The sequence below is a fragment of the Capricornis sumatraensis genome, chromosome 4 (genome assembly GCF_032405125.1).
Source record: "Capricornis sumatraensis isolate serow.1 chromosome 4, serow.2, whole genome shotgun sequence".
Taxonomy (NCBI): domain Eukaryota; kingdom Metazoa; phylum Chordata; class Mammalia; order Artiodactyla; family Bovidae; genus Capricornis; species Capricornis sumatraensis.
Window position 1 is genome coordinate 20,405,212 of NC_091072.1, and position 144,179 is coordinate 20,549,390.

General features: G+C 43.6%; 1 protein-coding gene and 1 non-coding gene across 3 annotated transcripts; one reads left to right on the forward strand and one right to left on the reverse strand.

Annotated features, from left to right (window-relative positions):
- The first annotated feature begins 8,705 nt into the window (after positions 1-8,705).
- Positions 8,706-117,243, forward strand: MFHAS1 (multifunctional ROCO family signaling regulator 1). 2 transcript variants are annotated; one of them, XM_068971958.1, is made up of 4 exons: positions 8,706-11,703; positions 104,285-104,411; positions 111,551-111,661; positions 117,129-117,240. In XM_068971958.1, exons 1-3 carry the CDS (start codon positions 8,706-8,708, stop codon positions 111,576-111,578), a joined length of 3,153 nt encoding a protein of 1,050 aa, XP_068828059.1. In that variant the 3' UTR covers positions 111,579-111,661; positions 117,129-117,240. The 2 variants fall into 2 exon arrangements, with proteins under 2 accessions (XP_068828059.1, XP_068828058.1); XM_068971957.1 differs by lacking the exon at positions 111,551-111,661 and having other exon boundaries at positions 117,129-117,243.
- LOC138079416 (small nucleolar RNA SNORA1) lies at positions 19,044-19,178 on the reverse strand. The gene has a single exon (XR_011144888.1). It is a non-coding gene; the product is annotated as a small nucleolar RNA SNORA1 (small nucleolar RNA).
- Positions 117,244-144,179: the final 26,936 nt, after the last annotated feature.

Below are 144,179 nucleotides of genomic sequence, written 5' to 3' on the forward strand. Positions count from 1 at the left end.
CGTTTATTATAATGATCATCAAAATTACAGTTCTTTGAGGACTTCAGAATTGTGATGCTATGCTGTGCTTTATGTTACGTGTTATGGTAGACTTTATTTCTACTATGTCATGGTACACTTTGTTTCTATTTTAGAAATATAATGTTTCTCAAGGAAGAAGCAACATCCCAGATGTCATTTATTTAAAAGCCAGCGGTTAACTAAGTTTGTTTTTTAAATGGGAAATACTTTGCAAAACTGTGCAGAGAGAAGGACGATCTGAAGCCATTTGTCTCTGTCACTGAATCTCATGAACGAACATTTCAGACCAGTAACTAAGACTCCACTGCCAGGGCTACGCAGCTTGTGCACTGCACATACTACTCTTGGAGGCAGGGACCAGAAGCTGAAACCACATGATTCTCCTAGGTCTACTGGGGTGGTGCATTGTTCCACCTTTCACAAAGGCACACCATATGGTGGCTCCCTGTCCATGGCTTACCTTCCACCTGAGGCACAAAATTTGAGGGGAACAAACTCTCTGCTCCCCATCCTCCCCATCTGGTGCTCAAAGTGCCAAGTGAGCTATGGTTAGTTTCATTTGTCGTAACTACTTCACAGATGTTTTTCATTTATCCTTCACTGGAATGATTTTCCTTCATTTTCTCATAGAGAGGATGTTGGCACCAGGATTGGGGGTGGTGTGATGGGTTCGGGGAGAATGCTGTTTACAGACCCCTGGGGCAAGTTCTGGAATTCTAGGTAACATTGCTGCAAATCCTTTGACTTTCAGTGAAATTGCCTAGATCCTGCAGCCGGTCTTCAGCTGAAAGTACTTCCAACGGATGCTAAAAATACATTGCAGTTTATTTTCCTCAGTAGGGAGCATATGTGTTCCCACTTGACCTGGAAACACAAAGAGATCTGATGTTAAATTTAATGCTGCCTATTCCAAGATAAATTTGTTTTCTGGAGAGCAAGGGAAAGGAAAAACAACACCCATATTGATATAATTTTTCTTTTGCTCTCTGGGGGAGACAGTGCCTTGAACACTTTATGTTCCCTGTTGGTAGTTAAATGACCATTCTCAGACTTCCTAGCCATTGCTGATATAAACTGGCTTGCATACAAATCAGATGGTGAGTCCAAGGCAGATTTATTAAATATGGGGAAAGCGGGAGAGAGGGGGTGAGGAAACTGATTTTTCTTTTCCACCCAAACAAAAATGTCAGATTCTTTGTATCTAATCTTAGCTTGATAATTCAGGTTTCCATCGTTTTCTTTCTTTTAATGCTCTTCTTAAAATACAGAATCTGAAATGCCCTCTAATTGAAGTATAGATTTAATGGACATTTATATTAAATCCTTTCTCTCTAAAACAAAAAGCAAACAAATCAAACACAACTTAACTACAGATGGTGTAGAGATTCTGTTTCCTTCTGTAACACTGAATAACAGATGTTCAATCCAGTTCTTGTAGTTTGGGGATACTATTTGTTTAGAGCTTTGGGTTGCCCAATATGACTTTCTTCAATATTGTAAGAGCAAAGTTCAGTTTCTACTGAAGATGAAGTGTCAGGCCTGCTCTCCAGCTGGTTCCACTCTCTGCAGCTTTAAATAAACTGTCTGCTGACGGTGAACTAAGATGCATCCCCCTCTCCCCTTGCCCAACCCCCTAAGAAACAGAACAGCGAATAAACATGAGCCTTGGACTCTTGCCTTGTTTTGAGTCTCGATTTTGCCACTCATTAATTCTGCCACTTATTAATTCTGTCCATCTGTAAAATGAAGATGATGATGGGACCTGCTGTTCAAGGCTGTTGTGAAGGTTAAATGAAATACTGTGTGAAACGCATATAGCACAGTGCCTGTGTACGTAGAAAATCTTGAATTCATGTTAGCTTTTATTACCAGTGATCATTCTCAGGTATGCCAGTTAGTTATGCCTGGTATTAAAGAGTTAATTGACACCTCCTCGAAGATCCACTTTCTGAACTGACCCACATCAGTTCTTAAGGCTTGATTTCTACCCTCTTCTTTGGGATAAGCCTAAAACCTTTTACAGAGGCATCCCTTCCTTTGTCCTCTCTGTTTTTTTCCCTTGATTTCTTCCTCTAACAAAACTAAGACAAGAAGGGTATTGTTGTTGTTTAGCCACTAAGTCATGTCTGACTTTTGCAATCCCATGGACTGTAGCCCACAGGCTCCTCTGTCCATGGGATTTCCCAGGCAAGAATTCCAGAGTGGGTTGCCATTTCCTCCTCCAGGGGATCTTCCCAACCCAGGGATAGAACTGTATCTCCTGCACTGCAGGTGGATTCTTTATGGCTGAGCCACTGGGAAGTCCCAGGAAAGATATAGTCTGATGAAAATCATGGAAGTGGATTTTCCCTTATGACCTTTAACCAGATAGGAGACAGCATTTTTGTTATTGTTTATTTAAAGTGAAATATTCACTGGATCTAAACTGTAGGAAAGGAGAAATGTGGGAAGCCCTTTTCTTCTTGGCATGATAAAGACAGCACGTACTGGGGCTCTCCAGGCTTCAAGGAGACAACTAAGTTAAATCCCCTCATGGCCCATCCTTGAGTCTCATTTACACTAAAGTTTTAAGGAGTAGCCACATTTCCTTTTGAGACTAGATAGGTACGTTTGATAGTCCTAATTTAGTTAGAACCTCAAGCCCATGAATGTCTTTTCTGATGAGTTAATAAGCATTTACAGGCCTGCCTCAGAGCTGCAGTGGGTTCAGTTCCTGACCACAGCAGTAAAGCAAATGTCACACACATTTTGGTTTTGCTGTGGATATGAAAGTTATGTTTCCACTATACTGTAGTCTATTAAGTGTACAATAGCATTATGTCTATCGGAGAAGGAAATGGCAACCCACTCCAGTGTTCTTGCCTGGAGAATCCCAGGGACGGGGGAGCCTGGTGGGCTGCCGTCTATGGGGTCGCACAGAGTTGGACACGACTGAAGTGACTTAGCAGCAGCATTATGTCTACAAATAGTGTACAGATTTTTTCTTCTCCTGTACAAGGAAAATGTAATTTATGTCAGAAATAGTGGTTCAAGTGAATGGGTTGTGTAGGTGTTCATTGGTGAATTTAGACGAAACAGGAAGTGATGTAAATTATACTTATTACACTGCTGGGAAATATATTAAATCCAGACAGCATTCAGACAATGCACAAGGAACTCATTGTGTTGAAGGAAATCAGGCAGTTTTGGTGGGAAGACAATGTAGTATATGGTATGAAAACCATCAGTGGCCACTTGGGACTGAAATAACTTTTTAGGGAGTATGATTTTGTTCTAGCACTGAAATATTTTTCTTTTTTGATAAAGCACCAAGGTTTTGTAGTCTTTTTTTAAACTAATTTTTATTGGCATATGGGTGCTTTACAATGTTGTGTTAGTTTCTGCTGTACAGCAAAGTGAACCAGTTATATACATACATTATGTGTGTGTGCTAGGTCGTATCTGACTCTTTGCAACTGTATGGACTATAGACCTCCAGGCTTCTCTGTCCATAGAATTTTCCAGGCAAGAATACTGGAGAAAGTTGCCATTTCCTCCTCAGGGGATCTTCCTGACCCAGGGATCGGACTCACATCTCCTGCATTGCAGGTGGATTCTTTACTGTTGAGCCATCAGGGAAAGCCATATACATACATATATCCCCTCTTTTTTAGATTTTCTTCCCATTTAGGTTGCCATAGGACATGGAGTAAAGTTCCCTGTGCTATACAGTACGTTCTCATACCTTAATTAAAAAAATACTTTATTGTTAAAAAATGCTAACCATCATCCAAGCCTTCAGCAAGTCATAATCTTTTTGCTGATGGAGGGTCCTGCCCTGATGTTGATGGCTGCTGACTAATCAGGGTATGGTTGCTGAAGGTTGGGGTGGCTGTGACAATTTCTTAAAATAAGACAACAGTGAAGGTTGCCAAATCAGCTGACTCTTCCTTTCACTTAACACTTTGAGGCCATTGTAAAGCTATTGAATAATAATTTCAATATTATTGTGTTTCAGGGAGGCCTGAGGAGAAGGAGGGAGATGGGGAAAGAGCTGGTCATTGGAACACTCAAAATATGCACATTTATTACGTTTACCATCTTATATGAGTACTTGACCTGAAATACTTAAAGGAGTAACATCAAGCATATGCTGATCACCATAACAAATACAATAATAATGAAGTCTGTAATAGTGCAAGGATTACCAGAATGTGACTCGGAGACATGAAGTGAACAAATGCTGTAGGAAAAATGGTGCTCAAGGCAAGGATGCCACAAATCTTCAATTTGTAAAAAATGCAGTATCTGCAATGCACAATAAAGTGCAATAAAATGAAGTCAGCCTAAGTAAATACAGAAGTAAATAAATCAGAACTATTTTGAAAGTCTAAAATAGCTGAAGCAAGTAAAATCCTGCATTTCTGTTAAGCTGTGTTTTCTGAACTCTTGAAAGGTAAAGGAAGAGCAAGATAAAGATGAAGTAGGTTCAGTAACTATACTAGTTCCCTAGGATTGCCCTGGTTTTAGGCATAGAACATCTCCTGTCCTGGAACACCCCTCAGTCTTGTGTACCCTGGGACATTTGGTCACCCTAAAATAAAGACCTCAGTTGTGGTTGGTGAAGTTAAAATTCAGTGCAAAGTGTACTTAGATGATTTTTCCAAAGTATGCATCTTTAATATAAATAGAATAATATATTTTAAAAAACCCATAAAAACCCTAATGACTACTTGCCGAGGAAGCTCTCCATATATAGGCGAATCCTGGACAGTTGTCCATGCAATTATAGCGGTTCATTTGGTAGCACTTACTCTAATGGAAAACTTTTTTTCCTAAAAGGAAATAATTAGCCTTTAGGGCATTCTTTTGGAAATCCCAAACCTTAACACGACACCAAATTTCCTACAGGAGAAAGTTTCTAAAGGAAATTGCTTAACACCTTCAGCGATGGGAAGTCAAAGAAAGGAAAGGGGAGGTGACTGTCCAGAAAGAAGGGCTGCGGATAGGTGGTGATGGGAGCCAGGTAAGGGGCTGCAGACAGCTGGGGACCCCTTTGGTAAGATATATGACAGGGAAAGGAAGTAAACCAAGGAGCCAGTAGCTAGGGGGTTAGACAGTCAAGAAAAAATCTGTCAGGATGGAGGAAAGTGTCAAAAACAGAACAAAAGAAACCAGGGATGGAAAGCTTACCTGGAGCTCGTTGCTACCAAGAGGAGAGGACCCCTGCCACCTGGGCCATTCAGATTGTTACTGACAAATATTTTAATGGAAGATTCTGGCCCCTTGTCCAGGGTCCTCCCTTCTGGCTTGCCATATCTTTTAAGGCCCAGCTCAAGACTCCGCCTCTTCACATGTGGTCTCCTGTGCCTTTAAATGACTTGTGCCCTCGCAGAGGGTCTGGACTCAGGGCAAGCCAGTTGCAGTCATAGGGCGGCAGCTAAAATGAAAACACTATCAGAATAAGAAAGACAGGATAAATGTAAAGGCTTTAGAAAGTTGATAGCTTCAGGCTATGACGCTGGGTAAGTATCCAGGGGCAAGAAAACTTCAAGTAATCAAAGTTGCTTTTCTCCAAGCAGAGATTGTTCTCAACTTTTAGGAAAACCCCAACACATGCAGGGTCACCTAGTATTGGCAGAGTCTGGGGCAAAAGTACCAATGGAGGCCCATCTACATAACACCTAATCTTAAATGAGCTACCTCAGGCCAACAAATGTGGTACACCCACCTCCCTCTCTCCTAACCTGGGCTCTACCCAGCACAGTGAGGGCCCTTTGGGCTCACAGGGACAATCAAGCTCCATCCACACCACAAGGATGTGCAACTCCTGAATGACTGAAATATTGCCTGCCTTCTCCAAGCAGGCTTCAGGGTGTTTGCACTGGGCATTCAGGGTCCTTCATATCAAGTGTGTTCTAGAAGGCTGATGGACCACATCCATCAACTCCTTGGCCCATCAGAAACTTTACAGCAGGTGGTAGAATGCCACAAGAGAAGGACCAACTTGTGTGCCAAGGCCAGGATCCTTCTTGCCCGAGTTTAAGAACTATACTAGACACACTATCTTTTTTCCAGTTATATTTGATCACTGCATTCTCCTGATCTGACTTTCAAAGAACTCGTGGACAAGACTTTACAGTAAGGCTCGCCACAGTATTGAATGCAACAGCTCAAGTAGGCTAAAGGGCCCAGAAAGAACGTTCCATTGAGCAAACTCATCCACACCAAGCTGTGGTGCTCCAGTGAGAGGCCCCAGACAGGGTATTCTCTGGTTCTATCCAGCTTTATTAGATAAAGCAAATTACATATTATCTCCTGGCAAAGGAAAAACAGACTTCTCAAAGACATTTGAGATGGAAGTGTAATCTTCTGATGCTTTCTAAAAGGGAGAAGTTTATTAACACACCCAAACCACTTCAGTTTACCCCAAGTTGGACAGGAAGCTGATGCCTTCTCCAGTTCGTCTTCCCCAGGAGATAAAGCCCAGAGAAATTGGGTCTGACTTAAGAATACCTTGAAGGTGATACACTCAGGGGAATAACCCTACAAGACCCCCTGGACTATACACTCCATGGAATTCTCCAGGCCAAATACTGGAATAGGTAGCTGTTCCCTTCTCCAGGGGATCTTCCCAACCCAGGGATCAAGCCCAGGTCTCCCACATTGCAGGTGCATTCTTTACCAACTGAGCCACCAGGGAAGCCCTAGGAATACCTTGAAGGTGATACACTCGGGGGAATAACCCCACAAGGGGAGTTAGCACACCTGGCTTTTCCCTTTTACATGGCTGGCCAATTGAGAGGTTGCTTTACTTGGGCCTGTCTCTGTGAACAAAAGGGTCAGCCTATGTGATTTTGAATTTTTTTCCTCCGGGGCGGGTGGGAGGGTATGAGGAATTCTTGAGCAATCTGGTCTTCCAGGAAGCCCTGCAGGGTGAACACAGCTCACCTGCATCCTGTTAAGGTACTTGGGGCCTCTGGGATCCACCTCGCTCTGGGAGCATCCTTCAGTTACAGACTGTACCACCCCAGGCTTGTTAACCGTCTTGGGGACAGATTTCCAGCTCCAGATGTTCAGTCACTCTCTTTGAAGAGACAGATGATTACTACTTAAATACCCACCAAATCTGGGTCTCCAGATAACAGCAAAGTCATGTGTAGAGGAGAGCCATGACTGTTAACTGGTGCAATTAACCAATGAAATTTGGTTTTGCATCTCTGAAAACTATTTGCTTTATTATTAGCTAAGCTGGGGGCAGTGATGGAAGTGGTATTCGCGGGCCTGATAGATTTCAAGGTTTGGGTAAATTTTGAAGATATTATGCACTTAGTATAGATGTGATCTCAAAGAAACTGCCTCACCTAAATAAAATAAATCTTCAAGTTGAGCACTGGGCTGCAGATTTTGCTTGAAACAGCTTTCATTTTCTTGAACCTACAGCATGAGGAGTACTGTATAGTTGAGATACAGTATTTGTTCTGTATTTGGCTGTTGGGAGGATGACTAGAATACCCTGGACAAAACAATGCATGGCACCCCTTGCTTCACCCTCCAATTAGGCCAGCGGGGATCCAGCTCAGGGCCTCCCCCAGGGGAGTGGAGAACGTCTGTCTCTGTTGATCTGGCACAAAATAGGGCCTCAATAAATATTTACCAAGTGAATGAATGGTTGCCTGCTTTTCTCCTTTTGTTTAGTCATACTCTCTTTTTAACCTCCTACAATGAGTCGCAGGGCCCTGCATGGGCCAGTTCTACTAGGGTGTGGATGTAGGATGAGTGGAAGAGGTAAGGGAGATGAGGGATGAGTAAGGGAGGCCAGGGATCCAACACGCGAGGGAAAAAGAGAAAGATATCCCTTGGAGGTGCAGGGCCAACAAAGAGCCAGACGCAGGCGAACCCAAGCTGGAGCACCCGGGGATCCGGATCTGCAGCGGGGACTGGCCCCACCCGGGGTACTTTCCTCCCAGCGCTGTGCACACTGCCGGCCTGCCCCGGCGAGGCGCCCCCAGCCCGCACCCGGCGCCGGTCCGTGGCCACCGCCCCCGGGGCGGTGCCGGGAACACGCGGCGCCTCCGCCGGTCACGTGGGGGCCGCTCCGCCGGGCGGCGCTGCTGCTTCCCGATCTCGCCCTCCCCGTGCCGGGGACGCGGCTCGCGCTCCCGCCCGAGCCCGGGGAAGCGGAGAGGAGGCGGCGGCGGCCCGGCCCTGCGCCCGCATGATGCCCGCGGCGGAGCCGGGCGCCACCGTCCTCATGGAGCTCACGCAGGCGACGATGCTGCGGGCCGCCGGGCCGCGGCGGCGAGGGTAGCGGGGCGGCAGTCGGCCCCGAGGCGCCGGAGGCGGGCGGAGCGGGAGGAGGAGCGGCAGGCATCCTCCGCGGCGCGGCGGGCGGGCGGCGGCCCTGCTGCCCCGGCGCGCCCCTGGCCCGGGAGCCCGGAGAATGCGAGCTGCGCTCCCCGCCTGCCGCCGCCTCTCCCCGCGCCGTGCGCCCGGCGCCCAACGGAGCTGCTCGCGTCGCCGCCGCCCCCCAGCTGCGGGCACCCGGCCGCTGGCTGCGCTAGGACCCTCTGCCGCGGGCTGCCGAGGGCCGGTGGGAAGGGAGAAACGCGAGCGAAAGGGCCCCGGAGACTGGCGCCCGCCGGGGCGCAGCGCGGAATGTAGCTGCGGGTTCCCGCGCGAGGGTGTCGGCCCGGGGCCCCGCCATGGCAGGGACGGACAGCGGGAACCTGAAGACGGTGAGGCTGTGGCGGGACGCCGCCCTGCGCGCCAGGAAGCTGCGGAGCAACCTGCGCCAGCTCACCCTCAGCTCGGCCGGGGGCTGCCCGGGAACCGACCAGCTCGACTCCCCTGACGCCCCCCAGCTCGTGCTCCCGGCCAACATCGGGGACATTGAGGTGCTGAACCTGGGGAACAACGGCCTGGAGGAGGTGCCCGACGGGCTGGGCTCGGCGCTGGGCAGCCTCCGCGTCCTGGTCCTGCGCCGGAACCGCTTCGCCCAGCTACCTCCGGCAGTGGCCGAGCTGGGACATCACCTCACGGAGCTGGACGTGAGCCACAACCGGCTGAGCGTCCTGGGCGCTGAGGCGGTGGGCGCCTTGCGCGAGCTGCGGAAGCTCAACCTCAGCCACAACCAGCTCCCTACCCTGCCAGCCCAGCTGGGTGCGCTGGTCCACCTGGAAGAGCTGGACGTCAGCTTCAACCGGCTGGCGCACCTGCCCGACTCCCTCGCCGGCCTCTCTCGCCTGCGCACCCTCGACGTGGACCATAACCAGCTCACAGCTTTTCCCCGACAGCTGCTGCAGCTGGCGGCCCTGGAGGAGCTGGACGTGTCCAGCAACCGGCTGCGGGGCCTCCCCGAGGATATCAGTGCCCTGCGCGCCCTCAAGATCCTCTGGCTGAGTGGGGCCGAGCTTGGCACCCTGCCGAGCGGCTTCTGCGAGCTGGCCAGCCTGGAGAGCCTCATGCTGGACAACAACGGGCTGCGGGCTCTGCCCGCCCAGTTCAGCCGCCTGCAGCGACTCAAAATGCTCAATCTCTCCTCCAACCTCCTGGAGGAGTTCCCGGCCGCCCTGCTGCCCCTGGCTGGCCTGGAGGAGCTCTACCTTAGCCGCAACCAGCTCACCTCGGTGCCATCCCTGATCTCGGGCCTGGGCTGTCTTCTCACCCTGTGGCTGGATAACAACCGGATCCGCTACCTGCCTGACTCCATCGTCGAACTCACCGGCCTGGAGGAGCTTGTCCTGCAGGGGAACCAGATCGCTGTGCTGCCAGACAACTTTGGCCAGCTCTCCCGCGTGGGCCTGTGGAAGATCAAGGACAACCCTCTGATCCAGCCCCCCTACGAGGTCTGTATGAAGGGGATCCCGTACATCGCCGCCTACCAGAAGGAGCTGGCTCACTCCCAGCCGGCGGTCCAGCCGCGCCTCAAGCTGCTTCTGATGGGTCAGAAGGCGGCAGGAAAGACCCTTCTCCGGCACTGCCTCACTGAGGACAGAGTGGAGGGGAAGCTTGGGGGAGGGGGCCAGGAGAAGACCTACTCGCCTTCACCTCCGCCTGGGAGCAAGGGCATCGAGGTGACCAGCTGGACGGCGGATGCGTCCCGGGGCCTGCGGTTCATCGTGTATGACCTAGCCGGGGACGAACGCTACGAGGTGATACAGCCCTTCTTCCTCTCCCCGGGGGCCCTGTACGTGCTGGTGGTGAACTTGGCCACCTATGAGCCGCTCCGCTTTCCCACCACCGTGGGCTCTTTCTTGCATCGGGTGGGGGCCCGGGTGCCCCACGCTGTGGTGTGCATCGTGGGCACCCATGCCGACCTGTGCGGGGAGCAGGAGCTGGAGGAGAAGTGTCTGGACATCCACCGTCAGATCGCCCTGCAGGAGAAGCACGACGCCGAGGGGCTGAGCCGTCTGGCCCAGGTGGTGGACGAGGCGCTGGCCCGGGACTTCGAGCTCCGCTCCGCCAGCCCTCACGCCGCCTACTACGGGGTGTCGGACAAGAACCTTCGGCGGCGCAAGGCCCACTTCCAGTACCTGCTCAACCACCGGCTCCAGATCCTCTCGCCAGTGCTGCCCGTCAGCTGCCGGGACCCGCGCCAGTTACAGCGCCTGCGCGACAAACTGCTCTCGGTGGCCGAGCACCGCGAAATCTTCCCCAACTTACACCGCGTGCTGCCGCGGTCCTGGCAGGTGCTGGAGGAGTTGCACTTCCAGCCCCCGCAGGCGCAGCGGCTCTGGCTCAGCTGGTGGGACTCAGCTCGCCTGGGGTTGCAGGCCGGGCTGACCGAGGACCGGCTGCAGAGCGCTCTCTCCTACCTGCACGAGAGCGGCAAGCTGCTGTACTTCGAGGACAGCCCGGCCCTCAAGGAGCACGTCTTCCACAACCTCTCCCGCCTCATTGACATTCTCAACGTCTTCTTCCAGAGGGACCCTTCCTTGCTACTGCACAAGCTGCTCCTGGGGACCAGCGGCGAGGCCGAGGCCGAGGGCCGGGCCGGAAGCTCCCCGCTGATGGCGCCGCCCGCCCCGAGCCAGGACACGCTTCGGGCCACCCAGCTACATCACTACGTGGAGGGCTTTCTGCTGCATGGGCTCCTGCCAGCCCACGTCATCCGGTTGCTGCTGAAGCCTCATGTCCAAGCTCAGCAGGACCTGCAGCTGCTGCTGGAGCTGCTGGAGAAAATGGGACTCTGTTACTGCCTCAACAAAGCCAAGGGCAAGCCCCTGAATGGGTCGACGGCCTGGTACAAGTTCCCCTGCTACGTGCAAAACGAGGTGCCGCACGCGGAAGCCTGGATTAACGGGACTAACCTGGCCGGGCAGTCCTTTGTGGCTGAGCAGCTGCAGATTGAATACAGTTTTCCCTTCACCTTTCCACCCGGCTTGTTTGCCCGCTACAGCGTCCAGATCAACAACCACGTGGTGCACAGGTCGGATGGCAAACTTCAGATCTTCGCCTACAGGGGGAAAGTCCCGGTGGTGGTGAGCTACAGACCTGCCAAGGGGGTCCTGCAGCCGGACACCCTGTCCATTGCCAGCCACGCATCGTTACCGAACATATGGACGGCATGGCAAGCCATAACCCCCTTGGTAGAGGAACTGAATGTCCTACTTCAGGAATGGCCTGGACTGCACTACACCGTGCACATTCTCTGTTCTAAGTGCCTTAAGAGAGGGTCGCCCAATCCACACGCTTTCCCAGGTAGGAGGGCAGAGGGACCTGGTTCTTCTGCAGGGTGTCTTAAGATGCATTTGGGGAAGATGTTTGTTTCTCCTGTGTCAGACTGTTTGCTTAATCTCACCTGCTTCCCAGCAAAGCTTTTCAAGGTAAATAGAGGGGGACTGGGGGACCAGCAAGAGGCAGTCAGTATGTGAACAATATGAAATGCAGTCCCTAGGATTCTACTCTTCTAGTAGAAAGACTAAGACTTCTGAAGTGGGTTCCGGTCCAAACATTTTGGATCTCCTTTTCTGTCTTCCCAGTTCAGCCCGCCTTTCCTGGAAGGAAATTTCAAATGGTTGCACAGAAGATGGGTGGTGTCTGATGTTGAGTCATGGGCTATAATGCTTGTTAGAGCCATATCCAAGGGGTGCTCCAAATTTGAAATATCTGTCATCATATTCTTTTGTTTAAGTTCAGACTGTGACCATAATGTAGAAATTATTGCACCTTTTTCTTAAGAAACTCCAGAGAAGAATGTTTCGTAATCCGGGTGAATGATGATTAGTAAAGACAAAAATTTCAGTCTGTAAGGCGTGACTCAATTCTGGGATCTCTGTTTCACCCAGTACACTCTGGGGCATGAAAGAGAGATTACTGAAATCTCTAAGGGGAGTTTTGGGAGTATTTCCTGGTAATTTTGTGCTTTACCGACATCTTGAAGCCTGGTTTTGGTTAAGTGTTAGAGAGTGGAGCTTTATGGAAGCGCTTTGTAAGAAATGGAATGGATAAGAAACTGACAAGGAAAAAAAAAAAAAACAACTGACAAGTTTTGGGGTTTTTTCCCCCTCTCTTTGGGATGTGTTTTCCAGAAGACTTTTTTCTTTTTCCCCTAATGTTTTAGGTGAGTGGAAGAATTCCAAAACTAGGGGGATTTTTTGAGCCTGGTTAATTGGTATACTAAGTGTCTGGGAATGGGTCCATTTATTTGGAATTCTTCTCTAAACAGCTCTGATTTTTGTGGTGCTGGCTTGGTTAACAGCATTCTAAGTGTCATAAGGACAAACCCAATGATAGCATCATTGCCAGTGTCTCCCCTCGGTCCCCCACCCCAGAGTACATGGAGGCAGTAATGAAAGGGAAGACTGCATGCCGCTGTCATCTTTGTTCTAGCCTGAATGCTGCTTATGATAGTATCGGGAAGGAACTGGACACCAAGATTTCCGAAGGTAACATCTCCCTGTTGCCCTAGATCTAGGCTGAGTGTAATTCTTCAGCTTGAAAAAAGCTACCATATCCAGTTACCAGTCAGTTGAGCCTCCATTCTCTGTATTATCTAGTGTCTCATCAGTTTCGTGACTTGGTAGCCTCTTCAGTTTTATGTTTGCCATTGTCTTTTATGCATGAAAGCAAAATACTTCTTTATTGTGCCACTAAACTGAAGAAAGAGGTTGAGGGTTACATATTCACAGAGATTATTGAAAGAGCTACTTAAAGGCAGTTCTTAATGCAAAGATGGAACATTAATAAAACTGATGTTATTAACAACAAAGGGAAAGACAGAAATTATCGAACAAGTAAGGATCTGTGTAGAGGAATTCCAAGAACTTTGAAGAGTAAACAATGAGGCTGATTTTTTTTTCTAACCTCAGCTCTTTATTTTTTAAGTCCACAAACAAGCTCGTCTCCAGATGCAAAAAGGACGCCCTCCCCCCCACCCCCCGCCATTCTCCTATTGTTGTTTTGCCTTTTTGTCTTTCAAAGGAGGTTCACCTGGTTTACAATCCATCTGTAGGGAAAAGAGGATTCAACATAAAAAGCAATTAAATAGTTGAAAATTGTCAGAACATCTTAAATACTGAGTAGGAATAAATCATCAGCTGTTTTTATTATATGGCCTGAACATTTCTGTCTTATTTATGGTCAGAGAAAGAAATTACCTTTTTTGCTTCGTTTAGGACTGTATGTCTTCCAAAAGTAGCAGAGAGTACAGAGTAGTGGGGAAAGGATGATTATAATACATTTATTACATTAAGAAAACAAGGGGAAAGAGCATTTTCTTCTTTTATAGTTTTCTGTGATAGCCATCATTTGTTAGTATTTGTCACAATTCTGAAAGATTTAGAAGAGCTAAAATAATAAAAAGCTAGAAGTGATATAAGAACAGAATTCTAACGTTGAGTGTTCAGTTAATGAAGGCATGTATACATTTAAGAATATTCTCAAGTCCCTAGTTTATTAAAATATATTGTAGCTCCACAGAAACCTTTGAAAGCTCTTGGTAGCCTTTCCTCTCTTTAAGAAGTCATTTGGCTTTTAGAGATGTTAAAAAAGTTGGTTACTTAGTTTTACATTTTATTGAAGTGTCAAGTTCTCTTGTAAACTAACAATTTTATATACAATGGTGAAAGAAACACTGGCTCTTCAGTTTTTTCAACTTCAAGACTTTAAGATTAAATAGGAAATTAATCAGTGTTTCCTTTGATATTATGAAGAAGAAACAAAGTTGCATTATTATCTTACCTTTTCTTTCTTGTGTGTGAAAAGCCCGTTTTTGCTCTGCCTCAGTCCATAGGACCCTGAATTTCCTGGCCTGAGCTGAGCTAAGGTAGTTGGCCTTGGGAAGTATAATGCTAGATTTCTCTTTTCTTATTTTGATTTACAAAAGAAATGGCAGTATTCTGGAAAGTCCTTAGTCCCCTGGCCGCTTGTTTTTAAAAGTTCTTGTAAAAAAGATCTAATCATGTTGTCAGAGAAATCACCTGTTGGTTTCATTGGAAATACATGGTTGAGTGACGAGAGGCTTTTGCAAACTGAAAGGAGGCCCAGGGTGCAGCCTGCGTGTCAGGTGTGAGTCCTTACCTGCCTTCTGCAGATACTGACTTGACTGCCAGCCTTGACAGCCTCTTTAACAAGGGAGCTCGGTGGAATGTTCTTGGCCTAGAGTAAGCTGCTTCTTGTGGGATATTTACCTATGTGAGATTCTAGTGCTTTGCTATCCACTTCAGTGTTTGAAAGCATGCTGTGTGTTTTGCAATTGGAAGAATGTATCTTGGTGAGTTGAACTTGGGCCACGTATAATTTTGCCTGACGTATCCTACTCTCCTAATTATTCAAGGCCGTTCTTAATAATTGGAAAGCCACCCAAAGCGGTAGGCAGAGAACTGGTAGATGATCGTTTATATATTTGATCCCTTTGATTGACTTGGTGGCTCAGTACCTTGCTGCCTCTCCCTAGTCAAGTGCCTTTTGTCCCTGTTTAATTTCTTACACACTCTGTACCTCTCTGAAGCCCTCAGTTTTGCCTTGTTCTGTGGCTGTTTGTGGAGGTCCTAATATCTCTTTGGTTAGCTTGTTCACTGGTTTTGTCCAAGCAGGAGACACACCAGAGGCTCTGCGGCTTCTGTAAGAACCTCTGAGCTGTCTGCTAGATGACTGGTCTTTATGAGAAGTTTTTTTTCCCATTGATACTCAGATGCTCTGTCAGATTCCCAGGTGGTACTCTTGTGGTCATTTCCCTTTGTCCTGTGTCCCAGCGTCCCTCCCCAGCCCCACACTTGTCCCTCTGGTGTTCTCATTGTGACTGTATTTCCAGCCTTGCCCTTGAATGGGCCCTTCACTTTGACTACTGAAGCAAAGCAAAATTCTTGCCTTATTCTATCTCACTTTTAGATTTACTGGAATTTGAGCATGACCTAGTTGCTTGGATTGAATTAGTCATTGTTTTTAATTTTACAAAGGTTATTAAATATCTCTTTAGTTTGGCATTATTAATACTGATGCTGCTTGGCTTTTATTTTTGTGGTGAGTCCTCTTTGAACTCTCTTGGACTTTGTTTCACATAAAAGTCAAACTCTTCATCTTGCAGTGGAAGAAAGAAACTCCTCGAATAACAGAGTTCAAAGACTTGAAAGGCTATTGGAGTGTTCAAATTATTGTAAATATTCGAGGCCTCTCCTTCAAACTCTAGAATCAACTCTCAAGCCCATCTCTGCACAAGCAGTTTAGAATTGCCTAGAGAAAGTATTTTTTAATTTGTTAACAGATGTTTTGTGCATCCTCTACCACCTGTTCATCTTATTCCCCAGGAAATCCAACCTGTTTTATTTAAACTTATTTTGTACTGGGCTATAGCCAATTAACAATGTTGTGATAGTTTCAGGTGAACAGCAAAGGGACTCAGCCATACATATACATGTATCCATTCTCCCCCAAACTCCCCTCCCTTCCAGGCTGCCACATCACATTGAGCAGAGTTCCCTTGCTCTACGCTAGGCCCTGGCTGGTTATCCATTTTAAATACAGCAGTGGGTACATGTCCCAAACCTCACCTATTTTAGTTCTCACTCATTCACTTTATCTGGACACCTAGAAAATGTATAGGGTCTACTTAACAGGGTCGTTTTGAGCATCAGGAGAGAGACTGTCTGGGAAAGTAGTTGTTTTCCAGCACCTGGAGGAAGTGAGGGGCTTCTGCTCCATGTACTAGGGGTAGGGAATGTGAGGGTGGGGGTGGGGGGAGGGTGGTTGCTGATATTGGAGTAAGAATTTCTGGTTGATTTCTTCACCTGCTAACTTGCTTCTCTCCATGGAAGTTTTAGTTAAGGATCTGACCATCCATCCATCAGGGAGGGTTTTTTATTTTTAAGCAGGGGACCTGTGCTGGCCTCATCTCTTGCCCTCTCTTGTCTGCTGCAGCCATGGCCCGCCTGAGCCCAGGGCTGGAGAGGAGGGTGGTTTGTGTTTCAGGCTCTGCTGGGGGCAGGCTCAGCCAGGACTTTGTTCCCCCTGGCTCAGCTGCTCTGATTGCAAAACCAGTGCCGGGTTGCTGTCGGTTTTCCCATCCTCTCGAGCTGGCTGCCTGCACTTCAGAGGGGAGGGCTGGGAGACTCCATTTTGGCTCCCTTCTCCAGTCCTGCTCCAGCACTCATGAAGCTGACCCTCCCATCTGGCTTATGCCTCAAATCCCTATGGCCTTGGGAACCGAGAGTGATTGACAGGCATCTCAGATAGCCTCCAAATATATATGATGACCTGTCTTTTTTTTAAATTACTTTTTACTGAAGTGTATTGCTTTAAAATGTTATATTTCTGCTGTACAACAAAGTGAATCAACTGTACATATACATATATCCCTCCCATTAGGATTTCTTTCCCATTTGGGTCACCACAGTATGTTAAGTAGAGTTCCCTGGGCTCTAGTGTAGGTTCTCATCAGTTATCTATTTTATACACAGTGTCATAGTGTATATATGTCCATCCCAGTCTCCCAGGTCTTTCCTCCCCACCTTTCCCCCTTGATATCCCTATATTCGTTCTCTATGACTGGATGACACGTTTTGTCAAGCCGTCAAGGCCCTCTCTGTGTACAGCATGGCAGTTTGCTCTGTGGTTATACCCTCACTTTTCTGATGGTTCATGTGATGGCACATTGCTCCCCAGGTGGTGTCTGGCATGGGGATAAGCAGGTAGAAGGGACTCAAAGCAGATTGGTTATTTTTCAAAAACTCAAGAAATTCTAGTGTTTCTTAATTGGTTCCTCAGCCAAGTGCTTCTTGTAGGTTGCTTGTGATGTTCTTGTTCTCAAAGTGTGTACTTGCAGAAGTGTGTATAGTTTTCCCATGGGATTTTTCTGGCACATCAGTCCTTGCCCTCTGTGTCCATCCTCCTGATCCTTACAGAGATGGTGGAAGAGCAGTCAAGGGGCAGCTTGTCAGGATGCAAAAGTGACAGAAGCGTGGACGTTGGCCTCAGAAAGTTTCTACCACCTGATCTTGGAGTCACTCTCTGAGGCAATAGGTGCTTCCCTCCCTCCAGTATCATAGCTCTTCCTTTCTAACTAGCCCCTGACCCTCCCTTGACGTTGTCCTGTAGATGTGGGAAAGTATAAATGTAAGGAGAATGAAGGTGTGATGGTGGTGATGCAGGAAAGAAGGGGTTTGCCATGGTGGGTACCCACTGTTTTGCCTTCTTCGGAGTGCTGTTGATTTCCAGAAGCTCCTTCCAGCATTCTTGCTGGTTTAAGTTCAGAGGAGACTATGGAAGAGTTGCTGGCTGTAACAAAGGCAGCTCTGGTTCCCACATGCTACAGGCTATGGTAACGACTCCCAGACACCATTGCCAACAGGGCTGACTTATTTGTGGAAAGGGAGGAGAAAACTTTTAAAGTTATTTTTATATTTGGCTCTGAATGCAAGAAAACATTTTCTCGTCTGTCCTTCCTTAACCTAATCTCTTAGATGCAAATAATGATGCCTTGTTTCTCCAAGGGTAAATTAGTGAAAAGCCATCCACAAACTTCTCTCTCTTTAGCTGTCTGTTTACAAAAAAGTAGAGAATACAGAAGGAGAAAGAAAGCCAGAGCGGGGAGCACAGGAGCAGGCGAGAGGCCCTCAGGTCCTGGTGAGATCCTGCAGAGGTTTGCCTGGTGGCTCAGAGGTTAAAGCGTCTGCCTGCAATGTGGGAGACCTGGGTTCCATCCCTGGGTCAGGAAGATCCCCTGGAGAAGGAAATGGCAACCCACTCCAGTATTCTTGCCTGAAGAATCCCATGGACAGAGGAGCCTGGTGGGCTACAGTCCACGGGGTTGCAAAGAGTTGGACACGACTGAGAGACTTCACTTTCACTTTGCAAGCCTGGAGCCTGGTTTACCGCCTCAGGAAGGAACTTCCTGCTCTGGACTGGCAGTCCTAGACACCCAGGCCCGTACCAGCTGTTTCCTTTGCTTTTGCAAATCTGCGCACAAGGGTGGGTGGGAGAAGGTCGAGAAGGAGAAAGGAAGTTGTGTTAAGTTGTATCAAGGTTGCTCTTTGAGGGTTCTCTGTGTCATGCCTGTCTTTCTGCTTTTTTGGGTCCAGTCCTGCTGCTCTTCCTTCATCTCCTTTTTATTGAGGTGAAATTCACATACGTGATATTAATCATTTTTTAAAACAATATAGTTTTTTTTTAATATCATGAGTAACCCCAGCAAAAGTATTTAAAGTGTGTAAATACTTTTAAAGAATATTCAAAGTATTTAAAGAATTCACATGTTATGATTCCTTCTACTGCCCATCACCTTGGTTCCTCAATGTATGGGTCATTGTCTTCAAGATAACCCTTTTAAAGAGAGCTTTTGCTAAGATAACAGTTACCATTTTAGTCCGTCCACACTTCTTTTGAGTTGGGCTTCTTTGATCTCCACTTGAACATGGAATTGCTTCCAAAATTCTCCATCTGTAATATTTGGGGTCCAGTTTCTTTATGCAATTTACTTTAGGGCCCTGGAAGTTGTAGGAAGTACCTTGCTATTTTGGCAAATGATCTAAACTAGATTGTTCCTTCATCTTTTCTAATACTGAAAAGTTTTGTTCCATCCAGCCTTCACTCATGAGCCTAGCAAAACAGGTCACAGGTCTCCCTGTCACCTCTGCAATCAAATTACTGTGATGACAGCAAAACCTATGTCTCAGCGTGGCCACATCAATAATATCTGGACACCATGAACAACAGTGCCCATTTGCATCTAGAAGGAGGCTTGAAATGAACAATTTTTTAATAGCTTATATTCCATTTTATTTTTTAAATTAATTTTTATTGGAGTACAGTTGCTTTAAATGTGTTAGTTTCTGCTGTACAGCAAAGTGAGTCAGCTATACATGTACATATATTCCGTCTTTTTTGGATTTCTTTCTCGTTTAGGTCACCACAGAGCTGAGTAGAGTTCCCTGTGCTCATTAGTTATCTATTTCATGCACAGTATCAATAGTGTATATATGTCAATCCCAAATCATGCCACCCCACCCCACCCCCCGTTCCCCCCTTGGTGTCCCTATGTTCGTTCCCTATATCTGCGTCTCTATTTCTGTTTTGCAAATAAGAGCACCTATACCGTTTGAGACGATAAACTGTTTTTGAGTGAACAGTTCCTAGTATATAGTGCATTCACAGTGCCTTGCAGCCACAACCGTAAGGCAGGTGTTTCTGGAAGGAAGGAGCCGATGAGGTTGGTAACTTCCTTCCTGAGGTTCTTTTGCCAGGCTCTTTGTGGCAACTGTCTTTCTAAGGCATGACTTGAGAAGGGATTCTTAAGTTGGGCCTTGAGATGCCACACTGATGGACATCTTTTAATACGGCTGCCTTGAGAATCTGCTTCCTTAGGGTTGATGCTAGAGAAGCCTTCTGGTCTGTTTTGTGCATGTGTGATTTAACGGGGGACTGACACACAAGAACATGTAGGAGAGAAGCACACATAAGTACCATGTAATTACTGTCTTCTGGATGGTGATTTTTCCCCCACATAGATTTTGAGTAGAGCTCTGGCAGAATTGGCAAGGCTGTAGGCCTATATGAGGGTTAAGGGGATGGGGATTGCATTAATTCAAAATTAGGTCGTTACCAAAGACAGGCAAGTGTATCATAAATTTGTGAGCTGGATGCTGGCATCAATCACTGTTGAGTACCTGCTGTATATGGATGTCTGTGCCAAATTAGGATTTTTAGAAGAATAAAAAAATACCTGGCCTTAGTCATGAAGAATCAAGATGGGATTTCAGTTAGTGTAATTGTTGACTTTTGTACATGTGGAATCTGATCGTATATGAAGAAATTTCATTGCATGTTTGAGGAATGACTAAACAACACTGGTTTTTTATTTTCTAGAAGGCAATGTCATATGGAGGAAAACTTGGGTATAATTTTGAATTTGCTTGACATAGTCATTCTTTGCAGTTGTTTATGGTTTAGGTCACTTGTTTGCAAGAAATCTCAGACAGATCTTGAGAGGATGCTGAAAAACGAAAAGGCATTGTATCTGAGGATTTCTAAAAACTTCCAAAATGAATCAGCTTTTTTTGAGGAGGGAAAAAATGCCTCCTCTTCAGGAATCTTTTACATTTCTCAGAGTCATTTGTGGATTTGCATCTGTTCTGAGACACACTGACATCTGCAGTGATTTCTGAACCCCAAAGACTGCATGAACACCACCTCCAAAGACAGTGTAAATTAAATTGGATACTGTCATGTTAAAAATATATGGCTGCTGCTTAGAGATGTCTTTGTTAAGGAATGCTTTGTTGGGGTGGTTTTCTACTCTTAGGCTATTAAATGTTGACAGAATTTAAAGAATTAACATTCCTAGATCCTCTCCACTTCCGAAATGAAGCATGTGATCTTGACATTGTATTAGTACCGTGTTACAGTAGCAGTGAACTCGAGGGTAGCAGAACAAGCCTCCCATTCTTTTCTTTCCTTCCTATTTTTTTTTTTTTTGAAACAAGCAAGTTTAAAAAAGCTAATGCGGAAGAAACATAAAAAAATAATATTTCTCTCAGGTACAGTTGTTTGGCTCCTCACTTTATTGTTGTTTCTAGGGGGTTCTTATTTTTCATGCCAAAGAGGTTGTTGTTATATTAATCATCACATCAGTCACTCTGGGGATACGGAGTTGGGAGAAAATATGAGAGTCAGTAATACTCTTGAGTTCTTCTTATGTTCTAGAGACAATGTGAAGTACTTCTTATGGGTGATGTCATTGAATTTTTCCAGCAGCTCTAGAGGGTTGGTATTATCATTGTCCTGACTTTCAGGGGGAGAAATTGAGGTTCACAGGGTTGGGTTTCCTAGAATTAGAACACCCTGGGATTTCAGCCTCGACCTCTGCTTCAACCCACTGTCCTGCCCTGCTCCTCGAGGTTGGATTACCCACTGCCCCTCAGGACCCACAGACTCACCTCTGTCCTCCTCTTTCCTAAATGTCCATTCTGTGTTACTGCATGCTGGCCACAGTCTCAGTGTTGGACATACGGGGTCCGATAAGGCATAGACCTGCTGCCCAGAGGTCAGCAGAGGTCACGGTCAGGTGCTGGGAACAGGTGAGGTCTCAGAGGGGTTCCTAAAAGGGCTGCACTCCAGCTCAGTGCAAGATTTCCCATCTCAGCCAGCCATGGAGAAGTGGGAAAGGGTATTTTAAATTAGAAAGGCTCTTAAAAAGGTGGAGGGCATTCAGATAGATTAGCAGGCAATGCCTTGGGGTGGGTGTGTGTGCCCAAAAGCAGTTAGCAGTTGTCATAAAGAAGAGGCTTCTTGTTGTTAAGTTTCATTTATGGCCTGGTCAGAGTTTGCCAGTGGCCACTGCTGGCCCAGGAACTAGGGTTTTGGGAGCACTATCCTAGCTCATGGAGAAGGCAATGGCATCCCACTCCAGTACTCTTGCCTAGAAAATCCCATGGACGAAGGAGCCTGGTGGGCTGCAGTCCATGGGGTTGGGAAGAGTCGGACATGACTGAGCGACTTCACTTTCACTTTTCACTTTCATGCATTGGAGAAGGAAATGGCAACCCACTCCAGTGTTCTTGCCTGGAGAATCCCAGGGATGGGGGAGCCTGGTGGGCTGCCATCTATGGGGTTGCACAGAGTTGGACACGACTTAAGCAACTTAGCAGCAGCAGCCCTAGCTGATTCCTTGTCCATCAGACAGGGCTCTGTTGAGACCATGGAGGGGATTTATGGCTCAGAGGACCTAAGGGTGGTTTCAGATGATTTGCTCAGACTCACAGTCACTGTCAGGCGGATAGAGCACCTGTCCTGTGTGATCCCCAGTTAAGCGTGCCCCTGGCCCCTTTCTCCGTGCCTGAGTCCAGAGAAAACACAGATGTTGGATGTTCCCCCAGCCAGATGGCCGCATGCCTCTGTGATCCCTAGGAATGTATCCAGAACATTGATTTTCCTGACTTGAAATCTTACCATAACAGATTTTGCGATAAAGGCAAATTTGGCTGTAACACAATTAACATTTTATTGTGGACTGTTTCCTGTCTTTATTTCAGGCTTTCTTGTGACACTGCAGACTGACTGAAAATATCATTTTTAAAAATAATTTTGCACTGATGGAGTAGCATATTTTATGCCCTTCATTTGTTCGGATTTCACTTATCACTCTGTGATGGCATTTTTTTGCACCTTTCTTCATATCCCCATTGGAGTGTGTCTCCCTGTGCCTCTCAATTTATCAAAATATACTTAGTTACATTTTAATTGAAATCCTAGGAAGTGCAAGGTGTTAAAAAAACTTTTAATTTTGTTTTTATTTTCTTAATATCTTGACTTGAAACCCTTGGAATTTTGTGTTGTGTTTTAAAATGAACGTATTATGTCAGTTATTTGCAAGGACTCTTGAGATTCTGCTGGGTTCAAATCCTCGGTCCACCACTTGCCAGCTGTGTGATTTGGACGTCAATAGTTTCTGTCTCATAGGCTGACTGTGCAGATTGAGTTAATACAAGTCAAATGCTTTGAATGACACTTGACTTGTGGCAGGAATCCCATAGGTATTAGCTTCTGCTGTTTCTACCATTATTCCAGAAAGATCTACTTGGAAATCCTAAAGATCTATTTGGAAATCAGATCAGCTTATGGATAAAGCTCCTCTTTTTCATAGGAGCATAGTACAGTGTGATTTATATTCATACTCATTTCAAAATGCATTTTTCTTAAAATATTTACAATCTTCAAGAGTGAAGAGGAAAAAATATAGTCATGTTGGTATCTAACATAATTACACATTTTGCTCTATTCCTTTTCAACTTTTTCCCTTTAAGTTTAGGTTTATTAAAATGTCTGTGCTGTGCTTAGTTGCCCAGTCATGTCCAACTCAATGCGACCTCATGGACTGTCGCCCGCCAGGCTCCTCTGTCCATGGAGATTCTCCAGGCAAGAATACTGGAGTGATTTGCCATGCCCTCCTCCAGGGGATCTTCCCAGCCCAGGGATTGAACCCAGGTCTCCCACATTGCAGGCAGATTCTTTACCATCTGAGCCACCAGTGAAGCCCATTAAAATGTCTAGTGATAATAGTGATAATCATATTGTGTAAATAACAATTTTCTTAACCTAAGCTACCGTGAGTATGGTTTCATATTATTAGTAGCTACATGGTAATTATAAATGCTTGCATAATAGTACATCAAGGAGATTTTTACCTTTGTTTATTCAACCATTAAACACTTGAGTAGTTTCAAGTTTTGTTGTTATGAGTAATTCTGTGATGACTGTACTTCTTTATAAAGGCTCTTATTTGGGCAGTAATTCTAGAAGCGAACTCAATGAGTCAAAGGCAAAGAATGTCTAATGTTCGATACATGCTTATGTTGCTTTTCATTTGGGAAATACTGTGCTGCCTGTATGGGATGCTAGATTGATTTCACTGCATTTCCTCGGCATTGGGCATCATCTTAAAAATACACTAACAATGAATGGGAGGCAATATATCACTGATAATCAGATTTTTAACTAGGGAACATGCTTATTTTCTCAAATGAATCTTGCCTATTGTGTTGCTTTCTCTGTGGATTGTCTGATCATGCCTTTTGGGATCATCTTATTGATAGTTTATATTTTTAAAAAATCACAGTGATTTTTTAATAATTACAGAGTCCAGTTTATATTAACTCTTTATATATGAAGGATGGTAACGTTTTGTCTATCAAACTGTCAGGAAGGGGAACATTTCCCTCTACCCATCTTGGTTGCTTTGACTGGTCTAATAGTTAAATTGACACATGGCAGATTAATAGGAGGAAAAAAACAAAATTTTGTAAGGACAGAGATCTTATGGAATCCAAGAGATAACCAAAGCTGGCTGTTTATATATTTTTTAGACAAAGAAACAAATTTGTGAAGAACTGACAAGACAAGCTTAGGTTTTGGTACTAATTCATGATGAAACTAAGTAGAGTTTGTTTATATACCTTCTTTACCCCAAGTGCCCTATCTCCGGTGATCAGAATGTCTTTTTACCTCCTGGTACAGGTGGGCACCTTTCACCTGGGAGATTTATAGCCTACTTTCAGGAAGGACAAAGGAGGGTCAGAGTGTCCTTGCATTGGCTGTCTCTTAAATAACTTTAATTCAAAATTATATGTCACTCTGGGGTATTTTGGGGTGGCCTGCCCTAAACCCCATTGTACTTAAGGTGTTGTTTTTTGGCTTGTTTGCCTTTTTGATCTTTAAAAAATTTCATTTAATACAATGAATTGATGACTTCCTTTGTGATTAAGTGCTTCCCTGGTGGCTCAGATGGTAAAGCGTCTGCCTGCAATGTGGGAGACCCCAGTTCGATCCCTGGGTCAGGAAGATCCCCTGGAGAAGGAAATGGCAACCCACTCCATTATTCCTGCCTGGAAAATTCCATGGATGGAGGAGCCTGGTGGGCTACAGACCATGGGTTCGCAAAGACCCGGACACGACTGAGTGACTTCACTTTCACTTTTGTGATTAAATGAAATACCATTATTATTTTTTTAAATACAGAGAATTAATAGGAGGGACCACACAGTGAATCATAAGTCTCTTATATAACCTCTACTTCCAATAAAAAAGTAATACCTGCAGATGGATGGCATATTCAAAAGCAAAAGCCCCTCTCAGCCCCCTTTCTTTTCTTTAAACTGTTTTTAGTTACTGCTTTCAAGGAAGATAAAACATGTATTTGCATATATTTTAACCTGAAAGAGATCATACTGTATTCACTGTTCTGCACTTTGCTTTTGGTCACTTAAAATATATTTTGGACATGTTTCCATATGGGCAATTACAAACCTATTGTGCTTATGTGTGTTTGTGTGTATATGTATACATAACATTCTACCAATGGATGTACTGTTAGTCCTATATTGACAGACCTTTGATTCTTTTCAGATTATTTTATAGTTTTTAAACTAAGTTCTTCCCTTTCCAGAATTTTGGGAAATGCTCAATTTTATTTCCTTCAGGGTTGGTGACCCCTCTTTGTGCTCAGGACACTGTCGAGATGCAATTAGAAAAAGACAAATCTCTCAGTCACATGGTGGGACGTGGGGGCTGGGGAATTATAAAAACTTAACTCTGTGATTTAAAATGAGGGTAATCTTTTTAATTGGCTTCTGTGATGCCTATTGGAATACCATTGTTTGCAATGTAATTACGCATTTACCAGCTTAATTCATCCATTATAACGTGATGTAATGTTTAGACATTGCAATAATTACAAATCTTGCATGTCCACAGATAAATATACCACTGATCAAAATAAGACAGTGGCAGCAAGAAGAGTGCTGCATCGATGGGGGATGTTAATGAAAATTAATGAATAATAAACCATATCTCATTGGCTCAAAACATTGCTTCTACTTTTCTACCCCAACTACCATCTAAAGGCCAGTGCACCTAGGCCAGCAGAGCAGTTTTCATTTGTGCCCTGTAACTAGCCCCAGAGTTCCATACCATTGTATTTTCTTGCCCTCAGCTTGGTGTGTTATTCAGAGATGTGCCTGGATATTTTATCCTGGGACTAGTAGGGGTCCAAAATTTAAGAGATTATCCAAACTGTTTGTGTATGTCATGAATAAAGAATGGGTCTAACCCAGCCCACTAAAATGTGTTTGATGTGGAAAAACAGTAAACAATTAAATTCTGGTAGAGTGGCTTATGTGTTTAAAAGCTATCTAGTTGTACATTTTGCTTAAAGCAAACAAAATCATCACCAGTCAGGTTCTTGGGGAAAAGAGATTGTACACAGGGTTCATTGAAGTGTTCAGTCTTAAAAATCCTCCCTCTTACAGGAAATGTCTAAATCAGTGCAGACAGCATGGTGGGGAAAAGGAAGACACATTTTCTTATTGAAGCGTATGTATTCACCGGGATGACCTTGGCTCACCTTATGCACATCGACATGGTATAGCTGGGGTGTCTTTGATTTAGGGGGCTTTGATTATGAATCACTTGTTGTCCAGTCGCTCAGTCGTGTTCAACACTTCGCAACCCATGGACTGAAGTTTATGAATCACTTGGGGAAGAGCTAAAAAGCGAGATATGAAATTTTCTAGATGCCCCCAAACAGCTCACTGGTCTGCTGAGAGCTGGGCCATTTTGTGTCCAGGTTACAGAAACAAAAAATGATATGCCAGGCCCCCATAGGAGGATGCATGTGGCCCCTCTGCTGACACCACTCACCCTCAGATGGCTAGTGACTGGCACGGCCCTGGTCGTGCGCTGCTTTAGCTTGGGGCAGGTGTTCTTTCAATTCATTTCTTTTATTAAGCCTCTGCCTCTATGTATGCCTTTTCTCCTTCTCAGGAAAAACACACGTGCTGGCCCTCTGGTTACTGTAATGTGCATCCTCCCCGGCTGGTGCCTTGTTTCCATCTTGATTCTTTTGGTGTAGGGAGGAGGAGAATTCCCTAGTGTTCTGTTTGGTCATTTCAAGAACTTGGCTTTGGGGTCAGGTGTTCTTGTAGCCCCACAGAGCTTATCGAGTCTGTGTTCGCCTCTCACCCGCTACTTGAAAACTGTTGAAGCATCTGAGCTTTATCTGTGCGATGGGGCACAGCATTAAAAGCTTGTCCAAATAGCAGGGATGGCTGCATCTTGTTGATTACCAGGGCTGTTAAATTCTCTTGTGGAGCCTGCAAGACAGGTGACAGTTTCCAGGAACTGAAAAGCTGCTGCATACACAGCCCCAGGTGTTCCATGAAGGTTGGACCACTTGGGTCATCCCTTTTTACGGTCCATAAATCTTCTGATTCATTGTGCCATCTGGGACTCAAGACACATTTATTCATGGATGGAAGTCTCCATTGAAATCAGAGCCCACTGTAAAGCAGGAGGAAGAGTCTGGAATTAGAATGGTGTACATTGTTCTTTGTTAGAAAAGAATCCTGGTTCTCTGGCTGTAGATAAATATTTGCTTTTCAAGAATCTGGTGGCGTGTCGGTAGCTTTGTTCACATCCATGCGGCAAACATGCTCTCTCGCCTTCTAAGGGTGCAGGCACTCACATCGTGCTGATGATTTGATAATGCTTGGAATCTGGGTGTGTGCTACTTCAAATATCTTTCTGCTTCCTCCTCCACCGACTTAGCTAATTTCTCTAACGGAACAGATCTTTATCCCAAGGGGTCTACATAGCTTCTGCTGGAGGGTGACATTGGAAAAATGTCCCTTTAGCCACAGCTAGATATGCATATTGCCATGCAGCTTCCTTGTGTTAAGCTATACCAGCATCAGAGAAAAAAGAGGGCTGTGTCTTTTACCTTTTAAAGCCAGTGGATTAGGAAGGAAAGAAGCCCGTACCTCGGGGAAGCCACCCTGAACCTCAGTTTCTTCATCTGTGAATGAAGAAAAATAATTCTGACACTTCTAAGCATTTGCTCAGCTGCCTCAGATGTTGTGAGGATTAAATGACCTCATGCATGCCAAGGGTCCAGGGTAGTTTCTACTATGTAGTGAACGCTCAGTAAATGTTAACTAGTGATTCCTGTTTACAGGGAGGGTCACCGAGGCACAGGTGTTGGGGGGTGGTGCTGAAGAATGTGGCCAAGTGCACCCAGTACGTGGCAAGGCCTACCTGCCAAAAACAGGCGGTTGGTTGAATGAGAAATGAAATAACGTATGTGAAAGATGTGTGTCTAGCTCTGCAGTGTCAGACTCTCTGCACTAACTGGGACTCTGCCATAACGACAAGGCAGGTGACGGGGAGCCCAGGGTGAAGAAGCAGCAGTGGTTTAGGAAAGTGGCACACGCAGTAAACGGACAGTTGCAGTGCTGCAGTAAATGCTGGGATAGAGAGATCTCCAGGGGCCAGGAGGGGCTTGAGGATGGGAGGCGTCTTGTGGGTAGGGTTGGATGGATGGGAGCAGGTCTCTAGCTGAGTGGAGGTGATGCTCGGGGACTTCCTGCAAACCACCACGTCCACTGAAGTGTTGTGGAGTCAGAATGGGGAAGAGGAGTCAGCTCTTCTGCTTACCAGTGTACTTGCCATGTCAATATTTTTTAGCCTGTCTACCTGATTAGCTAAACTTTGCAGAATTCTTGGCAGCTTGATAGAAAGCTGAAATATGTTGATTTGATTTGATGATTTTTTTCCCCCCAAGGATGAGAAGGACCTATTGAAGGGTCAAATGGGTGAAGTGTCAATTTAGATTTTGTAAGACCACTCAGGGCAGCGGTATGGATGATGGACTTGAATGGAGTGGAAATAGAGTCGGGATCACTCTTGAGGTCATTCAGACTCTGTGTTATGCGATACAGGCTCTCAGGCAGGTCTCTGGGAATGAAGGAAACAGGCCAGGACGTTAATGAGAGCTTCTCTGCTTGGCTGGGAGATCTTGAACAAGCTAAGTAGCTTTCTGGGCCTCACTTTTACTGTCTATGAGGAGGAAAGCATGTCTCTTTCATCTGGTTGTATTGGGTGGGGTGGATTTTAACTGTAATGAGAAGAAAACTGGGGTGTTCATTTTTAAAAGAGAAAGCAGAAGCTATTTGAGACGATTAATTTCAACAGAACTGATATGTGTACGCTGCCTGCTGGCTTAATTGGTTTATGAGGGCTGTCTAGTCACCCTCCTGTGATGGATACCAAGTGAATTCTAGTAGATTTATAGTCTTAGGTTTGTAAGTAATGTTATTTGCAGAAGAATAAAGTTCCCCGTTTGTTCCTCAATTTGGAAGAATCCTGTAAGAAACAGCGACTTTATAAATATCCAGCAACCTTTCACCACTTTAAAATATTGAAAGGATAAGCGATGCTGATGGCGCTGGGTTTGCATCATGAATTATGGATGTGGCGTGCCCTGGAGATCTTTATGGCTGTGCATAACGAATCTTCTTTGTTCTAGCTTATTTTCAGTGGGGTTGCTTGTAAAAGAAGGGGTCAAAGCAAATCCATTGAAGAGATCTGTTTGCTGAAGGATGATTTTTTTTGGGGGGCCATCCTATTCTGTTAGTTGCTTTTGTTGGAGCTTTGTCTCTTCATTATCAAATTGGTCCACAGTAGGGTGGGATTTGGGGACAGTGGCAGAGGACCCCCTGTGGAGTTAACAGCTGTGGGTCAGGCTAATGACCCAGCAGGGGGCTGGCACACTCCTTGTTGGTCTCTGTGTCTCTAAAGCAATTCTCTCCCTGCTCCTTCTTCCTCTGAGCTGCAACTTCTTTCAGTTCTTCAAGGCAATGAGCCCCACGAAGATCTTTATGCTCTGTGTAGAAGTGGGTTAGGCCTTAACTACTTTTCAACCTAATAATAATTAAACAGAATAAACTGGAATAAATTATTAACATGCTCATAATCTTTTCTCCCAGTTAATTTTCTCTAGACTCTCAGTGCAATCAGAGAGGATTAAAAACACATGGAACACAGCAGGGAATTCGTTTGTACTCTTTCCCCCTCTCCTCCCCTTCTCTGGCAAAGATTCTTCTAGGATCTGAGTAAGCTATCAGAGGTACTGTTTACATTTCATACGTGGAGGAATGATGACTGTAAGTGGAAGCTTGTGGTCACATTAGCCCTTTTAGTCACTCATAACTTCTTTCTATAGTGAACATACTATCTACTTTATGAAAGTGGAGTCTCCCAGACCCAGGTGTCAGGCCTGGCTCATCTAGAATCAATTAGAAAGGGTCTACCCATGTATTTCACTGTGGTTAGGTGAGCTGTACTATCAGCCCTAAAATGGTCATTGGTGGGATGACAGGAGGCAGATGTCTAGATAATTGACAGTGGCTCCAGACTGGGGCTTCCCTGATGGCTCAGTGGTAAGGAATCCGCCTGCCAGTGCAGGAGACACAGGTTCGATCCCTGGGTGGGGAAAATCCCCTGGAGAAGGAAATGGCAACCTACTCCAGTGTTCTTGCCTGGAAAATCCCATGGACAGAGGAGCCTGGTGGGCTGCAGTCTGTGGGGTCACAGAGTCAGACATGACTGAGCACGCAGCAGATGAGGCTCCAAGGTCTGTGGCTGCCTGTGGAAGTGCACCTCTACCAAGGGTTGGCTCCCATGGATTCATCAGAACTCCACAGAATAGTCAGTTGCATAATTTTGAGGCTACTCTGGTCTCAGTGATTCATCACAGTTTTAGCTCATACTAAATTTAAAAAGCCGAAATCAAGATTGCCGGGAGAAATATCAGTAACCTCAGATATGCAGATGATACCACCCTTATGGCAGAAAGTGAAGAGGAACTAAAAAGCCTCTTGATGAAAGTGAAAGAGGAGAGTGAAAAAGTTGGCTTAAAGCTCAACATTCAGAAAACTAAGATCATGGCATCTGGTCCCATCACTTCATGGGAAATAAATGTGGAAATAGTGGCAGACTTTATTTTTTTGGGCTCCAAAATCACTGCAGATGGTAACTGCAGCCATGAAATTAAAAGACACTTACTCCTTGGAAGAAAATTATGACCAACCTAGATAGCATATGCAAAAGCAGAGACATTACTTTGTCAACAAAGGTCCATCTAGTCAAGGCTATGGTTTTTCCAGTGGTCATGTATGGATGTGAGAGTTGGACTGTGAAGAAATCTAAGCACTGAAGAATTGATGCTTTTGAACTGTGGTGTTGGGGAAGACTCTTGAGAGTCCCTTGGACTGCAAGGAGATCCAACCAGTCCATTCTGAAGGAGATCAGCCCTGGGATTTCTTTGGAGGGAATGATGCTGAAGCTGAAACTCCAGTACTTTGGCCACCTCATGTGAAGAGTTGACTCATTGGGAAAGACTCTGATGCTGGGAGGGATTGGGGGCAGGAGGAGAAGGGGACGACAGAGGATGAGATGGCTGGACGGCATCACTGACTCGATGGACGTGAGTCTAAGTGAACTCCGGGAGATGGTGATGGACAGGGAGGCCTGGCATGCTGCGATTCATGGGGTCACAAAGAGTCAGACACGACTGAGCGACTGAACTGAAATTTTAAAAAATCTTTGCAGGAAACATCACTTAATTCAGTTTGTCTATATTGTTAACCAAAAGAAACAACACCGTGCTCATCCAATGTATAGAAATGGGATAGTGCCTACCAGGTAGACATTTGTCATGATACGCGTTCACTTAATCCTGCGTTCATTCAGCAGGAGGTCACTTGGGCTTCCCAGCAAGGGCCGGGCGCCAGGGGACATCCAGCAGGAGTCACCCTCAGAGCCTGTCCTCCAGGACCTTGGTCCAGAAAGGAGATGAGGCTTGGGCACCACTGTGATGCATTGTAAAATGAGTCTAGACCCAGTGTTCTGAGGATTCAGTGGAGAGACTCAGCCCAACAGAGCAGGTCATGGGGAAACTAGAATTCCGCTTACAGGTGGTAGGAAAGGCATGCGGTGAACAAAGAAAATCACAGATGGTCTTTTTTTCTTCTAGTGAAAGTGATAGTTGCTCAGTCATGTCCAGCTCTGTGAGAGCCCATGGACCATAGCCTACCAGGCTCCTCTGTCCATGGAATTCTCCAGGCAAAAATATTGATGAGTGGGTTGCCATTTCCTTCTCCAGGGGATCTTCCTGACCCAGGAATCAAACCCGAGTCTCCTGCACTGCAGGCAGATCATTTACCATCTGAGCCGCAAAGAAACCCCCTCCTTTTTTTTCTCTTCTCAAGGATCGTCAATTAAATCCTTGGGCTTTTAACCTGTTAGCTAAAATAATGCAGTAATCCATAATTTTTGAATTATCATTAGCCCATTCTCTTGTATTAGTACTTGGCTTTGCTTTTCAAATCCTGGGGTTGAAATAATAATTAAAAAGTAGAGACATTGATTACTTAAAAATTTTTTGTGTGCAATGCACATAAGGAACCTAACGTACCTCATTTCATTTTGATGCTATTTTTGGAACATTTATTTTCTTTGCTATCTTAGAAACAGTTTAAAGGCATACTTCTGGTAGTGTGAGATTACATTTTTAATTTGGGCTGTAAGCCTGGGACACTTTTTACGGTGAAGAATTTAGTGGGTCTACCTAGGCTATTAACTATTGTGATTTTAATAAAACCATATTCTTTGTTTAATTAGCCTTTGTTTAATTGCATTCTATGCTAGTGTGGACTTGAGCTCAATCCATCTGCTTTATTGTCTGGTTTCCTTCCATCTGAGTCCTGTTTTCTTTTCTCTATTATACTGATATGTCTTAGTAGTATAGGAAATATTGTGACTATATTTGTGTAGCTGAACTGTATGCTAAAAGTAGATTATACAAAGCCATTTTGCTCACTCCTGTTTTTGCTCAGTAAATGATGGGATTATACTTTTGAATTGTATCAGATATATATCTCCTCATTCTCTAAAGCCTCATTATGCAAATTAGCTGCACTCTCTTGATTCATGAATTCATACTGTGGTTTTATTTGGGGATTCCTCAAGGTAATTGCTTATTTGGGTGGTTCAGAAGATCGGAGAGATCCAAATTACAGAATGAACATTTTCCATCACATTCAGACAGTTCTGTCTTCCTCAAAAAATAAATGAAGCATTCCCTGTGACACTAAGTCAGAGACTAGAGAAAGAGTAGATCAACCTGTGGTCATTTAGGATCACTTTTCCTTTTTCCCAGCTCCAAGAGTGGTCTTGACTAGATAACCATAGAACCGTCTTCTAAATCCCCATTTAAAATGCCTGAGTTTTATCTTCTAAAAAACAATGATCAGGTAGGAAAGTGCCAGGTGCCCTGAATCTCTATCTTCCTGCTTTGAAAAAGAGCATAATAAAACCACTTCAGCAGGGAGTAAAGCTCTCCTCAAGTTGCCCAGCTAAGTCCTGGGAGACCCAGCATTGGAGCATCATCCTTACCTCCTCCTTTTGAGGCTGGCATGATTGGTACTTCCTGTGCAGAGGGAGAAAGGTCGGGGGAGGCATGGAGCATGCCAGCTCTGCCATGGGAGTGGTCCCTCCTTATCCTGACTTCCCCAGTAAACTAGGAGCACACAACTCTCCTATAATAACCAGGTTTCTGACCTTTATGTCCTTTTTAGACTGTGAAAATTTAGTTTTTCTAAGATTGTTCATTGTTCAGTGGCTGTTGTATCTGACTCTTTTCCACTCCATGAACTGCAGCACACCAAGTTTCTCTGTCCTTCACTATCTCATGGAGTTTGCTCAAACTCATGTCCATTGAGTTGGTAATGCCATCCAACCATCTCATCCTCTGTCGCCCCCTTCTCCTCAGGCCCTCAGTCTTTCCCAGCATCAGGGTCTTTTCCAATATGTTGGCTTTTTGGATCAGGTGGCCAAAGTATTGGAGCTTCAGCATCAATCCTTCTAATGAATATTCAGGGATGATTTCCTTTTGGATTGACTGGTTTGATCTCCTGTTGTCCAGCAGACACTCAAGAACCTTCTCCAGCACTACAATTTGAAAGCCTCAATTCTTTGGCGCTTAGCTTTTTTTATGGTCTAACTCTCACATCCATGCATACCTACTGGAAAAACCATAGCTTTGAGTATACAGACCTTTATTGGCAATGTGATGTCTTTGCTTTTTAATATGCTGTCTAGGTTTGTCATAGCTTTTCTTCCAAGTTTCTAAGGTACTGAATGTCAATTTGGGGAACAAAAAGTAGTTGACTAAGGGGCTGTATGGTGTAATGAAAGTGAAAGTCTCAATGGTGTCTGATTCTTTGTGACCCCATGGACTGTAGCCTGCTAGGCTCCTGTGTCCATGGGGATTCTCCAGGCAAGAATACTGGAGTGGGTTGCCATTTCCTTCTCCTGGGGATCTTCCTGACCCAGGTCTCTGGCATTGAAGCAGACCCCTTACAGTCTGAGCCACTCAGGGAAGTATGGTTTAATAGTGTGACTCAGTTTTTTAAATTGATACAGAGTTGGTTTACAATCTTGTGTTAGTTTCTGGTGTACAAAAAAGTGACTCAGTTACATATGTATGTGTATATATATATGTATACACACATATACACATTTTTTTTTCTATTCTTTTCCATTTTGCCTTATCCCAGACTCAATTTTTATAACATGTAGTTGCTAGGAGTTTCAGAGAAGTCGCAGTTAACTCACTTGGAACAGCCTAAGATTTGACACTTGAGTGATTTTAAATTGTCCTCAACAGACATTTTCTAAAATGAAGAGAAGGCGTCCAGAGAGTAATTGATATCAGGTGTCATTTGTTGCTTTTTGGCATGATTCTCCCCTGCAGGGCTTTCCTGGGCCACGGCCCTGGTTGGGCTAGCAGTCCTTCTGAGTTAAGGTAACTAGTAATCCGTGCCTTCACCAGCTTCTACCTGTTTGTCTCCCTGTATATTTGTAATCATTGTATCCAGGAGTTTTCCATTTTTCTATTTATTTTTGGTTGCACTAGGTCTTCCTTGCTGCATGCAGGCTTTTTCCAGTTGCGGTCAGCAGGGTCTGCTCCTCATTGTGGTGCACAAGCTTCTCACTGTGGCAGCTTCTCTTGTAACAGAGCACAGGTTCTAGGTGCACAGGCTTCAGCAGTTGCAGCACGCAGGCTCAGTAGTCATGGCTCCCGAGCTCTAGAGCACAGGCTCGGTAGTTGTGACACACAGGCTTAGTTGCCCCTCGGCATGTGGAATCTTCCCAGACCAGGGTTTGACCCCATGTCCCCTGCATTGGCAGGTAGATTCTTACATATTTTACCACCAGGGAAGTCCCAGGAGGTTTCCGTTTTGCCTTTTGAGTTTAGTTTCTTCAAGAAGAGCTAAGAAACAGTTTCTAAACCTCTCATTTTTTGAAACTTTTTTTTTTAACCTAGGTAGACTCTTAATTGATTTGTTTGGAAACTGCTGCCCCTAAGTCACTTCATTCGTGTCTGACTCTGCGCGACCCCATAGACAGCAGCCTACCAGGCTCTGCCGTCCCTAGGATTCTCCAAGCAAGAACACTGGAATTGGTAGCCATTTCCTTTTCTAGGGGATCTTAATTCATACATAAAGCCAAAAGAAATCTCAAGTATCTCTAAGATGAGAAAAATTCAGAGCTATGTTAATAACTTTAGGATATTTCATCTCAGTTCCTGTTTATCTTCCCTCCTTTCCCTCCCTTCCTCATTTTATTATTGCTTTTAACAGATCCTAGAGCCTATAGGTGAGTTTTATCTTGGGATGCAACTGGGAAAATTCATGATAAATTTCAAAAGTATTGGGTAGATAGTTGTACACATTACAGGAAGGGAATAGATAACTTTGTGCTGATTATAGTTCTATAAGACAGCATAAATATGTTTGAACATTTTAGCGGAAAGAAATGTAAAAAGAGCTTTCACCGAGTTATTTGAGGTCTTCTGCATTTGGACACGTCTGAAACACACCTAAGTCAACATAAAAATATTTAGGATATGAATTTGGGCCAAGGAACGTTGAACATATTTTTACTCTGTAATATTTAATATGAAGATGTTATGTCACTACTGTGTGAGTCTGGGTGGGAGAGGGAGGAGACAGAATCAGGGCAGGGCCATATTCTTTCACCATCCCACTGCAGGCAGCATGAGCAGTGCCCCTGTTGTCATGCCCTGCACAGCTCTCTTGGTCCTTGGCAACAGGCTTAGTTGGCTTGCAGGTGGAAATATCTGTTCATTCAATTATTCATTTGTGGTTATAGTTGGTTAGGGGTAACATCTAAACTCAGAATGAACCAGGTCACAGCACCCCAAGGAAATCATTCTCTGGGGCCACCCAAAGTGGTAGTGGTCATATGGTCAACACAGAAGTTAGCAACCTTTTGGTAATGTGGTCTGGAGAAATTTAAGGAGTAGAGACCAAGAGTCTAGGGGATCATGGCTGGTGGCACAAGAGCATGAGTGGTAACAACCTAGGTGAGAGCCAGTTGTTGGTAAGGTCAAGTGAGTAGGAATTCTTTGTGCTGTATCTAAGCAGGAAGCAGATGAATGTCTTTGAAGCTTATGGTATGTGTGGAAAGGATGGGGAGCTGTGAGCAACAGCGTCAGTTGGAGGGGACTTATGTTGTGTCCATTGGGGGCGAATTGTCCCCTGCAGAATCAATCAGTTATTAAACTATTTAAAAATAGGTATTTTAATTTGAAGGCTTCCTAGGTGGCTCAGGGGGAAAGAATCTGCCTGCAACACAGGAGCCACTATAGATGTAGGTTTGATCCCATCCCTGGTTCAGGAAGATCCCCTGAAGTAGGAAGCAGCAACCTGTTCCAGTTGTTGTCTGGAAAATTCCGTGGACAGAGAAGCCTGGTGGGCTACAGTCAATGGGGATCTCAGAGAGTCAGACATGACTGAATGAGCATGCACACACACACACACATATTCTATGTTGAGAGATTTATACTACCTGATTTCAAGACTTCCTTTGAAGCTACAATAATCAGGACAGTGTGGTATTAATATAAGGATAGATAAATCAGTCAGTAGAGCAGACTGGATGTATGTATATATGTTATATATATATAAAATGGGTTAATTGATTTTTTACAAAGGTGCAAGAGTAATTCAATGAGGGAGGGATACTATTTTTCAGCAAATAGTGTTGGAACAGTTAGATATCTGTATTTATAAACATGAACCTCAACCTGTACCTTGTACCATATGCTCAAAGCAACTTGAAATGAGTCATAGATCTAAATGTAAGAGCTAAGACTATAAAATCTTACAAAGGAAGCACAGGAGAAACTCTGTAACCTTTGAATAGGCAAATATATTTTTTAAAGCATAGAAACTATATAAAAATTTTGTCATACAGTATAGGACTTAAGATGAAAAACGTTTGGTCTTCAAAAGCTCTGTTAAGAAAATTAAGAGGCAATTTATAGTTCAAGAGAAAATACTTACAAAAGATATGAATTAATGTGGTATGTGTCTTGTGATCCTACCCTTTGTATATTAATATTTTGATAAGTAAAGCACGTTATGAAGATAGATCCAGATTTCCCACCTTGGGATGGTTGGTTGTATTCTGTTAGGTTGAACTATATGAAAATCGCTGATATCCAGTAATTTTTGATCTGCAGAAGTGGCAATTTCCTGTAGTTTATGAAAAGAATTTGCTTTCTAACTTATTAGACTTTTGGCAGCTGTTATAGCTCAAGATTATGTTGCAGTGGTCAAGCATAAAGGGTTTTGTACGCCAAAAAGCCTACATTTTTGCTCTAAGTTGCGCATTTTCTTTTCCCTCACTTTTTCAGCTCAGTAGATGTTTCTTGTGTCTCTACCACTTTCGGGGCATTCTACTTGGAATTACAGTGGATGGATATACAGATCAATTCATTGCCCTTGCCTGGGAGAATTTAGGGGATGAAATTAAAAGACATGTACAGACTTTGCTATAAATCACGGTGGTGAAATACAACTCTTGCTCATTGTTGTCTCTGTTGTGATAACTATAAGAAGGTAATTGGATTTTCTTGTTGAAGAAGTAAGTGGTTGTGGATGTGTATATATAAATATGTGTGCATGTGAACCTGAAGAAAAAAATGAAAACAAGACCAGCAATTTGCATAAAATTAGAGTCTCCCAAGAATGAGCATCTCTTAACCTTTTTCAAGAAAAGTCCGTATAGTTTGCTGTTACTTAGTAGATGACCTCACACTGACTCTTCCTTTGGTTATTAGGGGACAGTATTGAGCCATTGGTCATAAATGAGTGATCACTGCTTAAGGAGGCGGGCTTCTGGGTGTCTTTGTGGCCTTTTGTTTGTTGTGCAGAAAATGTGGGGAAAGTGGCTGTCACTTTATCCTAGATTTCGTTGTTTGCTGGGGTGGTGAGTGACAGGGGCCATCAAATGAAGAGTCCTGGGAAATTTCTAAAGACATATCCTAGAATTCAGTACAGCAGTGTGTCCAGGTTGGTCAGCTCAATGCCCTGTTTCCTTAAGTGTCTAAACGGGAGTCCCATCTGAGCAAAATGGAAAATGATAGAATGCATGTTTTATGTTTCCCAGCTCTGGTGAAATTCTTCCTTCTCTTTTCCTAAATAAGGGGTTGGGGAGGAACTGAGAAGGCACATGGCTGTTATTTTTATGTAGAGTAGAGCTATACTAGCAGAGATGAGATGCCTGACAGTTGACACATGTTGACTACAGTTGATAGTTGACACAGTTGACTGTTGTTTTTGGTCTTCTGTGCTCTCAGACAGAATGGAATCTGTCTGTGTGGAATCTCATGGAATCTCATGTCTGTGTGTGTGTTCTCTCTGACAGTAGCTTTTACTCTTGATCAAGGCTTTGCAGTTCTGAGAGGGAACAGACATACTCACATTAAGTAGTGCAGTAGTTTTTTTGGTGCCATTCTTGGACAGTGGAAGAGAGTACATTTTGGAGCCAGCCAAACGTGGGTCAACCTGAGATCCTCCACTTAAGGTATATAATCCTGAGCATGTTATCTCATTTTGAGTTGCCACTTTTCTTATTTGAAAAAAATGGAATTAATACTGAAATCACCTAAGATTGTTGAAAAATAGACACGAAGTGCCAATATTCTTTTAAAAATTACCATATGGTAAAATTGACTTTTTTCAGTGTACAGTTCTATGAACTTCAGCTCATGTATGGACTGATGTAGTCACCACCACAATCAGGGAACAGAAAAATCCTATTCCTCCCAAAACACCCTCCTGTTGACCCTTTATACTCATACTCTTTCTTCCTCCTTCACAAAGACTTGTTCTTGAAAAAGGTTGTGGGGTACAAATTATGCTCAATTTATTTGTCATATCACTCCTAAATTAGGAAAATCTTTAGCTTATGATTAAAAACATGCATAGATCAGGAATCACTTTTCTCCTTGTGTCCATGGCGGGGAGGGCAACATGCGATTTTTTTTTTCTTTCTCCCTTCACCCCTTTCTTAGGAAACACTTAGATAGTCCTGCACATCGGAAAAGCTAAACTCCAGGAGAGTAATTCCCAAACCATGCCCTCTGCTTTGAGAATCTTTCTAATGAAATCATACACTGACATGAAGTTTAACAGAATTGTGGTTTGTACCACATTTAATATCAACTCCAACCGCAGTTGTAAAGTATGCACTTTGTCTTTAAAATCCATCGATCTTTTGAGACAATCTGAGTTCTTTGAAAAATGATAGCCACCCTAAGTTACTTGTATTCTAATTTAAAAGACAAAACTAAGACAAGTCTCCTGTCTCTTATGAGTTGAATTGTGTCCCCACCATAAAAGATATTTTGGAGTCTTAACTCCAGTACCTCAGAATGTGGCTTTACCCAGAGATAGAGTCATTATAGAATAAGTGAAAAATGAGATCATTAGGGTGGGCCCTAGTTCAGTATGACTCGATGTCTTTATAAAAAGGGGAAATACAGCCTCAGAGACATGCACACAGGAGACAGTACCATGTGAAGAGAAAGGCAGAGACTGGGTGCTCTATCTATAAGCTAAGAAATGCCAAAGAGCCGAAGCTTGCCAGCACAGTGCAGAACCCAGGGGAGAGGCATCGAACAGCTTCCCTATCATAACTCTCAGCAGAAACCACGCTGCCAACACCTTGCTCTTGAACTTCTATTGAGAAAATACTTTTCTGTTGTTTAACCCACCAGTTTATGGTATTTTTATGGCAGCCCTAGGACTTTAATACACTGTCCTTAATAAAAGTAATATTTTAAAATGGCAGTTTCTCTGTGTAGGAAGAAAGGACACCAGTGTTTGGTAAATTTGGAATCTTGGTGCTGACGACTGCTCAGTACGTGACATGGATGTTTCCTGGTGCTGACACGTCCATGTGTAAAACTCATTAATTTCTTGACTCTTTTTAAAAAGTGGTTTTTATAGTTACTGTCACCTTCAGCTCTCAGCCTTCTTTCCCTGAACCCCATCTCACTCCCTTTCTCTTCCCAATTCTTTTTCCTGTCCCGTGAATGCCTGTTCTTCTCCCTTGCATCCCCTAAGCCTGCTTCCTCCTCTCTTTTGCTCTCTCTAGATGTCTTTTCACTCATGGCTGCACAGAGAAAATGTGAATCAAATGATATTGTACTTCATCGAGTCCTCTCCCTTGACAGGAGGAAACTAATGGTTAATGGGTGGTTAGGGGTGGCTGCTTCTTAATCGATTATGTTTTTGTTCAAGAAAACTCCTGTCAGATACCAGCTTGACCTCTAGATGTGTGTGCTAAGTCACTTCAGTGGGGTCTGACTCTGTGCAACCCTATATGACCAACCTAGACAGCATATTGAAAAGCAGAGACATTACTTTGTCAACAAAGGTACATCTAGTCAAGGCTATGGTTTTTCCAGTGGTCATGTATGGATGTGAGAGTTGGACTGTGAAGAAAGCTGAGCACCAAAGAATTGATGCTTTTGAACTGTGGTGTTGGAGAATACTCTTGAGAGTCCCTTGGACTGCAAGGAGCTCCGACCAGTCCATTCTAAAGGAGATCAGTTCTGGGTGTTCTTTGGAAGGAATGATGCTAAAGCTGAAACTCCAATACTTTGGCCATCTGATGCGAAGAGCTGACTCATTGGAAAAGACCCTGATGCTGGGAAAGATTGAGGACAGAAGGAGAAGGGGATGACAGAGGATGAGATGGTTGAATGGCATCACCGACTCAATGGACATGGGTTTGGGTGACTCCAGGAGTTGGTGATGGACAGGGAGGCCTGGCATGCTGTGGTTCATGGGGTCGCAAAGAGTCGGACACAACTGAGTGACTGGACTGAACTGAACTGATGGACCGCAGCCTGCCAGGCTCCTCTGTCCACGGGATTCTCTAGGCAAGAATACTGGAGTGTGTTGCCATACCCTCCTCCAGGGATCTTCCCTACCCAGGGATCAAACCCAGCCCCTGAACTCTAGACAAGACTGCTTTTCCTCTTAAAAAAGTGTGATATTTGAAGATCCAAATTCATAGGGCATGTTTAACATAATCTACTTAAAAATTCTCTGACCTCACTGAGACCTCCAGCCCTTTCCAATTTTATATTGTTTTCCAACCCCACTCACGTCCTTCCTCACCTCCTCACCCAATTTAAATTGCATGGCCCATTACTGACTATTCATCTCAGTTCCCTTTGCTGGGTTTCCATGCTGCACAGTCAGTTTGGTGTTCATGTATTTGAGTGCAGCTGCAGAAAAAATTGCTACATGGAGTGGTTTTCCTTAAAAGTATGATACTCCATTGCTCAAGTGTCCCCTGAGAACTGAGATAGTCTTTCCACATCACCCTAGTCAGCTCCCTTTCTCCCTCTCTGGGGTGAGTTTCTTATCATCATCTCTTCTTTAATGTCCAGCAGCCTTCCATGTCCCCCTGTCAGCTAATGTCTTTATTTTTACTAAGGAAAAAGCAAGCATAGGAAGAGAACTTTCTCATCTTCCCACCACTACATTTAGCAGCTGACTGGCATACACATTCATATGCTTAGTCCACCTTGCCTGTTGCGGTAGATGAACTATCTCTGCTCTGGCCACTTACTCACAGGTCATCTTCTACTCTCATCCGCTCGGAAGCCCTTCATCCCGCAGTGAGTGACTCCCCTCTCTTCCTGCTTTACCAGTTTCCCCTCTACTTGATCAGTCCTGTCAGCCAGTCATCAGACTGTAGCATCTCCTTTCTTAAAACAAACAAGATGTATTTTTCACCTTATGGCGCACTCTGGTTGCTGTCTCTACCCTGTTTATAGTACAGTTTCTTGAAAATGTTATTCACCCTCCATAGTTATCTTCTTGCTTCCTGTTCTTTCTTTGAATCTCTTTCAGTCTGACTTTGTCCCCACCATTGACCCAGCGCTGCTCTTGCCTTGGTCTCCAGTGATTTGCACATGGACAGTGGACAGTTTTCAGTCCCCCTCCCACTTGACCCTTCTGTGGTTTCCTCCATCCTTCTGGAGACACTGCCTTCCCCAGGCTTCCTGCTGCTTCGCTGCTTTCAGGACATTATTTGCTCAGGTGTCTTCTTCCCTTGCTGGGGGCTCCACTCAGTCCCCTTTGCTTGGTGTCCTTCCTTATCCCAGAGTGAAGGTCACAGGCCACCAAGGATCCCTCCGTCCTGACTTCTGCTCTCTCTTCTCCAGGAGGGATTGGCAGACTTTTTTTCTGGAAAGGGCCAAATAACAAATCTTTTAACTTTTGTGGACCATATACTCAGTTATTCAACTTTGATGTGGCACAAAGACAGCCCTAGATAAATGAGTGGCATACAGTGTATTCCAGTAAAAACTGTTTCTGGACTCTATTTTAACTTCATCAAAAAATATTATTATTATTATTATTATTTTTTTTTTTTTTACCATTTCAGAAATGTAAAAACCACTCTTTACTCACAGGTTATACAAAATTGGCTGTAGTTTGTTGATACCTATTCTCCATCACTAAGTGATGTCATCCAACGTTGGTCTAACTATAGCACACATATGTGGATGAATGAAAAGTATATACTTTCTTTTTTATATGTTTTTCTTTATTTCTGGCTGTGCTGGGTCTTTGTTGCTGATCACAGGCTTTCTCTAGTTGTGACAAGTGGAGGCTACTCTCCGCTCTGCGAGGGCTTCTCATTGCAGTGGCTTCTCCTGTTGCACAGCACAGGCTCCAGGGTGCATGGGCTTGAGTAGTTGCAGCTCCCAGGCTCTAGAGCATGCGGGCACACGCGGGTTTAGTTGCCCAGCGGCATGTGGAATCTTCCCAGACCAAGGATCCAACCTGTGTCCCCTGCATTGGCAGGTGGATTCTGAACCACTGGACCACAGAGAAGTCCAAAATGTATACTTCCAGCTCTAACCATCCTTTGAATTTCAGACTAACATATTCAGCTCCCTGTGTTATATCGCCACTTGAATGTCCAATAGGCATCTCCTGTCTAAAACAGAGCTCATAATTTTTTTTCTCCCCTCTCTAAGCTATTTCTGTGAGTTCAACCTCAGTCAGAGTACAAGGGAAATGCAGCCATCCCAGATCGTCGTGGAAAGGAAGGGTCGGGACTCTGGAGTCAGATGTGTGTTCCAATCCCAACATTTTGCTCCTTGCTAACTATGTGACCTTGAGAAAGTCACCTGCCTACTCCCTCTCTTTAAATATGAAAAACACCTACTTGTCCCTGGTGGCTCAGATGGTAAAGAATCTCCCTGCATTGCGGGAGACCTAGGTTCAATGCCTGGATCAGGAAGATCCTTTGGAGACGGGAATGGCCACCCATTCCAGTATTCTTGCCAGGAGAATTCCATGGACAGAGGAGCCTGGCAGGCTGCAGTTCATGGGGTCACAAAGAGTTAGGTAGGACTGAGTGACTGATACTTTCACTTTCACAAAGGCAAGTGAGGATGAATACTGTGTCTGACATATACTAGGCTCAGTAAATCATTAATAGAGACCACAGTGAGAAGCCACCTATATGCAGATATCAGATGAAGGAGAACATTTTATAGTCTATTTACAGAACACAATAGAGACAGCTTGCCAAATCAGGGTGTAAATTAGAGAATACATAAGGACATTAAGCTAAGTAACAATTGACCAGGTCCAACTTCCACAGGTAGGGTAACCCTGAAAACTGGACATCTCTTAAATTTCTGGCCTGTGAGCTCTGTTGGAGGACGCTGTGGGTTCAATTGTCCCAAAGTCTTAAGTCCGGCTACTTCAGAATGTAACCTTATTTGGAGACAGTCTTGACAGAGGTGATCAAGTGAGGATGAATTCCTTAGATGGGCCTATTTCAGTCTCTCTGGCATCCTCATTTTGAAAAGGAGAAATTTGGACACAGACAAGCAAACGGGAAGAACAAAGACGTCTTCAAACCAAGGAGAGGGGCCTGATTCAGATTCTCCTTTGAAGCCATCAGAAGGAAGCAACCCCGCTGACACCTTGATTGTGGACTTCTAGCTTCCAGAATTGGGACAATACATTTCTGAGGCGTAAGCCCCTCAGCTGGCGGTCCTTTGTTATGGCAGATGTTGTGGGGCACCGGTACAGGAAGGGTCAGGAGCGCATCTGCAGCTTGGCTTCACTTACAGTCTCTATTAACACCCTCCGTTGCCCTTGGTGCCTCTGAGTAGTGTGCTCTGCCCCTTACCCTTGCTGACAAGGGAGGGACAGGTCATGAGTTCAGAGCTACAGTGACTCTCTGGGCTAAGTGCTGAGATCCCCTGACTCGCTCATCCCTAAATGCCTAGCCAATACAAACCCCAGGAGTCTGAATTAAAGCCCTGGTTCCTAAAGTATGTTGTATAGATTATCAGTCCAAGGAGATCCTCTGAAAAAAAAAAGGGTTTTCTGGTAAAATTAATTTCAGAAAAACAGTATATTATAGAGCTGTTTTTGAAAAACACCACGTATCTTAGCATATGAGGAAGCCTCTGAGAATTTCTAGAGTTAAGAAATGTGGTGTGCCTACTTTAAGCACATATTCTTCCAATTTATGTGACCACAGAACCTGTGTGCATGTGTGTATAAAACACTTGTGTACATCCCCCAAAGTTGATGTTATATAGAATATACTTTGAGAAATGCTGGCAGAAAAATCTTGCTTACATGTATCATGTGGCTTTTTTGACTCAAGATATTTTATCAGTTATGGATATTTTCACTTTCATTATACCTGTTTGGGTCAGATCCATGAGCATATCTTTGGTTTCTTTTCTACAATTTTATTGAAGTGAAATTGACATACAATAAATCACACGTATTTCAAGTATACAATTTAAGTTTCTACCTATGTGTTTTCGCATGAGACTAACACCACAATCAAGATAGTGAATGTATCCACCCTGAAAGACATGAGCATTTTTCATGTAATTGTAATCATAGTATCATATAACATGTTAAGTAGCGCTGACCCTGTAGTTTTAGTTTTAGTTTAACACAGCCTGTAGTTTTAGGTCCTAGTAAGATAAATAACTCAATATTAAACCCTTCTTAGCCTCCAAAACTGGATGGGCCATTTTAATAGAATTTTCTTATATAACAAAGCATAAAAAAAAAGATGTGAAAAAGAGTACTTTGATATATTTAGATGACATGGGGACCATCTGAGCCTGTTTCCTGCACTATATGCAAAAGCTAAATCTGTTTCACAGAGCTATTGTGAGGACTAAAGAAGATACTAAACAGTGTAAAAGTGCCTAATTATGCCCGGCACAGTGTAGGCACTAAACCATTTCCTTCCTTCCCTTCCTGGTTCTTTAACCACTCCCATCGCTTCCTGGGGATTGAGTGCAGATGCTAGATAGATGATGATTGCTGTAGCTTGGGTCAAGGGTTGTCAGGTTCAAAGGTTGGGAAATGACCCAGATCGTTGTACTGGAGCATTTTGTTCAACAGAGTTCAGGTATTGGAATTGTCTTGGTTTTTCTCAATCCAATTAGAAAATGTTTTACCACAAGTTGGTGTTGGTGGGTTATGGATAGCAATGTGTATATGTCAGCCAGTGGGGCAGATCAGCAGGTGGAACTTTCCTGACTGTGGAGGAAAACTTGCCTTAGGTTTTACGCATTTTTATAAGTCACCAATAGTTAAAAGTCACATTCATCTCTTGAGTTCTCAAAACAGAAGATTGACTAATGTTGAACTCATTTTTAATTAAAATTATTCTTAGAATTAATTTCATCATTTTAATTCATCTCACTTGACAGTTATCTGTACTTGCTTTTGTTTTGAATTTTATATACATACTGTCTATATTTACATATATACACTAGTTATGTGTGTATATATAAATATGTATTATGTGTTTTTAATTATACATTACTTATGTGTATTACTAAATGTGGTTGAGGTGACTAGACCATTTGTGGCTTGAATAAGAGGAAGAAGAAAGTATTTAAGCCCAGAAACATCACATGTTTACTTTAAGGCAGAAAAAGTTGGCCTATGTTGGTTTGGACAGTATCTCATTATGGAGTCAGAGACCTGAAAGGGATATTAAATTAAAAGCAAGCCTATCCTGGGTTGGGTTGGTTAACCAATAAAAGTTGGGTTGACTGTTTACCAGTTACAACAGTGGGGGCACATCTGGAATTTATTTATTGATCTTTCATGAACTTTCTGTTTCAGCTTCCATTGCTTTGAATTGATACAGTTGCTGTTTTTTTCCTCTTTGTTTAATGGGCTGTATTTGTTTTTTACTTTTTTGGGAATTTTCTTTTTTTCCCCCAAGAATTTGGCAGTGCTTTCTAAAGTGTTTCCTTCTGCACTGCCTCCAAAACAAAATTATAAGCAAGTTGGCTTCTTTTGATGTAGTATAAAATAGTGTTTTTCTCTTCTGACTTATCTGTTAAGTCGCAGCAGTTGTGTCCAACTCTGTGTGACCCAATAGACACCAGCCCACCAGGCTCCTCTGTCCCTGGGATTCTCCAGGCAAGAATACTGGAGTGGGTTGCCATTTCCTTCTCCAGTGCATGAAAGTGAAAAGTGAAAGTGAAGTCGCTCAGTCGTGTCCAACTCTTGGCGACTCCATGGACTGTAGCCTACCAGGCTCCTCCATCCATGGGATTTCCCAGGCACGAGTATTGGAGTGGGTTCTTCTGACTTATAAACGTGTCTGATTTGGAGTAAGTTTTAATGTCAGACCTTGAACGATGAGAACTTGAAGTCTGCTCATTTCTCTTTAGCAACTAAAGGCTTGTGTTGGCTATTAGGAAAGTGTATGAACAGAACTGTGTGGCTACAAGCTTCCCTGAGAACAGTAATAAACAAACGAATGCCTGTGATAGGGAACCTGCTCAGAGGGTTGAAGCTTCATGGATACTGTCCAGTGACTCATCAACATTAGAGGGTTTGCGGTAAATGCCATGACTGTTCAGTGCTGGAGATGCAAAGATGAATAGGCTTGGAATAAGAGGCCTATTTTTTTAATATTAATATTTTTAATATTGAACTGTGAGACTTGTGGGCTTCACTGGTGGCTCAGAGGTAAAAAAATCCATCTACCAGTTCAGAAAACTCAGGTTTGATTCCTGGGTTGGGAAAATCCCCTGAAGATGGAAATGGCAACCCAGTCCAGTATTCTTGCCTGGAGAATACTATGGACAGAGGATTCTGGTGGGCTCCAGTCCATGGGGTCACAGAGTTGGACATGAATTAGCGACTAAACGAGACCTTGTAAGTAAAATGCTACAAAGCTAATTACCCAATTTTAAGTCTTTGAATTATTGCTTTTGGTGTGATATATGTCCTTGATTTCCCACCAGTGAACCCCACAGGCAATTCCAGCAGGACACATCACCCATTTCTTAGCTTCTTTCTCCTTACCCACCTTTTTCTTTCTCTCCAGTCATCTTGGAATCCGGGGGAAATGAAGTAGTTCTTCACGAGAAGCTGCAGGAGACTTCTAGGCCAGAGCTGGTTCTGTGCCTGGTGGCGCTGATCACACCTCCTGGGTGCCTCTGAGAATGACGTGAGCTGAGCAGGTCTCTCTGGACTGTCCTTGCCTGACCCCGCCTGACCAGTCAACTCTGTGCCTTGCCCAGCTCCCTTGGCTGCTGGCACTGAGAACTTGAGACAGAAAAGGAGAGCTGGTTTTCCAAATATGGGCCCCAAATCCTTTCAGAGCTGTTCTCATGAGTAGTATGTGGGGAATCCCTGCTCTCAGCAGAAAAGGGGAAGACTGTTCTCTGCGCCATATTCTGTACAGACACATTCCCAGACTGCGGGAGCCCCCAGGCTCAGAATGAAACATATTTGGAGATAGAAATGACTCAGTATGTTCTCTGGTCTTTTCAAATCTGTTTCATGGCCAGTATCCTCTAACTCTCTCCAGATTAGCTCAACAGTAACTTGCTTCAGATGTAACTAACAGCAGAAAGGGGAATGAATGATCTTCATGATTGTTCATGTTTTGGGGTTTCCACTTGGAGATGGTGTGGATTTGGGACCTGTGGTTTCCTCGTCCAGATGACCCTAATGAGCAACTGCGGGCAAGCCACACTGTTCTCTCTACTTTCATGTGTTCCTGTGAGGTTAGCAGCAGAGCTCTGGGTCAGGGAGCGAAGTTCTTCACTCCTGCAAGTTTTGGAAGCTTCAGCTTAGCTTGGAGTTTACTTGTTGCTGTGGATGTTATTCCTGAAAGAGGAGTGGTGGGTGATGGCCAGTCAGGGAACCATGTGTAGAACACTTAGCAAGTTCAAGTATCAGGATTGGAAATCTGTAAGATATACAGAATTCTAGAGTTTTAAAAATTCCATAATATTCACTTTCATTGTGAAGAACAGGGTATTTGTGTGCTGAATTAGGATTTAATGGCTCCTTTGCTGTGTTACTGAAAGCGCTTGGTGTGTGTGTGTGTGTACGCTGAGTCACTTCAGTCATGTCTCCTCTTTGCAACCCTATGGACTGAAGCCAGTCAGGCTCCTCTGTCCTTGGAATTTTCCAGGCAAGAATACTGGAGTGGGTTGCCATGCTCTCTCTCAGGGGATTTGCCCGTCCCAAGGATCGAACCTGCATTGGCAGGTGGGTTCTTTACCACTAGCGCCACTTGGGAAGCCCCAAAGCACTTGGTAAGTGCCCCTAATTCTCTATAGTAACCTGTATTGCTTTGGTTCTCATCAGACTTTGAGCTTTTTGGGGTCAGATGCCATGTCTCATTCATCTTTGTTTTTCCAAGCCCTAGTGCAATGTCATGGAGAAGGCAATGGCACCCCACTCCAGTACTCTTGCCTGGAAAATCCTATGGACGGAGGAGCCTGGTGGGCTGCAGTCCATGGGGTCGCTAAGAATCGGATACGACTGAGCGACTTCACTTTCACTTCTCACTTTCCTGCATTGGAGAAGGAAATGGCAGCCCACTCCAGTGTTCTTGCCTGGAGAATCCCAGGGACAGGGGAGCCTGGTGGGCTGCTGTCTATGGGGTCGCAGAGTCAGACATGACTGAAGTGACTTAGCAGCAGCAGCAGCCGCACTGCAATGTCAGGATCACCAGATAAAATATAGGATGTTCAGGAAAATTTGAATTTCAGATAAATAACAACCAAATTTTATTCTAAGTAGGTTAAATTTAAATAGTTAAATTTGAATAGTTATAGTTACATTTGAATTTTAGATATGCAACAAATAATTTTTAGTATAAATATGCCCCCATGGAATATTCAGACTTAATTGGCCATCCTGTATTTTTATTTGCTAAATCAAACAATCCTATGTAATGTCCTTTACTTAGAACTATTTTTTAAACCCAAATAAGTATAATTCTATAATGTGACCACAACTAAGGCAATTAAGGTTTGTAGTATGGGAATTGCAAATAGGAATAATCACCCTCCTTCACAAATAGCATTTGCAAAGATGAACCATTTCTTCTGCAACACCTGCATAGCCTTGATAACAGAAATAGGCAGTTAGGACCTGAATTAATGGATTTGCTAGTGCTTCTGGCCTTCTCTGAGCCAGGTCCTCCCAGCCTAAGGTTTTTGTGGTAATAACAAGCAGACATTTGGGGACATTGTGCATATTAATTAATAAAATATTTTTCTGGTTTATGGAACTGTGGTTAAGAGGTACTGGCCTCCTTCTCCCCTTCTGCCGTTTCTATTCTTCTGGGTAAAGCTCACCAGTACTCCCTTTCCTTCTTACAAGATGGGGGAGGGTCAAGCGGGACAGGAGCTTGTCATCTGTTGAGCTGGAGGGAGATAACTTCATGGAGTTGCTTCATGAGTGTGTATGTGTGGATCGGTGTGTATCCAGGATGTAACTAAATAAGCATGTGTTGTTGTGTGTGCGTGCTCAGTCATGTCTGACTCTTTGGGACCCCGTGGACTGTAGCCTGCCAGGATCCTCTGTCCATGAGATTTTCCAGGCAAGAATACTGGAGTAGATTGCCATTTCCTTCTGTAGGGGATCTTCCTAACACAGGGATCAAACCCCCTTTTATGTCTCCTGCAGGTGGGTTCTTTACCAGTGAGCCTCCTGGAAAAAAAATTAGCACGAGTGGATGGTAAACCCCCATTATTATTATTATTATTTGCTGATTTCTTTTTTTTTAAGTTTTCATTTATTTTTTTACACCAAAACATTTTGTATTGGGATATAGCCAATTAACAATATGATAGTTTCAGGTGAACAGTAAAGGGATTCAGTCATGCATATACATGTATCCATTCTTCCCCAAACCCCCCTCCCATTCAGGTTGACATATAACATTGAACAGAGTTCCATGTGCTATATAATAGGTTTTTGTTGGTTATCCATTTTAAATATAGCAGTGTGTACATGACCTTCCCAAAGTCCTTAACTATTCATTCCCCACTGGGCAACCATGAGTTCATTATCTGATCCTGTGAGTCTCTGTCTTATATAAATAAGTTCATTTGTATCATTTCTTTTTAGATTCCACATATAAGGGATGTCATATGATATTTCTCCTTCTCTGTCTGACTCAGTATGACACTCTCTAGGTCCATCCATGTTGCTGAAAATGGCGTTATTTCATTCTTTTTAATGGCTGAGTAATATTCCATTGTATGTACGTACCACATCTTTTAAATCTATTTCTCTGTCAACAGACGTTTAGGCTGTTTCTGTGTCTTGGCCATTGTAAACAGTGCTGCAATGAACATTGGGGTGCATGTATCTTTTGGGGCCATGTTCTTCTCTAGATACATGCCCAGGAGTGGGATTCCAGAGTCACCTGGTACCTCTAGTTTTGGTTTTTTAAGGAACCTCCACACTGTTCTCCGTAGCGGTAGTGGTTGTACCAATTTACATTCCCACCGACAGTTCAAGAAGATTCCCTTCTCTCCACACCCTCTCCAGCATTTGTTGTTTGTGGATTTTTTTGATGATAGCCATTCTGACTGGTATGAGGTGATGTCTTATTGTAGTTTTGATTTGTATTTCTCTAATAACTAGTGATTTTGAACATCTTTTCATGTGCCTATTGGCCATCTGTATGTCCTGAATGGAGAAATGTCCATTAGGTCCTCTGCCCATTTTTTTAGTGGGTTGTTTGTTTTGATGCTATTAAGTGTCATAGGCTGTTTTTTAAATTCTGGAGACTAATCCCTTATCAGTCACATTATTTTCAAATATTTCCTCCCAATCTGTGGGTTGCCTTTTCTTTATTGTTTCCTTTGCTGTGCAGAAACTTTTGAGTTTACATACATCCCATTTGTTTAGTTTTGCTTTTATTTCCATTATTCTGGGACATGGGTTAAAAAAGAGTTTGGTGTGATTTATGTCAGGGAGTGTTCTGCCTGTTTTCCTCTAAGATTTTTATAGTGTCCGGTCTAACATTTAGGTCTTTAATCCATTTTGAGCTTATTTTTGTGTATGGAGTTAAGGAATGATCTAATTTCATTCTTTTACATCTGGCTGTCCACTTTTCCCAGCACCATTTGTTGAAGAGACTGTCTTTCCAACATTGTGTAGTCTTGCTTCCTTTGTCATAGATTAATTGACTATAGGTGCATGGGCTTATTTCAGGTTTTTTTTTTAAAAATCCTTTTCCATTGATATACATTTTTATTTTTGTGCCAGTACCATACTGTTTTGATGACTGTAGCTTTGTAGTATAGTCTGAAATCAGGGAGCCTGATTCCTCCAGCTCCATTTTTCTTCTTCAAGATTGCTTTGTCTATTCAGGGTCTTATGTGTTTCCATACAAATTTTGAGATTTGTTGTTGTTGTTGTTCTAGTTCTGTGAAAAATGCCATTGGTAATTTGACAGGGATTGAGCTGAATCTTTAGATTGCCTTCGGTAGTGTAGTCATTTTGACAATATAGATTCTTTCAATCCACAAACATGGTATATCTTTCCTTCTGTTTATGTCTTTTTTGATTCCTATTATCAGCATCTTATAGTCTTTGGAGTACAGGTCTTTGGTCTCCTGAGGTAGGTTTATTTCTAGGTATTTTGTTCTTTCTGATGCAATGGTAAATGGAATTGCTTCCTGAATTTCTGTTTCTGATCCTTTGTTGTTAGTGTATAGAAAGAAATGCAGCAGACTTATGTGTATTAATTTTGTAACCCTCAACTTTACCAAATTCATTGATGAGTTCTAGTAGTTTTCTGGAAGCATCTAGGATCTTCTGTGTATAGTATCATGTCATCTGCAAACAGTGACAGTTTAACTTCTTTCTTTTCCAGTTAGGAGTCCCTTCATTTTGTTCTCTGATTGCTGTAGCTAGGACTTCCAAAACTATATTGAATAAAAATGGTGAGAGTGGACATTCTTCTCTTGTTCCTGATCTTAGAGGGAATGCTTTCAGCTTTTTGCCATTGAGTATGATGCAAGAGATGGGAATACCAGACCACCTGACCTGCCTCTTGAGAAATCTGTATGCAGGTCAGGAAGCAACAGTTAGAACTGGACATGGAACAACAGACTGGTTCCAAATAGGAAAAGGAGTGCGTTAAGGCTGTATATTGTCACCCTGCTTATTTAACTTATATGCAGAGTACATCATGAGAAACACTGGACTGGAAGAAACACAAGCTGAAATCAAGATTGCCGGGAGAAATATCAATGACCTCAGATATGCAGATGACAGCACCCTTATGGCAGAAAGTGAAGAGGAGCTAAAAAGCCTCTTGATGAAAGTGGAGAGTGAAAAAGTTGGCTTAAAGCTCAACATTCAGAAAACAAAGATCATGGCATCTGGTCCCATCACTTCATGGGAAATAGATGGGGAAACAGTGGAAACAGTGTCAGACTTTATTTTTTTGGCTCCAAAATCACTGCAGATGGTGACTGCAGCCATGAAAGTAAAGGACGCTTACTCCTTGGAAGAAAAGTTATGACCAACCTAGATAGCATATTCAAAAGCAGAGACATTACTTTGCCAACTAAGGTCCATCTAGTCAAGGGTATGGTTTTTCCTGTGGTCATGTATGGATGTGAGACTTGGACTGTGAAGAAGGCTGAGCGCCAAAGAATTGATGCTTTTGAACTGTGGTGTTGGAGAAGACTCTTCAGAGTCCCTTGGACTGCAAGGAGATCCAACCAGTCCATTCTGAAGGAGATCAGCCCTGGGATTTCTTTGGAAGAAATGATGCTAAAGCTGAAGCTCCAGTACTTTGGCCACCTCATGCGAAGAGTTGACTCATTGGAAAAGACTCTGATACTGGGAGGGATGGGGGGCAGGAGGAGAAGGGGATGACAGAGGATGAGATTGGCTGGATGGCATCACTGACTCAATGGATGGTGAGTCTGAGTGAACTCTGGGAGATGGTGATGGACAGGGAGGCCTGGCGTGCTGTGATTCATGGGATCGCAGAGTCAGACACGACTGAGCGACTAAACTGAACTGGATGATGCTAGCTGTAGGTTTGTCATATATGGCCTTTATTATGTTGAGGTAAGTACTGTCTATGCCCACTTTCTGGAGGGATTTTATCATAAATGGATGCTGAGTTTTGTCAAAAGCCTTTCCTGTATCTGTTCAGATGATCATATGGTTTTTATTCTTCAGTTTGTTGATGTGGTATATCACATTGATTGATTTGCAGATGTTGAAAAATCCTTGCATGCCTGGGATGAATCCCACTTGATCATCTTTTTAATGTATTGTTGGATACAGATTGCTAGTATTTTGTTGAGGGTTTTTGTATCTTTATTTATCAGTGATATTGGTCTGTAATTTTCTTTTTTTGTGTATCTTTGGTTTTGGTATCAGGGTGATGGTGGCCTCATAAAATGAGTTGAAGTTTTCCTTCCTCTGTGATTTTTTTGGGAACAGTTTCAGAAGGATAGGTGTTAACTCTTCTCTGAATGTTTGATAAAATTCGCCTGTGAAGCCATCAGGTTCTGGACTTTTATTTGTTGGGAGGTTTCTAATCACAGTTTCCATTTTAGTGCTTGTGATTGGTCTGTTCATATTTTCTATTTCTTCCTTCTTCAGTGTAGGGAGACTGTACATTTCTAAGAAATCGCCAATTTCTTCCAGGTTGTCCATTTTATTAGCATACAGTTGTTCTTAGTAATCTTTTAGAATTCTTGGTATTTCTGTGGAGTCAGTTGCAACTTCTCCTTTTTCACTTCTAATTTTACTGATTTGCATCCTTTCTCTTTTTTCTTGATGAGTCTGACTAAAGGTTTATCAATCTTGTTTATCTTTGCAAAGAATCAGCTTTTAGTTTCATTGATTTCAATGGAAGAAACATTTATTTCTGCTCTGATCTTTATGATTTCCTTCCTTCTAACTTTAGGTTTTGTTTGTTCTTCTTTCTCTAGAGGTTTTAGGTGTAAAGTTACATTGTTTGAGATTTTTCTTGTTTCTTGAGATAAGATTGTATTGCTATAAACTTCTCTCTTAGAACTGCTTTTGCTGCATCTGTAAATTTTGGACTGTTGTACTTTCGTTTTCATTTGTCTCTGGGTATTTTTTAATTTCTCCTTTGATTTCTTCAATGATCCAGTGGTTGTTTAGTAGCATATTGTTTAGCCACCACATGTTTGTGCTTCTTAGAGTTTTTTTCTTGTAGTTTATTTCTAAACTCATAGTGTTGTGATCAGAAAAGATGCTTGATGTTATTTTGATTTTCTTAAATTTACTAAGGCTCGCCTTGTGATCCAGCATGTGGTCAGTCCTGGAATGTTCCATGTGCACTTGAGAAAAATGTGTAATCTGCTGCTTTTGGATAGAATGCTCTATAAATATGAGTTAAGTCCAACTCGTTTAAAATGTTATTTAAGGCCTGTGTTTCCTTATTGATTTTCTGTGTGGATGATCTGTTCATTGATGAAAGCAGGGTCTTAAAGTTCCCCACTATTATTGTGTTCCTGTCGATTTTCCCCTTTGTTAGTATTTGCCTTACATATTGAGGTGCTCCTATGTTGGGTGCATATATATTTATAACTGTTACAGTTTCTTCTTGGATTGAACCCTTGATCATTATGTAGTGTCCTTCTTTATCTCTTATAACAGTCTTTGTTTCAAAGTCTGTTTTGTCTGATATGAGTATTGCTACTCCAGCTTTTATATGATTTCCATTTGTGTCAAATACCTTCTCCCATCACCTTACTTGCAGTCTGGAGTGTCTGTAGGTACCAAGTGGGTCTCTTATAGGCAACATACATATGGGTCTTGTTTTTGTATCCACTCAGCCAATCTGTGTCTTTTGGTGGATGCATTTAATCCATTTACATTTAAAGCTAATTATCGACATGTATGCTCCTATTACCACTATGTTAATTTTTTAGGGTTTATTTTTTGTAGCTCTTTTCCTTCTCTTGTATTTCCTGCTGAGAGAAGTTCCTTTAGCACTTGTTGTAAAACTGGTTTAGTGGTGCTGAATTCTAAATTTTGCTTGTCTGGAATGCTTTTGATTTCTCCATCACGTCTGAATAAGAGTCTTGCTGGGTAGAGTATTCTTGGTTGCAGGTTCTTCCCTTTTATCACTTGAAATAGATCGATACATTGCCTGCTGGCTTATAGAGTTTCTGTTGAGAAATCGGCTAATAACTTTATGGGTTTTCCCTTCATGTTTGTCTTTTTTCCCTTGTTGCTTTTAATAATTTTATCTTTGTCTTTAATTTTTGTCAGTTTGATTACCGTATGTCTCAGTGGGTTTTATTGGTTTTATCCTGCCTGGGACTCTCTGTGCTTCCTGGACATGGTTGTCTATTTCCTTTCCTCTGCTGGGGAAGTTTTCAGTTATTATCTCTTAAAATATTTTCTTGGGTCCTTTCTCTCTCCCTCTTCTCTTTCTGGGACCCTTATAATGTGAATATTGGTGCATTTAATGTTGTCCCAGAGGTCTCTTAGGCTGTCTTCATTTCTTTTCATTCTTTTTTCTATATTCTGTTTTGCAACATTGATTTCCACCATTCTGTCTTCCAGGTCACTTATCTCTTCTTCTGCCTCAGTTATTTTGCTATTGATTCCTTCTAGTGTATTGTTTTTGAAGAGATCTCTAGTCTTTCCCATTCTGTCGTTTTCCTCTGTTTCTTTGCATTGATTGCTGAGGAAGGCTTTCTTATTTCTCCTTGCTATTTTTTGGAACTCTGCTTTCAGATGCTTATATCTTTCTTTTTCTCCTTTGCTTTTCGCTTCTTGTGCCAAAGAATTGATGCTTTTGAACTGTGGTGTTGGGGAAGACTCTTGAGAGTCCCTTGGACTGCAAGGAGATCCAACCAGTCCATCCTAAAGGAAATCAGTCCTGGGTGTTCATTGGAAGGACTGATGCTAAAGCTGAAACTCCAGTACTTTGGCCACCTCATGCAAAGAGCTGACTCATTGGAAAAGACTCTGATGCTGGGAGGGATTGGGGGCAGGAGGACAAGGGGACGACAGAGGATGAGATGGCTGGATGGCATCACAGACTCGACGGACATGAGTTTGAGTGAACTCTGGGAGTTGTTGATGGACAGGGAGGCCTGGTGAGCTGCGATTCTTGGGGTCGCAAAGAGTCGGATACGACTGAGCAACTGAACTGAACTGAGTGTATTGTTCATCTCTGTTTGTTTGTTCTTTAGTTCTTCCAGGTTCTTGGTAAACATTTCTTGCATCTTCTCGATCTTTGCCTTCATTCTTTTTCTGAGATCCTGAATCATCTTCACTATCAGTATTCTGAATCCTTTTTCTGGGAGGTTGCCTATCTCCATTTAGTTGTTTTTCTGGGGTAAATCCCCATTTTTATAGTCAGGAAAAAAAGAGCAGGTATGGGTGAAATTGGATCCTTGAGAACAGATACATAGTCTGAGTCAGACAGTTACTGTTGCCGAGGCTAGAACTAGGACCTCCTGCCTCCTTTCGGCAACCCACTCCAGTACTCTTGCCTGGAAAATCCCATGGACGGAGGAGCCTGGTAGGCTGCAGTCCATGAGGTCACTAACAGTCGGACACAACTGAGCGACTTCACTTTCACTTTTCACTTTCTTGCATTGGAGAAGGAAATGGCAACCCACTCCAGTGTTCTTGCCTGAAGAATCCCAGGGATGGGGAAGCCTCGTGGGCTGCCGTCTATGGGGTCGCACAGAGTGGGACACAACTGAAGCGACTTAGCAGCAGCAGCAGCAGCAGCCTCCTTCTGGTTAAATGGAATTTTTTAGGTTATCCTCCCATCCACAACATAAGACTCTGATAGGTCTGGGTATAAACATTTTTGTGGAAATAGAACTATTATATTTTCTGACCTAAAGTATTTGGAAGTTGAGGACTCATGCCCTTCTTGCTGCAGCTTGTAAACTTGATTCATTAGGGCTGAAAGCAATTATAGCCTACTTAAGAAACTGTTTAACAGACTTTGTTCTGTTGTCAGCCAAATTAGAGCTGCGCCTGGTGGGGATGCTATGTTGGCTCTACCCTATTAGGGAAAGCAAAAATAGAATGCTTTTTCTCTAGACGTGAGAACCAAATCGATGTATAGTTATTAAAAGCAACAGTGGCAAATGGCCATGGCAGTTGGAATCTCAGCCTTAATGAAGGGTGATGGTGTTCTGAGAACACAGAATTTCCAAAGAAACGAAATGCTCCCATTAGTTTTGAAGCTATGGAGACTCACAGATGCTATATTGAAAACTGTGTGTGGTATGTTTTCAGTAGTCATGAAAATGACGCATGTAACATACCAGGCACTCCTGAAACCTCAGCTCTTTGGAAGAAAGGATAGTGGCAGGGGCAGGAGAGGCGAGTGTCACGTGGTTGCTGGAGCTGGCTGTCCTGGACAGGAAGCTGGCAACCCACCCCCACTGCCTGCATCTCCAAAACTGAGCTCTGTGAAGGTGTTTCTGAAGAACATTCAGCCCTTGGTAGGGGTCTTGATGACCTGGAATTTACACTTAAGTTTCCACTTTACTCAGAGAAAACATTTTCTTTCCATCAGCAAGGACCTAACCAGGAATGGATGAACAGGGCATTCTGAAAGTCTCACAGGTTCAGGAATCTTCATTTTTATGGGAGGCCTTGAAACTTCCTATTTTCCATTTACCTTAGTTTTAATATTACTGCCAGTGTTTCGCTCAGATTAACTTCCTGCATTTGTTTTTATCTTAAGCACATTCTTTGGTTAAAGTGTTACTAAGTGAAAGAAGGAGAAAAATAAGGTAGGAGGAAGGGGTCTGCTATTAAAGAATAGAGTCTTGTTTCCAGTTATGCTTGCAACAGTGGCTAAGTGCTTTCCACTTTCTATTCCCTGGTTCTTTCAGAATGCATTAAAACTCCATTATTTTTTAAGGAATGTTGTTACACTTCAGGTGGCAGCTGCACACAGTTTGCAGAGGCCCTTTGTTGGAATCCTGACCTCATTTTTTAGGAGGGTTCACCTGCATCTATGTATTTTGGGGTGCTTGTTTGCTGACTGTTCATCTTGTCCCCCGAAGCCCAGTGTCCTCAGCTACCAGCGTACTACTCACTTCAGGGACGGAAACTGGTCAAATATTAAGTGCCAGAAGAATACTACATATCAATATTTGGGATCAGATAATAAATCTAGCTCCTATTGATCGGACACCCAAGTCAAGATCTTAGCACAAATGGAGACTTCAGTGCAAAATCTTGTCAGCAGAATTGGGCATCCTGAAAACAACCAAAGCTTAGTAAAGAAAGGGAAAACAGCCTTTCAGTTTGCTGTACTGTACTTAGTTCTGGAGTTTCCCCCCTTGAGAGGAACTTACACACATAACTCTGGGTGAGACTTCTGGGCTCTGAAGTACAGAGGTTCTCTGTAAAGAAAAGGTGATTGGCTAGAGGTGATTGGTTCCAAGGATGATTTAAAAACAAAACAAAACAAAACCCTTTATAGAGCTGTGGGGTGTGTATGGAACCTGCTGGAGGAGGGGTGGCTAGTTGGGAGCCAGTCAAGGAAGGAGAAGAGTTTGCTGAGATCACATGAGTGGTGAAGGGCCCGGTGGGTTGATGTATAGTGTGAGGGCATGGAAATCAGGGCCTTCTGGTGTTATTTCTACTAATAAACTCTGTGACTTTGGACATCTCAACTCTCCAGTCCTGTCTCCTAATCTTTAAAATGAGCAGCTGGATTAAATGACCTTTATTTTTTATTTTTATTTTTTTTTAAATTTTTATTTTTTCATTTTAAAATCTTTAATTCTTACATGTGTTCCCAAACATGAACCCCCCCTCCCACCTCCCTCCCCACAAGTCCCTTCCAGGTTAAAAATTCTGCTCTCACTTGGAAATATACTGTTGCGAAGATATCAGCACTGCTGTCTACTTTTCTAATATGGGGAGTATTTTCAGGTTGTATGTGTGAGTGTGTGTGTGTGTGTGTGTGTGTGTGTGTGTTAGTGGCAGATTCTTTACTGAGGTTGAGTGTCAGCAAAAGTTACTATTGTTAATATTTTATAAAAGTATAAAGTGGGGAATTATTCATGTATGTTGTCACATCTGGGTTTAGCTATTTGTGTTTCAGTTAATGGAAGAGAACTTTAAGTGATTGTTAACTGTTACCAAGGGGTGCTGCTCAGAGTTAATAGTTTGTAAGATCACTGTAGATGGTGATTGCAGCCATGAAATTAAAAGACGCTTACTCCTTGGAAGAAAAGTTATGACCAACCTACGTGGAATATTCAAAAGCAGAGACATTAGTTTGCTGACTAAGGTCCGTCTAGTCAAGGCTATGGTTTTTCCAGTGGTCATGTATGGATGTGAGAGTTGGACTGTGAAGAAGGCTGAGCGCCGAAGAATAGATGCTTTTGAACTGTGGTGCTGGAAAAGACTCTTGAGAGTCCCTTGGACTGCAAGGAGATCCAACCAGTCCATTCTGAAGGAGATCAGCCCTGGGTGTTATTTGGAAGGAATGATGCTAAAGCTGAAGCTCCAGTACTTTGGCCACCTCATGCGAAGAGTTGACTCATTGGAAAAGACTCTGATGGTGGAAGGGATTGGGGGCAGGAGGAGAAGGGGACAACAGAGGATGAGATGGCATCACCGACTCGATGGATGTGAGTCTGAGTGAACTCCGGGAGTTGGTGATGGACAGGGAGGCCTGGCGTGCTGCGGTTCATGGGGTTGCAAAGAGTCGGACACGACTGAGCAACTGAACTGAAGAGCTAACTAGTTTACCAGCTGATAGTTGCCACAGAAGTTACAAGTTTACAATCTGATTTTTTAGTTTTGGTAGCCCACACCTAGTTAAGAATAGATGATTCATGTAAATCATCTTCATAAGCACTGGCATACAGGATTAGCTTTTCAGTGTTGCTCAAGACAAAGATATCAGACTTCCTGTTAGACTGAAGTAATTTAATTTCCTTTGCTTTTCCAAAAGTGTCTACCATCCTGAGAAAGTCTAGTGGCTTCTTCAGAGACCTGCCTGCTTTCTGTCTCAGGGTATTTAAGGCAAGTGCATTTTCTCAAGATGGAATTTTCCCTGGATCACACCAAGCAATCAAGGCTTTGAGCCATAAACCACCTCCTTGGAGAGAAAGGGAAAGGAGAGAACTTTCACCCCTTGCTACACAATAAAGCTTATCTGCCCCTACCTATCTGCAGTTTTAAAAAAGAAATAGTTCATTTATACAAAAGCCTAGCGCCCTTGACCATGATAAAGCAGCACTTCGGCTGCTCATTTTGTGTCCAAGAGACACAGATGCACTTAACAGTCTATGGAAGACTCTTTCGGTACCAGATTTGGGCTGAATTCTGAGGCATCCACATATATATATCCTTTATGTATCCCTGGAGGGGGAAATGGCAACCCACTCTAGTATTCTTTCCTGGAGAATCCCATGGACAGAGGCACCTGGTGGGCTACAGCCTAGTCCATGGGGTCACAAAGAATCAGACATGACTGAGCACAGGGCACACCCTTTATGTGTATTATATTTAATATCCTTTATGTATATTATATATATATAGTGTATATCCTTTATGTTATATATCTTTTATATATTATATATGTATAATATAGATATCCTCTCTATATATTATATCCCTTATATATTTATTAACTATGTAAAACTAGAGTATAAAAATGAGAAAATATGTAAAATACTATATCATATTGATAATATGTACTACTATCTACTATGTTACTATATTGGTGTGTCATAGTAATAAATATTACTGATATAAAATTACATATACATCTGTAGGCATATATAGATACATACACACACACATATGTAGGTGCAAGAAGGAATAAAAGTGACCTGCAGACTTTCAGAGTTGTTTCTGAGTGCTGTTCTTCCAGCTGTATATCTTTACCATGATATTTAGGAAGGAAATACTAAGTTCAATCAGTTCACAGTTTAAGAGGAAAATAAGTGTAATGGTGCTTTGAAATCAGAAGTAAGTCTCCCTTCCACTTTCAGAAAAATAAAAGGATTGTTTGATTTAACCACAGTTTTCCTAACCAGGGAGAAATGCACACGGCACTCAGTTTGAGAAAAGTAGTGTGGACATTTAATTTTTTGTGTTAAGTTACCTATAGGGTGGTAGCCTAGTCTAGTTGCCTGCATTTTTTCATTTGTTAACTTAAAAAACAAAATCCTAATATTAGGACATAAAACTTTATCAGTTCTCTGTTGATTGTTTCACTTATTGGTTAAAAATGAGTCTCCAGCTCTGTTATTAGTCAGAGGGTTTCCCATCTCTTGAAGTGTTTCAGTATCTCCGTTTTTGCTTAAAGGATGAGGGGGTTTTGAGTTCCCTGGGAGTTCTATTTGCTGTTACGCTTGTGTCTTTTTATATTAATGGCTTTCATTTTTGTTCTTTTGCTTGAGATGGAGAAGGAATTGAAATTGGATGACTGTTTTCATGCTTCAGCCTGATGGCTCTTTATAAAATGGGGTGAGGAGTCACTCCCTCAAAATGGCTAAAGTGTTCAGCTGTGTATAACTTGGGGTCATAGTCCTTTCTTTGATGAATAAGGGGAGTGCTATTCTGATAAATGTGCTGGAAATGATGAAAGGTATCAGTCCAGCAGGACACACATGGCCCTTTCAAGCCTTTTGGTAGCAGGTGGGACACTGTGTCAGTCAAAGACACCGAGGAGAAAGGGCAGCCATTGCATGGGGGTAAAGCACGGGTCCAGGGTGGATGTCCAAACACTCTCCTTACATCAGTGTTTATGTTGTGTTTTGTCTTTTCTCACCTTTTACTGTAGGCTGGGAGAAGACATCCCCAAATAGGGAGGGGTATCTGTTAACTGCTTTATCCTCCCTGTGTGTGCCACACCAGATAATACACACCCCCAGTGTCTGTGGGTGTTTTTCTAAAACATTGCTGGAGTAGAAAATTGAGGTTATTCAGCCACCCAGGCTATACTGAGTATTGGTTATAAGCAGAATATGTCATGGAAGGATGATTTCACTTTAGATGCCTGCCATTTGAAATGCTCGGGAATGGAAATATTCCTTTCACCATTCATCATCAGGAAGAACTTGAGTCAACACATGTTTTCTGAAGGCTAGAATGAGCAGGGAATTTTACTACAAAACTTTGCCATGAAGTGTCTTCATTCAGGAAGTTAATACATGACAATTTTTTAAAAATAGGTTATTTTATTGTATATGACCACTACCTTATCAATAATGAATTCCTATTCTATTCCATATTTTCTTTCTTCAGTTTAAGTGTCTCCTATCTACTTCTGAGAATCTTTCCCTCTCAAGACATTTGTAACTAGTTTATTGGAAGCAAAAACTCTGGCTGCTCCTTCCAGGGACAATAAAAATATATTTATTGTTAATGCATGAAAGTGGAAAGGAAAAAAAAAATCACTTGTAATCTCCTCAACTCTGACAACTGGGAAGCCAGTGGAGGTTTTCGAACTGAGAAAAAAAAAATTAATTAAATATTTTTAAAGGATCACAAAGGATATGTGGGTGAATAGACAAGGGAGAAAGCAGGGAGGGGGGAAGTAGGCTGGAGAAGGCAATGGCACCCCACTCCAGTACTCTTGTCTGGAAAATCCCATGGATGGAGGAGCCCAGTAGGCCACAGTCCATGGGGTCGCAGAGAGTCAAACCCACTCCAGTACTCTTGCCTGGAAAATCCCATGGACAGAGGAGCCTGGTAGGCCGCAGTCCATGGGGTCGCAGAGAGTCAGATATGACTGAGCAACTTCACTTTCACTTTTCATTTTCATGCATTGGAGAAGGAAATGGCAACCCACTCCAGTGTTCTTGCCTGGAGAATCCCAGGGATGGGGGAGCCTGGTGGGCAGCCATCTATGGGATCGCAAGAGTCGGACATGACTGAATGACTTAGCAGCAGCAGCAGTAGTTTAGGCACGAATTGATGGTAGCTTGGAATGCTTCCTAGCAGTGGAGCTGGTGAGCAGTGGTCAAATTCTAGACCTAATGGGAAGATGGAACTGAAAGGTTTGTTGAGAGGTTCTGGGTTATGAAAAAAAGAAGTAAATAAAGATGAAGGGTTTTGTGTTGAAGAACCAGAATGATGGAGTTGCCACTTACCAAGCTGGGAAAGAGAGGAGGAAATTTTGATGGGAAAAATCAAAAGCTGAGTGTGGGACTCATGTAGTTTTTTTATTATGGTACTTGATCAAAACTGTCTCCTTCAGTCTTTCCAGTGCTTTTCCACGGGGATGTATGCTTTTATTAATAAATCTCAAAGAAACACTAAGCTTAAGGTGCGGAAATGTTTAAGTCAAGGAAAGAAAACTTCTGGATAAAGATCAGAAAAAGCCAGTGAGGAGAGACAATCCCAGGAGCCTGATGTTGGCCCTAGCAGGAAGGTCTTGTAAAATGCAATTTAATCAAACTGTAGGCGCCTGACTGAGAACCGGTTTCCAAACAGCCTCACACATGCCCTTTAACATCCTTTGTTCATGCTTCTGGCTCTAACTGGGTGTGTTTCCAGTTTGGACTTTGCTACCTGACGTGCTGTGTGATGGGGCTAATATTACTGAAAAGGAGTATGGATTTTTCCTGGGCATCATAGATAGATCAGTTCTAATCACCTTTCCAATACTGGTTTGCACTGTGGAAACAGCTTATTTTTTTTAATGGAACTCTTCCTACCTTTTACATGAACTAAACTAGAAGACTCCATTAGTTGTTTAGCTGATCATGCCTGAGAAAGAATGGCAATTTTGAAGCAGAATGTTTTTTAAAAAATTCACTTTATTATCTTTGTGTATGGCTGAAAGCCAGCCAGTTTAAATCTCTAGCTTTAAAGGAAAAAATAAACATATGCTCATTCAAAATACCTAGGGACATTGTAGCTTACTCCATTTGGAGTATCCTCATAGTCTTTCTCGTATTCCAGATCAAGTGAATTTTTTTTCCCTTTGCCCTTCATCTCTTATTGTTATTATTTATAAATTCATCCAAGAGTTGTTCTATTAATGCTGATAGTATTGGGGCCTTCTTTTAAAAACAAAGCAACAACCTAAGTGCCCAGGATTACATTTGCTTACTGAAGCAGTGTTTACGGAGCATCCTTATGTGCCTAGGGGTGCTGCAATACAACCAACGCATCTGTTGTTCAGTTGCTCAGTTGTGTCTGACTCTTTGTGACCCCATGGAGTGCAGGACACTAGGCTTCCCTTTCCTTCACCATCTCCCGGAGTTTGCTCAAACTCATGTCCATTGAGTCGGTGATGCCATCCAACCATCTCATCCTCTGTCATCCCCTACTCCTCCCACCTTCAATCTTTCCCAACATCAGGGTCTTTTCCAATGAGTTGGCTCCTTACATCAGGTGGCCAAAATATTGGAGCTTCAGCTTCAGCATCCGTCTTTCCAATGAATATTCAGGATTGATATCTTTTAGGGTTGACTGAATTGATCTCCTTGCAGTCCAAGGAACTCTCAAGAGTCTTCTCTAGCACCACAGTTTGAAGGCATCAGTTCTTCGGCTCCCAACCTTTTTTATTGTCCAACTCTCACATCTGTACATGACTACTGGAAAAACCATAGCTTTGATAATATGGACCTTTGTATGCAAAGTAATGTCTCTGCCCTTTAATACGCTATCTAGGTTGGTCATAGTTTTTCTTCCAAGGAGCAAGTGTCTTTCAATTTCTTGGCCGCAGTCACCTACACAGTGATTCTGGAGCCCAAGAAAATAAAGTCTGTCACTGTTTCCATTGTTTCCCGATCTGTTTGCCATGAAGTGATGGGACCAGACGCCATGATCTTAGTTTTTTGAATGTTTTAAGCCAGCTTTTTCACTCTCCTCTTTCACTTTGATCAAGAGGATCTTTAATTCCTCTTTGCTTTCTGCCATAAGGGTGGTATCACCTGTGTATCTGAGGTTATTGATATTTTTCTCCCCAGCTGTCTAGGAGTTGAAAGATCTAGCTTAGTGTGTGTGTGTTGTGTGGAATGGGTGACTGATCAGTAATCCCGTATGCAGATATACGACTTAAGCATCAGTGAGTGTAAGGCGAGTCTTACACTTACCTTATAATCTTTTTAGAGAGTGATGGGCAGTGCGTGGGATTATCTGAGGAGGCATCTGAAGCTGAGATCGACCTTGCACCAGCCTCCTTGTTGATGGCAGAGAAGACGAATGGAAGCCAGTCTTGCCTCTGCAGAATTAAAGCATCTTACTTGTGTAGTTTTAGATCTTTTCAGATAAGAAGCTGGTGCAAGAGCACTGTTAACTTTAAACAATGACAGGAGTGATGTATGTGCCTGTGTGTATTAGGTTTGCGTTTTTGTAAAGAAACCTGGTTAAGTGTGAACAGAGTTGTATTTGAAGAAAGTGGTACTATTTACCCAAAGGGAACAAATAGCACATTTGAAGCTTGCATCTGCTGAGAACATCCGTGGGTTATTTTCCCCATTTTTAAGAGAAGTAGTAATATTGGGACAATGATTGTATGCTGCTGCTGCTGCTAAGTCACTTCAGTCGTGTCTGACTCTGTGCGACCCCATAGACAGCAGCCCACCAGGCTCCCCTGTCCCTGGGATTCTCCAGGCAAGAACACTGGAGTGGGTTGCCATTTCCTTCTCCAATGCATGAAAGTGAAAAGTGAAAGTTAAGTCGCTTAGTCGTGTCCTACTCTTAGCGACCCCATGGACTGCAGCCCACCAGGCTCCTCCGTCCATGGGATTTTCCAGGCAAGAGTACTGGAGTGGGGTGCCATTGCTTTCTCCAAATGACTATATGACATAGAATCATATCATTTTTAGAGCTGAAGGGAGGAACATTTCTATTCAGTCTGAGCTCTCCCATTTCTTTGAATGACAAAGCTGAAAAGGACAAGCTCTGCCCTGCGTTTCCCTGCTAGTCAGTGGAGGGGCTGACACCATGGTCAAGGGTTCCTTTCCTCTCTATCATGCTTTTCTGTGTGATTAGAATCTCTGTCTCTGTCGTTCACCAAGACGACCATGCAGTCAATGTCTCGGGCAGATTTTTACCTACTTGAGATTGATCATCTTGTTGTTCACTCACTCAGTTGTGTCCAACTCTTTGCAACCCCATGGACTGCAGCACACCAGACTTCCCTGTCCTTCACCATCTTCAGGAGCTTGCTCAAACTCATGTCCATTGAGTCGGTGATGCCATCCAACCATCTCATCCTCTGTCACCCCCTTTTCCTCCTGCCTTCAATCTTTCCCAGCTTCAGGGTCTTTTCCAATGAGTTGGCTCTTTGCATCAAGTGGCCAAACTATTGGAATTTCAGCTTCAACATCAGTCCTTCCAGTGAATATTTAGGACTGATTTCCTTTAGGATTGACTAGTTGAATCTCCTTGCTGTCAAGAGTCTTCTCCAACACCACAGATCAAAAGCATCAAATCTTCAGCACTCAGCCTTCTTTATGGTCCAGCTCTCACATCCATACATGACTACTGGAAAAACCATAGCTTTGACTAGACGGACCTTTGTTGGCAAAGTAATGTCTCTGCTATTTAATACACTGTCTAGGTTGGTCATAGCTTTTCTTCCAAGGAACAAGCGTCTTTCACTTTCATGGCTGCAGTCACTATCTGCAGTGATTTTCTTGCCCAAGAAAGTAAAGTCTGTCACTGTTTCCATTGCTTCCCCATCTATTTGTCATGAAGTAATGGGACCAGATACCATGATCTTTTTTTTAAATGTTGAGTTTTAAGTCAGCTTTTTCTCTCCTCTTTGACCTTCATCAGAAGGCTCTTTAGTTCCTCTTTGCTTTCTGCCATAAGGGTGGTGTCATTTGCATATCTGAGGTTATTGATATTTCTCCCAGCAATCTTGATTTCAGCTTGGGCTTCATCCAGCCTGGCATTTCTTTTGCGTGTTGTACTCTGCATAGAAGTTAAATAAGCAGCGGGGACAATATATAGCCTTGACGTACTCCTTTTTCTATTTGGAGCCAGTCTGTTGTTCCATATCCAGTTCTAACTGTTGCTTCTTGACCTGCATATAGGTTTCTCAGGAGGCAGGTGAGATGGTCTGGTATTCCCACCTCTTTAAGAATTTCCCAGTTTTTTGTGATCCACACAGGCAACAGCTTTAGTGTAGTCAGTGAAGCAGAAATAGATGTTTTTCTGTAACTCTCTTGCTTTTTCTATGATTCAACAGATGTTGGCAGTTTGATCTCTGGTTCCTCTGCCTTTCTTAAATCCAGCTTGACCATCTGGAATTTCTCAGTTCATGTACTGTTTGTTGGAGCCTGGCTTGGAGAATTTTGAGCATTACTTTGTTCAAAATCAGTGAAATGAGAGCAATTGTGCAGTAATTTGAACGTTCTTTGGCATTGTCCTTCTTTGGGATTGGAATGAAAACTGACCTTTTCCAGTCCTGTGGCCACTGCTGAGTTTTCCAAATTTGCTGGCATATTGAGTGCAGCACTTTCACAGCATCATCTTTTAGGATTTGAAATAGCTTAACTAGAATCCATCACTTCCACTAACTTTGTTTGTAGTGATGCTTCCTAAGGCCCACTTGACTTCACATTCCAAGATGTCTGGCTCTAGGTGAGTGATCACACCATCATGATTATCTGAGTCGTTAAGATTTGTACAGTTCTTCTGTATTCTTGCCACCTCTTCTTAGTATCTTCTGCTTCTGTTAGGCTCATAGGGTTTTTGTCCTTTATTGAGGCCATCTTTGTGTGAAATGTTCCCTTGGTATCTCTAATTTTCTTGAAGAGATCTCTAGTCTTTCCCATTCTGTTGTTTTCCTCTTTTGCTTTGCATTGATCACTTAGGAAGTCTTTCTTATCTCTTTGCTATTCTTTGGAACTCTGCATTCAGATGGGTGTATTTTTCCTTTTCTCCTTTGCCTTTCATGTCTCTTCTTAGCTATTTGTAAGGCCTCCGAAGACAACCATTATGCCTTTTTGCATTTCTTTTTCCTGGGGATAGTTTTGATCACCACCTTGTGTACAATGTTATGAACCTCCATCCATAGTTCTTCAGGCATTCTGTCTATCAGATCTAGTCCCTTAAATCTATTTCTCACTTCCACTGTATAATCATGAGGGATTTGATTTAGGTCATATTGAATGCCCTATGGTTTTCCCTACTTTCTTCAATTTAAGTCTGAATTTTGCAATAAAGAGTTCATGATCTGAGCCACAGTCAGCTCCCGGTCTTGTTTTTATTGACTGTATAGAGCTTCTTCATCTTCAGCTGCAAAGAATATAATCAGTCTGATTTCGGTATTGACCATCTGATGATGTCCGTGTGTAGAGTCGTCTCTTGTGTTGTTGGAAGAGGGTGTTTGTTATGACCAGTTCATTCTTTTGGCAAAACTCTTTAAGCCTTTGCCCTGCTTCGTTTTGTACTCCAAGGCCAAACTTGCCTGTTACTCTAGGTATCTCTTGACTTCCTACTTCTACATTCTAGTCCCCTATAACAAAAAGGACATCGTTTTTGCTAGTTCTAGAAGGTCTTGTAGGTCCTCATAGAACCATTCAACTTCAGCTTCTTCAGCATTAGTGGTTGGGGCATAGACTTGGATTACTGTGATGCTGAATGGTTTGCCTTGGAAACAGAGATCATTCTGTCATTTTTGAGATTGTACCCAAATACTGCATTTCAGACTCTTGTGTTGACTGTGAGGGCTACTCCATTTGTTCTCAGGGACTCTTGTTCACAGTAGTAGATATAATAGTCATCTGAATTAGATTCACCCATTCTGGTCCATTTTAGTTCACTCACTGATTCCTACAATGTCGATGTTCACTCTTGCCATTTTCTGTTTGGCCACTTCCAACTTACCAATTCATGAACCCAACATTCCCGGTTCCTATGCAATATTGTTCTTTACAGAATGGGCTTTACTTTCACCACCAGACACATCCATATCTGGCCATTGTTTCCACTTTGACTCAGCCTCTTCATTCCTTTTGGAGCTATTGCTCTGCTCTTCTCCAGTAGCATACTGGGCACCTACTGACCTGGGGAATCCATCTTTCAGTGTCATATCTCTTTGTTTTTTAGGCAAGAATGCTGAAGTGGTTTCTCATTCCCTTCTCCAGTGAAATTGATCCTATAGTACTTATAAAATATGTCTCTGCTGTTTATATTTTGCCCTCTTTATGCATAATTCTGCCCCCTGGTGCTGCTAAGTCGCTTCAGTCGTGTCTGACTCTGTGCGACCCCATAGACAGCAGCCCACCAGGCTCCCCCGTCCCTGGGATTCTCCAGGCAAGAACACTGGAGTGGGTTGCCATTTCCTTCTCCAATGCATGAAAGTGAAAAAGTGAAAGTGAAGTTGCTCAGTCGTGTCCAACTTAGCGCCCCCATGGACTGCAGCCTACCAGGCTCCTCCATCCATGGGATTTTCCAGGCAAGAGTACTAGAGTGGGGTGCCATTGCCTTCTCTGAATTCTGCCCCCAGATAATGATAAAATAGAGAAATAGTTCTTCAGTTTATATACCTTTCCAGTTTTGTTTTGTTTTCACTGATCTTAGTGTAAAAGCTAAATTTAAGCAAAATGCTAGTCTCTGGTTTCTAGCCTATAAAATGAGTGTATTTGCTGGTGTTTATGAGGATGGGGTAGGCTTGCCTGGATCCTCAGACAGTAAAGAATCTGTCTGCAATGTGGGAGACCTGGGTTCGATCCCTGGGTTGGGAAGATCCCCGGAGAAGGGAACAGCTACCTGCTCCAGTATTCTGGCCTGGAGAACTCCATGGACTGTATAGACCATGGTGTCGTACAGAGTTGCACACTGAGTGACTTTCACTTTCATGGGGATGGGGCACAGGGTGGTGTCCAGGGAAGAAAAGGCCTTATCTCTATCCTCTCTTCTCTTCCCCTTCCCTGCCTTGCCCCATCCAACCTATACCCAGTATCTTTCGCTCTTAATTTGTTCTCTCTCATACAGACCCCTCTCTTTTTCTCTCTCACAATCTTATATGCAAACCTATTTCTGTTTTCACAGTGGTTAGAACATGCTAAATTATAAATCCAAATTGCCAAACCACAAGAGAGGTAGTTGAGAGAGAACAAGGAAGGGCATATTTTATTTTTCTGGCTTATTTCACTCAATATAATATCCTCAAAATTCATCCATGTTGTGGAATGTGTCCGAATTTATTCCTGACTAGTATTCCATTGAATACCACATTTTGCTTATCCATTCATCTGTCCGTGGACTCTTGGGATAATCCGATGTTTTAGCTATTGTGAATAATGCCACTTTCAACATGAGTGTAGAAATAGTTCTTTGAGATCTTGGTTTCCATCCTTTTGAGTACATACCCAGATGTGAAATTGCTGGATCATACAGTAATTCTATTTTTAATTTTTTAAGAAACCACCATAGTGTTTTCCCCAGCAGCTGCACCACTTTTCATTCCCATCTGTACTTGTTTTTGGTTTTTTGATGGTAGCTATTCTAATCGTGTGAAGTAGTATCTCATGGTGGTTTATATTTGCATTTCCCTACTGATTAGTGATGTTGAACATCTTTTCATATGCTTCTTGGCTATTTATATATCTTCTTTGGAGAAAATCAAGTATTTATTTCATTGCTACTTAAAATATTTTGTCCTGATTGCCTAGCAGGATAACTTATTTGGTCATCTGCTTCAAGAATATATAAAGAACTTGCTCAAAATAGCAGAGTGTTTGCATCATCATTTAAGAACTGCAGTGTTATAAACATCTAGTTGCTGATTACATATTGATAACAGTTTCTATTTCACAATACTAAACGAATATAGACACAGAATGTAGTTACATTTTGCCAGAGTCACAGGCCACTCTTCCCAAATTGCTCTTCCTAACTGACTTAAATTTGTACAAAAATGTCTTTTAAAAATTTACATGTAACTATGTTCAGTCCCTACATTAGGCAGAATGAAACTTCAGTTCAGTTCAGCTGCTCAGTCATGTCTGACTTATACATATGTAAAAAGCCAGTTTAAATAAACAATGAGATGACTATTACTTGTGCGGGGGAGGGGGGGCGGGGGCGGGGCAAAGATTGGTTAACTTAGAGAAAAATGATTAAATTTAGCTGAGAAAAGCAGTCAGGTTTTTGTGAGGAGAAAGGGAAACTAAAGAAAGTCAGTTCCACTTTATTTTTTTCTCTCCTGAATTAATCTTGCTCATAAAAATGTCAAGTTCATGGATAGATGAATCACTACACCCAGGAAGTGTTTAAAATAGAAAGCTGGATACTTTTTTTCTAAGACATCTAGAGCCATTGATGATTACAGCTTGAAACAGCCTGCAGAAGTAGGTTTTTTTGAGTCAGAGACAATCCAGAACCTGGTACTCCTCAAGCTACACATTTTGTGGGGGAAAAACCAGAGTAGCCTGAAATCTGCATTTGAAACAATAAACCCTCTTGCATCACAGCCTGCAGAGAACTGTTTCATCCTGTTTAAAAAGAAGTCCGTCAAAGGTTTTGGTTTCCTCCTCTTTCTCTTCCTGGCTTCTATGGTACATGTTTTAGATCAGATACATCTTAGGTCAGGGTTCAGAAGACGTTTTTCTGCAAAGAGCTAATTGTGGTTCAGTTGCTGAGTCCTGTGTTGACTCCCTGCGATCCCACAGACTGTAGCATGCCAAGCTCTTCTGTCTTCTTCTGTCTCCTGGAGTTTGGTCAAAATCACGTCCATTGAGTCAGAGGTGCTATCGAACTATCATGCCTCTGCCGCCCCCTTCTCCTTCTGTCTTCAGTCTTTCCCAGCATCAGGCTCTAGCTATTATTTTCAGTTTTATGGGTCCTCGGGTGTTTCTGGCAACTGTTCAACTCTGCTGTTGTAGCGAAGAGGAAAAGCAGAGTTGTACCATCTTGGAAAGCAGCCATGGATGATTGTTAAAAGACTGGCCATGGTTATATTCTAATAAAACTTTATTTACAGGAGCAGGCAGTGGGCCCTATTTTGGTGATTTCTGTTCTGACTAATCTCAGGGGTCCATGGTTTAAGCTTAAGACATGGCTAATGAGAGCTGTCTCCAAATGTTGACTCTTCTCCGTGGTATTATTGGGATCCAGAAATATTCTTAGCGGGTTAAATGGTCTTTTAAATTTTTCATTTGAAACCTTATTCAGTGACTAGACTCCTGAGGGAATAAGAGAGAAAAGCTTTATAAATATTTATGAATGCTAAAAATTAAACTGCTGAGCTAAAATTTTGTTCTCATGAAAAGATCATTATATGGCAGATTTGGAGTTTGGTTTCAATTTTCATTTCCTTATGGAAACATCTTCATTGTGAGGAAAATTAGGGAATTAATGAGCACATGTTTTCTAAGCATGAACTTTCCTGGGCCCTGGGGGCAGCTAAAATACTGGAATGGCATCACACACTTTTGCTCCAAGGTATTTACCACCTTGGGAAAGACGCTCAGAGACCACGAGAGAGGATATTTTTTTTAAATTTGTTTTAACTTTTGGGGGATATTTTATTTTAAAATAAACCTTTTGGAAATATAATTTACGTGTAGAAAAAAATGTACCTATTCTAAGCATATGATAAATTCCATGAGTTTTGACATGCAGTCACCATCCTAATCAATATATGAAACATTTCTATCTTCTCAAAAGGTGTCGCAGTCCTCCCCCCATTGAACCCCAGACAACCATTGATGTGCTTTTTTTTCACTGTAGATTGAGATTGCCTGTGATAGAATTCACAGAGTATGTACTCTCTCATGTCTGGCTCAGAGGTCGCTAGACATTCTTGGCTCATAACAACTTTAGAGAATCAGTCATTTTTTTCACAAGTCAGCAGCAATACCTAATGGTCCCTTTAGGTCCAGAGAACTCGGTAGAAGTACTTGGCACCATGGTTCAGTTGTTGCTGTGTTTTCCTCAAAAATTTAAAATACCCTTTGGTACCTGTGAGTTCACCATGGTGCTCCAGGGTAGAACAGAGTTTGAGAACCAGACATCCAGCTTCTTTGACTCAGCATAACATTTTTGGGATATATTCATGTTGTTGGATGTGTTAGTTTGCTTCTTTATTTTATTGCTCAATACTAGTTCATTTCAGAAAATACCATTGTATATTCATTCACTTGATGGGAGCCTGTGTTTCCACTTTTTGGCTACTGTGAATGGAACCATATTCACGATGTTCATTGTTCACATGCATGTGTGAGTCTTTGTGTAGGCAGATCCATATTGTCATTTCTCTAAGAATAGAATTATTGGGCCATATGATAAACACATGTCTATCTTTATGAGAAGCTGCTAAACGTTTCCAAGTGATTGTACCATTGTACTCCTACCAACAATGTATGAAAATTGTAGTTGCTCCAGTACTCACAGTAGTTGGTATTGTCAGTTTTAAAAAAGTTTAGCCAGTCTACTGGATATGTTGTTTATCTTAGTATGGTTTCAATTTCCATTTCCCTGAAGATTAACGATAAGCATCTTTGCAAGTGTGTGTGTATTGTACATGGTATCTTTTCAGATCTTTTGCCAATTTTTTTAACTGGGTTGCTCGTCTTCTTTTTACTGAGTTGTAAGAATTTTAGTGGCTCTTCTTTTCATTTTCTTAGCAGTATTTTTTGAGGAACAGTAATTTAAAATTCAAATATATCAGGGTTTTTTTCTGATTAGTGGTGGTTTTTTTGTTTTTTTTGGCTATCTCAAGATTAAGATTTTTACCTTAATTTTCTTCTAGAAGTTTTATAACTTTTATGTTGTGGTCTAGGATCCATTTCAAGTTATTTTTTGTGTATGCTATGAAATAAATAAATTCAGGGCTTCCCTGATAGCTCAGTTGGTAAAGAATCCACCTCTAATGCAGGAGACTCTGGTTCAATCCCTGGGTTAGGAAGATCTGCTGGAGAAGGGATAGGCTACCCACTCCAGTATTCTTGGGCTTCCCTGGTGGCTCAGCTGGTAAAGAATCTGCCTGCAATGCAGGAGACCTGGGTTCAATCCTTGGATTGGGAAGATCCCCTGGAGAAGGGAACGGCTACCCAGTCCAGTATCCTGGCCTGGAGAATTCCATGGACTGTATAGTGCATGGGGTCCCAAAGAGTTGGACACGACTGGGTGACTTTCACTTTCACTTCATGAAATAAATGTCGAGGGTGTTTTTTTTTTTTCCCATTCAGATATCTGGTTGTTTCACTACCATTTGTTGAAAAAAACTGCCCTTTCTCTTTGGAATTAACTAGACCCTTTTGTTAAAAAATCAATTGACCATGGAAGTGCTTGTCTGTTTCTGAACTCTGTCCCATTAATCTGTCTGTTCATGATACCTTGATTATTGTAGATTAGTAGTAAGTTTTGAAATCAAGTTAAGGAAAAAATGTATTTTAAAGTTTGATTTCGTCAAATTTTCTCAAATATTTTATTTATTTGCTTCTGAAAACTGAAGAGTTAGACATTAGATTGACTTTGTCTCTTCTTGGAGTATAGGTGGTTTAAAACTGATGTTAAAGGCAAGTGAAGTACACCAAGCATATAGGACAATGATCTTGCTTCAGTGTGAGCTTTAAATGACCTTGGGCCTCAATTTTCTGTCAATGAGGAAATTTTGACTCTAGAATAGTCTCCACCCAGTGTCCTATTTAAATCTAATAATCTGTCATTTTAGATCATAAATGCTTTTCTCTTTTACCTGTGCATTTTGCTGTGATTCAGGTTTTAAAATAGCCAAGCACAAGCAACACTGAAAACCAAATAGCTTCATGAAAACGGTGCCTGGCACTTAACCAATAACTTAGTATCTTTTTAGTGGGAGTGCTTCAGGAACATTGTGATGCCGATGGGACTCTTTCTTTTATTTTAGGAGATTTTACAGTCATTCCTTCCTCGGGCCTTTTATCTTGTTGTTTCCCAGTGTATAACTCTTAATTATTAACTCTTGGTTCATGCCTCCACAGACCAAAGGCTGTGGGGCTACCTCTCCTGTCATGGGCTAATCTCAGGATTAGAGAGAGCTAGAGATTATCTAATCCTCTGATCTTCAAAGTGTGGTCCTTGGAACAGCAGCCTTGGCATCATTTTGTTAGAAATGGAGAATGTCAGGTTGCACCCCAGACCTATTGAACCAGGTGTGCGCAGGTATGTATCTTCAAGGTTGAGAAGCGCTTTTCAACTTTAGATGGTGAGCATCATCTCTGGCCTTCCCACCAGACTGCCTGGCCTCAGGACACCTCTGAGGGTAACCCCACTGGAGACAGTCAGTTCCATCTGTGGCTTCTCTGGTGGCTCAGACGGTAAAGAATCTGCCTGCAATGCAGGAGACCTGGGTTTGATCCCTGGATCCGGAAGATTCCCCTGGAGAAAGAAATGGCAATCCACTCCAGTATTCTTGCCTGGGAAATCCCATAGACGGAAGAGCCTGGCAGGCTATAGTCCATGGGGTTGCAAAGAGTCTGAGTTTTATTCAAGTTTTGTTCAAGTTTCTTTTTTCTCTTGATCCCCACCAGGTCTCCCGTCTGCACTTCCAGGTAGGAAAAGATATTCAGAGAAAAGTAGAAAGAAGGAATGATTCCTGTATCATGAAACCCAAAACATTTCCAGAAACCCTGAGCAGATTTCTGCTTACGGTTCATTGACTAGACTAACTGTCCCAGGGCTCCCCAGACCTTCAGGGGGTCTGTGAAGGCAAGGATTTTAATGAGGCACACAGTCTTCCTGACACATCACCCAGGGTGCTGTAGCATGGACAAGGAGGAGAGGGGATATTGGGCAGGCAGCCAGAAACGTGTGTCGCACATCACTCACACACATGGACATTTGTGTCTGCGTTCCAATATTTCTGGGAGGGCCTCGAAAAATGGGTAACAGATGTGGTTACCTCTTCAGAATAGGCTGGCAGTTGGAAGAGAGACATATTTTTTTCACTTTATGTTGTTTCCTGCTGAGATTTTTTTTTTTTTTTTTGAAAAAACAATGCATGTGTGTTAACTTTAAAGGAAGGAAGTTGATGGGAAGTTGACGAACCCCTTGGGTACAGCTGTCCGACCAGTTCCTCAGAGCCCCGGGGCTTCAGCTTCAGCTATAAGATGAAAGATTAGATTAGAGCCTATCTTGGACTCTTTGGTCTGAATCTCTTCCAGTTAATTTCACAATCTCCAGGAACTGGAGAAGGGGATTAAGAGTCAGGCTCCTTAAGTCACAAAAGAAACCTAGGACTTTGATGAGGTTCTTATTTAGTCTCTGTTAGGGGCTGAATTGTGTCCCCCCTCACCCCCAAATTCATGTTGCAGTCCTAGCCCACAGTACCCCAGAATGTGACTGTATGTGGAGAGAGGTGGTAAGGTTACATGAGGCTGTGAGGGTGGGCCCTAATCCAGTGTGTGTGTCTTTATTAGAAGAGGCGATGGGGACTCAGACACACAGAGGGACGACTGTGTGAAGACACAGGAAATAGCCAGAGAAGAAACCAGCCCTGTTGACACTTGGATCTCCGGCTTCCGGCCCCCAGCACTGCGAGACAATTTCTCCTTTCGGTTTTCTAAGCCACCCAGTCTCTGGTGCTTTGTTATGGCAGCCCTGGCAAAGGAATACAGCCTTCTATCCCTTTAAATTCTTGTGGAGATAGTTTTGTGTTTTGCAGCATCTCCAGGATAGCTTGAGATGGCCCTAGACTTGGCTACTTCATCTAGTCCTGTCCCCAGTGAAATCTGGTCCCCTGGGAACCTGGAAATACGGAACAAACATGGGCAGGAAGAACCACGTGTCTGTTACTCCAAGGCCAGCGCCAGCCTCTCGCCATGTCTCACTGCCATGCACACCTCACTCCTGGGGTCCCTGGAGCCCTACCTCCAGCTTGCTTGCCTCTTTTCTGCTCCACCTTCTACCCCCAACCTTTGGAACTGATGGATGCTTTCCTGTGCTCTTGAGTCTTTGCACGGCCTCTGGCCGAGAAGTCTGTCTTGACCACAAATGGTTTTGCCTTTTAGGGAAGATCTGCACCTGGGCAGCTGGTGAGATCTGAAGGTGGAATCCTGTGTTACAGGAGTTACTTTATGACACCTATTGGCAATACGTATATTCCACTGCTGATGAAGCAGGGAGGAGAGAGAGAGAGAAAGACAGACACCTTTGGGGTCTCACACCTTCTCCAGCCCAGCACTCAGTCTAAGCCAGGATCTTGACCTTGACCAGGGCCATAGGACTCTGAAATGGCCTGCAGTCTTCCAGTTAAAGGGAGATTCTTATCTTTCCTGGAGCCAAATGAGGGCCCATTTCTGGAGCTGGTGTGGGCAGTGACTAGGGTCAGCAAGGTGCAATGCGGGAGGGACCCAGGCCTGGTTTCTAGCAGGGGCTCAGTTCACTGCAGCTGAGCAGAGGCTGGCCTCAGGGCACTCTGCTCCCTGCTGGCCCTCTCAGAAGGCGGCCTCATTTGTGAGGTCTTCATCGGCCTATGTACCAGTTTCTTCTCCTGGAAGCCCAGAGCATGGGTGCGTCAGGGCAGCCTGGATGGTCAGAGTGTCCCCCTTATGGAGGCCATGGTATGGGAGAAGAGAGCCACACAGATAGAAATATTTAGGTCTAGCCAAGCGGCATGTCATTGTGTGTGCCTGGGGGATACTCTACTGGTTTTTTGCTAAGTGGGAAATGAAAAGCACTTTTATTTATATGGAGAATTGAATCGCACTGCTTTTTTATGATTTAGCATTATTTTCTCACTCCAGGGAAATTTGCTGTGATGAGAACAGAGTAACAGGCCTTTCATGCAGACGCTCAGCTATATATGGTGCCCGCCACGGCTGAGCTCTTTGAAGCCCAGGGAGGCAGACACATCTGGAATGGAGGGTTTTTCTGGCCATATAATTTCTTTCATCCTCCCTCCTCTTCTCCGTGCTAAGCAAGAGACTGAGCTCACAGATAACACTCTTCTTGGTACTAGTACCTTGTGTGGAGGCAGGGGCATGGATGAATGAGGGAATGGTGGAGAGTGGCCACAGAGAGCCCGGGACATGTCTGTTGGCCTAATTTAAGAGATTGTTCTTCTTCATGCCAAATTTGTGAGGCGTTTAACTCGAGAAGCTTAGAAAATTCAGTAGAAAATACATTTTCACAGTATTTTAAGCTGGAACAGACTATGTTAAGCTGAGCAGACCCTGGAGATAAACCAGTTGAGCTTCTTTTTGTGGCTGAAGGCCTGAGGCCCAGAGGAGTCGGGGTTTGTTGGGAACTTGCAGGATTGGAGCCCAGGACTGGATGCCAGGCCACTCGCCCCTTTCCTTCCAGCAGGGATGCTCACCCAACTTTTGCAAAACCTTTCCCTGGACACAGAGGGATATGTTGTTCATCTCAAAGCCAAGGTTTCAGAAGTGGTTTTTACAATAATTCATTAGAGCTACATAATTCATGGCAAATAACAATAACACAGCTAATGCACAAAATGGATACTCTCAGTAAAAGCCATTTATTAATCATTACATTCTAGTCAGAGCTCTTGGGCGAATTTAAGGAGGGGAGGAAAAAGCAGGATTATGTCAAGAGTAGAGCCTTCCCCTGGATCCACAGAAAGGAAGTCCCTCTGTCCCAGACTTTCTCTGTGTCCCTTGTCCCAGATCCCCTGTTCTCCCCCTCCCCCCAGCCTAGTCCATTGGTACCTCCTGGCTTGCCCTTCTACTCATCCGTCATCCTGTCTCCACGCCCCTGGCTCATCTCGGTCTCCCCTCCTGGGCCCCTCCCATCCTCTGCCTCCGCCCCAGGCGTGCTCACCCCTCAGTGTCATCTCTGTCTCTCCCCAGGGACTTGCCCCATTTTCCCTTCTCCCCTCAGACCAGCTTCCTCTGCAGCTCATACATGATCCATGTGACTGTGTCCGCCTCTCCCTGCTTCAGTCACCACCCCCAACCCCGACAGACCAATTCTACCTCCCACCCCAACTTCCAGTTCCCAGGGAGCCATCTGATCTACCTACGTCAGCTTTTCTCACCAGCAGTGCGATGCTGTCTCACTGAGGAACTGGCTGCCTCTGGCCAGGTGGCCTGCCCTGGTCTAGGGCCAGGGCCAGGGTTCCAGGGTCGCCTCATGGGCTCTGGGGAAGGGAATCAGCCTCTTGCTAAACACTTGTGCATATATGACCTTATTGAGTCCTTGGGGACCCTGTGATGTATTGTCCCCCACAGGGATATGCAGACTCAGGCCCAGCACCAGTAAAGCCATTGCCTGGGCACCCACGGCCAGGAGGTGGCTGAACTGTTGGGCAGTCTCCAAAATCAGTCCTGTAGCCTCCTTCTCCTCATGCTGGGCTTTTGTGAAGTTAATCAGTGGATCCCTAATAAGACAGAACGCTCTGATGCTAAGCCACCCCACTCTCTTTTGCATGAGTCTGGACATCACCATGAAGACATCTGGGCTATCGGTACAGGCTTGATGTCAGCAGGATTCTTATACAAAATCTCACTCGAGCCCCTCATGGTGTCTACCATGCTTCAGGTCCAGGAGGATTTCTTTGATCTAGGTCAAGTCCTCATAAATAGAAACACCCAAGTAAGGTTTAAACATTACTAGCTGGTGTGTGGAATTTTTAAAAGCTCCTGCATCCCTTTTGAAAGAAATTGTGAAGCTCTTCTGTAAATCAAATTTTGAGTAATTAGTAATCACATTGACTTGTCCCTTCATAATGCCTGACATCAGGAAAGATTTCCCACGGACGTGAGAACTGTATGCATAGCTGGGAGCGAGGTGATCATTCCTACCCTAGCCTCTTTGCTGAACAAAGGTCGCAAGTCCTTCACTGTGTTCCGTGAAATGCGTGGTGTGGGAATAGGCCTGGTAGTGAGTGACCTTCCAATTTCCACCGCCTCCTCCTTGTTCCTTTGACCTCCTGCCATGGGGGCCTTGGAGGCATCCCGTGAGCTTTACACGGAAGCTGCTAATCCCCTCACAGTGCATTCCGGCTCCATCTGGCAGCTGCTTCCTCTCCGCCAAGGCCAGGCAGGCCATGGCCTCGGACCCGGTGGGCGGGCCGCATGAAGGTGCCTGTGACTGGTGCCTGGTTCGGTCCCGTCCTGACTCATCATGTTCTCTCATCTCCGCAAGGGAGGACAGAGAGGGAAGGATGCTGGAACTAGAGGCCATTAGTTGCTGGAGAGCTTTTCTCTGCCGCTTGGGCTACTGTGCGATTTCGGTTGGTGAGAGTTTCCAGTGTCTTCTCCTTTTAGACTGTTTAATTCCATGATGCAAATGGCGCCTCGACTGGAGTCTGGACTCACACTTGACCAGGCCCAGATTCTCTAACAGGCCAGCAGGCTGAGGCTTGCCACAGGGCACCCCTGAATCGGAGGACCCTGCTTCAAGGGTGGGCCTGGGGAGACCACAGGGTCTCTTGTGGGCACACAGACCCACCCTCCAAGGGGCTATGAGACTGTTTAGAAAATGGGGGGACTGCGTGGGAGCCAAAACCAGAAGGACTCCATTAAAGAAAGAATGTGTGATATAAGTTCGTTTATGTAAAATTATTTGTGGGAGTGAAGGAAGGGCGAGGAAGACAAAGACATTAAGATTCAATGAATAGAGAAATTGGGAACAAATACAGCTATCACTCTTACATGAGTTTTATAATATACTGTCAGATGAAAGAAAGGAATGCTACACTTAGGCTTATGATTGGATTCTGCCTGATGGAAAAGAAATCAACCCCAGAAGTCCCTGGTGTGCGTATATGTTTTATCTGCATGTCTGAGCCAGGAGAAAGAAAAGGAAGGGTCCACACCAGTTCACCCCTGGATACTTGAGATGGTGGAAGGGATTATAGCCTTTTCTTTACACATTTTATGTTCATTTTCTTATTAAAAGCAGTGCGTGGTAATTTTTATAATTACAAAAAATCAATTTAAAAATATTAAAAAAAAAAAAACAAGAAAGCTATTCTAGGGAGGGAAAAGGGGAAAAAAAATTTACCCTGGGGTAGACTATTTTAAGTTTTATGCTTAACAGGTAGTCTACGTAAATGGTACAAAATTCAAAAGATACATAAGTCTCTATGAAAGGGAAGTCTTCTCCTACAGCCACCTATTTCTCCTCCTGGAGGCAGCCAGTTTCGCCAGATGGGGTTGTTTGCCTGTGGTCTGCCCTGCGTATCCTTTCAAGATGCTCTGTGTTTTTGCAAATATACATTTGAATGTAAAAATAGGGGAAGAGAAAGTCATGCCCCGCTCCCCCCCCTCCCCCCCCACCCCTGCCCCCAGTGGTAGCACTAAGCACTGCTTGGGTCTTTTCTAAGTTAAAAATATTTATTGGACATACAGAGCCATCTGACTCCTTTTACATCTGTTGTACGTATATTCTATTATTTACACTGGTTTTGTTTAACCAGGATTATGATGAACAAGCATTTGAGGTGTTTTTAGTCTCTCACTTTGGAAACAATGCTGAAGTAATCACCTGCCAGGATATCCTTAGACATTTATGGGTGTATCCATAGAATAAATATCTAGAAGTGGAACTGCCAAATTTCTCTCCAGAGAGGAGGTACAAACTGATGCTTCTTTCAGACATGTGTGAAGGTGCTAGACAGTCTTCAGAGATCGATGCTGCCTTGGAGATGGGTATCGTATAAAAGCAGCAACAGGAATTTTAGACAAGGCATTAGGAAAGTCAGGGCCTTCTCAACTGCTCCTCTAAGGCTCTTCTCTTTCCAGAAGTTTATTTTTGCTCAAACCTTGTGTTTTATGTTTCAGATGGCAAGGTTGCAAGGAAGAAATAAACATCAGTCAGATCATAGTGAGCTGCTCTTATGTGCCAGGTGCTGGGTTAGGTCAGTTTCAAATATCATCATTTTAATTCACGTAGCACACATATATGAGGTAGGTATTTGACATTTACTATCCACAGTTCACAGATGAAAAAAGTGAGGCTCAGAGAGGCTAGATAACTTACCTAAGGTCACACAGTAGGTGAGTGGCAGAGCTAACTTTCGGAGTGTGTCAGAGTACTTATGTTCTTTCTGATCTTTCTCCTTCTCTCTCTTAGAGAATTAGAAATCTCTATAGCTCTAGCACTGCAGCAAAGGTAGGGCTGTACTGAGCAAAAATTAGGTATAGAAGATTGGTGTTAGAGTTGAAATATGAATGTCTGCCATTGCTTGTGCCTTGGAAGCTCTGCAAATAGATTTGTGGGTTGTAGAGGAAGTTTGCTTTTGGATTATATGGATTATCCTTAATGTACAAAGGGCTGTGTTCCAAAAATTCTTCAACTCTGAGGGAGAAGACACAGCCTGAGGCAGGGATGCTCTGACTGAAGCACGAAGCCCACGTAAGCTTACAGTGTTCTGAACGGTACTGGTGGCCGTAACATCTTGGCGCTCCCAGTGCATAGCAAGATGCACAGGTGAGGATGTACGCATAGGTAAGAGATATAAATATAAGGAAAATATGGCAGTGTCTCCCACATCTGGGAGCTGGGATGGGGTTTGAGGGCATGGCTACAGTGAGGCTCGGGGCTGGCACAAGACACAGGGCAGTAGAAAGCTTGCTTAGGTGAAATTGTTAGAAGCATCACTGCTAAGCGGAATGGGGCCATGTATTATTTTAGAAAGTCAAATGTATGTAGATTGGCAACTGTCTGTACTTTTTGTTTCAAATGGCTTTATTAGACTAATAGCCTCTGATACAAATGGGCTTCAATTAAAGAGCCTGGATATAATTTGGTGTAATTTCTCAACTCAAGAAATAAGGAGATTTTTTCCTCCCATAAAAAACAGGATAAATTTTCTCGTAAGTGATAGAGCTTATTGTGGTACTTGTTCATTATCAAAAGTGGTGTAATTTCCACTTGATGAAGATTAGATGGTACTCTTGAGCTAATGTTATGGAGGAGCCTGGTAGGCTGCAGTCCTTGGGGACGCTAGGAGTCGGACACGACTGAGCGACTTCCCTTTCACTTTTCACTTTCATGCATTGGAGAAGGAAATGGCAACCCACTCCAGTGTTCTTGCCTGGAGAATCCCAGGGATGGGGGAGCCTGGTGGGCTGCCATCTATGGGATCACACAGAGTCGGACACAACTGACGTGACTTAGCAGCAGCAGCAGTATGAGTCAATCACTAGATTACTTTGTGCTTCCAGACTGAAAGGAGGGACTTCCCTGGTGGCCCAGTGGTTAAGACTTCACCTTCCAATGCCAGTGATGTGGGTTCGATCCCTGGTCAGAGAGTTAAGATCCCACATTGCCTCATGGCCCTAAAACAAGAACATAAACAACAGAAGCAGTACTGTGACAAATATAAAGACTTTAAAAATGGTCCACATTAAAAAAAATTATAAAAGATTGAAAGGATCCAGTGTCCTGATGTCTTCTCCTTAGCCTTGTCTTCTGGAAGTTTGGTGGGATAGCATTGGATGAACAAAAGCTTATGTCTCACCTCTAATAATACTCCAAAGCATGCAATAGGCAGAGAGTGACTTCCTGAGACAGAAGAGGAAGCCAGGCTTACAGGTCTCTAGTTGGTCAGAGGTGGATGGGGGTAGGTTTACCCTGACTTACCCTGTCACGAGGGTCAGCTCTTACATGTCTATGCCCCTGCAACTGACACTGGGGTGTTTCCATGTTACTGCTACTTCCTGAAAGTTTGCAACCATTGATGATGTGTAACTACTTTGATCTACTAACTTAATAGCCTTTGGTAGGTGGTGTCACCTGCCAATTATTACCAGGTATTAGATAGTATCTGCTGTTATTACTATTAGAACTTTCTATGTGATTGTGTATGGCTTCAGTCTGAGTTTCATCTAAAAGAACATACTTTTTCATTTTACAAATATCACAGTGTGAGGCACATGTGAAATAATCATAAAAGCTGAAAAAAGAGTCTCAGCCAAAAAATGCATGCTTATGTAACACTTCCACCTTTTATGGAGTTGATCTGAGATTCCCTGGGTTTTCAGCTTGAATGTCATGGAAGATACGGTTAAATGAAGTTTACCCTTCCCAGAATCTGTCGAGCATTTCATTTTTGAGGGGGTGAGGGTGGTTATGCTGTAACACCAGTGGGTATTTCTTAGTGATGGTTTGGGTTTTTAGTTAACTCATAGGGTTTGTTTTTGCTTTTTTTTTTTTATTGAGACATAGTTGAGATGTAATTGGCATACAGTAAAATGCACAGTTTGTAAGTGTACCATTTGATAAGTTTTGAGATGTGTATGTACCCATTAAACTATCACCACAGTCAAGATAATGGACAAACCCACCTTCCTCAGGAGTGTCCGCTTGTTCACTCCTGTCCCTTCCTGACCTCCACCCTCAACCCAGGCAACCACCAGTCGTGTCCAACACTGCAAACCCAGGGACTGTGGCCCGCCAGGCTCCTCTGTGCATGGGATTTCCCAGGCAAGAATACTGCAGTGGGTTGCCATTTTCTTATCCAGAGGATCTTCCTAACTCAGTGATCAAACCCAAGTCTCCTGCATTGCAGGTGGACTCTTTACTGCTGAGCCACCAGGGAAGCACCTTCTTTTACTCAGCACAGTTATTTTCAGATTCATCTATGTTGTGTATAGATGATCCAGTTGTGTATATCCATCCAGTATAGCTGGATATACGCAGGGTATCCATCCATTATAGCTGGGTATATGCAGTGTATCCATCCAGTATGGCTGGATATACGCAGTGTATCCATCCATCCAGTATGGCTGGACATACACAGTATATCCAGTATTTTTTTATAGCTGATCAGTATTCCATTGTATGGATATACAACAGTTCATCATCTGCTTACCTTTGATGGACATTTGGGTTGATCCTGGCTTTTGACTAGTTCAGATGAAGCTGCTATGAACATTTACATGTAAATTTTCATTGGATTTATGCTTTTCTCTTGGGGAAAACTTTAAGAGTGAATAGCTGGATCACATGGTAGGTGTATTCAGCTTTTCAAGAAATGCCATCAGCAGTGTCTGAGAGTCCCAGTTCCTCTATATCCTCACTAATGCTTGGTGTGGTCAGCCTTTTTCATTTCGTCACCCTCATAGATGTGGTCTTCTGGTTTGGTTGCATTTCCCTAATGATTAATGACATTGAGCATCTTTCCATGTGTTTATTTATCATTGGTGCAACTTGTCTGGAGAAATGTCATTCAGACTTTTGCTTCCTCCCCCTTTTTAAATTGGGTTATCTTCTTACTGTGTTTTTAGAGTTCTTTATATATTCAGAATACAAATCCTTTTATTAGATTTATGCTTTGCAAATCTTTCCTCCTCATGTGTCTTATTTTTTCATTCAGTGTCTTTGGAAGAGCATAAGTCGTTAACTTTGGTGATGGGTTTACCATTTTGAAAGAAACTATTTTATTTACAGTATCAAAAGCACTTTCAAACTTAATAACCATACTTTCACTTGCAGCTAAGGTAGAGTAACAGAGACTGTATTTACTCTTGCACTTGGAAAAGAACCCAACCCAAATGTATAAAATTATGATATTCGAGACCCTGAGCACCAGGTGACAAAGGACAATCATCTTGAATCCTGGGGAACAAACAATTGTTCCAGCCTAGAGCCTTGAGAGTGCCCAGGCTGCGGTGCAGAGAAGGGGAGCTGAGGCTGAACCCCTGAATGAAGGAGCACAGGATGAGTAGAGTTTAGAGGACAGAAGACTAGAGAGGAGAGAGACCTCTGAGGGTTCCCTGGAGAACAGGCAGGATGCTGATCAGCACATGTGAGCAGATGATCTCAGACTGTGGAAACCAGTGGGGGGGCTTAGATCTTATTTCCACTGTGGTCTCCTCCTACCCCTCACTCAGAGCACTAAATAACTTGTGCCACGTCTACTTCCTTATTCCCCACCCCCACTTTCTAAATAACCCATTTCCAACTATAATTCAGAAGAGAGCATTTTTAGCCTCACCAGTTTCCCTAGAGCAATGGTCCCCCACCTTTTTGGTATCAGGGTCCAGTTTCATGCAAGACAATTTTTCCACAGACTGGGGTTGCGAGGGGTGGTTTCAGGATGACTTAAGTGCATTACATTTACTGTGCACTTTATTTCTATTATTGTTATGTCAGCTCCACCTCAGAGCATCAGACATTAGATCCTCGAGTTTGGGGACCCCTGCCCTAAAGAGTCTCTGAGTCGTAATTCTCCAAATTTACAAGACAATTCAAGATGTTGGCATTAGAATCTCCCCAAATGGATCTTAACTTTGGCGTGATTTTAGTTTGTCAAAGATGTGAGAACCAGGTAGGATGGAAAAACAGACTGAGTTCCAGAGGAGTGCAGCGCTTCTGGGTTCTGCACCAAACTCTCCGTGTGGAGGGGGCAGTGATGTGCCCAGGAGTCTGCACACCAGCCCAGCTGGGCCTCTGTGTTCCCTTGGGAAGAAGAAGGTGTAGACTGTGGCCCCAGTGGCCTGACTTGTGTGCCACACCAGCGTCAGGTTCGGAACCACAGACCTGAGGGAGCTTGGGTAGCCACCTGAATAGGCTGTCCATTTATGGACTCATCAAATGATGGACTCAGTTATTTATCATCTGTCTCAGGCCTGCTGCAGGCTGGGCATTTCTCCGGATGCTTGGATCCAATAACAAACAGGAGAAATCCCCACATTCTAGTGATGCCTACACTCTAGTAGAGGAGACACACCATCAACCAGAATGTCAGGTGGACAGAAGTACCATATGGAAAATAAAGCAGGAGATGGGATGTGGGTGACCAGGAGGTGGTGGGAGTGGGGATGATGCTGTTTGTACAGGGTGGTCAGGAAGTCTCTTTTTGAGCAGAGACCTGAATGAAGCATGTATGGGGTGTGGGGAGGCTGGTTGGGGAACCTAAGTGGTTAAAACGGGGTCCTGAGGTGGGAATGTGCTTTGCAAGGAGGCCATGAGGCTAGAGCAGGATGAGGAGGGGCAAGAGAAAGGAGCAGAGGACGCAGGACCCTGTAGATATGTGAATGACAAAGCGGGCGGAGAGTCTGAGCAGATGAGTAACGTGGTGTGATGTGCGTTGTGTGGGAATCCCTCTGGCTTCAGTGGGGAACAGACTGTGGGGTCAGGAACTCAGCTAGGAGAGTATCCCACATGCAGGCTGATGGTGACGTGGACCAGGGAGCTGATGAAATGGTCAGATAGATGGGTTTGAAGCTAGAGCAACGAGATGTGCTGATGTATTCAGTGTGTGGTGGTGAGAGAAAAGGAGAGATATAAAGGAGTCCATGTACTTTTTCCAAAGTAAACAAAGAACAGATTGGACGTTCACAGACATGGGGAAGCTTGGAAAAGGAGTAACTTGGTGGGTCATGGGGCCAGTGGGAATCAAGAGTTTTATTTTAGACACATTAGTGTCCAAGTGACAGTGTTTAATAGGTAGTCAGATCTCAGTGTGATATTCAGGCAAGAAGTCAGGACTGAAGGTGACCTGAGACGGTGGCTGGCCAAGCGGCCAGGTTGCTGGGAGTTTCCACGTAGACTGAGCTGCCCCCGGAAGTAGCTCTTTGCCCTGATGAAGCCGTCCTGTTTGGGGGTCCCTTACTTTCTAATGGACATTAACATTTTCATGATTATGTTCTTTTGGCTTCACTGAGGCTTCATTTGGAAGCCGGCTGCACCTACCTGCTGGAAGGTGTACCTGAAAGATAAGAAAAAATAGACTTAATTGAATAAGAATTCTTTCTTGCTCACAGTTACAACTTTGAAGAGGTTAGAGATGAGGGCTCAGCTGCCATTGGTCTTGTGATGTAATACTTTTCATGATGCCAGAGGTGCTTTTTGTTTGTTTAAAACAGACTCAAGTCCAGGCTGGATCTTCTGGGAATGAACCTTGGGTCGGGGGAGTAGATAAAGAAAAGCTGATGTTGGAAGAGGGTCTGGCTGGACCACTTTCCTGGTAGTGTTTGTTTATACAAGTGGGTGATATTCATGTGCAAAGTAAGGAGGTGGAAGAATTTCAAGGTTCCTTCTAGGCTCTGTGGGTCTGACTCTAGTTTGTGGGGTCTTTCAGGCCCTTTTAGAGGCTTCCCAGCACCCTCCTCACCCAGAGAAATTCATTCCGCCTGCCCCTCCCTTTCTCCAAAGAAAAAATGAATTTGCAGGAATTCTTGTCATCTTCCTTCAGAGACGTGAAGGTAAGATACAGTTTCCGACTGTTCTTCAGAACTTCAGATTGCTCCCTTTGTTCTTCAAAACCAGGTCGACTTCGACAAGGCAGCCTGGCCACTGTTTCAAATTTCAGTTCAGGTCCTAAAGGTTCCTCCCCTTTTCAGATGAGGGGAGAACTCAAGTTGGAAGGAAACCGTTTTAGTCTGAAGCTTTTATGAAACTGTCTGCATTCACTCCTCTGAGCCTGGAACCGTTTCCAGGAAGAAGTAGGTGACAGGCTATCCAAATAAAGAGTCACCTTTTGAAAGCACTCCAGCCCAGCAGCGTGGGGGCTTTTTATGATCCTGACTTGTATCTTGAGAGCAGGCAGGCCAGAGCTGGGTCTGGGCTCCGTTCCTCGTCTCCCTCTCCTCCCCTTAGCGCACTTTGATCTGTGAAGCATGTCTAATCCTCAGCCAAGTCTGCTAGAACTTTATCCAAAGCAGGAAAAGGGGAAATATTTTTCCTTTCTTGGGTGGATTTGTATTTATATAAACCCTTAGCAATGCTGATGGAGCCAAGTGGCCAGCACACAAGTCTGAGGATCAGGGTGTCGGAATGACTGAGTGCAGGATCAGGCAGGGCAGTGGGTCCCTGTACCCTGGGTCAGCTTTGACATGGGTCGAAGGTCAGGAGAGGATGGTGTAAGTCCTGGCGTGCATCTTGCTGGAGGATGTGCTTATACATAAGGCCATTTATACAGCAGCTCAAGCTGAGCCAGCAGCTGATCAGTTAACTCCAGATCATAACTCCAGTGAGATATCTGTATGTATGTGAATGATTAGTTCACTTTATTTCTTCTGTCGTCACTAAGAATATAGGGTGTGGAAGGTCTTAGCTGTTCTCTGAAACTTTAGTGTCGGAAACTTGACCTTTTCACAGTGTGTCCATTATTGATTTACTGATACTTGCATGGATCTGTCCACACCTTTGTGGACCAGCCCATGCCACTTCTCAAGGGTAGTGAGTTTTTGCTTTTTTATTGAGGTAACACTGATCTGTAACATTATGTAAGTTTCATGTGTATAACATTATATTTCTACTTCTGTCTACCCTACAGTGTGCTCACCACCAAAAACTCAGTTTCCATCCATCACCATCCATTTCAGTTCAGTTTGGTCACTCAGTCATGTCCAACTCTTTGCAACGCCATGAACTGAAGCACGCCAGGCCTCCCTGTCCATCACCAACTCCCAGAGTTTACCCAAACTCATGTCTGTTGAGTCAGTGATGCCATCCAACCATCTCATCTTCTGTCGTCCCCTTCTCCTCCTGCCTTCAATCTTTCCCAACATCAGGGTCTTTTCAGATGAGTCAGCTCTTTGCGTCAGGTGGCCAAAATATTGGAGTTTCAGCTTCAACATCAGTCCTTCCAGTGAACACCCATGACTGATCTCCTTTAGGATGGACTGGTTGGATCTTGCAGTCCAAGGGACTCTCAAGTGTCTTCTCCAACACCACAGTTCAAAATCCTTTTTGACTCCCCCGACCTCATCCTTTCCCTCCTGGGAGCCACTGTTCTCTTCTCTGTATCTATAAGTTTGTTTTTGTTTAGTTTGATTTGTTCATTTGTTTTTGCTTATTAGGTTTTTATATTCCCCATGAGTGACATCAGACAGTATGTTTTTCTCCACCTTATTTCAGGGTGGTGAGTTTTTCAGGCATGTTTCACATCGATATGATGGCTTTCTTGTCCTAAAACCACTTCCTTTAAGCTTCAAGTGGTGCCTCATGGTTCTATGTTTCTAGGCTACAGCATGATTTGTTTTCAGACATTCTAGAGAAATCTTGTACAGCAAGAAATCTAAAGGCAGCATCCCTTGCTCTTGTGATATCATGATTTGTCTGTTGTCACTGTTGTTTAGTCACTAAGTCGTGCCCTACTCTTGCGACCTCATGGACTCTAGCCCACCAGGCTTCTCTCTCCATGGGATTTCCCAGGCAAGAATACTGGAGTGGGTTGCTGTTTCCTTCTCCAGGAGTCCTTCCCAACCCAGGGATCAAACCCATCTCCTGCATTGGCAGGCAGATTCTTTACCACTCAGCCAGCAGAGAAGCACATTGTCTGGGCTAGTCTGGGCTGCTCTGGACATGATGAAGTTATTGACAACAGCCAGTGTACAGAACACTGATATAAATCTATCTTTAAAAAAAATTTTTTTTATTTAATTGGAGGCTAATTACTTTACAATATTGTAGTGGTTTTTGCCATATGTTGACATAAATCAGCCATGGGTGTACATGTATTCCCCATCCTGAACCCCTCTCCCACCTCCCTCCTCATCCCATCCCTCTGGGTCATCCCAGTGCACCAGCCCTGAGCACCCTGTATCATGCATCAAACCTGGACTGGAAATCTGTTTCACATATGATAATATACATGTTTCAGTGCTGTTCTCTCAAATCATCCCACCCTCGCCTTCCCCCACAGAGTCCAAAAGACTGTTCTTTACATCTGTGTCTCTTTTGCTGTCTCGCGTATATACAGGGTCATTGTTACCATCTTTCTAAATTCCATATACATGCATTAATATACTGTCTTGGTGTTTTTCTTTCTGACTTACTTCACTCTGTATAATAGGCTCCAGTTTCATCCACCTCATTAGAACTGATTCAAATGTATTCTTTTTAAGGGCTAAGTAATACTCCATTGTGTATATGTACCACAGCTTTCTTATCTGTTTGTCTGCCAATGGACATTGATGTTGCTTCCATGTCCTGGCTATTGTAAACAGTGCTGCAATGAACATTGGGGTACATGTGTATCTTTCAATTCTGGTTTCCTTGGTGTGTATGCCCAGCAGTGGGATTGCTGAGTCATATGGCAGTTCTATTTCCAATTTTTTAAGGAATCTCCACACTGTTCTCCATAGTGACTTTACTAGTTTGCATTCCCACCAACAGTGTAAGAGGGTTCCCTTTTCTCCACACCCTCTCCAGCATTTATTGTTTGTAGACTTTGGGATAGCAGCCATTCTGACCGGAGTGAGATGGTACCTCATTGTGGTTTTGATTTGCATTTCTCTGATAATGAGTGATGTTGAGCATCTTTTCATGTGTGTTAGCCATCTGTATATCTTCTTTGGAGAAATGTCTGTTTAGTTCTTTGTCCCATTTTCTGTGATATAAGTCAATCTTTTATTTCACTATTTTTTGCTCTTTCCAAACTCCAGATTCTGGCAACCTCTCTGGAGGAATTTTTCTACATATTAATAAGTGCCATGGGAGCCACATTCACCTGCTGTCCCAGGATGTTTATCCTGGCCCCCAGGAATATGTGTCTGATGGGGCCTTGCACTTCAAAAGGGAACCTTCTCCAAGTTTCTCCCAGGCATCTTGTCCCAATGCTGGGGTGGACACTTGGGCAAGAAAACTCCCTGGGGACCCTAGGACTCTCTCAGCAGGTGGAGAGAGTCTAGACAGAAAAACATCCTGGAGGAGGAGGAGAGGATGGGGTCTCTTGTTTCACTACAAGTAATGGAAATGGCAGGGGGCGGAATAGAAGTGGGAATGTCAAAGTTCTGAGTGTGAGGAAGAATGGTGCAGAGGGTAGCATGTGTGCAAATAAAAACATAAAAATGAAGAAGAAGGAAAAAAGACATTAAGAGGAAGTGTACGCTTGTGATGTGAGGGAAGAAGATCTGCAAAGAAATTTTGTCAGCAGTTTTTTTTTCCCTCCTTGGTTGAACTTTTGCCAAATGCTTGATCTGAGGTCCCAGCTGTTTTGATCCAGAAGAGACCTGTGTGATGATCCATCCAGGAGACGCCTTGGACCAAATGCCATTCTTCTTAGTGGAACCAAATGCCATTCTTCATAGTGGAGCATACCCAAGACGCTTAGTCACCTCCTTCTGTCCCTCAAACAAAAAGCTTTATGTAATTAAAAGCAAACATAACTATGAGGACAATCATCTTCTGTCCCGAATTGGGTTAAACAAGGAAAGGCTGGGTTTGTCTGCTCCCAGGGGAACACTGAGCAAAAAAGGAAAAATTCAAAGTGTGCGTCATCTGTGCCCCGCTTTGCAGGGGGAGGCTTGGCTTCCATTGAATTACTCATCAGGAGTGTCTGAGGGCTTCACAGGTTAGCATCATTTTTATTGAATTGAATACGTCAAAGAAGGCATCAGCAGCGTGGTGTTTGTTTTTCTTCCTGCCTGTAACCGTCACCACTGTTACCAGCTTGGAGGGTGCTGGGAAGAAGCTGAAGTGTTGAAATTTTGTTTGTTCAGGGCAGCCTAATGACAGAACATGAAAACTCGCTGAAGGTAGGTACTGAGTTTGTACCTGTAGTTCAAGGTCATCTCTAAGAACCCCAGCTGGCCTGCTTCTGTAGGCTTGTTGTAGGTTGTACTCTCTTAATGATAAGACTTTAAAATTGTCCCCAAAGCTTCAAGGCACAGAAGGGCATTTCTGAGTGATTTTTTAAAAACAAAGTCCCAGCATTAAGAATCAAAACTGAACTTGAGAATGCAACAGATCTTGGAGACAGAAATGCCTTTACACTGTTAACTTGCCTAGAACTCATTGGGTTTTGACATTTTGAAGAGTGACATGACTAAATGGTGAAATGAAAACAGTTCTGGAAGAGATTCACATGTCTGATGGTGTGAGTTTTTGCAGCTGCCTTCGGAATTCATAACTTAGGATGTGTCCGATTATTAAGTGGTCCGATCAGTCTGACATATTTCCAAGAGGAACAAATTGAGCCAAAAGCAAAGTGTTCACAGGAGGAATGCAGAATCCCTGAAGTTTAGGGAACCCTTCTTGAAGTCTCAGAGTGCCCTAAGAGTATACAGTATGGCCAGGTGCCGGGCAAGAGCTGTGGGCACCCCAGCTGACTTCCCTGTGACCGAGCAGAAAGATGCCTGCTGAATCTAGGGGTACCCCAGTTTCCTGGTGAGTTCAGCAGTAACTCCCAGGGGACCTCCCCAGAGCGTTTTGAGGGTGGCCTAGCTGGCTTTCTCATTAACTCAGCAGCACCCAGTGGGGGCAGCTTTTCAGGGACTCCAGTTGGCGCCCCCATCTAGCCTCATTTCAACAGCATTCTCCCCACCTTCCCCCAAAAGACAGCTTCCTGGGGAATTTTGTCAGCACCCAGAGGACAGTCCGCTGCTGGCTTCAGCCACCTGACTGTGAACTAGTCTGGCCTGGGCAGCCCAGCGGTCTTCTCCCCGACCCAGGGGAGACCCAGGGGCTGCACCCCACCCCACCCCAGCTCATGAGGTCTGACTCTTGGCCTGGCCAGGGGCTCCCCCATGCCCAAGCCCTTCTTCCTTGGTTCTTCTCCCTCAGCCTTGGCATATTCTGTAGAATTCTCTTTCCCCTTGGTAGTGAATCCCTTGTAATAGGTTAATAATTATTTATATTAAACCTTAGTCTGTGGTTTCTGTCTCCTGGGTAGGCTGAACCATAGAGCCAGTAACTCTTAGCCAAGATCGGAACTAAGGCTAATTCCAGAACCAAACTGCTTTGTATCATTTCTCTGCGATCAGCAGTTTCATATATACTGAGGTGATTGCTGTGATTAAAGTGCTTTAGACTGATTTATTTTTGTCTTTTTGAACTTTTAGTGGCGTATCATTGATTTACAATGTTGTGTTAGTTTCAGGTGTATAGCAAAGTGAACCAGTTATACATATATTTACTGTTTTTTTATATTCTCTTCCCATATAGAGTGTTAGAGTATTGAGTAGAGTTCCCTGTGCTATACAGTAGGTCCTTATTAATTATCTTTATACAATAATGGAGTGTACATGTTAATCCCAAACTTCCAGTTTATCCTCCCCCACTGGTAACCATAAGTTTGTTTTCTACATCTGTAACCCTGCCTCTATTTTGTGAATAAGTTCATTTGTACTATTTTTTTTTTTAGATTATATAAGTGATATGATATTGTCTTACTCTGACTTCACTATGCATGACAGTCTCTAGGTCCATGCATGTTACTACAAACGGCATTATTTTTTTATGGCAGTAATATTCCATTGTATATATGTACCACATCTTCTTTAGCTGCTCCTGTCAGTGGACATTTAAATTGCTTCCATGTCTTAGCTGTTGTAAATAGTGCTGCAGTAAGCACTGGGGTGCATGTTATCTTTTGCAATTATGGTTTTATCTGGGTGTAAGTGCAGGAGTGGGACTGCTGGGTGATAGGGTAGTTCTATTTTTAGTTTTTAAGGAAATTCCGTACTGTTCTCCATAGTGGCTATACCAATTTACATTCCCACCAACAGTGTAGAAAGGTTCCCTTTTCTCCACACCCTCTCTAGCATTTACTGTTTGTAGATTTTTTGATGATGGTCAATCTGACTGATGTGAGGGGGATACCTCATTGTATTAATAGTTTTGAATTGTGTTGCTCTAATAATTAGTGATGTTGAGTATCTTTTCATGGGCTTTTTGGCCATCTGTATGTCTTCTTTGTTGAGATGTCTCCTTAGAAAGTGAAAGTGAAGTCGCTCAGTCATGTCTGACTCTTTGCGGCCCCGTGGACTGTAGCCCACCAGGCTCCTCTGTCCATGGGATTCTCCAGGCAAGAATATTGGAGTGGGTTGCCATTTTCTTCTCCAGGGGATCTTCCTGACCCAGGGATCGAACCCAGATCTCCTGCATTGCAGGCAGACGCTTTAACCTCTGAGCCACCATGTTTTGATTGGGTTGTTTGTTTTTTATATTGAGCTACATGAGCTGTTTGTATATTTTAGAGGCTAACCCCTTGCCAGTTGCTTCGTTTGCAGTTCATCACATTGGCCTCCAGGGCCTTTGTGCTGGGCTCCTTTCTCTTTTTTGTCCTCTAAGCCTTGTGATCTTTCATTCGCTCACTCACTGCTCCATCTACACTTTAGTAGTCAGACACAGAGCCTTAGAGCTGGAAGAAACTCAGAGATGAACAAGGCCATCTCCTCAGTTCCGTTTTTTGGGTGTGGGAAGTACAACATAACTCACAGCTTCTTGGAAAATTGTTGCTGGCTGTGGACCCCATTTCCACCTCCCATTCTTTCCCCAGGCCTCATCAGTCACACACCCGTCCCCACCTTCTGTCAAAGGCTCCGGTCACCTCCAAACCCAGTGGCCCCATGTCTGTTGTTCCTTTGCTTGTCCACCCAGCAGAATTTGGTACAGCTGGTCACCCCCTTTTCTTGAAGGGGTCTGGTTTCTTTTGTGAAGCCACGTTCTCCTGCCTTGTGGCAGTTCCTGGCTGGCTTCTCTTCTCTCAGCCATCAGCTAGGAGCACCCCAGGCTCCGTCTCCAGTTCCTTTTGCTTCTCTGTCTACTCACTTTCCTGGGTGACCCCATTCACTTTCATGCCTTCACCGATCGCATGTTTGCTGATTTCTGCCGAATCTCTACCTCGAGCCTTAACCTTTCCCCCAAAGTCCAGAGTTGAACAAGTAATCGTACACTTATTATGTATTACCATGTTTGTCTAACAGTCAGATCTAACTGGACTAAAGGAGAGCTCCTAATTTCTCTCCTTCCCACAAGTCACTTCTCTCTCAGTCTCACAAGTAGCACCACCAGCTGTCACCTTCCCAGACCAAAGATTTGGAATTATCCTTGGTTATTCTCTGCCTCTTACCTCCACATCCAAGTCATTGGAAGTTCTGCTGACTGCCTACAGAACACAGCAGCCTCTCCATCTCTGAGGGCTCCTCTCCAGACCAGGCCTCTACCACCTCTCCCCTGGGCTCATCTGTGAGCCTCGAGTCCCCCTGCCCTCATTTTGCTGTCCTTACACAGCAGCCAGAGTGATCTTCTCAGATCAGATGCCATTCAGTTCAGTTCAGTCACTCAGTTGTGTCCGACTCTTTGTGACCCCATGAACCGCAGCACACCAGGCCTCCCTGTCCATCACCAACTCCCGGAGTTCACTCAAACTCACGTCCATCGAGTCGGTGATGCCATGCAGCCGTCTCATCCTCTGTCGCCCCCTTCTCCTCCTGCCCACAGTCCCTCCCAGCATCAGAGTCTTTTCCAATGAGTCAACTCTTCACACGAGGTGGCCAAAGTACTGGAGTTTCAGCTTTAGCATCATTCCTTCCAAAGAACACCCAGGGCTGATCTCCTTTAGAATGGACTGGTTGGATCTCCTTGCACTTAAAACCTTCACCATGGCTCTTTACCACTTAGAATAAAGTCCAAACATTTCCCCCTGGTCTGCAGAGTCCCCAGTGTCTGGGCCTCACTCCCTTCCTTCCTCCTCTTGTCATGCTTCTCCTTCACCCCACAATCTAGACTCTTCTCTGGGCAACCAAGCATCTTCCTACTTTCATGATTTTGCATTAATGGTTTCCTCTGCCTGGAATGTTCTTCCCATGGTTTGATTCTCCTCCTCATTCAGATTTCAGCTTTAACGTCACCAACTCGGAGAGCCATCTCAGGCAACCCAGTCTCTCTCTCATTACCCTGTTTTAATGATCTGTGTAATGAGGTTTTAAGCAGTTACGCAGTTTTTTTCTTACCAGTCTTCCTCCTAGACTCTAAGCTTTATGAAATCAGGGGCCGTTGTCTACCTTATTCCCCGTTGTTCTCTTAGAGTCTCTGGTGCTGCCTGTCCCGCATTAGTTGGTGGTGGTTGTGTACCTGTTGAATGAATGGTGAACTTATTAGCAGAACCAGACCTAGGACATAAATTTTCCTCTTTTGTTTCATATCTAATTTATACCAAGATTTCTTTTGCCAGTAAAGTCTTTCCTGCCTGTTAAGTTATTGTGTCTCCTGTATACTTAAAGGTTATGTTAAGATTTCCAAAAACAGTTCCAAAGCCACATTACCTTTAATTCATTCTGATTTTAAATTTACTTATAAATTTCACCTTTCATTTAAATATGATAGAAAAGACCACGTTCAGTGACATTTTGTGACGTAAATCACTTGGTTTTAAAACGTTTTTTTCCATTTGTTCCAATTGGCTATTATAAAATGGCCATTTAAGGTACTTTCAGAAGTTGGGAAAAGCATGTTTCCATAGCTGTGCCTGGTTTTTACCTCGTGATAAAGATGTTGGCTGGTGATGGATCCAGTCCTGGGCTTGGGGATAGAGGGACCAGGTCTGTTGCTGCTCTTGACATGGACTCACTGTGTTACTTCCTACGTGTCAGTTTCTCTTCTTAAAAAGTCATTAATTCATCATCACAGTGGATTTTTTAAAAAATCAGGACTACCAAAATGTACAACCAACTCTCTTCAGAGCAGCGGCCCACCTGGAGCCTCCCAGCCACAGTGCTGTGAGGAGGCTCAGCCCTGGGGACCCTCCCCTGAGACAGAATCAGGCAGCCAGACCTGCAAAAGCTGGTTTAGTGGGAACCAACAGGTATCAAGAGATTGCTTCTGCTCCCTTTTCTCATGCTCTTGAGTGTGCACAGTGGCATGTTTTTATGTTTTTATTCAAGTGCACTTGATTTACAGTTTATGTTAGTTTCAGGTATACAGTGTAGAGATTCATTTTTTAGATTATACTCCATTATATGTAATTATGAGACAATGGCTATAATTCCCAGGGCTTACAGTATATCCTTGTTGCTTATCTATTTTCTGTATATTATTTTGTATCTATTAATCTCCTACTCTTAAATTGTCCCTCCCCTTCCCTCTTCCATCTGGTAACCACTAGTTTGTTTTCTGAACCTGGGAGTGTTTCTGTTTTGCTATGTACATTTGTTTGTATTTTTTAGATTCCACATATAAGTGGTATCATACAGTATTTGTTTTTCATTCTCTGACTTATTTCACGAAGCATAATATTTGCTAGGTCCACTGATGTTGCTCCAAATGGCAACGTTCCATTCTTTTTTATGATCAACTAACATTCCATTGTGTGTATACACTAAATCTTCTTTATCCAGTTAGCTGGTGATGGGCTCCTGGGTTACTTTCACATCTTAGCCATTATAAACATTGCTGCTATGAAAATTAGGTGCATGTATCTTTTCAAATTAGTGTTTTCCCAGATGCATACCCAGGAGTGTAAATATGGAATCATAGGGTAGTTCTATTTTTAATTTTTTGAGGAACCTCTATACTGTTTTCCATAGTGGCTACACTAACTTACTTTTTTACTCCTCCTGTGTATATACTTTCTAGGTTTTATTCTGTTTTAAGATGAGATGTCCTTTTATTTTTCTCTGGCTCTCGTCTTCCATATAAAAGTGACCGTGGAGTTCTCCCATTTTTGCTTCTCTGATAACTCTGTGCACTTGCAGAGTGGAAGCCTTCCTGCTCATTGGTTTCTGAGGATGCTGCCTTTGCCCTGAGGGGATGTGGGAACATGTATTTGTGTATCATTGCGCCTCATCCAGAGTCACGTTTAATTAAAAGACAGCAGCGGACTTTGGGCAGTGGAGGAGTGAACTTTGGACTATTCCAGCTCAAAGAGGCCTCGAAATCTAGATAATTCCTTGTTTAATAGAACCTATATAATTGCCTATTTTAAAATTTCCAGACCACTTTTTCTGTTTTGAGGGATGTTCATAACTCAGAACTTCCTGGATCAGGAAGCGGGTTTTATTTGCACGGTAAAAGACAGGTTTGGGCATTTTGAAATATTGTGGTTTGGGTCGTCAGAGTGATACACTTTCAGTATTTTGCTTAATGTGCCAATATTTGTGAATTCTGATAATAAGCAGAAAAAAGACAAGCTCATTTCACTTATCTCCTGTTGTTTAAAGGTAAGTCATAATAAAACTTGATTTTCTATCCTTTCACGGGGGAAAAACAGCTGATGAGAGTTCAGTAGCATTTTAACACCAGAAGTCTTGAGACAGAGTAATTAAGAATAGCTTTTCATAACTTTAATGGTCACTAAGAGACTGTAGACTTTAGCCTCAGTGGATGTAGTGGTCTACTCATCTGGCCAGATTTTTGCTTCTTCAGGAAGACTGTATGAAGACCCTACATGAATAGAAAATTGCCAACAGAGGAGAAAGCACCAGCATTTAAAGCTGGCACCTCCCATCAGTGTGAAGCACACTTAGTCTTTTTCTTAATTGACTCAAGCATAAAAATGAATTACCTGAGGACCTTTAGGCCTGAATGACCCATTTCACTCCAAATCCATTTGTGTTCCTTATCAGCTTATGTTTCTAATGAGAATGCACTTTCAAATTTACTTTCTACATAGAAATATCAGTCTGTTTTTATTGACTACAGAGAATTCTGTCTTCTGAACTGTGTCATAATCATCTCCCCTTCACTGAATATTTGAGACGGTTACCAAGTTTTCACTGTTTCATATGACTACAGAGAATTCTGTCTGCTGAATTGTGTCATAATTTGTGATCATTTCCTCTTTGTTGAACATTTGAGATGGTTACCAGGTTTTCACTGTTATATAAACAGTGTTGCTATGAAGAGTCATTGTATAATTTTTGCCAGAAAGAAAGACCGATTCCTTGAAGCAAATCCCTAAAAATGGAAATATACCAGGTCACATGTATATTTCTCCTTACTCTATTGGTAACACATTTTCTGTGAATATAACATGTCATTTTGCAGTTCCCACCAACTTTGGAATTTCTTTTTATTAGCGTTTGCTAGCAGTAACAGATGCATCATGAATCTAAAATTGCCACACTTCCAGGTCTTTTCCAGTCCTGCAAATCAGGACTGTCCTTCTGTCCTTCTTATTAGTCTGTCCTTCGCATTCATTCTCTAGCATCTCATAACTTCCTTTGGGGCACACACAGTAAGTACATCGTTCTTCTTTTCATGTACTTGATTCTCTCTAATGCCTGAACCCGCCCCCTCAAAGTCCTGGCATTAGACTCCTGTATCCCTGCCCTCCTCACACTGTAAGATCTCCCTAAAGTGAAAGTCGCTCAGTCGTATCCAATTCTTTGCAACCCCATGGACTATATTAGTCCATGGAATTGTCCAGGCCAGAATACTGGAGTGGGTAGCCTTTCCTTTCTCCAGCAGACCTTTCTGACCAGGAATCGAACCTGGGTCTCCTGCATTGCAGCCAGATTCTTTACCAACTGAGCTATCAGAGAAGCCCCACTAATTAGATGCTCAACCAATAGCCCTGCTTTTGTTTGAAAATCAAGTTTGTGTTACGGAAATTTGAGCTGATTAGCTTCTATTTTAAGTAGCTAACACATTAGGAACCACTCTCTGTATTATTGATTAGTTTGGGGGGTTTTTTAGTGGGGAGGAAAAGGCTATTTTTCTTACTTTCTTAATTTAGCAACTGGACACATTTCTTAAATCCTCAGAATCCTGGCCCCGTACAGTAGCTTATTTGAGTGCACATGTGTCCTGGAGCTTGTGAGCGATTCTGTTTCTTGCTCTGTCTTCCACAGTTCAAGTGACTTTTTCATATGCGTGAAATTTCTTGATGCCTTCAACTTTCCAACTGTTTCAATGGCTGGGAGCACTGCTGGGGTAGGACCCAAGCAAAACCAGTTACCTAGACCTTTCTGAGTCTGGAAATCTGGGGCGGGGAGCATAAAGCTCTTGATTTAGAGAAGCTGATAGCCAGTGCTTAATAGTCAACTGGAAGTTATTTCAAATTCTCTGGCAAGCTGGTCTTCTCACCAAAATCTACAGTACCCCCAGCAAGGAAGCCAGCTGTGCAGGAACCACAGCCTGGGGCAGGGGTCTGTGCCCTGTGGGCTCAGAAGTTCAGTCGTGTCTGACTCTTTGCAAACCTTTCTTAGGAGTGTAGCCCACCGTGCTCCTCTGACCATGGGGTTTTTTCAGGCAAGAATATTGGAATGGGTTGTCATTTCCTCCTCCAGGGGATCTTCCAGACCCAGGTATCGAACCCGCATCTCCTATATTACAGGTGGATTCTTCACCACTGAGAAATCGGGGAAGCCAGGGTGGGGGCTTACTGTCTGCATTTGTTATCCTGGGCTCTTAGGCAGCTGCAGGCAGAAGGAGCCAAGCCTGTGTGAAAATTTTAACCGGGAGAGAGTTCTCAGGGGAAGCCAGAGATCTCCAGTCTAGGTTCAAGCCTTGGGAGTAACCTTGGGACAGAAAGTAGAAATCGAAAGTATCAGGTGAGGAAGCAGGGGAGGGCGGCCCAGGAGTGGGGATGTTAACAGGCATGAGTGGTTCAGAACATCCTCTTGGGACAGTTGTAGCCCCATGGTACGTGGTCAGTTGGTTGGTTTAAAGCTCTCTGTGGGATTTGGAGCAAATCTGTTAAATTCAGAGAGCTTCTGACTCATAAAGTGGTATTTGGACTGGATGACTTCCAAGGCTCAGTCTGGTGTAACATACTTTTACTTTGGTTCATTTTATGACTTCGAGAGCATTTAATGTTTATGTTTTTAATTTTCCTCTTTATAATTTGAGATCTTTTCCTAGCTGGTGTCAGATACCATGTATCCATGATACAAGCTAATGATGCTAAATTAGCTTTTGCAGTCATTTGGTGTTTATATTAGTTTGGTTGTGCATGCTCAGCCATTTTAGTATTGTCTGCCTCTGTACGACCCCATGAACCATTGCCGCCCAGGCTTCTTGGCCCATGGGATTCTCCAGGCAAGAATACTGGAGTGGGCTGCCATGCCCTCCTGCAGGGGATCTTCCCGACCCAGGGATCAAACCTGCATCCCTTTTGTCTCCTGCAAGCCCTTAGCTGGGTTAAGAAACTCAAATTACATTAGATTCATATTGTTCAAAGCCATATAAGAATGTTCAAATCAGGAAATAGTTGTCTTTCATAACAGTACAAATATGTCAATACTTAGTTCATTTTTGGACTACTTTTCTAGGAAAGATGTGTTCTGGAGTAAAGCAGCAGTCTCCACCTTGCGGGGGTGCGGGGGACGAGCCCCAGAGATGGGCTCCCCAGGTCACATTCCCCAGTCAGTCCCTGCCTAGGCTTGACTCTAGGTACATCACATAACCTCCCTGCATATTAGCTTCCTCTTTTACAAAACAGCCTTCCCCATGGCTCAGATGGTAAAGAATCTGCCTGCAATGTGGGAGACTTGGGTTCAATCCCTGGGTCGGGAAGATCTCTTGGAAGAGGGCATGGCAACCGGCTACAGATTCTTACCTGGATAATTCCATGGACAGAGGAGCCTGGCTGGCTACAGTCCATGGGGTCTCAAAGAGTTAGATACAAGTGAGCAACTAACACTTTCACACTTTTCACTTTTGCAGAATGAGGATAAACCTTATAGTAACATTGTAAAGATGAAATGAGATGTATATTTAAAGCTGTCTGTTCAGTGCTGGCACATGGTTATGCTCTATCAATGTGAGTTCTGCTAAAGGTGAGATGTTTAGATATGGATTTTGAGGCAAAGGATTTTTGGTTTTTATCCTCACATGTTGGCATACACTCTGGTTCCCTAGAATTTCAAATCAGTAATACAAGTGATGGCTGTCACAGAGTCAGTGTTTTATTTGCAGTAGCATCTTTCCCCAGTTGGCATATGATTTGTCTCTTTGGTTTATTTACTCTCTAAGTAGGGGGATTTGGCACCATTGTCCACCAAAATCTATTTTTTGAATTTTTCTGAGCAAGAGCACCATGCTGACCATGAAAAGAGAGAAAGGTCAGGGTGCTCCTGGTTAAGTGGATGGTGGGGAGGAAACCGAAGGCATCGCTGGGGGTCTTAGGGGGGATTTGATGATCTGGTTGGAGAGATTGTATCCAGGGCAAGTACGCAGATTTCCTTTGGGGCTTGTGGTAATCCAGTAAGTGAATTATCTGTTTTTACTAGCTCCCATGACTCATAAGAAAGCATTGTGTTGGTCCTTTCAAACCTGCACACCTGCCTACCCAGGAAATCCTCTTGCCAGCTTGAAGCTGGGCTGTTTACCTTGATAACACACCTTTAGTTGAATGCCCTTCCAGATCATTAACGCAGGGCTTTGTTGCAAGGCTGCCTCGACTCCCATCTGCCCAGATCCTAATTACGAATGCCTCCTCGGCAGCTCTGCCTCTCTGGGGCTCCAGGGACCCTGGGTCAGTTTGCCGCGACGTCTAGATACAGATCTCTGGAGCCCGTCTGTGGAAAGGAAGGTGAGGAAAATAGCGGCAGATGCTGTCTTTGTCTGGAACGGTGGCCTTACCACCACCACCATTAGCAGCTTGTCTGCCTCACCGTGGAGAATGTTCTAAGGACAGAGGCTGTTTTGCTCTGATTGATTGATTGTTCTCTGACTCTCTCTCCTTCCTACCTCCCCTGTTCCCCCCACCCCCAAGTGCTGGATTCTTCTCTGTCGTGGTCCCATTTGTGTTTGTTTTTCAAACCTGTATTTATTAATTGCTATAGCATGTGGGGTCTTAGTTCCCCGGCCAGGGATAGAACCTGTGTCCCCTGCAGTGGAAGCGCAGAGTCTTAACCACTAGACCACCAGGGAAGTCACAAGGTGGCCCCATTTTTTGAAGGCAGTCTCACTCATTAGGGCTTCCCTGGTAGATCAGATGGTAAAGAATCCACCTGCAGTTCGGGAGACCTGGGTTTGATCCCTGGGTTGCAAAGATCCTCTGGCGGTGGGCATGGCAACTCACTCCAGTATTCTTGCCTGGAGGATCCCATGGACAGAGGAGCCTGGCGGGCTACAGTCCATGTTGTAGCAAAGAGTTGGCCACAACTGAGAGAGTAAGCACAGCACAGATTTGGATGTGTGCAGACACAAACATACACGTGCATACACAACACCAAAAGCTACTAGGCTGATTGATACTTTGTGAGTAGGTTTTCACAAGAACTTTCATACAAGCTATGTATACCCCGCTCATTGATGCATGTTTCTCTCTCTGCCTGCAGGGGAGTTGCTGAGTCAGCCCAGACCAGAAGGAGTGGCAGAGATCATCTGCCCCAAGAACGGCAGCGAGCGAGTGAATGTTGCCTTGGTTTACCCACCCACACCAACTGTGATCAGCCCGTGTTCCAAGTGAGTTCTGATCCCGTAGCCCCCGTCCCTCACTCTTGGACCTGCCTCAGTCATTGTAAGAACAAAAAAGCCCGCCTCCCGGGGCAGACCTAGTTTTCTGGGTGATAGCAAAACCATGGCTTATACAACAAACTAGGAGCTTTCATGTTTTGTTACTTGTGGTTTTCTTTTGCTCATAAAAGTTAGAGCATTTTAAAATCGCTTTCTTGAGATATTATCCACATATTATACAGCTCACTCATTTAAAGTATATGACTATTTTTTAGTATACTTGCAGGTATAATGCAACCAAAGAGAGCAGTGTTTCCTTTTAATTCTGCCATTGCTTCAGAAAACAGTGAGAGCTCACTAAGTAAGAAAAGCTGTAGGAAACCTGAAGTGGACCCCTTTTTTGCCTGTGGGTCTCTGATTCTCTATCAGTCCTGACAATCAGAGGCTGTATAGTTTGCCCAAACCCTCCCCAAAATTGACTTAAAGACACAGAACATACCTGTGTGAACTTTCATATAGCGTTAAACTCAGATGATGAATTTAGGTTAACTCATCTGTTTGGCTTTTTCTGTAGTGTTAAGAACCCAACAGGCCACTTTTACACTGAGATGAAATACCTTTCTTTCTACTGCAAATCTTGAAAAGTAGCCATCCCTGGTCATCTGGGTGATATGAGCAAAGGATTCATGAAGGAAATTTCCATTTTTCTTCTTAGTTGAGCATACAGAATTTTTTTTTTTTTTGCCCCATATCTGAGCTTTGTGTAGGGAGGTTGGAAAGTTCACACTGGAGAATGGTGACCTGTCATGCATCCTGAGAAACTTGCTATGAGGCTGCATTCCTGAGAGCTTGGGTGATAGGAACTCATGTCTCTCGACCCTCCAAGGGTCTGCAGAGTGGGGGTCTGCAGGGGCTTTCTCATGCATTCGCAGCTGCCCCCTTTTCTCTAAAGCAGCTGACTCATTACACAGAATATCCCTAATCCATCTTTGCTGGAAAACATCACTGAACACCCAAGGGAAACTTCTCTCAAGCTCTTCTCTTCAGAATGCTTTTGAAGGTTAACATGTACATAGTGTTAATTCATCACTAGTATATGAATAGTATGTTGATCCCGTGAGACCTTGACGTGCTTGTTAGGATTACATAGTACCCAAGCAGGAATATTCTACAGCTTTTCTTATTTAATGACCATTCCCCAGTCCTGAGCATAGCAAGCAAAATGTTACCATTCTTTGAATTGGTCTCCGCTGGTCCCTCTCTTACAGATAGGGTGAGGATAAAAGGATCTTACAGAAACAGCAAGGTCTGGGATGGAGGGAAACGACTGTTCAATAGACTCTGCATGGGTATAGATTTTCCTGAGGCAGGAGAGATGGTAATGTATTGTTTGTCATAACTATGTGGCATTTAGTAGGCGAGATCGAGGTCGGAGTTAAAATATCCATGTGTTCAGAAACCACAGTGGCCCTGAGCTGCTGTTATCGGTGTCTTTTCATGGGCTCCTGATGTCCTGCAGAAATGCTATCAGCTCCCCTCTCACCCAGTTTCTTATACCTGATATGAACAAGCAGCTTTAAAGTCTTGGGTAATCAGAGCCTCATGGCCTGAGACATCGAGATGCTGGAGGGGATACCTTTAGTGACTGACCTGCTTTGGACCCAGCTCTGTGAATAGTTTTGTTCTGAAATGGGTTCTTTTAAAAGGGGTCTCATAGAATGGATGGTAGGTTTAGAGGGTAACTCTCAATTCTAAATAAAGGAACATTCTGGAGAACAAAATATAAACCAACAGGCCCTGCATGACCCCAGTGTAGGCTCTAATTTACAAGTGGACAGCAGTGTACCAAATGTGGGAGATTTGGAAACCGATGAGGAAAACTGTCCCAGCAGGTGGTCCTTAGGTCCACACAGCATGGGTCTAAGCCTGAGACTCGGGGTCTCAGCAGGCAGCAGAAATGGGGAGACTGGAGTTACTGCCTGGGTTTTGCAACTCCAGCCCCAGTTAACTTAGGCAAGTCACTAGAGAGTAACCTTTCATGACTCTCTCATCCCCTGAAACGCAGGTCGATGGTCAAGATCAGACTTCCTTGATAAGGCATGGGTGTCAGAAGTTCTAGGGCTAGGCACTAGGCTTTAAGAAACAAGAGTCCCTCAGATGGTCCTCGAGTGTGTGTGCTGGACGTTCTCCTCACTGAAGTTCTCCCGCCCACCCCCGGCCCCATGGCTCCCAGGTAGGAGGCCAGCAAGTCTCATCTTCAGGAGAAATTCTTAGTAATCATGCAAGGACAACAGGCACCAACCAGAACCATCCCAGGAAAGCCAGAATAATCACCCGATTCTTAGGTCATTGATCTAGATCTTAGTATTTTTTAAAGAGGCATTCTAAGCTCTTTGACCAGTTTCAGTTCAGTTCAGTCTCTCAGTAGTGTCCCACTCTTTGCCACCCCATGGACTGCAGCATGCCAGCCTTCCCTGTCCATCACTAATTCCCTGTTTGACCATTTTGTGCCTTTCCCTTATAGGTCAAATGAGACTGGTCATTAACAACCTGCCTCAGACCACATGTAAATTAATGGTGCTATGCTGAGCTTTACAAGCAGAAACCACTGATGACTATTATTTGATTGGATCTTCCTTATCATTTTTTAAAAATTTCTAGCTGTTTTGTTCCCCTGCAGAGAGAAAATAAAGAGTAAGTAGTGATTAAAAAAAGAGTGACTTACTCTCATTAAGTCACTTTGGGTAATGGTGAAATCTCTACCAGCATTTCATTGGGAAGAGGTTACATGAATTGAATGGAATGCCTGTCCTCATACACCTCACCCTCCAGGGAGAAACCTAGTGTCTGAGTGACTCCTTGGTGCCGACTCCTTGGTGCCTTTGCTGATTATCAGACAGAAATATGAGTATTTCCGTACTCTGGTGATCCTGGGCTGATTTTCAAAGATATCTGCCTTCGAGATGAGATGAAAGTTCATTTAGTAGCAGATTTGCTGGGTTGCTTTGAAAACTTCTCATCCTAAAGAATATGGATTCTGATACATTTTTTAAAGCTTTATCTGTATACTTTCATAAAAGGTGCCTATTTAATGGTTCATATATCTATAGAGTTGGACAACTATCGTCACAGTCTCATCCTAGAACATTTTCATCATTTCAAAGAGAAATTTCATGCCCACATGCAGTTGCTTCTGTCTAATACAATACCCGGCTCTATGCAGAAAATAAATATTTTTACTGCCACTTTCAGTTATGGCCTTGCTCCCTGCTGTGTTGGTATTAAAGAGATTTGTGAGTTTTAAAGAAATTCATATGAACACTTGTTATCCCTGGCCCAGTGCTGTCTAAGGGCAGTGAACTGACCTGCTTCCCCCACTTCCCCCTCTGTTTACTGGACGATAGAAGGGAAATGGTGTTTCTTGGAGAGAATGAGTTCCTTCAGAACTCTTTTTCTTTTAAAGTATAGGGCACAATATTTTAAAACCCCGACTTTAGTTTTTTAGAGCAGTTTTAGGTTCACAGTGAAATGGAGCACAAGGCCCAGAAAGATTCCATAAATCCCCCAGCCACACACACACAGCCTCCCCCACCAACCACATCTCCCACCAGGGGGGAACATTTGTCCCAGGTGATGAACCTACATGGACACCTCCTTATCACCTGAAGTCCATTTTTTATATTAGGATTCACACTTGGTGTTGTACATTTCATGGGTTTGAACAAATATAGAATGATGTGATACTGCAATGACGCATTGCAGTATCACACACAATATTTTCACTGCCCTGAAAATCCTCTGTGCTCCCCGTTTATCCCTGCCTCCACTTTTAACCCTTGGCAACCAGTGATTTTTTTTTTTTTTAGCTTTACTAGGGTAAAATTGATAAATAAAATTGTAAGATACTTAAAGGGTACATTGTGATTTGATATCCACATGCACTGTGAAAGGATTCCCATTACCTAGTTAATTAACATATCCCTCCCTCACATTTCCCCTTCAGAACTTCTGAGAGGCAACCTCACTGACCTTTAATCTGGACATTAAAGGGGTACTGAGCCTTGGTCATTAGGGATCAGAGGGGGTAAAAATATTTTTTCAGTGGGGAAAGCAAGGAGAAAGTAGAAGAAATTTATTTTTAGAACTTTTATCTCTGAATTCCTGTCTCCATTTTATTGCTCTACAGGTTGAAATACTTAAAATTCCAATTTGGAAGGGAAGTGTGAACTTCTTTGGGGAAATGGCAGCTTGCTGTTTGCCTTTCATTTTTAGATACCTTAGAATATTTCTCTTTTTCATTTACAAACAGATTTCCTTCCTTTATCAAAGTATATATTCTGAAAAACTGCCGTTTAACTCAATTTGTCTACTGATTTTCATTTAAAAGATGGGATCTAGAAGGTTAGCTATGAATATAGCTAAGACATGTCTTTTACCTTTAGACATACGAGAGATACATTCAATAGGTAGAGACAAGATAGCAGCGTAGAAGGACACATGCTCACTCCAACTCATGAAAACACCAAAATCACAGCTAACTGCTGAACAACAACAACAAAACACTGGAACCTACCAAAAACAGATATCCTAGCTCCAAAGACAAATATAGATGCCACAACAAGATGGTAGAACAGGGGCACAATTGCAATCAAATCAAATTCCATTCCCGCCTGGGTGGTTGACTCACAAAAGTAGAAAATTATTGTAATGCAGAGGTTCTCCCATAGGAGTGAAACTTCTGAGTCCTCTGTCAGACTCCACAGCCTGGGGGTCTGGCATTGGGAAGAGGAGCCCTGAGAGCATCTGGCTTTGAAGACTTTGTTTGATTGTAGGAATTCCACAGGACTGGGGCAAACAGAAACTCCATTCTTGGAGGGAAAACACAAGACTCATGTGCCCCAGGACCCAGGGTAAAACACAGTGACCTCACAAGAGCCGGGGCCAGACCTGCCCGCTGCTATCGGAGGGTTTCCTGTGAAGGTGGTGGGGGGTGGAGTGGAGATTGTGGCTCACTGTGGGGACAAAGATACTCTCAGCAGTAGTTTTGGGGAGTACTCATTGGCATGAGCCCTCCTGGAGGCTGCCATTTTTTCACCAAGACCTGGCCCCACCCAACAGCCTATAGGTTCAAGGGCTGGGATGACTCAGGCCAGACAACCAAAGAGATGGAAACACAGCTCCACCCATCTGCAGACAGGCTGCCTAAGGTCCTCCTGAGCCCACAGCTGCCCACCTCTCCCCTTAGACCAACTTCCTCCACCATGAAGCACACAGAAGAAGCAAGAACTACAGTCCTGCAAAACAGAAACCGCAGTGACAGGGAGTTAGCCCAAACAGCAGAGAAACAAGTCCCAGATGAAGGAACAAGAGAAGACCCCGGAACAGCTAAGGTGAAGAAGATATAGGCAAGCTACCTGAAAATGAATTCAGAGGAATAGTAAAGGTGATCCAAGATCTCGGAAAAAGAATAGAGGAACAGATAGAGAAGATACAAGAATGTTTAACTAAGAGCAGGGCTTCCCCGTTGGCTCAGTGGTAAAGCATCCGCCTGCAACGCAGGAGACGTGGGTTTGATTCCTGGGTCATGAAGATCCCCTGGAGAAGGGGATGGCTACTTACTCCAGTATTCTTGCCTAGGAAATCCCATGGACAGAAGAGCCTGGTGGGCTACAGTCCGTGGGGTCGCAAAGAGTTGGACACGACTGAGCGACTGACACTGTCGCTGTACAGAGTGCGGTAGTACAGCATCTTTATTTCAAGTTAGATCTGTAAGAGGATGACTTCATTGAACTTCCTGCTATACAACACGAAGAACTCAGTAATGAAGACCTGATGGAGTTGGAGGTCCAGAGTAGGGGTGAATAGAGACAAGAGGAAGAAGTAATTGAAGAACTGGAGAGATTCACCACACAGGAAATGACAAGGGGGTTTTCCTTATTTGAAGAGGCGTGGTTAATTTCTGAGGCACAGGACTCAAACATAGAATGGAACAGGAAGGCTTTGCAGCAGCCATTCACAATGCCACCCAGTGGTACCAAAAAACTGAAAGCATTTCCTCTAAGATTAGAAATAAGACAAGCCACTATTTTTCAACGTAGTTTTGGAAGTGCTAGCCAGGGCAATCAGAGAAGAAATTAAATGAATCCAACTAGGAGAAGAAGAAATAAAACTGCCACTCTTTGCAGATAACATGATATTACACAGAAAATCCTAAAGATGCTACCAGAAAACTACTAGAGCCCATCAGTGAATTCAGCGAGGTTGCACGATACAAATAAATTGGGAGCTTGGGATTGACATATACACCCTGTTATATTTAAAACAGATAACCAACAAGGACCTACTATATAGAGCACAGGGAACTCCACTTAGTATTTTGTAATAACCTAAATAGGAAAAGAATCAGTATATGTATATGTAAAACTGAATCACTTTGCTGTATACCTGAAACTAACACAATATTGTAAATCAACTATAGTCCAATATAAAATAAAAACTATTAATTAAAAAAAACTGGAGTGCAACTTACATTCTTCCATGTGGTCTCCTGATAAGGTACTCCTGATGATAAAAGACAAGGCTGAGACTGCATTTCAAACTTGGATTATTGCGTGTATACTGGAGCATTCCAATTTGAGTCAGATTCCAGCTACTTACTGTTTGCAAGTATTCTCCAGTGTAGAATGATTACTTTGCATAGGAATTTTGGCAGTTACATTGTTAAGACAAGGATATTTAAGACCGATTCAAATAAGCTTTTGTAAAAAGTAGGATGAAGAAGATTCTGTGGTCTTTATCTTACTAGATGGGCACAGTATGTTTAAATGCACTCAGATCAGTTAGTATGGACTTGATTAAAAACTTTTTTTTTAAAAGGAATGGATGAATTTGACTTAATCACAATGGAGAATTTTTCACTGAACTCAGGGTGGGGATGGGATGATATTTCACAAGAAAAAGAGGCTGAAATGTGGAGGTTGCCTGTGGGGCGTGTCACACTGATTTGCATTGATTTGTTTTGTTCTCTGTAAGGAGTAAGACAGCTCCCTGCCTTGTTGCTGTCACTGGCTGGGAGGAACAGTGTTTCTCTGATTATTTAGTCTCCCATCCGCCACATTGATACTGGAATTTGTTCCCTCTCTGCTCAGGTATCTCCATACTTTCTTGGACAATTAAGTGGAAAAGATAGTGCTTCTTTCCCTTATGCCATCATTTTTACTGTACCCAATCTGTGACTTTAGGAGCACCAATTTTTAAGGGTAAGTCTCTGGGAAGCAGAGAGGGTTTCTTAAATAGATATGGGCTTCCTAAGGACTTGGAGAGTTTAGGGGGAAATAGTGGGAGGATGGGTTTGGGATGAAGAGATTCCAAAGAGCTGGACACTTTAAGATTACAGATCTTTTATCCAGAATCAAGGTGTGTTGGGGATTTAAGAATAAGAAAATTGCTTGATTCTTTTGCCTGATTTACTATAATGCATATATCAGTAACCTTAGATCCTTTTTGGAAAAAAAAAAGTCATTTTTTTAAAAACTCATGTAATGCAGGAACTTAACATCAGGAAAAGCTCTGATTAACACAGCAAATAGGTTTTTTAAAAGCAGTGTTGGTATTTATTTTCCCAAGCCTGTTTGATGGATTCTGGAGTTATACCTCCAAGTTTGAATCCTGTGATTTGTTGGGGCTATGACAGGTGCAGGGCACAGCAGCATCATTTCGTGGGCTCATTCGGTGCGTTTTAGAGAGACCTTTGCAGGGAAGACATTTACCATTATTCCTTACACTGAGTGTCATTCAATAAATTCAGCTGTTATTTCTACTAGAAATATTAGTATGCATACTGTGGATGACCTATAAAGGGAATAATTTTAAAAATTTCAAAATCCAAATATAGATGCTTGAGTAAAATCCACTCACTGACTTACCTAGGACCGTCTAGTGTGTTAATGAGGTGACTGTGCACAGCAGGTGAGCGTGTGTGCTGAGTGTGCAGAGAGCAAGCGGGCTCGCCTTCCTGCCCACCACTGTGAAGGGGTCAAGGTGAAGTACACACGGTTCTATGAGGCCACCTACAGCTAGTTAGTAACATCAGTGTCCTAACCGTGCATTCCTGGGATAAAGAGACAGGTGGGATCCTTCCTTTCGTATTCTCAATGTCTGGACGATTGACATTGTGGGGATGGAAAAATGGAGATATAGTGAGGCCAACCCATCAGGAAAGGACTGCTGGGGGGAAGACAGTTTATGACAGTTCCTTAGAGCAGGGGGCAGGCGGGGTATGGGGGACCCAAGGATACAGGGAGAAGCAGCTGGAGGGTCAGGAGGCCGAGGGCGGGGGAGGAGCTGTGCGAGGAGCCCCTGTTGTGGTTTCTGTGGGAACGTGCGGGCAAGGCAGGGGGCAGGTGCAAGGTTGGCCGGTTCCCTCGGGCTCTGGGGCATAAAGACCGCCTGAGTCATGTGGAGCCTGGCCCTGGAGTGATTAGAGCAGGTGGATAGTGGCCTGGAGTGTGGCTCCCGATAAAGGGCGTGGTCAGGGGTGTGGACTCTGGATTCCCTGGTGTGGAGCTGAGAAGCACACATTCGCATCTGAGTTGTTGACTGTCTCTGGGAACTAACTAGCTGATGCTGGGAGGGGCTACCCCTCCGGGGTGAGCAAAGCGTCAGAGGACAGAAAAGAGCTGCTTAATACAACATGGTATGGCATCACTTCAGCCTAAGCTCCTAAACACCCTGAGTGTGCTATCACACCCCAGGAAGGGCAGGTTCTGTGACCTGGGAGGATTTAGGGTCAAGCCTCCCACGCTGACCTCTCCTTTCTTCTGTGGGATTCTGTGGGCTACGTGGCAGCTCCCCTGGATGTGCCAGGGTCTCCATAGGTGTGCAATGTGTCCTCCGCCCCAGAGCCCTTCAGGGTCTGTGCCTCCCGTCTCCAGGGATGGCCTCGCCCTGCACCCGCTGCCAGGCTGGGGGTCGGGGTGTCTGTTCACTCTTCTCCCCCTCTTCCCATACTCGGCCGTCCACAGTGACCTGTTGCCCCACCTTGTCAGTGCACCTTATTTTTTTAAGGAATTGTTTCCATCTATTCAGCTCCCCAAGTTTACGTGCAGAACTTTCCCACATCAGCGTGTCTTGAATGAGTGAAGCTGGCCATTGAGCTCTATCCTCGGCCCGTGCTTTGTAGTCGTCCTGTCTCTGCCAAGATCCCTGTGGGTATCTCAACCTGCCTCCCCGTTGCTGGTCTCTTTGTCCTCTAAACCAATATGATCTTTCAACAGCAGACCCCCATCACCTTGCTCCCTATTGCAGAACCTTGAATGGCTTCCTGGTGATTACAGTTCAAGTTCAAAATCCTGGGCAAGACCCACAAGGCTTCCCAAGCCGACCCTGGCCCCGCTTCTGACACGTAACACTCCCTTACTGTGAAGGGTCAGCCACACCTGGCCTCCAGCCGGCTCTCAGTCCTCGGCCAGCTGCCACCCCTTCTCTCCTACCTGATGACACCCATCATCCCTGTGACCCAGGCCACGTGTCCCCGCCCCTGAGAAGCCAACATCAGTCCTTCGGACTGTGCTCAGCCCCTCTTTCCTTCTCATCTCCTCCACCCTTCTCATCTACCCCTCTTAAAGCATGGCTGTCTTTTGCCTGAGACTTTCTCATGCCATCCTATTCCTCCTTCATTCAGCAAATGTTTGTTGAGTATTTGCCCTCCACGAGGCCACTGTGCCTAATGGCAGAAAGTGAAGAGGGACTAAAGAGCTTCTTGAGGAGGGTGAAAGGGGACAATGAAAAAGTTGACTTAGAAGTCAACTCAACGTTAAGAAAAAAAAGCTAAGACCATGGCATCTGGTCCTATCACTTCATGGCAAATAGAAGGGAAAAATATGGAAACAGTGACAGACTTTATTTTCTTGGGCTCCAGAATCACTGACGACAGTGACTGCAGCCATGAAATTAAAAGATGTTTGCTTCTTGGAAGGAAAGCTATGACAAACCTAGACAGCATATTAAAAAGCAGAGACATCACTTTGCCAACAAAGGTCTGTTATTGTCAAAGCTGTGGTTTTTCCAGTGGTCATGTATGGATGTGAGAGTTGGACTATAAAGAAAGCTGAGCGCCAAAGAATTGATGCTTTTGAACTGTGGTGTTGGAGAAGCCTGTTGAGAGTCCCTTGGGACTACAAGGAGCTCCAACCAGTCAATCCTAAAGGAAATCAGCTTTGAATATTCATTGGAAGGACTGATGCTGAAGCTCCAATACTTGGACCACCTGATGCAAAGAGCCAACTCATTGGGAAAATACCCTGATGCTGGGAAGGATTGAGGGCAGGAGGAGAAGAGGGTGGCAGAGGATGAGATGGTTAGATAGCATCACTGACTCAATGGACATGAATTTGAGCAAACGCTGGGAGATAGTGAAGGACTATAGTGAAGAACCTCACTATAGTGAAGATAGTGAAGGACTGGCATGCTGCAGTCCATGGGGTCGCAAAGAGTCAGACATGACTTACCAGTTGAACAATAATAACAAGCTGTGCCAAGTGTTGACAGTACTGACAGTACAAAAATAACAGAGACTCTAAGAATCAAATCAGGAATATAATAGCCTCCTTGGGGAGAATGGGAACCAAAGATACAACCAGAGAAACCTGTGTCTAATTCCAGTTAAAATGTGATGCCTGCAATGACAGGTGCATCGACAAAGCCCTGTGGACACAGAGGAGAAAGAACCCTGCCCGGAGAATTGGGAAGAGCCCCAGAGGGAGCATTTGAGGTGGATCTTGTCGAATGAGATCCGAGTTTGAGATGGAAGAGCAAAGAGAGGTGGGGGGGTGGGGGTGGTTAGTGATTGACAGCTCTTCTCTTTCCCTCAGCACCCAAACAAGAAAAATGATATCCATGTGGAAAAATGTTCAAACCAGGTTTCCTTTTTCTCTGAACACTGGAATATTCCCTCTGGGTGCCCTTGATTACGTATCCTTGTGTTTCTCAGTCTTACGCGTGGCTCAGGGGAGCAGGCGGCCAGACACAACTGTCTGTGTTTCTCAAGATTTGCTGGATTCAGTGAGAAAAACATGACGTAGCACCTGCCCCACATGAAGCCAGAACTCGCTGCACCAGAGTAAACTGCTTGGCTGGAGTGGTGTTTTCACCCTGCCGTCCTCTTTACACTTCGATGTATGGTTACTTGATTTTGAGGCAGTTTTCAAAACCTTCTCTGCTGAGAAGCTGACTATATTAACAGGCCTTCTGAAAGTCCCCATGGCTTGGTGCCAAAGACACATGAAACTACCCCGAGGGCCCCACATATTCCAGCCTTGCTTTTTGCTGTCAAGCATAGCTCGGAGTCACATGACCCTCTTTAAAGGCCTGCTGTTCACTGGTGTGTGCCCTTGGGGAAGTTATCTAACCTCTTGGAAACTTAGCTTCCTTTTCGGTGAAGGCAGAGCCTACCCGCTAGAGCTTTAAGAGTTAAGGATTCATCAAATAACGCACTATGGTGAAGGCGGCCACTCCTGGCGTGTAGTAAGTGCCTAGAGAATAGAAGCTGCCTATTTTTGGTGACGTTATTGATCCTATGCTCTCGGCTGATTCTTGTGTGTTAGGTAGATACTAAATTATCAGTTTCCAGAAAGTCAGGCAGCATTGAGAGAGAGATGCCAGCGACTTCCCTGGTGGTCCAATGGCTAAGCCTCCACGCTCCCAGTGCAGGGGGCCCAAGTTCGATCCCTGGTCAGGGAACTAGATCCCACCTGCCACAGCTAAAGATCCTGCATGCTGCAACAAAGACCGAAGATCTCACCTGCTGCCACTAAGACTGGATGCAGCCAAATAAATAGCTTTGAAAAAGAGATGCAGGGTGGAGGGTAGGGGAAGCAGATCTATTAAATGTTGCCAAGCACTTATGTGTCATGCTCATCACGTCATGCGTCATCACGTCATGCGTCATTACAGGAAAGCTAAAATAAGGGATGGGAGCATCTCACACGTTTTCATCTAACCATGTTATCTGAATTGAATGCCACTTTGTTTAAAGACGGTAAAGCGTCTGCCTACAGTATGGGAGACCCGGGTTCGATCCCTGGGTCGGGAAGATCCTCTGGAGAAGGCAATGGCAACCCACTCCAGTATTCTTGCCTGGAAAATCCCATGGGCAGAGGAGCCTGGTAGGCTACAGTTCATGGGGTCGCAGAGTCAGACACGACTCAGCGACTAAAGTTTAAACTTTAATTAGCTGGTGCTGCAGCAGCTTCTTCATTTTCTGTTCATCTAACTCCAGCTTTTAGTTTGACAGTCTTTAAGTAAAATCATGCTTTGAGTCCAGACTGACACTCTTTCTCACATTTTAGTATATATTTCTACTTGTAGAGAGTTATTTAGTGTGTCTGCGTGTGCTTCTTGAAAGGGAACAGTGCTATGTTTGGAGTTCAGGGTTCTTAGTTAAGCTGTGAAATTACAGTGGAATAGGTAGTTATGGCTAATTTATCTAGTTCTTTATGTCTGAATTTAATGTCATGAACAGAAATGTTTGACTAGGTTTCTAGTGAAAAAGCCTGTTTCCTTTGTAGGAACATTAGCTGTCTGCATTTACTATTTTACACGGAGCTCTACAAGTAGACATGAAAATCTGTGGCAGAAAAAAAATTTTCGCTTGCTATTCTCATAATTGAGAACATCATTCCGTTTCCCTGGTTCATTTCTGTGCTTTCTTCTCATCTACCCACATAGGAAGAACGCTGGGGAAAAGCACAGAAACCAGTGACTTCTACGGCTGTGGGATTTCCATGGAGAAAATAGCATCAGAACGTACCTGGACCATCTTCTGTACCCAGCAAGCCCTCCACACTCCCAGGCGTGTTCTGTGAATTCGCGTGCATGTGTGTTCAGGGTGCTTTCGAGCAAGGGAGCACACCTAGCCTGTAGATGAGGCGGGGAGGGTGCAGGGGGGAAAAGGACGGGAGAGACTATGGAGCAAGTGTTTGACAACCTGAACCTCAGAACTGTGATCCTCCAAGGAGAGCGCTACTTGAAGAAAAGAAAAAATAATAAAGTCGAATGGCTTCTCAGGGATTTTTTTTTTTTTTCTGTGCACATATAAGCCATAATTCCAGTACAGGTGGCAGTATTCAGAGCACTCAGATTTCAGTTGTTAAATGTGAAAGAGGGATCGACTGACCATTCATTGCTGTTCCATAACTAGTGTAAAATATGTATACGTTTATCTTTATTTTTATAATACACAAATACATTTAAATTTATACAGTTTGAAGCTTCTAGCATTAGTTGACACTGGGTGCAATATTCTGATGAGAACTGTGCCAACACGGGGCTGATTTCTTACTTTAGTATTAGACGTGTTGTTTATTCTTTAAGCCTTCACAGATTTAAAAAAAGAAAAGATACCTATCTCTTTGCTCATGGCTTCAGTGTTGGTTCATAGAGGTTGACAATAATCATCAAGAACCTTAAACATGCGTTTCAGGCAATAGCTCCTCCTCACCTTTTCAGTAAAGGTCCCTGGTCACTGGGTGATAGTCTGATGGAGGCCTGGTGATTAAAATTCTTCAGGGGAGGGGGATTAAGGGATCCACATATCCAAGGAAAAGTGGAGTCTTGCAATAGCTTAGTCAGGCATCAGTTCCAAAGCATGTAAAGAGCTCTGCTAATAGGTCCTGTTCCCACCCCCCACCACCCCCTAGAACAGAGTCTGTGAAATTTAGCAGAACTCTCTGAAAGCTGGTATCAGACCCTAAGATAGTGAGTTGCTTAATTGGAGAGCACAAGCCCACATTGGTTATTTATAAATACAGAACCTCTGATTGGATGGTCTACTGCCAAGAACTAGTAAAACCCTGGTTTTAAAATCTCCATGACGTAAAACCTAAAAAGCCAACCAACCAAACTGCTCTCTCCTCCTCCTCATCAGGGCCACAGCATCTACTGCAATAGTAACACATTCTTTGAAAAGTGTGCATGACTGTTTACATCTGCCGCCTCTGCATGTTGGTTGAAAAATGTGTGAAACTGTTTCTTTCCAGTGTAAGGCAAGAAAAACTAGTCAGCGGTATTATTCGTTTACTTCTATAAAGTATTGTCTCTTGGAATGCCACAGTATACGATGTCTCCACATATTTAAAAAATAACAAAGAAGTGGCTGCATTGCAAAAAAAAAATACACCAGAAATCAATTTCTGTAGATTGTTTTGTGCCCCAGGAATTAACTTTATGAACTCCAGAACCTCTAGTCAAACAAGCATGATTTCTTACAATCATAAAATCAAATGGGATCAGACTAGTTCTGCATTTAATACTTGAATATGACACCTCCAATTTGCAATTTCATTTTCTTTTGGAACAGTCACAAGATTCACCTTGTTAATCCTTCTGTCACAGTTCTCCTGTGTGTGTGTGCATGTGTGTGTAAGTGTAAACTGAATGGTAACATTTAATTGCTTTACAGACCACTGAATTGTTGGGCATAAAAGTTTTCCAATTGGCAGGAGACAGTTCTTCAACTGTCAAATTAACCAACTTTGACCAAAAAAAAGGCTGGTAAAGTGACTTCAGGCTGACTCCCCAGGGGACCATATTAACTGAAGAAAAAAAAAAATGTTCCTTTGAGTGACATACCCTGCAAAGTGTGTGCTCTTATTATGAATATAGATGCCCACATTCTTAATAACTGCTCTTTTTGGACAAGTGATGCTTTATGCTGTCATCTGAACCTTAGAGAAGCAGTGTAAGAAGAAATCTTGGTGTCACATGTATTTTAGCAAAAAAAGTCACCCTGATAGAGGGTCATGTGACCAAAAGCAGCTCCAGAAAAGCTTGAGAACTCGCTTTGGGGCAGGGGGGAAGATTGGAGATACAGAAAACACTCTGCTCTATAGGAATTTTCTTCATCTATGCAGGAAATTCCATTCTCTCTTTCAACACCTGGGAAGACTCAGCTGGGGAGGCTGGCTGATGGGCGATTCACTAAGCACAAAGGGGGATCTTTTCCAACTAAGTCGTCCCTGCCTTGCAAACAGACGCCCTCCAAGTTTGTTATGGTTTCTATTCCTGCATCTTGTGGTATCAAAACCACTTCCTGGAATTGTAAACGCGCTGCCAGAATAAATGTTTTTTCCCCCTTCCAAGAAAAAAACCACCAGTGCTCATATTTGACACTTGTGCACTGGACCCTTTTTGAATGAATAAAATGGAAAGGGTTTGGTGTCATTTCTGATGGAGTGTGTGTTCTTTTTTCATGCCACAGTTTGTGCATTGTAATTGTGGTTTCCTATTTAATTGCCATAACCGGGCAGATTTTTTTTTTTTAATTCAAAAAAGTTTAATAAAAAATACAAAGAAATGACAAAGCAGTTATATTTCCAGAGTTTAGTTATTTCTGTCTTTGTTTCAATTTTATCAGTTAGGAAATCACTATATTCTGTTTTTAGTCTTCGGTCACTTTGAGCCACAGGAGGTGGATGGTGATGGCTCTAGTTGCAGAAGGAAATGAAAGAATCTCTTTCATGTTCTCCCATCTGTGTTCAGGCTGGAGAGTCAGTGCTGGAATATCAGTTGTCTCTTAAAGCCTTTTCTCAGTGATCTGCTCTGTTCCTACCAAAACTTATGATAGGTGTGCAAGTTCCCTTTTCCTGGCCTTTTGCCCCGGGGGCCTATATTTGCTGCCTGAAGGAGATGACCCATGGATACTGGGTCAGAGACTTCTATTCACCCTGTTTTTTTTTTTAAAGGACAGTTAAGGATAAGAAAGGAAATGCATGCGGTTGCTTCTTGCAGAAGCAACAACCTTTAGGGACGGACTCAGTGCACACAAGCCCGGCCCTGAGGCGCTGGGGCTTTGGGGACACAGGGGAGAAAGGAGGGCCTTGTTGTAAGACTCCTGAGAAGGTAAGTGCTATCACTGGGTGCCCTGAAGTCAAGTCTTCCTCTGCCAGTGGAAAAGCTTAAACCAAGTGCTGGTCAGAATTTTCAAGAGTAGGGAAGCACGCCAATCTTCAAAGCAGCTCTCTTCACAATAGCCAAGACATGAAAGCAACCTAAATGTCCATCAACAGAGGAATGGATACGATGTGGTGCATATTTACAAAGGAATATTACTCAGCCATAAAAAGGAATGAAATAATGCCATTTGTAACGTGAATGGACCTAGAGATTATCCTACTAAGTAAGTCAGAGAAAGAGAAATGATATCACCAATATGTGGAATCTAATGAAAAACGATAGAAATGGACTTACTTACAAAACAGACTCACGGGGCTTTCCCTGATAGGCCAGTGGCTAATACTCTGTGACCCAAATGCCAGGGAGCCTGGGTTCAATCCTTGATCAGGGAACTAGATCCCACCTGCCACAACTAAAAGACCCTGCTCTGGGCAACTAAGACCAGACAAAGCCAGATTGATTAATCAATTTTTTAAAAATGACTCACAGCTCTCAAAACCAAACCTATGGTTACCAAAGGGGAAATGGGGGGAGTGATAAATTAGGAGACTGGGGTTAACATACACATACTACTATATATAGAATAACTAGAAGGACCTACTGTATAGCACAGGGAACTCTACTCAATATTCTGTAATATATGGTAAAAACAAAAAACCTGAAAAAGAATGGAGGTGTGTATATATGTGTGTGTGTATAACTGATTCAATTTTCTGTACACCTGAAACTAACATAATGTTGAAAATTAACAGTCCAATAATTTTCTTAAAAAAGAGGAAGGAAATGAGGTGTGACCCCCATGGATGGGCTGGCTCTTACAGCCATGTCCAGGTAAAGCAAAGTCCTCAGATTCAGTGCCACCGCTAACCCTCCTGAACTGGAAAGAAACAAGGAGCATAAACCCCACTTTAGGCCTCATTTTTCTTTGCCAATAAGTTTGGAGTTCTTTACACTTGCTGAGTACGTCACGGACCAGCAGACATTCCCAGTGACGATTACAAATGCGTTACCCATCACATGTATGTATCCTTCCCTCCCAAGGCTATTTCTCCTGTTTAATTGTGAGCTTTTTGAAGTAGATTCCCAGTTTGCTTTGAATGTACAGTGTCCCACAAATGGTGGGTTCAGATGCTCAGGGTTTCCCTTGCCCATGACTGTTACTCAGCAGTCCTGGAAGGAGGAAGAATATCGCCTAGCAGAACCTGCATGGTTGCACCTAGTAGGGAGGGGTGTGGAGTTATTGGAAGAGGTTTAGAAAGCACATGACCCTTTAAAATATGGGTTTGAACACATGAAAAAACTCACTGGGTATTAGAAACCCTATTTGAATATTTAAGCTCAAGTAAGAAATATCTTATTCAAAGGCTCCAGTGGTTAAGAATCCACCTGCCAATGCAGGAGACATGGTTTCGATCCCTGGCCTGGGATGATTCACAGGGCAACCAGGCCTGTGCTCTAGAGCCCAGGAACCACAACTACTGAAGCTGAACGCCCTAGAGCCTGCACTCTGCAACAAAGGAAGCCACTGCAGAAAGAAGCCCAGGCACTGCAACTAGAGAAAGCCGGCATGCAACAGTGAAGACCCAGCTCAGCCAAAAGTAAACTTTTTGAAAAAGAAATAACCCCTCCATCTTTAAACACAAGAAATAATTTAGCATGAAGTGAATTTCATTCTAAATACAAAGACTAATTCAATTCAGCTCAGTTGTCCAGTCGTGTCTGACTCTTTGCAACCCCGTGGACTGCAACACACCAGGCCTCCCTGGCCATCACCAACTTCTGGAGTTTACTCAAACTCATGTCCATTGAGTCGGTGATGCCATCCAACCATCTCATCCTCTGTTGTCCCCTTCTCCCGCCTTCAATCTTTTCCAGCATCAGGGTCTTTTCCAAGCAATCACTTCTTTGCATCAGGTGGCCAAAGTATTGGAGTTTCAGCCTCAGCATCAGTCCTTCCAATGAATATTCAGGTCTGATTTCCTTTAGGATGGACTGGTTGGATCTCCTTTCTGTCCAAGGGACTCTCAAGAATCTTCTCCAACACCACAGTTCAAAAGCATTAATTCTTCAGTGCTGAGCTTTCTTTATAGTCCAACTCTCACATCCATACATGACTACTGGAAAAACCATAGCTTTGACTAGATAACCTTTTTTGGCGAAGTAATGTCTCTGCTTTTTAATATGCTATCTAGGTTGGTCATAACTTTTCTTCCAATGAGCAAGTGTCTTTTAATTTCATGGCTGCAGTCACCATCTGCAGTGATTTTGGAGCCCCCAAAAATAAAGTTTGCCACTGTTTCTCCATCTATTTCCCATGAAGTGATAGGACCAGATGCCATGATCTTAGTTTTCTGAATTTTGAGTTTTAAACCAACTTTTTCACTCTCCTTTCAGGATTTCCCAAACTGCTCCATGAAGCATTCCTGATTACTGAGACATGTTCCTCTATTTTACTTTTAAGAGGTTCTAAGTTTGAGAAAGTGCATTAAATAAAGCTTAAAAAGAATCCACCTGCAGTGCACGAGACCTGGGTTCGATCCTTGGGTTGGGAAGATCCCCTGGAGGAGGGCACAGCAACCCACTGCAGTATTCTTGCCTGGAGAATCCCCATGGACAGAGGAACCTGGTGAGTTGGGGTCACAAAGAGCTGGACACAACTAAGAGACTAAGCACAGAGCAAACAAATCATCACTGCAGGATTCAGAACCATTTAGATGCCAAGGTACATTGTGAATGTCCAAAGTGGATTAGAAGGCATTTCCACAGGTGCTGGAGGCATGGGGGTGGCTGTGGACAGTCTCTAAATCCATCATTTCCAAGGTACAGGATGTTTACAGAGACCAGGGCACTTGTCAGTTTGGCAGAGGTAGCTTCAACCAACAGAGAGTCACTTCTCTTTGGAGGCAGGATTGCAGGGTGGTTAAGAGAACCCATGATGGCTCAGCAAGAACCTGCTTGCAATAGAGGAGACATGGGAGACCCGGTTTCCTGACTTCCCTAAATCAGGAAGATCCCTGGAGAAGGAAATGGCAACCCACTCCATTATTCTTGTCTGGGAAATCCCACGGACAGAGGAGCCTAGCGGGCTACATTCCATGGGGTCACCGCAGAGTCGGACATGACTGAGCGGACTAAGCAGGCAAAGAGCACTGCCCCCAGATCACTTGCTCTGTGTGAATCCTGGCTCTGCCAGCCACTTTCCTGTGCCTCAGTGTCCCCATGTGAAATGGATCAAACCATCTACCTCACACAGTTGTGATGAATATCCAACGAGATCCCATGTGTAAAGGACTTGGGACAACTCTTAGTATGGGCATCAAACATAGCTCATCCTATTCTAGCAACACACAGAAGTTCTCTTTTTTACTGGGAAAGCTAGTCTTAAGCTCTGAGTCCTTGACAGTATCTAACTAGAATTTTTAACAGTTATGTCTTCATCATATTTACTAATTGACTATTCCCACTAGTGATAAAACAGTTGCTTTACAAATGAATGTATTTAGGGACCTCTCTGGTGGTCCAAAGAATTGATGCTTTTGAACTGTGGTGTTGGAGAAGACTCTTGAGAGTCCCTTGGACTGCAAGGAGATCCAACCAGTCCATTCTGAAGGCGATCAGCCCTGGGTGTTCACTGGAAGGACTGATGCTGAGGCCGAAACTCCAATACTTTGGCCACCTCATGGGAAGAGTTGACTCATTGGAAAAGACCCTGATGCTGGGAGGGATTGGGGGCAGGAGGAGAAGGGGACAACAGAGGATGAGATGGCTGGATGGCATCACCGACTTGATGGACGTGAGTTTAGGTAAACTCCGGGAGATGGTGATGGACAGGGAGGCCTGGCATGCTGCGATTCATGGGGTCGCAAAGAGTTGGACGTGACTGAGCGACTGAACTGAACAGAATTGGTGGTCCAGTGGCTAAAATTCCGAGTTCCCAATGCAGGTGGCTTGGGTTCAGTCCCATGACAGGTAACTAGATCCCGCATGCCACAACTAAATGATCCCACGTGCCACAACTGAGACCCACTGCAGGCAAATAATTTTTTTTTTAATGAATGATTTTAGAAAGAAATACTTCAAATGTATGCGAAAGAAAATTATTAAGTGAACAAGTGCAGGTGGCACACAAACATAGAAAAAATGGTGACTAGATGGCAAAAATTATGAAGATGGTATATGTGAGCCTCTGGGTAACGTAACGGAGGGACCCAGTCTGGTCTAACGCTGCTCATGGAAAGATCACGCAGTTTCTGTGTTCATCAGAAGGACCTCCCTGCACCACAAAATACTTCCCCTAGTTTTAAAATTTCTGCTAGAAAACTTGAATGAAAGATCATAGAAGAATGATAATTAGAACAGGAGTATTTCTTAAATTTGAAACTTAAGGTCTGCATTCTTAAATGTCTCGATACAGCCAAACTGTTCAAATAAATACAACTCAAATTTGGGAAGATTCAACTTGTGAGAACGTGCATATGTTTTAGGAAGATCTTACAGGTATAACACTTTTTCTCTGGATATTTTGCTGAAAGTGAACCTCCATGTTTCACTCATCAGAAATGGAAACAAAATCTCACTAACCGATTTGGTACACATTGAACAGAACAAATGGCTTTGTTTTATAGTCACCTGGTCCTTGAGAAATCATGGCATGAAATGAAGCTGGGTACAGGCCACGTGCCCAGGGAGCATGGAGGGGTAGAAGTAATGCTTGGCAACCAGGGATACAGTCAGTCTTTTCTCTCCTGCTCCAAAAAACAGGTCAAGACGGCAGCTGAGCTAGTGAAAATTCTCTCCAGCAATACAGTGGGGAAAATTGTTGAAAAAATAAGAAAACAAATCCACCATTATTTTAAAGTCTCTGAAAACTGTCCTGAGAACATAAGAAACAGTCATTCAAGAAAATGCACTAAATATAAGCTCAGCCAGCATCTGTGACCTTTGAGCCATGCCCTCCCTAAACCCTGCCCCCGCCCACCCTTCCAGGTCATGGGTCCTTTATTCTGGGCAGACGTGGCCAAGAAGGTGGAGTTGGTCTCTCCCCTGACAGCTGTCTGGGGCTACGGTTTCATCTTGGGGAGATCAGGCTGCCTGCATCTCTCAACCTCCCCAGGGTTTGACCACAGAAGCTCTATTTCAGGCAAGAGGGACCAAGAGACCAGGGCCTCCTCCTGCTCGTGGGCTGAAGCTTCACCACAAGCAGGATGGGCCAAGGGTACCTGGCTGCAAGTGCCCCCGCCCCAGCTCTCAGGTAGGGTGGAGATTCCACTCCAGGAGAGGAAGCCAGGAAGACAGAGCTAGCATTTCCGCCTCCCTCAGTGCCCAGCTATAGAGCAAGGGTGTCACTCCCAGAAAAAGAGGGTCCCCACCCTGAGTTCCATGGCAGGGCCCAGAGGTTTGTCCAGGGGAAACGGGGCCATACAGCTGAAGGTCTCCAGAGCTGTGCCTGACCAGACTGACCTCGGGAACAGAGCCGAGGAGCTGCCTGCCTCAGTGATGGGGACCTTGGGGAGAGCGCTGAAGGAGGCTGGTAGCTCCACCATGTGACTCAAACAGCAGAGTACCTGAAGAATCTGAAGTGTCCTCCGGGGATCACAGTCAATTCTGGGGGTGCTTGGGCTGCACCACTCAGGGGTGGTCAGAGCAGGACATGGGGGAGGCTTCAGAACATCCCCAAGCCACAGGCAGACCCACTAACCCAGAACAGAAGCTTCTCTGGTGCTACAGACTGAGACACAGTCTCTGAGCGAATCTGGACTGAACAGTCAGTATCCCAACCCGGGGCCACTCCTAGGAAGCCAGGCTCGTGTCTAAAATCACACTACTCCTGGGAGCCTGGAGACGTCATGTGCAGGAGGAGCCCTCTCAGGAGTGATCAGAGAGGGAACTCCAAAGCTGCTAGTCCCTGGCTGAACATGAAGCCCAAAATGTAAATTCCCTGAAGTGTGATTGCAACCTGCAAGCTAGACACACATCCAACAGCAGAGGTAAAAATGTAACTGATGGAGGGGCTGAAGCACAACCTTTAAAAATTAACTTATTTTAATTGGAGGATAATTGCCTTATAATATGGAAGCACAACGTTTAACCAATAAGTGACTTATGCAAAACCAGAGCAGTCCCTCTGAAAGATAAAAGGCTAAAATAACAAAAATGAGGGGGAAGATAAGCCCATGCACCTACAGTCACCTAATCTTTGACAATGGAGACAAGAATATCCAATGGAGAAAAGACAGTCTCTTCAATCAGTGGTCCTGGGGAAACTGGACAGCTACCTGTAAAAGAATGAAATCAGAACACTCCCTAGTGCCACACACAAAAATAAAGAAAATGGACTAAAGACTTAAATGTAAGAACAGATACGATAAAACTCTTACAGGGAAACATAAGCAAAACACTCTCTGATACAAACTGCACCAAGATCTTTTTTGACCCACTTCTGAGAGTAATGAAAATTAAAAAAAAAAAATAAATAAACAAGTGGGACCTAATTAAAACCTTCTGCACAGCAAAGGAAACCGTAAACTAGATGAAAAGATGACCATCAGAATGGGAGACCATATTAGCAAATGAAGCAACTGACAAGGGATTAACCTCCAAAATATACGAACAGCTCATACAGCTCATATAACAAAAATTTTCTAAAAAATGGGCAGAAGACCTAAACAGACATTTCTCCAAAGAAGACATACAGATGGCTAACAGAGGAAAAGAGGCTCAACATTACTAATTATTCAGTTCAATTCAGTCGCTCAGTCGTGTCCGACTCTGCGACCCCATGAATTGCAGCACGCCAGGCCTCCCTGTCAATCAACAACTCCTGGAGTTCACTCAGACTCACGTCCATCGAGTCCATGATGCCATCCAGCCATCTCATCCTCTGCCGTCCCCTTCTCCTCCTGCCCCCAATCCCTCCCAGCATCAGAGTCTTTTCCAATGAGTCAACTCTTTGCATGAGGTGGCCAGAGTACTGGAATTTCAGCTTCAGCATCATTCCTTCCAAAGAAATCCCAGGGCTGATCTCCTTCAGAATGGACTGGTTGGATCTCCTTGCAGTCCAAGGGACTCTCAAGAGTCTTCTCCAACACCACAGTTCAAAAGCATCAATTCTTCGGCGTTCAGCCTTCTTCACAGTCCAACTCTCACATCCATACATGACCAGTGGAAAAACCATAGCCTTGACTAGACGGACCTTAGTTGGCAAAGTAATAGCTCTGCTTTTGAATATGCTATCTAGGTTGGTCATAACTTTCCTTCCAAGGAGTAAGCGTCTTTTAATTCCATGGCTGCAATCACCATCTGTAATGGTTTTGGAGCCCAGAGAAATAAAGTCTGACACTGTTTCTACTGTTTTCCCATCTATTTGCTATGAAGGGATGGGACCAGATGCCATGATCTTCGTTTTCTGAATGTTGAGCTTTAAGCCAACTTTTTCACTCTCGTCTTTTACTTTCATCAAGAGGCTTTTTAGTTCCTCTTCACTTTCTGCCTTAAGGGTGGTGTCATCTGCATGTCTGAGGTGACTGATATTTCTCCCAGCAATCTTGATTCCAGCTTGTGTTTCTTCCAGTCCAGGGTTTCTCATGATGTACTCTGCATAGAAGTTAAATAAGCAGGGTGGCAATATACAGCCTTGACGCACTCCTGTTCCTATTTGGAACCAGTCTGTTGTTCCATGTCCAGTTCTAACTGTTGCTTCCTGACCTGCATACAGATTTCTCAAGAGGCAGGTCAGGAGGTCTGGTATTCCCATCTCTCTCAGAACTTTCCACAGTTTTTTGTGATCCACACAGTCAAAGGCTTTAGTATAGTCAATAAAGCAGAAATAGATGTTTTTCTGGAACTCTCTTGCTTTTTCCATGATCCAGCATATGTTAGCAATTTGATCTCTGGTTCCTCTGCCTTTTCTAAAACCAGCTTGAACATCAGGAAGTCCATGGTTCACGTATTGCTTAAGCCTGGCTTGGAGAATTTTGAGTATTACTTTACTAGCGTGTGAGATGAGTGCAATTGTGTGGTAGTTTGAGCATTCTTTGGCATTGCCTTTCTTTGGGATTGGAATGAAAACTGACCTTTTCCAGTCCTGTGGCCACTGCTGAGTTTTCCAAATTTGCTGGCATATTGAGTGAAGCACTTTCACAGCATCATCTTTCAGGATGTGAAACAGCTCAACTGGAATGCCATCACCTCCACTAGCTTTGTTCATAGTGATGCTTTCTAAGGCCCACTTGACTTCACATTCCAGGATGTCTGGCTCTTAGGTGAGTGATCACACCATCATGATTATCCGGGTTGTGAAGATCTTTTTTGTATAGTTCTTCTGTGTATTCTTGCCACCTCTTCTTAATATCTTCTGCTTCTGTTAGGTCCATACAATTTCTGTCCTTTATCGAACCCATCTTTGCGTGAAATGTTCCCTTGGTATCTCTAATTTTCTTGAAGAGATCTCTAGTCTTTCCCATTCTGCTCTTTTCCTCTATTTCTTTGCATTGATCTCTGAGGAAGGCTTTCTTATCTCTTCTTGCTATTCTTTGGAACTCTGCATTCAGATGCTTATATCTTTCCTTTTCTCCTTTGCTTTTCACTTCTCTTCTTTTCACAGCTATTTGTAAGGCCTCCCCAGACAGCCATTTTGCTTTTTTACATTTCTTTTCCATGGGGATGGTCTTGATCCCTGTCTCCTGTACAATGTCACAAACCTCAGTCCTAGTTCATCAGGCACTCTATCTGTCAGATCTAGGCCCTTAAATCTATTTCTCACTTCCACTGTATAATCATAAGGGATTTGATTTAGGTCATACCTGAATGGCCTAGCGGTTTTCCCTACTTTCTTCAATTTAAGTCTGAATTTGGAATGATTAGAGAAATGAAAATCAAAACTACAATGAAATATCACGTCATGCCAATCAGAATAGACATCATGAAAAAGTATACAAACAATAAATGCTGGAGAGGGTGTGGAGAAAAAGAACACTCCTACACTGTTGGTAGGAATGTAAATCGATACAGCCACTATGGAGAACAGTGTGGAGGTTCCTTAAAAAACTAAAAATAGAACTACCATATGACCCAGCAATCCCTCTGGGCATATACCTAGAGAAAACCACAATTCAAGAAGAAACATGAATCCCAATATTCATTGCAGCACTATTTTCAATAGCCAGGACATGGAAGCAACCTAAATTGTCCATCAGCAGAAGAATAAAGAAGATGTAGTACATATTTACAGTGGAATACTACTCAGCCATAAAAAAGAATGAAATTAGGTCATATGTAGAGATGAGTACAAAAAAGATCTTCACGACAGAGATAATCACGATGGTGTGATCACTCACCTACAGCCAGACATCCTGGAATGTGAAGTCAAGTGGGCCTTAGAAAGCATCACTATGAACAAAGCTAGTAGAGGTGATGGCATTCCAGTTGAGCTGTTTCAAATCCTGAAAGATGATGCTGTGAAAGTGCTTCACTCAATATGCCAGCAAATTTGGAAAACTCAGCAGTGGCCACAGGACTGGAAAAGGTCAGTTTTCATTCCAATCCCAAAGAAAGGCAATGCCAAAGAATGCTCAAACTACCACACAATTGCACTCATCTCACACGCTAGTAAAGTAATACTCAAAATTCTCCAAGCCAGGCTTAAGCAATACGTGAACCATGGACTTCCTGATGTTCAAGCTGGTTTTAGAAAAGGCAGAGGAACCAGAGATCAAATTGCTAACATATGCTGGATCATGGAAAAAGCAAGAGAGTTCCAGAAAAACATCTATTTCTGCTTTATTGACTATACTAAAGCCTTTGACTGTGTGGATCACAATAAACTGTGGAAAGTTCTGAGAGAGATGGGAATACCAGACCTCCTGACCTGCCTCTTGAGAAATCTGTATGCAGGTCAGGAAGCAACAGTTAGAACTGGACATGGAACAACAGACTGGTTCCAAATAGGAAAAGGAGTGCGTCAAGGCTGTATATTGCCACCCTGCTTATTTAACTTCTATGCAGAGTACATCATGAGAAACCCTGGACTGGAAGAAACACAAGCTGGAATCAAGATTGCTGGGAGAAATATCAGTCACCTCAGACATGCAGATGACACCACCCTTAAGGCAGAAAGTGAAGAGTAACTAAAAAGCTTCTTGATGAAAGTGAAAAAGTAGAGTGGAAAAGTTGGCTTAAAGCTCAACATTCAGAAAACGAAGATCATGGCATCTGGTCCCATCACTTCATGGGAAATAGATGCAGAAACAGTGGAAACAGTGTCAGACTTTATTTCTCTGGGCTCCAAAACCACTACAGATGGTGATTGCAGCCAAAAAATTAAAAGACGCTTACTCCTTGGAAGGAAAGTTATGACCAACCTAGATAGCATATTCAAAAGCAGAGACATTACTTTGCCAACTAAGGTCCGTCTAGTCAAGGCTATGGTTTTTCCACTGGTCATGTATGGATGTGAGAGTTGGACTGTGAAGAAGGCTGAGTGCTGAAGAATTGATGCTTTTGAACTGTGGTGTTGGAGAAGACTCTTCAGAGTCCCTTGGACTGCAAGGAGATCCAACCAGTCCATCCTAAAGGAGATCAGTTCTGGGTGTTCTTTGGAAGGACTGATGCTGAAGCTGAAACTCCAGTGCTTTGGCCACCTCATGCAAAGAGTTGACTCATTGGAAAAGACTCTGATGCTGGGAGGGATTGGGGGCAGGAGGAGAAGGGGACGGCAGAGGATGAGATGGCTAGATGGCATCATTGACTCGATGAACGTGAGTTTGAGTGAACTCTGGGAGTTGTTGATGGACAGCAAGGCCTGGAGTGTTGCGATTCATGGGGTCACAAAGAGTCGGACACAACTGATCGACTGAACTGAACTGAACTGAGTGGACCTAGGGATTGTCATACAGAGCAAAGTAACTCAGAAGAGGAAAACAAGTCTCATATGTTATCATATATTATCATATATAAGAGGAATGTATAGAAATGGTAAAGATGAAATTTGCAAAACAGAAATAGAGGCTCAAATGAAGAGAAAAAAGTGTGTTGACACCCAAAGGGGAAAGGAGGTGGTAGAATGAACTGAGAGACCGGGATTGTCTTATAAGCACTCTTGAGACTCTATCACTGTGGACAGTGACTGCAGCCATGAAATTCAAAGATGCTTGATCCTTAGAAGGAAAGCTATGACAAACCTAGACCGCGTATTAAAAAGGAGAGACTTCACTTTGCCAATAAAGGTCCACATAAAACTATGGGGTTTTGACAGTAGTCATTTGGGTTGTGAGAGTTGGACTATAAAGAAGGCTGAGCACCAAAGAATTGATGCTTTTGAATTGTGATGCTGGAGAAGACTCTTGAGCGTCCCTTGGACTGCTGTTAATCCTAAAGTAAATCAACTCTGAATACTCATCAGAAGGACTGATACTGAAGCTCCAATACTTTGGTCACCTGATGCGAAGAACTGACTAATTTGAAAAGACCCTAAGGCTGGGAAAGATTGATGGCGGGAGGAGAAGGGGATGACAGGATGAGGTGGTTGGATGGCATCCCTTACTCAATGGACGTGAGTTTGAGCAAACTCTGGGAGATGGTGAAGGACAGGGAAGCCTGGCGTGCTGCAGTTCACAGAGCATGACTTAGCAACTGAACAACAACAACAAATAGATAACTATTGAGAACCTACTGTACGGCACAGGGAACTCTAAGTGCTTTGTGATGACCTAAGTGGAAGGAAATTCAAAAAAAGAGGGGACATATGTATATGTACAACTGATTCATTTTGCGGTACAGTAGAAACTTTATAACACAACACTGTAAAGCAAATATACTCCAATAAAAATTAATTAAAAAAAAAAAAAGATGGAGCACAGGCCCAGCTGAAGCAGAGGAAGCTGGCCAGACAATGCAGGGGAGCACGCCAGGAACCGCACCCCCTGCAACTGGATCTGGAGACAATCGTGGGTCCCTGGAGTCACCTCCACTGTTCCAGTCCAAATATATTGTTAAAGCGGCACACCTCCCCTGAGCCCCACCCTTCCCGAGAAGTGCCTAGAATGGACCCCTGCATTTGTTCCCCCTAATACCCAGCTGCAGCAATACACCTTTCCTAGGAATTCCTTCATTCAATTATTGGGCATCCCAGGAACCCAACAAAGATCTGCACTAGAGCACAGGGAGCTGTACTCAGTATAACAACCTATAAGGGAAAAGAATCTGAAAAGGAGAGAGAGAGAGAGAGAGAGAGAGAGAGAGAGAGAGAGAGAGAGAGAGAGAGAGAGAGAGAGAGAGAGAGTGTGTGTGTGTGTGTGTGTACACACAGAGAGAGAGAAAATTGAATCACTTTGCAGTACTCTTAAAACTGGGGCTTTCCCGGTAGCTTAGTGGTAAAGAATCTACCTGCAATTCAGGAGCCTCAGGAGACATGGGTTCTATCCTTGGGGTGAGACGATCCCCCGGAGGAGGGCATGGCAAGCCACTCCAGTATTCTTGCCTAGAGAATCCCATGGACAGAGGAGCCTGGTGGGCTACAATCCATGGGGTCGCAGAGTCGGACACGACTGAGCAACTGAGCGTGCATGCACACACACCTACAACTATTAATAACACAACATTATGAATCAACAAGACTTCGGTTTAAAAAATGTAAAATCACTGGGCACTCATTAGGTACTGGGTGCTGTTTGGCACTGGAGATTCAGCGCTGGCTAAGGCAGGCCAGGCCTCTGCAGAGAGACGATTTTCTCGTGGTCAGACACCATCGTGTTCACTCTCACCCTGGATTACTGTCCTCCGGCCCCAGGCCCTGCACTCTCACATCCCGGCTACAAGCCTTCGGCTCAAGCTGTTTAGAAAGGTTCCTCTCCATAGAAACACCTTCACCTGCTAAATGCTACCCGCTCCTCACAGCCTCCCAGGATTTCTGAGGCAAGACGGTTCCCCTCTTTCTTATACTACTTAGCACTGCTGTAGCCATCGCGGCCACACTTCTGCCTCAGGGTTTGTTGTTCACACGCCTCTCTCATTTTTAGGAACTTGAACTCGTTGAGCACAGGATCTGGGCCTGATTTCGATGCCTGAACCTTTCCCACCAATGCATACTGGTGAAACCAAATTCAACTCAACCTGTAAGGAGCTAAGGGGGAGAAAGTGAGGAGCACACATGCCCTTTGCTGATGCTCACTGTCCACATTCAAGTCCACGGTCACCGTGTCTCCTGGGAGAGTACAATTACACCGGTGACAAGCAGCTAAAGACTCTGGTCCAGTTGCCTTCCTCCATATTATCCCTAGCTCATGGGCGAGCTGCTTATTTTCCAGCCCTGGCACGTGGTCAGTGTCGCCCAGCCAGGCCGAAGGCATAATGAAATCCTTCCAAGTGCTTTGAACTGGGCAAACTGTGTTTATACAATTACATGCAAACAAGCTAACGTGATGGCTTTGCTGAGCTTTAATGGTGCTGGGTCAGGAAATTACAGTCTCTTTTCACATTCCACTGCAGATTGGTTTGCATCTCATACGGAAAGAATCTCAGTTTGGAATCATTCCCTTCGTGCGTGGGGGGCTTGCTATAAATGAGGGGGTGTGAAAGTGGGTGCTTATGTGAATTTTATTTCCTCCTGAGAGACGCATATGAGGGTGAGGGGCTGACTGTCCGTGTCTGGGCTGCACCAGAAAATGCCACTAACTGTGTGCAGGTGGCGTGCATGTCATTCAATCGTGTCCTGCTCTTTGTGACCCTGTGGACTGTAGCCCACCAGGCTCCTCTGTTCACAGGATTTCCCAGGCAAGAATACTGGAGTGGATTGCCATTTTCTCCTCTATGTGATCTTTCCAACCCAGGGTTCAAACCCATGTCTCCTGCATTCGCAGGCAGATTCTTTACTACTGAGCCACCTGGGAAGCTGCTAAGTCACTTCAGTAGTGTCTGACTCTGTGCGACCCCACAGATGGCAGCCCACCAGGCTCCCCAGTCCCTGGGATTCTCCAGGCAAGAACACTGGAGTGGGTTGCCATTTCCTTCTCCAAGGCATGAAGGTGAAAAGTGAAAGTGAAGTCGCTCAGTCGTATCTGACCCTCAGCGACCCCACGGACTGCAGCCCACCAGGCTCCTCTGCCCATAGGATTTTCCAGGCAAGAGTACTGGAGTGGGGTGCCATTGCCTTCAGTAGCATAAATAGTAATGATAAAGGATGCTTTCCCTTGTGTGCAGGCTTGTCTCTCAAACAGTTCTGCCAAGCCCCATTGATCTTGCCAAGACTCCATGGACACGGGCCAGAGGTGCAGCTAGCACAGGGTTAGAAAGAGCCTTGAGCTTTGCAGTCAGAAGCCTGGTTACAGACCTAGAGAGCCTCTAACTAGTCATGGATCTGGCGCGTGTCCCTGGGCTTCTTTCGGCCTTAGACTGCTCCTCCACACACCCAGCAATTGCTTGAGGTGCCTCCCAGGGTTAAGTTGAATCTGGGCCAGTCCATGAGGTTGCAGTCTCACAGCGACAAAGCCACTGAGCAGACCCACCCACAGGAAGACGATCATCCTATCACACTGACCCACATGTGTGTTCTGACCCGGCTCTCCATGTGATAACCCTGCATCTGTCACACACTGGCCTGAGGTCATGGGGTCTGGCCAGGGTGACGACACTGAGCCTCTTACTCATACACGGTATTAGGGGCGCAGTCCCTAGAACCACTGTCTCTTTAGCTACAGAGGATGAGAGACAGTTAATGAACCAATCCGTGAGGTCACCGGCCCTCCAGCATTTTATTTTATGTTATTTTTAAACCCAAGTGAAAAGAACTAAATGTTCAAGTTCTGTAGTGGAGAGGTCGGAAGAGTGATCCATTTTCTGCTCAAGGGTGATGCCTTGTAAAAATGAGGCAGCCATTCAGCACAGCTAAAGGACAACTATCAGTCTGGCTTTACGGGAAATGGTTACACCCTGGCGTCCCTTCTAGAAGACTGTTCTTAGAACCTGAGTTTTAAAAATGTGGACTGACTGGGCGTTAATATGAGGCATTTCTGAGGCCAGACTCCCCAGGCAGGATCCAAAGTGGACTCACGCCACATCATTAGGATTGTAAAATACAGATGTTGACCATGTTGCTAAGAAGGATCACATCAGTAGACACCTTATTTTTGGCATCTTACGTCGTCTGGTGCTACAAACATTCCCATACAATGTGCTTCTCAAGTCTGCCTCTTCTGCACACGTGCTGAGCCCACGGCAGTGGAAACTGGACCACCCTGAAGAGCGATTAGGAACAGCTATCAAAAGCTGCCAATTGTCCAAATTTTAATCCCGCTCTCAGGAATCTATCCCAACATCATAGCTGTTTTTGTTGTCCAGTCGCTCAGTCATGTCCAGCTCTTTGTGACCCCATGGGTGAAGTACCCCCGGTGTCCCATCACAGAGAAACGGTCAAAGATCTGTGTATAAGAATGTTTCCAGCAAAAATGTAAAGCAACAAGGGGGAAGTGACTTAGAGATGCATGATGGAAAATATCACTACCATGACACTTCTTAAGATGTTTTATAGTAACATACAAAATTTTTTAATTTTAAGTGGAAAACTGAGGTTGCAAGTACTATATATAATATTTTTTCAACACTTGTGAAGACAAATAGACAAAAAGAGGCAAGGCAAAATGCTAACAGGTTGTGTTAGATTTGGGAGGGTGGGTGATTTTTTTTTCCTTTCTCCTTTTCACTTGACTCTGCTTTCCAAATTACCTTCAACAAGTTTTATCTTGAAATTATAATATCATTACAAAAAACTGAGTGGCCATTAGGTCAGGGGTCCCCAACCTCTGAGATCTAATACCTGATGATCTGAGGTGGAGCTGATGTAATAATAATAGAAATAAAGTGACAATAAATGCAATGCATTTGAATCATCCTAAAACCACACCCCCGGCCTGGCCCATTGAAAAACTTGTCTTTCATGAAAGCAGTCGTAGGTGTCAAAACGGTCGGGGACCACTGTCTTGGATGACTACTCCTCCCTCACTGGTGACTACTTCATCTCCCTGTTCATCCCCTCCATGCCTCTCTCTCGGCAGATACAATGGAAACAAGAAAATCAAAGCCACAAATTCACTTCTGCTCGTAATAACTCCTACAAATGTCACTTCCCATACTGACCAGTGTCATGGAGAGTTTCAAGATAGGTAGAAGCAATATCCTACCTAATTTCAAATAACTCTTTTGAAGATAATAGGAAGAAACATGGCAAGGTGGACATCCATGGACCATGGCTTAGTTCTGAAATCCTAAGCATTACCCAAGAGCCAGGTAAAAGTGGACTATCCCAGCACACCTTCATCTTCTGGCCCCGGTGACTCCACTCTCTCCAAACTGGCTTTTCACTTGGTGAAAACCCAGAACTATAGAAAGACTGCAGCGTCTGGTCTCCATTCTGCCTTATTAAGGCATCATAAAATAAATCAAAGTAGTGCTAAGGAAAATCAGAGAGCAGATTCGAGCCTTGGGACTTTGGGGCCACATCCAGCATAGGAGCTTTTCCTGGAAGTCTGCCCTGTGGGGCAACCCTGAGTGTGCTTTGCATATTACACAGCATAGGAGGAAATTGAATATGACCTGCTGGAGCCGAGGATGGAATCAGAGAGGAAGAGATGGCTACAGAACATACACAAGGCTTTTAAAATACGTACAAAGACACACAGACTCTGCAGAAGATACCCCAGAATATTAACACCTCTGAATGATGAAATTAACTGGTGTTATTCTTTTCCCTGTGATGCGGTTCTGCATTTTCCAATCTTTGTGAGAATGTGCTGTGCTTGCAAGGGAAAGAGTTATCTTTAACATGATAACTGAGGGATATGCATTAAAGTCCATTAAAAAGACTCAGAAGGTGGTGGGGTAAGAGATAAATCTTACTTTCTTTGCATTTGCGAAATGTTTTGCAATAAAACTGCATTCCATTTTCCATCAGGAAAAAATATAATTATTTAAATGAGTTCTCAATGGATTATGGAGAAATGCTTTGTTTTCACAACTAAGATGAAACTGGGGGAGTGGAGGGAAGGATTTTTTTTTTCAGTGATTTGTTTGCTCTGGTTCATTAGGAATCCACCTCAAGCTCAACGCTGCAGAAATTATTTACTAAACATTTATTAAATAGTGAGGACTGCAACAATGTTCACTTGTTTCATTCATTTATTAATTAGTATGTTTATGACTACATTTGTCTCTGTCCTTAAGAAACTTTCTGTCTGGCTAAGAATGTGTGCTTAGTCACTCAGTCGTGTCTGACTCTCTGTGACCCTAAGGACTGTAGCCCACCAGGTTCCTCTGTCCACGGGTATTCTCCAGGCAAGAATACTGGAGTGGGTAGCCATGCCCTCCTCCAGGGGAATCTTCCCAACCCAGGGATTGAACCCAGGTCTCCCGCACTGCAGGCAGATTCATCTGAGCCACCAGGGAAGCCCCTTGCTGAGAATATAGAAGAATTAACCAGCTATTACAAGTCCTTCCTCAACATCCTTGGGGGCTTGGTTCCAGGACTGTCCACCCCCTACTGCCCCCCTCTGCACCATACCCAAATCTTAGGACACTCAAGGCTTATACAGAACAGCGCATTACAACTTGTGTTCTATATCCAAGGGTTCTGCTTCTATAGATTCGGATGTGTGGCTGGCTGAATCTGAGCATGCAGAAGCAAAGGATATAGATAGCCAACTGTGTGGAATAGTGCTGGTTCCTAAAATTTAGCATGGATCAACTAGGGGTGCTTCTTAAACCATAGGTGTCTGGGCTCCACCTTCAGACCCTCTGAGTCAGTCAGTCTGACCCCAGATGATGCTGACCTGGGCTTCACCCTTGGAGGACCACCACATTATAAATGCTTGAAAGAGGGGTGTGTAGGGTGCTCTGGGAGCTCGGAGTTGCATCCCCATCAGATAGTGTGCTCCTATTGAAAGTGGAGATGTGGGAGAATGGGGAGGATAGGCCCACAAGGCAGGATTAGCAATCAGTCCTTGATACCTTACTAGGTAGATCTCTAGGCCAAACTATTGGAGCCTTAGCTTCAGCATCAGTCCTTCCAATCAATATTCAGGTTGGCCACCTGATGCAAAGAGCCAACCTGTTGGAAAAGACTCTGATGCTGGGAAAGACTGAGGGCGGGAGGAGAAGGTGGTGACAAAGGATGAGATGATTGGATGGCATCACCGACTCAATGGACATCAGTTTGAGCAAACTTTGGGAGGTAGTGAAGGACAGGGAAGCCTGGTGTGCTGCAGTCCATGGGGCTGCAAAAAGTCAGACATGACTTTAGTGACTGAACAACAACAATAAAAATCAGATATTCTACCTCTTCCAAAAAGGATAGGTTTCCACCTATAGGCAGCTAAAAATTGGCCTCAAAATAAAAAGGACCCCCAAAAGTACTAACAGTGTGTGAAAGCCACGAAGTAGGCTGAATGCCTGTATTCCCTCCGAAATTCATGTGTTGAAACCTAACCTCAAACGTGATGAAATGAGGAGGAAGGGGCCAATGGGAAATGATGAGGTTATGAAGGTGGAGCCCCCATGAATGGGATTCGTGCCCTTGTAAAGAAGCCCCAGAGAACCTTTGTTCCTTTCTGCTACATGAGGACACAGTGAGAAGATGACCGGGTCTATGAGCCAGGAGAAGGGCCCCCATCAGACAGGGAATCTATCAGCACAGCGCTCTTAGTGGGCTGCTAAGCCTCCAGAACTGTAAGGAATAACTTTCTATTGTGTATAAGCCACCTAGTCTAAGGTATTTTGTTACAGCAGCCTGAATTGACTAAGGCATACCGCTAGACACGTGAAAGCATAAACCCACCACTAGTGAGACGACAGACCAATCAATTCAAGCCCTTCAGGAAGGAGACTTTGATAATACCAGCACACTTAGAGCCTACAGAGGCTCTTCCAAATGCTTCTGTGTGTGTGGGCAAGGGAGGAAGAAATGGACCAGCATCCATGATGCCGGAAATGGTAATAAAACTGACCGTGTTGGGTAAAGCCTTTGCTGAGCATGCAGTGACTCTGTTTAGTGACTCTTTTTTACAACTGCCTCACGTCGCCAATGGTTTATCTAAGCCTGTGATCATAAAATGTTACAAGAGGTTCCTATATTATTAAAATAGTAAGGCCATTTATAAAATGATTTCTGGATGAAGGTCAGAAAGATGATTGCAGTGTTCCCTGGGTAGAAGTTCAGCTATATATAGACTAAAAGCCAAAGGGAAATGTCACAAGATTCATATTCTGTACCCACGAACACTGTATTTTGTCAACAAGGGCAGGGTTTAAATGTACCAGGATGGCTAATTCTTTAAAAGGATCCACAGAGCAGATAATTTCGCAGTAATGTAGGTTTTATATAAACTAATTTATGTTTTATATAAACTTGAAGTTTTACATAGTAGGTATCAGGGGGTTTATCTGCAAAATTGAATGTTTATAAGAGAGTATTTAAGGACCAAATATGAGAATAGCATACAGAGGGGAAAATGTGGAGCAAATTTATGTAGGTGAAATGATTTGTACATTTCTTTTATGTAGGAGAATATTACTGCCCACTTTTTCTGTTACCTTTTTCCCTTTCCCTGTCTTGCAGCTGATCTGACTTGTGTTCCTCTGAATCTTAGGACATTGAGAACACCATAAGTGTGAACATTTTCCCTGAAGTCCTTCATCTTACCTACAATGGGTTACAGGTAAAGTTAATTTAAGCTCTCATTGGTACATTAATTCAGGGTATCAGAGTTTCATAATCCTCTTTTAAAAGTGCTTATCTTGCACATAAGAACTAGCCTGGAGAGCAAATGATGAAGTGGAAATTATTACACCTAGTTTACATATAGAGAAACCAGGACAATATAAATAAAAACCTCTGTTTTGAAATGGCATTTGTTCTTTATAAATATCACCCAAATGGTCCTGGAAAATGTTTTACTACTCATCAGGGAAAAAAAAAAAGTTAGATCTTTTCTTTTTAATACACACCTAAGTAAATTCCAAACAAGAATAAGGAGATTAAGTGTAAAAACTAAAACAGACATTGGAAAAACAAGTGACTATTTACTTGATTTCAGAAAGGGGTTGAATTTTCTAAGAACCATAAGGGAAATCACATTCGATTAAGTATCAAAAGTTCTGTCCATCTAAAAATGAACAAAATAAGGAATTAAAAGACAAATTTAAGGGAATATTTGCAACATACATGAAGAGATGGTATACTATAAAAAGAAATTGTAAAAATCAGTTTAACAAAATGATTAAACAACCTGGAGAATTCACAAAAGGAGAAATGGAAATAGTAAATACACATATGAAAATGTTTGACTGCCTTATTTATGAAAAGCATATGAGAACAATCTCCTGATTGTGCATACTGAACTAGCAAAGATGTTTTAAAGATGCAAAATCCTTGCCAATGAGGGGAGTGAAGTGGGTATACACACACAGGTGTCCCTCAGCGTCCTCAGGGAATTGGTTCCCCCACCCCTGCGGTACCAAAATCCACAGATGCTCGAGACCCTGGTATAACACTGTGCGGTGCAGTCTGGTCTCCATATCTGTGGATTCTGTGTCCATGGATACAGAGCGCCAACTATACTAAACAGCATACAAGACTTTGTGGGCAACCAGCAGAAAGTACAGCAGTGCTTCCCTGGTAGCTCAACTGGTAAAAAACCCGCCTGCAATGCAGAAGACCCCAGTTTGATTCCTGGGTCAGGAAGATCCCCTGGAGAAGGGATAGGCTACCCATTCCAGTATTCTTGGGCTTCCCTGGTGGCTCAGATGATAAAGAATCTGTCTGCAATGCAGGAGACCTGGGTTCGATCCCTAGGTTAGGAAGATCCCCTGGAGGAGGCATGGCAACCCTCTCCAGTATTATTGCCTGGAGAATTCCATGGCCAGAGGAGCCTGGAAGGTTACAGTCCATGGGGTCACAGAGAGTCAGATACAACTGAGCGACTAAGCACAGCATATCAGTAAATATTAAGTGCCTTTAAGGTGACTATTAGTTTTTATTTCTCCTGGTTCCCCTGGTCTTATATCTTATTTGTTTCACAGTTTTATTGGGGTACAATTGGTATACCATGAACTGTATATGCTTTAAATGAACAATTGGAAAGTTTTGATACACACACACACTCATAGAACTATCATCACAGTCAAGCAGTGACACCTAAGTGTCTCCTTGTGCACTTTACAATCTGTTCTGTTCTATCTCCAAGCAAATACTGCTGTGCTTCCTTCACTCTCAGCAAGAGGCTCTTTAGTTCCGCTTAGCTTTCTGCCATTAGGGTGGTGTCATCCGCATATCTGAGGTTGTTGATGCTTCTCCTGCCCATCTTGATTCTGGCTTGTAACTCATCCAGCCCGGCATTTCTCATGGTGTGATTAACATATAGATTAAACAAGCAAAGTGACAGCAGACAGTGACAGCTGGACATTTAGATAGCCTCTAATTTTTTGATAATGTAAATAATGCTGATTAGTTTACATCTTTTAGAATTTTATATACATTAAATAGTACAATACATCCTTTTTTTCTGTCTCTACATATTCACTCAAGATCATGATTGTGAGATTTATCTATGTTGTTGCATGTACCTAATTACTTCCTTTCTCTGCTGAGTAGTATTCTATTTATGGACATACCATAATTTATTTATTGACCTGTCAACTGGCATAACACTGTCCATTATTTTTCTAGACATGTATTCTAAGGAAATAATAAGATCCATTCAAAGATTTATGTATAGGAATATATATTACAACATTATTTACATTATCAAAAATTAGAGGCTATCTAAGAGTCCAACTGTCACTGTCTGCTGTCACTTTGCTTGTTTAATCTATTTGTTGATCACACCATGAGAAATGCCAGCCTGGATGAGTTACAAGCCAGAATCAAGATAGGCGGGAGAAACATCAACAACCTCAGATATGCAGATGACACCACTCTAATGGCAGAAAGCTAAGTGGAACTAAAGAGCCTCTTGATGAGAGTGAAGGAAGAGAGTGAAAGAGCTGGCTTAAGACCAAATATTAAAAAAAACTAAGATCATGGCATCCGGCCCCATTACTGCATGGCAAATAGAGAGGGAAAAGGTGGAAGTAGTGACAGACTTCCTCTTCTTGGGCTCCAAATCACTGCAGATGGTGAGTGCAGCCATGAAATCAGGGGACGATTGCTTCTTGGCAGGAAAGCGATGACAAACCTAGACAGTGATTTGAAAGCAGAGACATCACTCTGCCGACAAAGGTCTGTGTAGTCAAGACTATGGTCTTCCCAGTGGTCTCATACGGTTGTGAGAGCTGGACCATAAAGAAGGCAGAACGCCAAAGAATTGATGCTTTCGAACTGTGGTGCTGGAGAAGACTCCTGAAAGTCCCTAGACAGCAAGGAGATCAAAACAGTAAATCTTAAGAAAGATCATCCCTGAATATTCACTGGAAGGGCTGATGTTGAAGCTGAAGCTCCAGTCTTTCAGTCACCTGATGCAAACAGCTGACTCATTGGAAAAGTCCCTGATGCTGGAAAGATTGAGGGCAGGAGAAGAGGGCAGCAGAGGATGAGATGGCTGGACAGCATCACCGATGCAATGTGCGTGAACTTGGACAAACTCCAGGAGATGGTGAGGGACAGGGAGGCCCGGCATGCTACAGTCCATGGGATCGCAGAGTCAGACACGACTGGGCAACTGAACAACAGCAAATGTCCAACAATAAGAGATAAATGAAGCAATTATAATCCATCCATTCAAACAAAGGGCTCCCCACGTGGCTCAGTGGTAAAGAGTATGCCTGCCAAGCAAGAGGTGCAGGTTTGATCCCTGGGTCAGGAAGATCCCCTGGAGAAGGAAATGGCAAGCCACTCTACTATTCTTGCCTGGAAAATTCCATGGTCAGAGGAGCCTGGTGGGATACAGTCCAAGGGATCGCAAAGAGTCAGACACAACGAAGCAACTAAATAGCATAGCATTCAAAGAAAAAGCAGAAACGTGCACACCTTCAGAGAATCCTTAATCAATATAGAAAAGTCTTCATGTATAAGGTTAACTTTTTAAAGAGGGATATAAAATTATCTTAATTTTGTAAAATAATTGAAGTACTAGAAGAAAGCAGGGGTAAGTTCCATTGTAACAAGTATTGAGGAAGGTTTTTTAATATTAAAAATCCAGAAGCAAAGAGAAAGAAGAAAAGATTGATAAAAAAATCTTTCACCAAAAGATGAATAAAGTCAAGATGGATAAAGTCCCACCTGATAAACTGGGAGAAAACATTTGCAGTATTTATCACACATAAATGGATAATGTCCCTAACATGTAAAGACCTCTTTAAAATTAAGGAAAGGAAAACCAAAAACTAGGTAGAAAAAGGATAAAAGACACTGACAGTTCATCAAAAAAAGAAAAAACTAAAAATAGCCTAAACAGGTGAAAATTTTCAGTTCAGTCACTCAGTCGTGTCCGACTCTTTGTGGAAAAATGTTCAACCCCACTCATAATTAGGGAGATGCAAATGACAACTTCACTGAGATGCCATTTCTCACTTATCATGTTGGCAATGATTAGCAAGCATGACTACACATTCTACTAAAGAAACCAAGAGAAATCACCTTGTGTGAGAATACCCGATAGGGATGGAAATTGGTGCAGCACCTCTGGATGGGACTGCAGCAGTATCAAATCATTGCACATTTAAAACCATCTTTTTATCTAGCAAGTCTACTTTTAAGAATTTGCCCTGAATACAGAACCCCAGCAAAATGAAAATCACATTCATGGCAGCACTGTTTGTAAGTTCAAAATACTGGCAACAACCTGAGCC

Bases quoted from the DNA above. Each gene is read 5' to 3' on its own strand.
- MFHAS1 (XM_068971957.1), top strand. From the start codon at position 8,706: ATGGCAGGGACGGACAGCGGGAACCTGAAGACGGTGAGGCTGTGGCGG. The intron at 11,704-104,284 runs GTAGGAGGGCAG...CTCTGCCTGCAG, and splicing joins CAATCCACACGCTTTCCCAG to GGGAGTTGCTGAGTCAGCCC. The intron at 104,412-117,128 runs GTGAGTTCTGAT...CTACCCACATAG, and splicing joins GTGATCAGCCCGTGTTCCAA to GAAGAACGCTGGGGAAAAGC.